Source organism: Rutilus rutilus (genome assembly GCF_951802725.1).
Source record: "Rutilus rutilus genome assembly, chromosome: 1".
NCBI classification, from domain to species: Eukaryota; Metazoa; Chordata; class Actinopteri; order Cypriniformes; family Leuciscidae; genus Rutilus; species Rutilus rutilus.
Window position 1 is genome coordinate 406,532 of NC_140209.1, and position 144,179 is coordinate 550,710.

Sequence of the window (144,179 nt, forward strand, 5' to 3'; positions counted from 1 at the left end):
GTTTTCAGTCGCATTTATGGAGTTTACTCAAGAAATAGACTAATAACATTTCGCTCTGTTCGTGCCTTCTGCTGCAAACTCGTTTCGGAGGATTAGCATACATGCAGTTAAACAAGAATACACTTTAAAACCTTAAAAGTACCTTATTTAATCGTTTAACCATTTTAATATTTAGTTTATTTACAGTGAGACACAAAATGCGTTTTCTCCAATAGAACAATAATACACCAAAACCCAACATAAATTCACAAAAGACATCAATTTTATTATAGCCTACTTGATATAATCCAAATCTTTAGAATCCATACGTTTGCAAGAAAGAGATCCAAATTCAGCCCTTTATCCAGTGAGTGATCTTCATCTCCATTCCACAGGCTATCACAGCAGCGCAGTCTGTAACTGTCAAATCCCGCGGACCCGCGCTCGTGATGATGAATTCAAATTCAAAAATTGCGCCCTCAAGAAGCGTTACGACATGTTTTACGGCAGTGACACAAACGCTCATTGGCTCTCGCCTGTTCGTCTATGTTCGTCACAGATTGCGAAGTCGGTAAACTATTTCAGTCGGTAAACTATATTTGAAATGGAGAAGCGCGCGCGCCTTCACACAGAGCGAAGCCGGATTAACATTTTCATGGATTAATAACTTAAATTCTGCTCTGTACCTCATTCAAAACTATTATATACTGAAAGAGAGGACTGTAACAAATTATTGTGATTACACGTATGTTGTTTTTCTTCATAACTGTAGCCTATGTAGTTTTCTATCTTTGAAAAAAATTACGTGTTAATACTACGTATTAACAATGAGACCAGGCTGGAATGTTTTAGTTAAGTTGCAGAACACACGGTAAAAGTTTGTGATTTCAAAAATGTTTAAGCAGTAGTAAAGAATGTGGTAAGAGTCTGCCCAGCCAGCAATGACATGTGGGGCCCAGATGAGGGCTTCATGGGCGGCAAATGTGGGCCCCATTATGGGCTTGCACCCGGGATCCACATTGGGGCAAGCCGTGGAAGCCCAGACATACTAAAAGTGGGACCTGTAAGGGTACTGCATGGGTCTTAATTGGGCAATTCATGTCAGACCCATTTGGGCCCCACCTGCCCAAATGGGTCTAAAGTGGGCTTGCACCCAGGATCCAGCCGTGGATGCCCAGATGGGCTTTAAAAGGGATCTATAATGCTGCGTTCACACCAAACGCGAATCTGCGTCAAAATTCGCGCCTGCCGCGTCTAGTTATACGCGTGACCACTTTGTGTGCATTCGCGCGTCAAGAGTGAAATTTACGCGCGTCAAAGGCGAAGTCAGGGGGCGAAAGTTTCTAAGCTGTTGGCGGCCATCTTTTTTAGATGTTTATCGAGCATTAGCAATAGCATTAATCGAGAGAGTCACCGCTCTTATATGATCTGAAGAGCAGAAACAGCTGCGTAGGGGACATCGTCGCTGTACTCGGGTCCACCAAAACCTCCGGAGGGTTTCAGGAGTTTCACAATTTGCTCCAGGAGGTAGGTTTGGTGGACCTAACGGTGAGGACGCTGACGAGGACAGCGTAGGCCGTATAAGCCTCAGCCTCGAGTGGTCGCTGCCTGACGAGCCCGCGCTGTAAAGCCCGGCGCGAGGTTCACCCTCTCCCGCACCTAATCTGTCATTTATTTTTGTTTTGATAATAAATGGAGGCAGCCTCCAAAAGTGAAACCTGTCCTGTTATTTTTTTGAAAAGTTTTTATACACTTAATTGTGTTTGGTGTCTTTACATTAGATTAATAAAGTTTCATATAGGCTAATCTAGAATAGATATGGAATAAATAGCATTCAATACAAATGAGTAGGCTATCTCTCATATTGAAATCAAGTTTTTATGTGAAAGATTTGCTTTGTTGTGCATTTTAGTCATATTACAAAATAATTTATTGAGGCCAAACATAAACTAACATTAAACTGTCAGTTCACCACGTGACAGCAGCAAGCAGGCTCCTGATTGGTTAACGCGGCGCGAATTGACGCAGAAGTTCAGATTTTTCAACTCGGGCGGCAGACGCGAATTCGCGTCAAACGCGTGATGCACAAAAAGCACAATTCGCGCTTAACGCGCGAAACGCGCCAGACGCTCAATTCGCGCGAATGAGGCGAATTCGCGTCTACCGCGCCGCGCTAAACGCCTCATTCGCGCCGCAAGACCTCCAGACGCGCGTAAACGCGTCTTACCATTGACTTAACATTGAAATCACTCGCGCCAGACGCATATTCGCGTTTGGTGTGAACGCACCATAATGCTGCGTTCACACCAAACGCGAATAGCGCGTCAAATTCGCGCCTGCCGCGTCTAGTTATACGCTTGACCACTTTGTGTTAATTCGCGCGTCAAGAGCGAAATTGACGCGCGTAAAATCAAAAGTTTGAAATGAAATTTACGCGCGTCACGCGCGTCGGAGGCGAAAGTTTCGAAACCTGTTGGCGGCCATCTTTTTTAGATGTTTATCGAGCATTAGCAGTAGCATTAATCGAGAGAGTCACCGCTCGTATATGCTCTGGAGAGCAGAAACAGCTGCGTAGGGGACATCGTCGCTGTACTCGGGTCCACCAGACCCTCCGGAGGGTTTCAGGAGTTTCACAATTTGCTCCAGGAGCTAGGTTTGGTGGACCTAACGGTGAGGACGCTGACGAGGACAGCGTAGGCCGTATAAGCCTCGGCCTCGAGTGGTCGCTGCATGACGAGCCCGCGCTGTACAGCCCGTAACGGTGCGTGTCCACTACAGCGGCATAAAGCCTTGTTTATACTTTCGCCTGGCTCCGCAGCGTGAGTCTCCGCAGACTGCGCGCGCACCTCCCGAAACGGACGAGGCGTTTATACTTGACGCGCTCGCCGTTGTACTATTCTTTGAAACGACAGGGGGCGACTCGAGTAATTGTCCTCTAAACCACCAGGAATCAGCAGTGAGAAGAAGAAAGCTATACACACGTGACAATGTTTATTTTAGTACACCACCACCAATACCACACTACAAAAAGAATCGTGTAAAACCCAGTAAACCCTGAGATTATTACTCGTGACAATAAAACAAAATATATGGATATTAGAATGTGTAAAAAACATAACTAAATCAACGATCTCCTTCATATTAAATGTTTCGTGAACATTTTTATTAAACATGGACCTTTATGTTCATTAAAAATACTTTTTATGCTATTGTATGCTCATTTTTTAAATGTAAGCAACTCATTTATACTGCAAACTGGGTGCTGGTGTGGTGAGAAGTTCGAGCTCGGCCAGATTCGGCTCGAAGTCGTCCATCTTCGGATGCGGCGCCGCGCGCGTTGTTACAAAAAATGTCGCGCACACCGCCAGCCGAAATTGGGTCTTGCGAACCCAACGCGCACGACCGCCCACACCGCAATGACGTCATTTTTGCCGCGCGCACCTTCGCGCTCGTGCGGACGCGTCGAGTATAAACCAGGCTTAAGTCCGCTCAGTGCCGCTGAGAACGCTGTAACGTCTCCGCTTTGGGGGGTGTCTGCTGTGAGTGTTTAATCTAAGTTTTTTTCAACACACGGACAGTATAATCATAAGCGATGCACGCGATTAAATTTAGAAATAGATAAGCTTTGTTTCCAAATGCAACAAGCAAAGATATCCTTTCAGTTTTATAAACTTTTATAAACCCAGCCAATATAAATCACAATGAACACATCCAAATTAAAATATTTAACATATATAGTTCTACAAAGCGTCTAATTTGTAAACAAAATGATTTACGCACTAAATCCAGCATAAACTCCAACACAATTTGCATATTTTTAAACTCTCAAAACAGACGTCACATCCCGAACCTCACAGCAATTGGCTGCCGACCGCGTTTTTCGCTTGATATTTGCATAAAGTCAAGAACTGCCCAACCTTTTTGACGCTCTCGGTCGCTCTCAACGCTTTCTCCGGTCCGCTGGCAATCCCAAAATGCACTGCGCGAGCGTGAAGCTCGACTTCCATAGGAATGAATTGAAAACGCTCGCTCCGCTCCGCTCGCAACGCGCCAGTGGAAATGCACCGTAAGGGTGTTATGTGGGATCTTAACTGGGCAATTCATGACAGACCCATTTGGGCCCCACCTGCTTAAAGGGCGTTTAAAATGGGCTTGCACCCGGGATCCACACGGGGGCCAGCCGTGGATGCCCAGATGGGTTTTAAGTGGGACCTGTAATGGTCTTATGTGGGTCTTAACTGGGTAATTCATGTCAGACCCATTTGGGCCCCACCTGCCTAAAGGGGTTTAAAGTGGGCTTGCACCAGGATTCAACCGTGAATGCCCCTATGGGCTTAAAGTGGGCTCTGTAAGGATCTTATGTGGGTCCTAACTGGGCAATTCATGCAAGGCCTATCTAAGCCCAACCATGCCAAGTGGTTTAAGGAAACAATCTAAGAAAAACTAAAAATGAGGAATGAATATAAGTCCAAGATAAATACAAGACACTTGACGCTTTGAACTGGAAGAAATATATTGTTAAATTGAACAACTTTTTGATAATTTAATAACTTATTTAATAACTTTTTATAATTTCAACTAATTGATCTTTAAAAAACAATTTAAATGTCACAATGTAACAGGTACCGTAGCAACGGCACGTGGATAACAGATTAATTCCTGTAAAACAGGAGAGAAACGAGGAGACAGTGTTATCAGGTTCGAGCTCTCTGCAGTCATTTATTTTCAGAATTTTCTTCAGCAATCACATCTCTATTGTTAAGTATCATTGTATGTTTCACATATTATATGTTCAGTGTCTTTACAACAGTGTCTTAACATTACAATGAATTTTCAGTGTCCATGTCAATGCAGAATCCATATTAAAATAAACCTCTTTCCACCAGCATGTTCACTTACTCTTCATGCTTGTATTTTATACTATTTATCAAAATGAAATGTAAAGACAATGGTAATATTCACCAGCTTTTTTTTAGATACTTAGAATCTTCCATTCACAGTATTTTATCAGTATCATGTTAATACAGTACTGCAAAATCATGCTCAGAACTCATAAAGTGATTAAAGTGTAACTTTTAACCTCGTTTTAAACTGTAAACATTTTTGTATAAACTCATTGAACAAAAAAACATTTCCAACAGATGGTGGGAAACTGACATACAGTGAGCTAAACATATCTGTTAACATTACAAGCTCAAAAAAATATCTTCATGTACATATATATACACGGGGAAAGTGTGTGTTGAGCTGACTTGATCTCTAGTAATGTCTCTCGACCGTTACTCTGTAGGACTTTGCCCTCTCGTTTCAACTCATTTCAAACTAAATCAAAAACAGACCCTAACGAAACTCATTTCACTAAAAACAGTTCACTCATATCTCACATACATTTCAGCATAGATAAATGCTACTTCTGGGGTGTTTTTATACAATTACCCAGCTGTAAAACAGGAGAGAAACGAGGAGACAGTGTTATCAGTTTCGAGCTCTCTGCAGTAATGAAAAACCATAGACAGTAAAAGAAATGGACACAGCGACCCCATTGGAACTCAATTGAGACAAGTGAAGCCCATTTTTAGCGATTTCTTAGCACTTCCTTTCCTGACGCGCAGACTCAAACCGAGCAAAGCGTTACACAGACCACGTGAGCAACCCGTCTGTCTTCTATAGCTGTGCCAAGAGAAATCTGAATCATTCCCTTCCGAATCTTGCAGAGACGGAGAGTGTGAGTAGGAGCTGTCCATGAGCAGGAGCAGGAGCAACTTTTGCTAGGTATTCTGATTAATTATATTGTCATTTTGCCTCCACGTCCCCCCGATTGCGCGCGAGCTTCTCCTCCCGTCCATACGGTAATCTCTCTACTGTGCGACAGAGAGTCGCGTGGTTATGACACAATCGTTAGCCTACTTTTACAAAAACTGCTTCTACGGGGCCGTAACATAAGCTACAAGGTAATGGAGCATTTTATACATTGTCGTGTTTCTTTAGAAATAAATAATGGACAAATGGAGTCTTTAAACGCCTCAGATGTAAAGTTATTCGCTGTCAAAGTGACGCCAAAATGAATGGGAGTCAATGGGATGCTAACTGCAGGTGAAGTTCTGCTACAAGATGGCGACACGCGGCCGACTTCAACTTCCGGTCGACTTACTTCCCCCCTGTGAAAAACCCGCGCAACTCACGCAGCTACAGTAACTCGTCACTCTACACTGCCCCTACTGGCCTGGAGCAAACACTACACAATTCACTTTAAGTCAGGAAAATTCACATTAAAAATAAAACAATTGGGATACAATCACTTGTTTCAAATAAAAGACAATAATTGTGAATATTCTTAAAACACAAATACAACACTTTTGTGGTCGTCACAACAACATACCGGTAAACAAATAAAAAATCTCTGAAAAAAAAACATCTCTCCAAAAAATACATTAATACAAAATTATTACATCGAACAACAAACATAATCTTTAAAAAACTATTTAAATGTCACAACATACTGGTAAATAAATCAAAAATATATTTTTATATATATTATCCCAGTTCAAACCCATGCCCACTTTGCCCATAAATGTACCATGCAGGACCCATATATGTGTTCCCAGTTCAAACCCATGGCCACTTGGCCCATAAATAAACCATGCAGGACCCATAAATGTGTTCCCAGTTCAAACCCATGGCCACTTGGCCCATAAATAAACCATGCAGGACCCATATATGTGTTCCCAGTTCAAACCCATGGCCACTTGGCCCATAAATAAACCATGCAGGACCCATATATGTGTTCCCAGTTCAAACCCATGGCCACTTGGCCCATAAATAAACCATGCAGGACCCATATATGTGTTCCCAGTTCAAACCCATGGCCACTTGGCCCATAAATAAACCATGCAGGACCCATAAATGTGTTCCCAGTTCAAACCCATGGCCACTTGGCCCATAAATAAACCATGCAGGACCCATATATGTGTTCCCAGTTCAAACCCATGGCCACTTGGCCCATAAATAAACCATGCAGGACCCATATATGTGTTCCCAGTTCAAACCCATGGCCACTTGGCCCATAAATAAACCATGCAGGACCCATATATGTGTTCCCAGTTCAAACCCATGGCCACTTGGCCCATAAATAAACCATGCAGGACCCATATATGTGTTCCCAGATCAAACCCATGCCCACTTGGCCCATAAATGTACCATGCAGGACCCATATATGTGTTCCCAGTTCAAACCCATGGCCACTTGGCCCATAAATGTACCATGCAGGACCCATATATGTGTTCCCAGTTCAAACCCATGCCCACTTGGCTCATAAAAATTATATGCAGGACCCATATATGCATTCCCAGTTCAAACCCATGCCCACTCGGCCCATAAATATGCCATTCAAGACCCATATATGTGTTCCCAGTTCAAACCCATGGCCACTTGGCCCATAAATGTACCATGCAGGACCCATATATGTGTTCCCAGTTCAAACCCATGGCCACTTGGCCCATAAATAAACCATGCAGGACCCATATATGTGTTCCCAGATCAAACCCATGCCCACTTGGCCCATAAATAAACCATGCAGGACCCATAAATGTGTTCCCAGTTCAAACCCATGCCCACTTGGCTCATAAAAAATATATGCAGGACCCATATATGCATTCCCAGTTCAAACCCATGCCCACTCGGCCCATAAATAAACCATGCAGGACCCATATATGTGTTCCCAGTTCAAACCCATGGCCACTTGGCCCATAAATAAACCATGCAGGACCCATATATGTGTTCCCAGATCAAACCCATGGCCACTTGGCCCATAAATAAACCATGCAGGACCCATATATGTGTTCCCAGATCAAACCCATGCCCACTTGGCCCATAAATAAATCATGCAGGACCCATATATGTGTTCCCAGTTCAAACCCATGCCCACTTGGCTCATAAAAATTATATGCAGGACCCATATATGCATTCCCAGTTCAAACCCATGCCCACTCGGCCCATAAATATGCCATTCAAGACCCATATATGTGTTCCCAGATCAAACCCATGCCCACTTGGCCCATAAATATGTCATGCAAGACCCATATATGTGTTCTCAGTTCAAACCCATGCCCACTTGGCCCATAAAAATTCTATGCAGGACACATATGTGCATTCCCAGTTCAAACCCATGCCCACTTGGCCCATAAATATGTCATGCAAGACCCATATATGTGTTCCCAGTTCAAACCCATGCCCACTTGGCCCATAAAAATTCTATGCAGGACACATATGTGCATTCCCAGTTCAAACCCATGCCCACTTGGCCCATAAATATGTCATGCAAGACCCATATATGTGTTCCCAGTTCAAACCCATGCCCACTTGGCCCATAAAAATTCTATGCAGGACACATATGTGCATTCCCAGTTCAAACCCATGCCCACTTGGCCCATAAATATGTCATGCAAGACCCATATATGTGTTCCCAGTTCAAACCCATGCCCACTTGGCCCATAAAAATTCTATGCAGGACACATATGTGCATTCCCAGTTCAAACCCATGCCCACTTGGCCCATAAATATGTCATGCAGGACCCATATATGTGTTCCCAGTTCAAACCCATGCCCACTTGGCCCATGCCTGTCCCTTATGGGGCCCATGTAATCAGCTCATATGGGCTTCCTATGTGGGACTCGTACTACAAAACCTACATGGGACCCGCTGATTTCACCCAGCCAAAGCCCATGCCCACACAGTACCCATGGAACCCGTAGTTAACCCATCTGGGCCCCACGTGTCATTGCTGGCTGGGTGGTAATACCATGGAAATAAACAAGGCTTCCTTTTACAGTACAGTTACATTTTACTTACTGAGTAAATTGTCATGTTTTCCTTGGTAACGTTGCAGGACATACGAGGTAAAAAAAGTGTGACTATATGGAAAAGGGAATGATCAGGTTATATGGTACAATTCCGGTAATACCATGGAAATAAACAAGGCTTAATTTTACAGTACAGTTGCACTTTACTTACTGAGTAAATTGTAAAAACATCTTCAAGAACATACCCAGTATTTAAGATGTGCCATGACATTAGGGAAAACTGTTCCTGCGGGGTAGTTACCAGGTAAGTGTAAGGTAAATTATTTGATAAACCCTCTATAAATGGGTGTAGCAATGAACAACAACTATGTAAGACAAGGTAATTTATTGGAAACTACCGTCTTAATTTCAAGATAGTAAGGTTCGTACGGGTGCTTGAAATCCTTGAAAGTGCTTGAATTTTGATGTTGTGTTTTCAAGGTTTGAAAAGTGCTTGAATTTTGGATAAAATGCTTGAAAATGCTTGAATTTGTAACTGTATTTCTTTCACAAGAAATATCTTTCTGACGAAATAGTTCTTTATTAAATGGAGAAAAAAAATGTTGCCCTTCAGAATCAGATACAGATTGATTTGCGTTACGCTGGCCAGAGCAAAAGTAGGGGGAGTTTTAATTTTGATTTCTGCGTTTGTTTGGATGCACCGTTTTTATTGGCCACGCAGCGGCAACAGTTGAACTATTTTAAACTTTGACGGCGGCGTGCGCGCGACCTCGCTGAGACTGTAAAAAATAGGTTGAGCTCCGCTTTGGTCCGAGTCGCGCGGCGCAAGCCATTGAAATATAGGCCTATTGGTTTCATAGCGCAGCGCAGTCCGCGTCCTATCTGAAAGGGCCATTAGTGACTGAAAGTACTTGGTGTGATAATGTAATGTAAGTATTGCATGCCATGTCCGTTATGTCACGTTCATTTGTGGAATATGCAGTGAACATCGCTAAAATTACAGAACTGTCACGTGCAAATTAACCTGCAAACGTTAGCCCAGTGCATAACAACAGTCGTTGATTGCTGAACTGAAATCAGTCAGTGTCATAAGTAGTATACTGTTACTGTAGGATAGCCCTATGCGATATTTACACTGCTCTATTCCAGTAAATGTAACGTTATTATCTAACGTTATGTCTTGGCCCAAGACATCTTGGCAATGAAACACATTTATCAGGCACCGGTGCCTGTGCACTCAGATATTGTTCAAACCATGTCTATATCAAGAATGTGTCCCAAAACGGGAAGGCCTGTCAAATATTTCTGTTCAAATCCTAAGTCTTCATATTTTTTATTAATTCAGTTTTACAGCCTATCACATTATCTGGTAAGCAATATTTGGACATTAATATAATAAACTGGTTTAGATCGTACTTATCAGACCGTTACCATTTTGTCTGCGTAAATGGGGAAAAATCGAAGATAACGTCAGTAAACTACGGTGTACCGCAAGGATCTGTGTTAGGCCCTCTGCTATTCTCAATATATATGCTGCCACTTGGTAATATTATAAGAAAACATGGAATTAATTTCCACTGTTATGCTGATGACACTCAATTATATATTTCATCACGACCAGATGAAAACGCTAAATTATCTAAATTAACAGAGTGTGTTAAAGATATAAAATACTGGATGACATGTAATTTTCTGCTATTAAATTCAGATAAAACGGAGGTATTACTTATTAGTCCAAAAAACTGCCCACAAAACCTCTTACAATACAACTTTAATTTAGAAGGGTGTCCTGTTACTTTATCCTCTACAGTAAAAGACCTGGGTGTTATATTAGACCGCAACTTGTCTTTTGAAAATCATATTTCATATGTTACAAGAACAGCCTTTTTCCACCTTAGAAACATTGCTAAGCTACGTAACATGCTATCTGTTTCTGATGCAGAAAAGTTAGTTCATGCATTCATGACCTCGAGACTAGATTACTGTAATGCTTTATTAGCTGGTTGTCCTGCATCCTCAATAAACAAGCTACAGTTAGTCCAAAATGCCGCCGCTAGAGTTCTTACTAGATCAAGAAAATACGATCATATAACACCAATTCTGTCGTCTCTACATTGGTTACCTATAAAGTTCCGTATCAATTACAAAGTATTGCTACTGACCTATAAAGCCCTAAATGGTTTAGCTCCCGTGTATTTAACGGAACTTCTATCGCCCTACAATCCATCGCGCTCTTTAAGATCACTAAATTCGAGGCTTCTGGTCATTCCTAGGATATCTAAGTCCACTACAGGAGGGAGAGCTTTTTCACATTTAGCTCCTAAACTGTGGAATGGCCTTCCTGATATTGTTCGAGGCTCAGACTCGCTGTCCCAGTTTAAAACTAGATTAAAGACGCATCTCTTCAGCCAGGCATTCACATAATACTTACATTTTATACTACAGTTGAGACGACTCGACGCGGGCGATGTTTATGCCCTAAATCAATACATGATTAACTAACTGTATTTCTCTATGTACATTTCTGAAATGCACTTTCTGTAAAGCTGCTTTGAAACAATATGTATTGTGAAAAGCGCTATACAAATAAATTTGAATTGAATTGAATTGAATTGAATTAATATAATGAAAAGTATATTATTCATATGTTTTAGGCTATATACTTAGTGATACATTTTGAAGAATAAAACTTGTGATTGGCTTAAATATTAGGGCTGCACAATATATCGAAATATTGCAAATGTATATATTACAATATGCATAACTGCATATCGCAACGGCTTGCAATAACTGGGGTCATGAACAAAAGACAAAGAAAATGCTCACTGCTTTTGGCTGAATAGGCTAACTTTTGTAGCTTTAATAAGAATCAGTATATTTAATTCATGCAGTGAAAACTAAGCAGTGTTTATTTTGACATTTGATTAATCAGTTTCTGTTGTTAAATAAACCTAATGTAGGATAACCTGAACCCCTAAACCCCACTGATGTTAAAATAACACTTCTTATGCTACAGAACACTGATGTTCACTGTCTTGAAGTTGTAGGGATATTTTCTTATCACAAAAAGAATGTGAAACACGTATGTGTAGGTTATATAATTTTAAAGATAATTTAAGTTAATTTGACACACTTTAAGCATTATCGTATTGCATATTGAATATCGCATTATTTAATGAGTTATCGCATATCTAATTTTTCTTCAATATCGTGCAGCCCTCTGCTATTATGAAACATTTGGCTGTTTATCTCTTTTGATGTGATAAAAACACTAAATAATAATTTTAACTATGTATTGGTATGTAATTTACGGTAGTGTAAGGTGCTGGAAAAAGCTTTAAAATGGACCTGGAAAGTGCTTGAAAAGTGCTTGAATTTGATCTTGGAAAAAGTGTACGAACCCTGTAAAATAAATAAACATGGACTGTTACCAACATAACCCTAGGATAACTACAAACCTAACGTACTTGGTTACTTACGTAACCTCGGTTCCCTTAGAGATAAGGGAACGAGTACTGCGTTGCAAACGCTGTGGGGAAAACTCCTTTTCTCGAGAATATTGAAGCCTTTATTTTAAAACGCATTGCTGCAGCATAAGCGAGAGCATCAAGCTCGCGCGAGCTAGCTGATAGGCTGTGCTGCAGGCAACTGCACGAACCAATGGCGAGAGAGCAGAGGCGCGTGAACCAATCAGAGAGCTTGGCGCCCTGCCATACTCGAGCGCGCCAAATAGGGCGTGGCAGGAGAGTATAAATACAGAGAAATCTCGCCATAAAACAGGTCTAATCGACTGAACGAAAATACCTGATGTTCGAGAATAGCACGGCAGGGCAACGCAGTACTCGTTCCCTTATCTCTAAGGGAACCGAGGTTACGTAAGTAACCAAGTACGTTCCCTTACGAGAACGTTCTCTCGTACTGCGTTGCAAACGCTGTGGGAACACTTTTTAAAACGCCGTGCTAAGTCTCGTGACTACTCTAATCCAGGGATCCCGGGATAGAAAGAGTAGCCAGAATACCACAGACCAGAACATCGGGCCTAAAGATATATAGCGTGTACATAGACTAGGGCAAAAAGGCCAGCCTACGTAAAGTTCCCTTACAACTTAGAGAACTAACCTGGATCCAGAGAGCCAGGGTTATATGGAGAGAACTCGTGCTTGTAAAGCCGGGATCTCTAAGTTATAAAATCTTGCAAATGTGGACGGAGTTGACCAGCCTGCCGCCGCACAAATGTCTTCAATAGGGACACCACTAGTCCAAGCCCACGAGGAGGCGATGCCTCTCGTAGAGTGAGCCCTGACACCTATGGGGCAGGAGAGGCCCAGTGAGGTGTATGCAAGAGCAATAGCATCAACTATCCATCTGGATAGCGTGAGTTTCGTGACCGGCAACCCCTTGGTTCGGCCCCCGAAACAGACAAAGAGCTGTTCAGACTGTCTAAATGAGGCTGAACGCTCCAAGTAAATTCTCAACGCTCTAACAGGGCAGAGCGTGTGAGCATCACTGTCTTCCCCCGAAGCTGGGAGAGCTGACAGCGAAATTACCTGTGCTCTGAACGGAGTAGAGAGCACTTTAGGCACATAACCGTGTCTTGGCTTTAAAAGGACTTTAGAGTCGTTAGGGCCAAACTCAAGACAGGAAGCGCTTATGGAAAGCGCGTGTAAGTCCCCTACTCTTTTGACTGACGCCAGTGCCAGTAAAAGAGCGGTTTTCAGGGAAAGGGATTTTAGGTCCGTTGACCTTAAAGGTTCAAAGGGAGGTCCCTTCAGGGCCCGTAGAACCAGTGAAAGATCCCAGGCCGGCACTGAGGGCGGCCGAGGCGGGTTGAGCCTCCTAGCTCCTTTAAGGAAGCGAACAATAAGGTCGCATTTTCCCAAAGAAGAGCCAGCCACCAGAACGTGAAAAGCCGCGATGGCTGCCACGTATACTTTGAGTGTTGACGGGGAACGTCCCGCGTCCAGCATCTCTTGGAGAAAGGAAAGAACCATTGGCACTTCACAAGTGTACGGGTCGAGGTTTCGAGCCTGACACCAGCTGGAAAACACTGACCATTTAAGGTGGTAGAGACGTCTAGTAGACGGAGCTCTAGCCTCCAGAATAGTATTCAGGACGCCCTCTGGGAGGTCCTGGGGTAGCCGTTGAGTGGCCAAGCATGAAGGGCCCACAAGTCGGGACGGGGGTGCCAGATCCTTCTGTTCGCTTGAGCCAATAAGTCGCTCCTCAGAGGAATTGGCCAAGGGTCTGAAACAGACAGCTGCATCAACTCTGGGAACCAAGATCGGGACCGCCAGAGAGGAGCTATCAGGAGGGTCGCACACCCCGTGTTCCTGATCCGTTCGATGACCTGAGGTAACATCGAGACCGGAGGAAACGCATAAAGGGGACGATTGGGCCAGTCGTGGGCCAGCGCGTCCCTTTTCTTCGAAAAGAAGATTGGGCAGTGACAGTTGTCTTCTGAGGCGAAGAGGTCTACCTCTGCCTGCCCGAAGACTTCCCATAATAGGAGAACTGTCTGGGGGTGGAGTGACCATTCCTCTGGGGGAACGTTGCCCCGAGAGAGCATGTCTGCTCCTATATTCAACGTGCCCGGCACGTGAGCTGCTCTGAGCGAGCGCAGATTGGTCTGAGCCCATAGTAGCAGCTGAGTCGCTATGGCGAACAGATTGCGGGATCTGAGGCCGCCCTGGCGATTTATGTAGGACACCACCGACATGTTGTCCGTCCGGACCAAGACATGGTGTCCTGCCAGGTGTGGAAGGAAGGTTTTTAGGGCTAGAAAAACTGCTCTCATCTCGAGGCAGTTTATGTGTAGGCGTTTCTCCGAGCTCGACCAGAGGCCGGAGGCAGGCCTGCCCTCGTACAGGGCTCCCCAACCTGAGTTGGAGGCGTCTGTCGAAATGACCCTCTTTTCTGAGACCACTCCCATGCTTACGCCCTGCTGATACCAGCTGGCGTTCATCCAGGGGGCCAGTGCTAGGATGCAATGCTGGTCCACCCTGATATTCAAGATACCCGAACGCCAAGCGTGAGGGGGCACCCGAGGTGCTAGCCACAGCTGAAGAGGACGCATGCGCAGTAGGCCTAGTTGGAGTACTGAAGCTGCCGAAGCCATAAGGCCCAAAATCCTCTGATACGTTCGAAGGGGTACATAAGCGCCCTTCGTGAACGACGCGGCGAGCCGCTGGATCGAGAGAGCACGGGTTGATGTGGGCCATGCTCTCATAAGTACGGAGTCTAGAACTGTTCCCAGGAACGTGATACGTTGACTGGGCGACAGAATACTCTTGGAGAAGTTCACTCTGAGCCCCAGGCATTCCAGATGACTGAGAAGCCAGGCTTTGTGAGTATTGGACTCCGCCTCTGACTGAGTCAAAATGAGCCAGTCGTCGAGGTAGTTCAGGATGCGCATTCCCCGCTGTCTTAGGGGGGAGAGAGCCGCATCCATGCATTTCGTGAACGTACGAGGTGCCAGTGCCAGTCCAAAAGGTAGAACTGTGTACTGGTATGTCTGCCCCTCGAAGGCGAATCTCAAGAATGGCCTGTGGTGGGGGTTCACTTGTATGTGAAAGTACGCGTCTTTTAGATCCACTGAGAAGAACCAATCGCCTGGGCGAATTTGCGCCAGGATGTGTTTGGTTGTAAGCATTCTGAACGGCCGTGTCATGAGGGCTTTGTTCAGATGTCTGAGATCTAAAATGGGTCTTAAGCCGCCGTCCTTCTTCGGAACGAGGAAGTAACGGCTGTAAAACCCTGACTCGCTTAGTGCAGCGGGAACTCTCTCGATAGCCCCCTTTGCCAGCAGACCCTGTACTTCGGTGCGGAGGACGTGGGACAATGTGCTCCTTACCGAAGTTTGAATAACAGCTCGAAAGCGTGGTGGTCTGCGGGAGAACTGAAGCGAGTAACCGCGCTTTATAATGTTCATTACCCACTCTGAGACTCCGGGTATGGCCTGCCACGCCATAGCCCGATGAACCAGAGGTATAATCATGTCTGAAGACTGAGCGCCTGGAGACGGGGGCTCGACTAGACATGGAAGTGAAATTTTGCTCGATTTGTGCTTTTTGTGGGTCGCTGTTAAAACAGCGTTTGTGTGCAGAGGTGCATGAAGAATAACAGGCCCTATTTCTGCATTTAAAACCACTCCAGCCGCCTGAGCTGAAGAGGGGGCTGTGAGAAGCGTTCGAGCGATCTTCGGGGCTGGTCCGGCCGCGGCGGGACATGAACCCCTCTTCCTGTCGGTTAGGACGGCTTCTTAGGCTCGTGGTCGAGCGTGAGCTTCGGCCTGGGTCCCTGGCGCTTGGGGAACGGGTACCGTTTCGCCGGCTTTAGGTGCTGACCGGTTTCAGCCGCTGGGCGGGGCTGGTGAACCTGAGGCACTGGCTTTTCTGGCCGCGGCGCGCTCTTGGGGCGCCGTGAAGCCGAGCTGGAGCGTTTGGGGAGAAAGTGCTTCATAGCACTTGAAGCCTTCTGTGCTTCAGTGAAACGCTCCGCGAAGCCGTTAACAGATGGGCCGAAGGGACCAGATGTGGAGATCGGAGAATCCAAGAAGGCGGTTCTATCTGCGTCCTTGATCTCCGTCAAGTTGAGCCACAGGTGGCGCTCAAGCACAATCAAACTGGCCATACTGCGGCCGAGGGCTTGTGCGGTGGTCTTCGTGGCCCGAAGCGCCAAATCTGAAGCACTACGGAGGTCTTTCAGGGTGTCCGGGAAAGAGCCTGACTCATCCAAGGAGCGGAGGAGCTTTGCTTGGAACGCCTGAAGTGTAGCCATGGCGTGAATCCCCGAAGCAGCTTGGCCAGCGGCGGTGTAGGCGCGGGCGGCCAAAGCTGAGGTAGCCCTGCAAGGCTTAGAAGGCAGCGCCATTTTGGACCTCCAACTGCCTGCAGTGGGAGGGCACAAATGAACGGCGACCGCTTCCTCGATGGGGGGAAGAGACACGTAGCCCTTCTCTTCAGCGCCGTCGACAGAGGAGAGAGTATGAGAAGCTGAAGAGCGCGTTCGCGCTGAAAAGGGCGCGCGCCAGCTTTTAGTGAGCTCCTCGTGAACCTCCGGCAGAAAGGGGGCGGCGCGCTGACGTGGGGCCTGTTGGCGGCCCGGCAGGTACCATTCGTCGAGGCGGCCTCTCGTAGGTTCAGCTGGGGAAAGCCAGTTGAGTCCTAGTTCGTCGACAGCGCGAGACATGACACGGAAAAGTTCGGCGTCAATGCTCGCACGTGCGTCAGGACGATCACACAGAGAGGAGGGGGCGGGGTCCACAGAGCCCGACCATTCCTCGCTCTCAGATGCCGCCACAGAAACTGCGTCATCATCCTCCGCGGATCCGCCAAAGGAAACGAGTCCCACCGCTTCGAGAGAGGGGCGTTGATCGCTCCTCGCGAACAGAACCGGAGATGGGGGGGAGGGCGAAGCACGCGGGGAGAGACCCGGCGTGAGCTCTTCAACCTCACCGCTTTCAGGGATCCTCTGATCTCGTCGCTTCTTCCTACGGGGCTCGTGGGGCGCCGAAGACGGAAGTGAAGCGGGTTCACCCTCTGAAGTAGCGAGGGTGAAACGTGACCGGAGAACCGCCATGGTCATGCTGTCACAGTGTGGACAGCCGCCTTTAGTGAGCGCTGACTCGGTGTGCTCAGGACCGAGGCAGACAGCACACAGTGTGTGTCTATCAGACACGTGCAGGGAAACCCCGCAGGAATCACAAACGGGCATTTGAATCAACGCCGTTTACGCGCTGTGAAAACAGCGATTTGCTCTTTTGTGAGATAGCAAACAAGGATACTCGTCGGATGCCACAGGGAAACGCTCAGCCGGCGATGCAATGAAGATCTGCCAAGACGCGAAGCTGTTCCGCTGAAGGGCTTTTCCACGACGAGCGGCTTCTCTCTGGAGATTTCAGCGAAGAGGTGAGTCTCGAAGCTGAAGGAGATTAGATCTGTTTTATGGCGAGATTTCTCTGTATTTATACTCTCCTGCCACGCCCTATTTGGCGCGCTCGAGTATGGCAGGGCGCCAAGCTCTCTGATTGGTTCACGCGCCTCTGCTCTCTCGCCATTGGTTCGTGCAGTTGCCTGCAGCACAGCCTATCAGCTAGCTCGCGCGAGCTTGATGCTCTCGCTTATGCTGCAGCAATGCGTTTTAAAATAAAGGCTTCAATATTCTCGAGAAAAGGAGTTTTCCCCACAGCGTTTGCAACGCAGTACGAGAGAACGTTCTCGTAAGGGAACTTGAATTGATGGGTAGCCTAATACTGGAGGTGTTTCTAAAAATTGGCTGCCTACATTCTGAGGAAGTACACAATTAAATCTGAGTTATTACCAACCTAAACAGGTAACAAGTACACAGTACTTTGTTGAGTTGATATTTAACAGTGGTGTTTCTCTATAATTGCATACTAATCACCTTAAGTAATTACACACTAAAATACTATAATTTACCATATGCTTACCAGGTAAATACCTAGTAATTAGTTTGTAGTTTCTCTGCATTTACATACTTGTTACCTGTGGTAATTACCAATAACCAACTATAACTTACCATATATTTACCAGGTAAATACCTAGTAATTAGGGGACTGTAAAAGAAAGGGTTACCATTTTATCATCTCTACACTGGTTACCTGTTAAGTTCCGTATCAATTATAAAATATTGCTACTGACCTATAAGGCCCTAAATGGTTCAAGGGGTTTTCCCGTGATGCTAGTCATTTATCAGTGTCTTGCCTGTTCACAAGTTTCAGTCCTTTCAATTTAAAAGTCTTCTCTACTGACAGACTCACTCATAAAGACAGTCTTTGCCGCCATCTAATGGTGAAATAATGTGTAACTTCTGCTGCTGTTCACGGTCACGGACTAATTTTTCCAGCGGAAGGAAGGCTTTTAGTGATTTTACTTCATGCTAGCTGCATAGATACATATCTTTTGGCTTTAACCTTCTGGGGTCGGCGGTCGCGCTGAGGATACCGGCTCGCTTCTTTTCTTATCAGTGCAAAAGAGACTCAAAATACTCTGTTGATTTTGATCTTACATATAAGTGTTATACATCATTTGATCCTGTTAAGTGTTTTTTTTTTTTTTTTTGTATACTCACAATAAAAACAAAGTGTTGTGCTTTTTGCCAAACAAAGCAAAGTAAACATGATGTGAGTTCTACGTAGTTTCTCTCCGTCAGTGTAGTCCACTCTGAAACACGTCCGAAAATGAACAATAACTCAGCGAATACTCAGTCAAACAGGCATACAGACACACAGGCATGAAGCTTGAATTCTCTTCTTTTAAATGAAGTCATTTATATAAAAACAAATATTCTCAGTTTATGTAATATGTATTAAAAGAAAGAGAGATGTCAGTCATTCTCATCTCAGCTCATTAATTTTTAATGTGACCCCGCCCACGGAGAGAGCGCGCTATTCAAACGCAAATGAACTGAGCCTGAGGCATCCATGCAAACCTGTGAACGCCCACATCAGCTGGATAAAACACATCAAGTTTAATCAGACTCATGTACTTTACGACACTGTGAGGAATAATACTATCTTAATAATAATAACCTCAGAAGTGCTGGAAGTTTCATTCCGAGGAGCAACGGATCCGGCTGAGGAATAGGTCAGTTCTATATTTGCTTTGTTCTAATCGCAATAGTGTCTGTACACGCAAAAAGACTGTTTAAATATGAATCGCGTTTCTGTGTGTGAATGAATGAACAGCTTTTAGCAAACTCTATTGCTATACTGAGATGAGTAAAAATCGACTGAAATATGTTGAAATAATATGTCTATGCATAAGCAACGTATTAAACTACAAATTAACATTTATATGCCCTAATATACTGTATCATAAAAACGACAGGCCTATGTCGTAATATGAAGGACAACAATTCGTTGACTAGATTTGGATAGATTATAAAGTTTTTACTGTAAAATACTGCCACATCAAATAAGCTTTTGTTCGCCAATTTCTGCTCATATGTTAAATATATAGTATGTTTTGTCAAAAATAAAGTCATCAACTAAGATGTTATTATAGTGTTTGTTCCAATATTCAAACTAATGAATCCTTAACTTTGAAATACGAATGATAAAATGTATACTTTATTTTTTACAAAGAAAGATTACACTTGAAACATTGTTAAAATTTTAATTGTTGTTGTAATTGTATAACCTTTTTAATAAAATAGCAAAAAAACTATTTACAAGGTAGATGTAAACAAAATATTAAAAGGTCAATATAAGCCTTCTCTTTAAATTATTTTTAATGTCTTTTATTAGTGACACATTTGGGGAGAGGATACATATTCCAAAACTTTCTGAAAATATAATGAGAATTAACTGCATGTTTACCTTGGATATTAAACAATTTGTGAAAAAATTAAATAAAAATCGAGATGAAAAAACTAAACAATTACACTTGCAGCAAAAACATTTGCAGAATACACATACTTTTTGCTTAAAATAAGCCTAAAATGCTAAATAACAAGCCCATTTAAGGATAGCGAGAGTCATTTTCAAGCACAAATGTAACAAAACATTCGAAGTTAAAAAAGTTGTAATTCCTGTACAGTAGCCCTATGAACAGCTTATGAAAATGAAAATATTAAATACAATTCAAAATGGTAAATAGTCTGTTTTCATATTGACTATGTTGTTTTATTTCAGTAATACTGTTTTCAGTTTAACCGTGAATTGTATTTTTATATTTTGTTTTGCACAAGACTCTCGGAGGTTTGTAGATGAATGCATGATGAAGATCTACCAGTCAAATGTGCCAAAAATCAACAAACAATGACTACCTTCAACACTCATCGGTGTAGTTACATGAGAAGTCCCTTCAAGGAAAGTCTGTTCACAGCTGTGTCAGGCTTCATATATAATATCATTATAATTATCTCTGAATCCTGAAACTGCTTGCCAAATTCACATTTAAATAACATATTTCAAATCAGCAACAAAATCTGATTGATCAAATACGGTTTTTTTTTTGTTTTTTTTAATGATCAAATAGCGTTAAAAAGGGAACTGGAGCTTCTCATGGCAGTGACTTTACCATTGACTTCCACAGTATGGAGAAAAATAAAAAAATGAACAAGTCTGATTGTCTTCATTTGTGTTCATCAGAAGAAAGAAACTCATAGAGGAACAACCCGAGGGTGAGTAAATAATGCCCGAAGTGTCATTTTTGGATGAACGGTCCCTTTAACTCACTTTTTAGATTCTGTTTAAAGCACACAACATGTAAATCTCTAAGTTGCGGATTGCGTGCTCATGAGAGCCGAAGTAAAAGCGCAAACAAAGACTCGTTCGTTGGTCTCTGATGTAAAGGAGAGATATGCAAATGACGAGATTATTAATAGTGTATTGTTAAGCTATAAGCATGAATGCAAATACTATGTAAACCACCTGAACTCTTTTCTGCTGAATCCTGTGGTCTGATTCCTCCTCTTCACTAGACATGTACTCTGGATATTTCTAATCTCCAGAGATTAGTCAAGCTGGCATCTTGCATGGAAACCAATGGGGCTCAATTTGATCCCAACACCATCGTATTCACCCAAATCTGGACAGCCTTCGCAAAACACAAAGCTCTGCATGCACATTCATGATAAATAAAGGCTGACTTTGTGTGACACAGTGTGTATCATTTTATTATAGATGTGCATATCACAAACATCTCACACAGCTGTCTCAGCACACAGACTAACATTAACACACTAAATATCACCGATAAACAGCGGAAAAACTGAGCGAAAGAAAACAAGAGTTACTGTCACACTGAAGTACATGAACTTAATAAAGAATTGAACATGATTATCCACAAACACAGACTGATGAGACTATATTGTAATATTAACCCTATAAAGCCTACCGAATTGTAATTGAGAGTTTCTAAGGTCTTCTATCGTCTTGATTAAGTAAAAGTCTTTTAGTATAATTACACAACGTCCTTTTGCTGCACTGATTTGCATCAAGTAAACGTAAGAATAACTTTGATATTGGTGGTGATTTTGTAGATTTCGTCTAAAGGTTCGATAAACCGTTTCCAACGAGGTTTAGGCGCTCAGTCCTCATAGTTGGAGCAGATGAAGTTGAGCGCGCGTGTTGGAGGAAGGCTGATCCAGCGCTGATCTCCTGCCGTCTGCATGGCTCCGACTCTCCGCTCGCGACTGCAGTCTAGCGGTCCGCTGCCGTCGCCCGCCGCCCAGTTCTGATAGCACACCGCCTCGCCGCGCAGCCACAGCCACATGTCCATGGCGCAGTAGTGGTGCAGACCCATCCACACGGCCGGCGTCGAGCCGCTTCTGGCCACGTTCTTCACGCGCCGCTCGATCTGCTCGCTGGTGACCGACACCAGATCCAAGTGATTCTGTCTGCAGTATCTCATGGCTTCAGCCCAGCTCAGGTTCTGCTTGATGAGGGTGAACTGATCTGGAAGAGCCATTGACACAGATCTGATTCACCTGCATGTTCTGTATCTTTCAACATTGCCTCTGGTGTTCCTTCATGCTTATCTGGTGCTGTAACTAGTAGTAAAGAGGCACTGCTGCAATCTGTCACCATACGTTACAGAATTTGAAAGCTGAGACTTTGTTTCATATCTAAAGTATCAAAACTTACTGTGATCATTATGGCAGGAGCTACAAATAATGTTTAGTGGAGTTTTGTTCAAGAATAAACTGAAAACAGCTTCTAAAAGAGTGATTGATTGATTTAAAAATCCATATCAATTCATCAAAATCTATATTTTTAACCAAGCACTAATAGTTTTATACATCTAATTCTGAAGCATGCACTAACCTTCATAACAGACGAATGGAAACAGTGAGTCACAAGGCCAGTCCTCCCACTGTCCCCTTCTCGATCCACTGAACACCATCACTGTGGCGTTTTCAAGGGCTCCTCCGTTGGGTTCACCAGATGCCCAGTTTCTGAACGTCGAGGGACTCTTATCAGACCATTCCCATGCGTCTCTGAACAGGCCGATCCAGGCTGAACTGGCCCCGCTGGTGTTCATGGCCTGCTGAATCAGCTGATTCTCGTTCTGGTTCCTCACGCTGGTCAGATCCACATGATTCGCTTGACAGAAGGTCTGAGCGGCTCTCCAGCTCACCGTCTGCGGCACAGAGACGAACCCTTTACTAGTGCCTGCATGCCAAGAGAAAGTCAACATTGTGCTGAAAATACCCTGATTTAGTGTTCCGGGTCAAAAATGACCCGCCTTTTAAATTGCTTATGAAACTCTCCTTATGCTTTATTGTCACCAAATATTGGGTTCAATCTTTTTGTCAGCGTTGTTTCTTTCAATTAGCACAGACTTTGTGTTTCATCTTGGATCTGACTGATCCTAGGCCTCATCGATCTGAACTGATGTTTTTCAGATTCTTTGAGGAGGATAAGCTTGATTGAACTCTTTTCATTTAAAAATGGATGAGCATGAGCTCGGATCAATGAGACCTAAGATTAATCAGATCAGCAAAGAAACACAAAACATGTGCTAATTGAAAGAAAACAAGAAAGCAAAAAGATGCTGATTCTCTGCCCTTGTAATGACTGAGTGCCTGAAAGTTTAATACTGTCAGAATGGTTTCTGTTGAGTGTGAACCTCTCACCGTTGTAGCAGATGAACAACCTTTGTGCCGTGCAGTCATCGATACACCACAGCCCGTCCTGGTTCATGTAAGCGCAGTCCATGCTTCCGTTCGTCTGATTCGGCGCCCAGTTGCGATACAGTGAATTTTGATTGGTGTAGAAGGTGGGATCGCCCAGAGACCACCTCCATTCACTGCTGAGAGTCTTCAACAGCCCGATCCAGAACCTTCTGTCCGTGATCCTCAGCAGATCGCTCAGGTCTCCGCTGTTGCTGACAGTGGCCAGATCACGGTAGTTCTGACGGCAGTATCGCTGAGCTTCGGTGCAGTTCACGGACATCGGCACAAACTCATACTGACGCGGAGACGACGAGCTGAAGATGACTGCGGAGGCAAGGTTTCATGTCAGACAGCAACATTACTCCATCAAAAGTGAGTTATAATGTTACAAAAGATTCCATTTCAGATCAATGCTGTTCTTTTTAACTTTCTAGTCATCAAACAATCCTGAAGAATAACATGTGCCAGCTTCCACAAAAACCTGAAGCACCACAACTGTTTTCAACATTGATGATAATCAGAGATGTGTCTTGAGCAGCACATCAGCATGCTAGAATTATTTCTGTAATGGTTTTTTTTTTACTGTATTTTTGATCAAATAAACGCAGCCTCGGTGAGCAGAAGAGACTCTTTCAGAAACACCAACTAATCTCACTGACCTCCAACATGCTAAGCGTATTTATAAAGACACACATCTGTACCTGAGAGCAGAAGCATGACCGATGCAGCGTCCAGGTCCATTTCTGAGGAGTTTGTGTCTGTCTGATCTCTCTGTCATCTGTCATCTCTCTCTCTCTCTCTCTCTCTCTCTCTCTCTCTCTCGCTCCACCCATCAAACACCATCCAATCACACATGAGACAGGCTTCATTCACTGCCACCTCTATCTCTGTTATGACAAACTTCATGACTAGATTAAAGCATCTGGACCTGATGGGATATTAAATGAAACTAGAAAAAAAAGTTTGTTGAGACAAACTTTAAGTTGGCTTGAGAAAGCCGGACCAGAGAGTTTGAAGAAGTTAAAAGTAGTTAGAAGTTTAAAGTAGTTTGAAGTTTGAAGTAGTTTGAAGTTTGAAGTAGTTTGAAGTTTAAAGTAGTTTACATTTTTATTGATAAATTAGTTAGAAAGAAAGAATAGTTAGAAAGAAAGAAAAGTTAGAAAGAAAGAAAGAAAGAAAGAAAGAAAGAAAGAAAGAAAGAGAAAGAAAAAAGAAAGATTAGTTAGAAAGAAAGAAAAAAGAAAGAAAGATTAGTTAGAAAGAAAGAAAGAAAGATTAGGTATAAAGAAAGAAAGAACGAAAGAAAGATTAGGTAGAAAGAAAGAAAAAAGAAAAGATTAGTTAGAAAGAAAGAAAGTAAGATTAGGTATAAAGAAAGAAAGAACGAAAGAAAGATTAGGTAGAAAGAAAGAAAAGTAAGAAAGAAAGAAAGAAAGAAAGAAGAAAGATTAGTTAGAAAGAAAGAAAGAAAGAAAGAAAGAAAGAAAGAAAGAAAGAAAGATTAGGTATAAAGAAAGAAAGAAAGATTAGGTATAAAGAAAGAAAGAAAGAACGAAAGAAAGATTAGGTAGAAAGAAAGAAAAAAGAAAAGATTAGTTAGAAAGAAAGAAAGAAAGATTAGGTATAAAGAAAGAAAGAACGAAAGAAAGATTTGGTAGAAAGAAAGAAAAGAAAGAAAGAAAGAAAGAAAGAAAGAAAGAAAGAAGAAAGATTAGTTAGAAAGAAAGAAAGAAAGAAAGAAAGAAAGAAAGAAAGAAAGAAAGAAAGATTAGGTATAAAGAAAGAAAGAAAGAAAGAAAGATTAGGTATAAAGAAAGAAAGAAAGAATGATTAGGTATAAAGAAAGAAAGAAAGAAAGAAAGAAAGAAAGAAAGAAAGAAAGAAAGAAAGAATGAAAGAAAGAAGAAAGAAAGATTAGCTAGAAAGAAAGAATGAAAGAAAAAAGAAAGAAAGATTAGCTAGAAAGAAAAAAAGAAAGAAAGATTGTAAGAAAGAAAGAAAGATTAGGTAGAAAGAAAGAATGAAAGAAAAAAGAAAGAAAGATTAGCTAGAAAGAAAGAAAGAAAGATTGTAAGAAAGAAAGAAAGATTAGGTAGAAAGAAAGAATGAAAGAAAAAAGAAAGAAAGATTAGCTAGAAAGAAAGAAAGAAAGAAAGAAAGAAAGAAAGAAAGAAAGAAAGAAAGAAAAAAATATAAGGTATAAAGAAAGAAAGAAAAAGATTAGGTATAAAGAAAGAAAGAAAGAAAGAAAGAAAGAAAGAAAGAAAGAAAGAAAGAAAGAAAGAAAGAAAGAAAGAAAGATTAGGTAGAAAGAAAGAATGAAAGAAAAAAGAAAGAAAGATTAGCTAGAAAGAAAGAATGAAAGAAAAAAGAAAGAAAGATTAGCTAGAAAGAAAAAGATTAGGTATAAAGAAAGAAAGAAAGAAAGAAAGAAAGAAAGAAAGAAAGATTAGTTAGAAAGAAAGAAAAAAGAAAGAAAGATTAGTTAGAAAGAAAGAAAGATTAGGTATAAAGAAAGAAAGAAAGATTAGGTATAAAGAAAGAAAGAAAGAAAGATTAGGTATAAAGAAAGAAAGAAAGAAAGAAAGAAAGAAAGAAAGAAAGAAAGAAAGAAAGAAAGAAAGAAAAAAATATAAGGTATAAAGAAAGAAAGAAAAAGATTAGGTATAAAGAAAGAAAGAAAGAAAGAAAGAAAGAAAGAAAGAAAGAAAGAAAGATTAGGTAGAAAGAAAGAATGAAAGAAAAAAGAAAGAAAGATTAGCTAGAAAGAAAGAATGAAAGATTAGCTAGAAAGAAAAAAATAAAGAAAGATTGTAAGAAAGAAAGAAAGATTAGGATGAAAGAAAAAAGAAAGAAAGATTAGCTAGAAAGAAAGATTGTAAGAAAGAAAGAAAGATTAGGTAGAAAGAAAGAATGAAAGAAAAAAGAAAGAAAGAAAGATTAGCTAGAAAGAAAGAAAGAAAGATTAGGTATAAAGAAAGAAAGAACGAAAGAAAGATTAGGTAGAAAGAGAGAAAAGTTAGAAAGAAAGAAAGAAAGAAAGAAAGAAAGAAAGAAAGAAAGAAAGAAAGAAAGAAAGAAAGAAAGAAAGAAAAAAAGAAAGATTAGGTATAAAGAAAGAAAGAACGAAAGAAAGATTAGGTAGAAAGAAAGAAAAGTTAGATAAGTCAGTCAGATAGATAGATAGATAGATAGATAGATAGATAGATAGATAGATAGATAGATAGATAGATAGATAGATAGATAGATAGATAAGTTAGTTAGAAAGATAGATAGATTAGTAAGGAAGATAGATAAGTTAGTTAGAAAGATAGATAGATTAGAAAGAAAGATAGATAAGTTAGTTAAAAAGATAGATAGATTAGTAAGAAAGAAAGAAAGATAGATTAGTTAGTTAGAAAGAAAGATAGATTAGTTAGAAAGAAAGATAGATAGATAAGTTAGTTAGAAAGATAGATAGATTAGTAAGAAAGAAAGATAGATAAGTTAGTTAGAAAGATAGATAGAAAGATAAGTTAGTTAGAAAGATAGATAGATAGATAGATAGATAGATAGATAGATAGATAGATAGATAGATAGATAAGTTAGTTAGAAAGATAGATAGATTAGTAAGAAAGAAAGATAGATAAGTTAGTTAGAAAGATAGATAGAAAGATAAGTTAGTTAGAAAGATAGATAGATAGATAGATAGATAGATAGATAGATAGATAGATAGATAGATAGATAGACAGATAAGTTAGTTAGAAAGATAGATAGATTAGTAAGGAAGATAGATAAGTTAGTTAGAAAGATAGATAGATTAGAAAGAAAGATAGATAAGTTAGTTAAAAAGATAGATAGATTAGTAAGAAAGAAAGAAAGATAGATTAGTTAGTTAGAAAGAAAGATAGATTAGTTAGAAAGAAAGAAAGATAGATAGATAAGTTAGTTAGAAAGATAGATAGATTAGTAAGAAAGAAAGATAGATAAGTTAGTTAGAAAGATAGATAGAAAGATAAGTTAGTTAGAAAGATAAGTTAGATAGATAGATAGATAGATAGATAGATAGATAGATAGATAGATAGATAGATAGATAGATAGATAGATAGAAGTTTATTAGGTCATTGAATGGTAGTTTAATTGAGTCTAGGGCTTCAGGGAGTTTAGATTTGAGTTTTTGGCTTGTACACTAATGGGCCACCGTAGTCTTGGCTCAATTTGAGCAGTCTGCCATGTAAGTCTATGGGATTTTTATGGTTTTTAATATTAATTTTTAAGAAAACTGAAAGTCAAATCAGTCTGAAAAGATATAGCACACCAAGTCAGAACAGTCTGAAAGTCTGACCCGAGTTTGGAGTTTGTAGAGTTAAAGCTCTAGGAGGAGTTAGAGTTGATAAATTTTGGGTCAGAAGAATAAGAAGAAGAATAATAACTAGAAAAAAAAGTTTGTTGAGACAAACTTTAAGTTGGCTTGAGAAAGCCGGACCAGAGAGTTTGAAGAAGTTAAAAGTAGTTAGAAGTTTAAAGTAGTTAGAAGTAGTTTGAAGTTTGAAGTAGTTTGAAGTTTGAAGTAGTTTGAAGTTTAAAGTAGTTTAAATTTTGATTGATAAATTAGTTAGAAAGAAAGAATAGTTAGAAAGAAAGAATAGTTAGAAAGAAAGAAAAGTTAGAAAGAAAGAAAGAAAGAAAGAAAGAAAGAGAAAGAAAAAAGAAAGATTAGTTAGAAAGAAAGAAAAAAGAAAGAAAGATTAGTTAGAAAGAAAGAAAGAAAGATTAGGTATAAAGAAAGAAAGAACGAAAGAAAGATTAGGTAGAAAGAAAGAAAAAAGAAAAGATTAGTTAGAAAGAAAGAAAGAAAGTAAGATTAGGTATAAAGAAAGAAAGAACGAAAGAAAGATTAGGTAGAAAGAAAGAAAAGTTAGAAAGAAAGAAAGAAAGAAAGAAAGAAAGAAAGAAAGAAAGAAAGAAAGAAAGAAGAAAGATTAGTTAGAAAGAAAGAAAGAAAGAAAGAAAGAAAGAAAGATTAGGTATAAAGAAAGAAAGAAAGAAAGAAAGAAAGATTAGGTATAAAGAAAGAAAGAAAGATTAGGTATAAAGAAAGAAAGAAAGATTAGGTATAAAGAAAGAAAGAAAGAAAGAAAGAAAGAAAGAAAGAAAGAAAGAAAGAAAGAAAGATTAGTTAGAAAGAAAGGAAAAAGAAAGAAATATTAGTTAGAAAGAAAGAAAGAAAGATTAGGTATAAAGAAAGATTAGGTATAAAGAAAGAAAGAAAGAAAGAAAGAAAGAAAGAAAGAAAGAAAGAAAGAAAGAAAGATTAGTTAGAAAGAAAGAAAAAAGAAAGAAAGATTAGTTAGAAAGAAAGAAAGAAAGAAAGATTAGGTATAAAGAAAGAAAGAACGAAAGAAAGATTAGGTAGAAAGAAAGAAAAAAGAAAAGATCAGTTAGAAAGAAAGAAAGATTAGGTATAAAGTAAGAAAGAAAGAAAGAAAGAAAGATTAGGTATAAAGAAAGAAAGAAAGAAAGAAAGAAAGAAAGAAAGAAAGAAAGAAAGAAAGAAAGAAAGAAAAAAAGAAAAAAATATAAGGTATAAAGAAAGAAAGAAAAAGATTAGGTATAAAGAAAGAAAGAAAGAAAGAAAGAAAGAAAGAAAGAAAGAAAGAAAGATTGTAAGAAAGAAAGAAAGATTAGGTAGAAAGAAAGAATGAAAGAAAAAAGAAAGAAAGATTAGCTAGAAAGAAAGAAAGAAAGAAAGAAAGAAAGAAAGAAAGAAAGAAAGAAAGAAAGAAAGAAAGAAAGAAAGAAAGATTAGGTAGAAAGAAAGAAAGAACGAAAGAAAGATTAGGTAGAAAGAAAGAAAAGTTAGAAAGAAAGAAAGAAAGAAAGAAAGAAAGAAAGAAAGAAAGAAAGAAAGAAAGAAAGAAGAAAGATTAGTTAGAAAGAAAGAAAGAAAGAAAGAAAGATTAGGTATAAAGAAAGAAAGAAAGAAAGAAAGAAAGAAAGAAAGAAAGAAAGAAAGAAAGAAAGATTAGGTATAAAGAAAGAAAGAAAGAAAGATTAGGTATAAAGAAAGAAAGAAAGATTAGGTATAAAGAAAGAAAGAAAGAAAGAAAGAAAGAAAGAAAGAAAGAAAGAAAGAAAGAAAGAAAGAAAGAAAGAAAGAAAGAAAGAAAGAAAGAAAGAAAGAAAGATTAGTTAGAAAGAAAGAAAAAAGAAAGAAATATTAGTTAGAAAGAAAGAAAGAAAGATTAGGTATAAAGAAAGAAAGAAAGAAAGAAAGAAAGAAAGAAAGAAAGAAAGATTAGTTAGAAAGAAAGAAAAAAGAAAGAAAGATTAGTTAGAAAGAAAGAAAGAAAGAAAGATTAGGTATAAAGAAAGAAAGAACGAAAGAAAGATTAGGTAGAAAGAAAGAAAAAAGAAAAGATCAGTTAGAAAGAAAGAAAGATTAGGTATAAAGAAAGAAAGAAAGAAAGAAAGAAAGATTAGGTATAAAGAAAGAAAGAAAGAAAGAAAGAAAGAAAGAAAGAAAGAAAGAAAGAAAGAAAGAAAGAAAAAAAGAAAAAAATATAAGGTATAAAGAAAGAAAGAAAAAGATTAGGTATAAAGAAAGAAAGAAAGAAAGAAAGAAAGAAAGAAAGAAAGAAAGAAAGAAAGATTGTAAGAAAGAAAGAAAGATTAGGTAGAAAGAAAGAATGAAAGAAAAAAGAAAGAAAGATTAGCTAGAAAGAAAGAAAGAAAGAAAGAAAGAAAGAAAGAAAGAAAGAAAGAAAGAAAGAAAGATTAGGTAGAAAGAAAGAAAGAACGAAAGAAAGATTAGGTAGAAAGAAAGAAAAGTTAGAAAGAAAGAAAGAAAGAAAGAAAGAAAGAAAGAAAGAAAGAAAGAAAGAAAGAAAGAAAGAAAGAAAGAAAGATTAGGTATAAAGAATGAAAGAACGAAAGAAAGATTAGGTAGAAAGAAAGAAAAGTTAGATAAGTCAGATAGATAGATAGATAGATAGATAGATAGATAGATAGATAAGTTCAAAAGATAGATAGATAGATAGATAGATAGATAGATAGATAGATAGATAGATAGATAGATAAGTTCAAAAGATAGATAGATAGATAGATAGATAGATAGATAGATAGATAGATAGATAGATAGATAGATAGATAGATAGATAGATAGATAGATAGATAAAGTTTATAAGTACATAGAATAGTAGTTTAATTGAGTCTAGGGCTTCAGAGAATTTAGATTTGAGTTTTTGGCTTGTACACTAATGGGCCACCGTAGTCTTGGCTCAATTTGAACAGTCTGCAATGAAAGTCTATGGGATTTTTATGATGTTTAATATTAATTTTTAAGAAAACTGAAAGTCAAATCAGTTTGAAAAGATATAGCATACCGAGTCAGAACAGTCTGAAGGTCTGACCCGAGTTTGGAGTTTGTAGAGTTAAAGCTCTAGGAGGAGTTAGAATTGTAAATTTAGTCTCAGAAGAATAATAATAATAAGTTTAAATAGGATTTCAGTAAGTTGGCTTTCTCAAGCCAACTTAATAAGTTTAAATAGGATTTCAGTAAGTTGGCTTTCTCAAGCCAACTTAATGATTCAATGCGTTTGTGATTGCCGGTCACGTCTCTGATTCCTCTGGATTCAAGGACTGATTACAGCCATCATAATAAATAAGAAGTAAATATAGCAGACAATAGATAATCACGACACGGAGGCGCCGGCGCGTGAACTGGAGCTCGTCTCATAAATTAACCGAAACTCAGCGTATAAGGGAGCCTACTCGCCTCTCACAGACCTGAGACATATCTCTATAGAAAGCTTGAAATGTCTACTTTTAAACAGAACAATTCAAAACTAAAGAAAACAGACTGTTCTCTGCTTATGTAATCCGTATGAAATGTGCATTTCTCTCTGGCGCGTTCACTACTGCGAAGATCGCGAGTCAGCATCGTCAACTTCATCTTTGCAGCCGACACTGACACAGAAAACACTTGTTTATTAATAAACAATTAAAATGTCTCCTTGCTATATCTGACATATTCATAATCATTACTTTTGCCGGTTCTTTGTGACAGCTTTTAGGTGTGTTATTGGCAGCGCCACCCTTACATGTTACATGAACGCGTCACCACCGCATCAAAAACATGATTGCGTGATGAAAACATGATGAAAAACACCACCTAAACATCGCCTAACTGCTTAGAAAGAAAGCACAGAACAATCGAGTAATGCGCATACGTCCATCTCGCGAATGTCCAGTCTTCTTCTGCCATCTTCTCCCATTAGCCGCTCTTCCACTGGCCAGCGCGAGCACAGAGGCCGAAATCATGCCTCGCGGCTCTCCTGTAAAACTGTCACACAATACAAAGGTACACCAGCAAGAGGGAGATGAATGAAATAAATCATTATACTAATATATCAGAAGCTGTTATTTAGTCTTTATTTACAAACGTGGACACCCAGGTTTTTTTCGGGGGGTTTAGGGCTAAAAGTGTGTTGAACATGAACATGTACAGAGTAAAATATTACTGAAAATTGATTAGTAATGCCTTACACTACTGCGTTACAGCAAAAAGTAATACGTTACTCAAGGATGGGCAGTATTTCAGATACATGCATTTAAAATACGTATTTGAAATACAAAATACTATTTTGTATTTTAAAGCCTTTGGAAAAAATCAAATGTAATTTGTATTTAAATACATTTAAGAGGAGTATTTTTGTATTTTCAAAATACATAAAATACTTTTTGCCAGTCAACCTCTTTATCAGGGTATTGATTTAGTGCATCATATTTGTGGGGTAAGCAAATAGTCCGTGCAGCTTTTAGTGGGCAGGAATTACTGGATCTTCAATTAAAAAATCTTCAGCTTTTAGTTTTATTGTACATAAAAAAATAATAATCAAAAAGGGGTAAATAGTGTCAAATTAATCTAAATTAATTCTAATTTTAAATTTTAGATACACTTATAGAAACAAATAAACTTTACATAAAATAAACATAAAATTACTTAAAAAGCATTGGACTTCCTGCAAAAAAACAACAACAACAAAAAACCTCAAAAGAGTTTGATATTCAGTGTATGCTGTGTAATCAAAACTGATATTGATAATTGTGAAACCATGATATTGTTACCGTGAAGTAAAATTGGGATTTTGGTCATATCGCACATACATATTCTTTGCTAGATAGCAGAAAAGGTTCCCACAGTTTTACATACAGTATGGATTTGTTAATAGTGTTAACCACCAGTAAGAGACTACACTGTAACCAGAAATAAGTATATACAGTGGCTGCTATTATGCTTAAGTTTATTTGTAATTGCCAGAAAGACAGACAGAGAGGGCAGAGATGAGGTTAGGAATGATAAGTCAGTCGGCCTGTGCAGTTTCCTCATTCTCTGTGACCTACACCTGCACTGGACGGACAAAATTGTATTTTTCAAAATACAAAATACTGTATTTGTATTTAAATACATTTTTCCACACAGTATTTTGTATTTGTATTTTAAAATAAATATCCATGTATTTATGCCCATCTCTGTACGTTACTGTAATGCATTACTTTTGTAAAGCATCACTCCCCCAACACGGTTAGCACATACTGATCATAACTAGCACATATCCACCTTACTCCTGATTTTCATGGGTAAATGCAATTTATAACTTTGAAATAGTGTCACGCAATGCTGAAGTTATGAACATTTTTGATTAAGGCAACATAAGTTACATAATACAGATATATTTAACCCGTCGCGCAAAGCGTCATTATACAACATCGAACAGATTTTGATGTTATGTTCTGGCAAACATTTATTATTTAATGTTTAATTTTAAGCCTCAGAAAATACCAGACTCTCTCTGTGCAGTCGATTCCTAAAAGATTCGCTTCAGAGTCTTGTGTGGTTCAGCTCCAAATGCAAGGCTTGAAATGTCCGTGCGTGATATATTACAGCGCTCCTTTCCTCCATTACAAACCCTGAGATAGCCAGGGCAGAGAGCAGTGTTGATCTGGATTAATCCCAGATTCCCAGTCCCTATTCATCAACTCTCAAATCTCTGAACACGTCTAGTGTGTGTGTGATCAGAAATATCTTGTATCAAATCTCGGAGCATCTGAAGTGTATGGGCGTGTGCGGGATTCCCCACGCTTGACTGGGACAACTGAAGTTTAATTTAAGTTTAGAAATGACTTTGACTCGAGAGAGTCGACAGAAGTACAGGCTATATCACAGACTATACTGTGGGCCGGCATCCAGCGGGAAAACTCCTGGAGATGAGCAGTCCGTCCCTGTTTATCTGCTGCACTTCATCTCTCCAGCGTATTAAACATGATCTCTGTCAACGCCTGATGAGGGAAGAAGCCCAAACAACTCTACAAATATAAGCCCCTTAGAAATACAAGGCTCAGTGCTGTACTGCCTCTGCCGTTAAGATTATTGTCAACTCTCATGTTGTAATGAAGCCATTGAGGTTTGAGTCAGTTGCTCAATTTGGCCTCTAGATGTCAGTAAAGCTACACTGAAGTCTCGCTGCTCACAGGGACTGAGGACTGATCTTACATCATCAAGTGAATAAACCCCGTCCCGTCCTCTGGACTGATGCTGTAGTTACTCCAAGAGTCCACCATGAACACTCTTTAACCTCCACATCCCAGCAGTGTGTTCCTGAGTTAAACCCCTCTGACCCCAGAACACACTCATAACAGTTCAATCTCTCTGGATTATCAGGAAGAGGTTGATATGAGCTGTCTCTCACACTGGTCAGATCATCAGACAGGACGAGGTGTGGATTCGCAGTGTTTGGGTCCAGAATCACAGGAGCTGATGAGACACAATCAACAGAATCTTCATATGATGATCAAGAGTGAACCCAACACAGATTATCATGAGTTATGACTCTCGTCCTGTTGATCAAACACACTTTCCTCTGATCACTGCCAGTGCTGTTATTAGTTTCACACTCGTTTTATGATCAGCGTTTAACACCATCAACTACATTAAATGTGTGATTCAGACATGTGTCCTATAAAGAGTTAAAATAACAATAAATCAATGAGATCTGTTGAGATTTACACTGTAGATGAGAAACTGTAAGTGTGTGTGCAATCTTCAGCAGCATCTGATCATCTTCATTTTATTGCCTCCTATAGCCTGTGTATCGGTTGTCGATTGACGCTATTGGGGAACGCCTCCGCGTGACCGGTGTCTGAAAGCTTATCCAATCACAGCAATCGTATTGGCCCGCGACAGCCTATGACGTCACTCCTAGAGCGACCCGGAAGTATATAAGGGGCGTCTAGAGAACATGTCATTCTCTTTTTGTCTTCAGGGACTGTCTTGTTTGAATCGCGATAACCTGAAAAACATTCAAGGTAAAGATTATGGCTGACAAAGGTTTCAAGAAGTGTGTGGATCCGTCTGAACTGTTGATAAGCGCTTCAGACACACGTCACGCAGAGGCGTTCCCCAGTAGTGTCTATACCTGTTACTACACTTACTAACAGTTCAATCTATTGTTTTATTAATATTTATGCCCCTAATATTGGGACTGAAAGAATGGATTTTTTCAATAATATAAAGAAAGCTCTTGAGTTTAGATGATTTTGACTATCTTATTCTAGGTGGGGACTGGAATTGTACTACTGATTTTAACAATGATAGGCTTAGTGAGGAGCCCCATTTACAATCTAGTAGGAATTTAAAAAGTTTATTGGTTCAGTTTGATCTAATAGATGCATGGAGAATTAAATTTCCAAATGCAAGGCAATATACATGGGTCAAAATCTTAGATGGAAGAGTGAGTGCAGCAAGGTTAGATCACAAGGACTTCGATCAAAGTTAACTGATTAGACCAGTTGGATTTTCTGATCACCACCTTATTACTGTAACTATTTTTTTGAAGCAAGAAGTTAATAGATCTCAATGGCATTTTAATAATAAATTGCTCCAAGATGAAACATTCTGTGGGAATTTTAAAATTCTATGGCAGAAGTGGAAAGAAAAACAATTATCTTTTGAGTCTTTAAATAAGTGGTGGGAAGTTGGAAAGGCCCAAATCAGAAATTTCTGTCAACAATATACTTCTTTTTCTGGAGACCTGTTGCGCTTTTATGTACTGAATATAAAGTGCTTTCCAGAGCTCTGTCTAATAGGCTGAAGCCTTATACTGGCTTACTTGTGCACATGGACCAGACCTACTGCATCCCAGATCGGACTATAATGGACAATTTATTTTTAATGAGAGATGTATTAGATGTGTGCAAAGTGTATGATCAGAATGTCGGACTTTTATCCCTGGAGTTGATCACAGGTTTTTGTTTTCTGTTTTAAAAGCTTTTGGTTTTGGAGAGAGATTTATAGCCTGGATAAGTCTCCTTTATAACGGAGCTTCGTGTATGGTTAAAGTGGGCAAGTCGACCAATACCAGTGGAAAGAGGAATAAGGCAAGGTTGTCCTATTTCAGGACAGCTTTATTCATTGGCTACTGAACCACTTTTATGCTTTCTTAGGAATAACTTGAATGGTTTTAGGCTACCAAACTGTAATTTTGACGCCCCTTTATGCTGATGACATTAATATATTCATGTCAAGTCAAGTCAAGTCAAGTTTATTTATATAGCGCTTTTCACAACACAGGTTGTATCAAAGCAGCTTCACAGTAATAAATTAAAACAATACATCAATGTTTGTTTCCAGTGGAACGTCCACGTTTGGTAATGCTGATCAATGGTATCGTTGATTGATTAATCAAATTAAATATCCCCAAATATCCCCAACTGAGCAAGCCAAAGGCAACAGGCAAGGAAAGGCAAGGAAAAGAACTGGGACAACTGTAAAGGCTTTGAAGTGTTATGAGAAGGCTTCTTCCTCAAAAGTTATTTGGGATAAAAGTGAAGCTTTGCAAGTGGGAAAGTGGGAAGAGGAAAATCTGCCTTGTTTACCTGGAGGTTTAAAATGGGGGAAAAAATGGATTAAAAGTGTTGGGTGTTTTCCTTGGCACACAACAATATCATGGAATAATGGAGAAGGTGGAAATGGTTGCTGCCTCAGATGTCATACAGAGGTCGTGTTCTAGTAATTAATAATTTGGTGGCTTCTATGCTTTGGCATAAATTTATGGTTTTAAATCCACCAAAAGCACTGATTCAGAGTTTACAGAGAAAATTTTTTGATTTTTTTTTGGTCAGGCTGTCATTGGATTAGAGCTGCAGCCCTTTATCTTCCTCTTTGTGAGGGGGGTCAGGGACTTGTTGATTTATCTTCACGGATTGCAACCTTTAGATTAAAATCTGCACAGAGATTTTGATATGGGAATGGGTTGAGATTGCCACTTTTTCTACTAAAAACTGAAGAATCAGATTTTGGAGATTTAACATCTTTTTATGACTCAGTTTTACATGCATGGCAGATTTTTAAGTTTTCAAGAGATTTAACTGCGTTGCCTGGAATGTGGCTATTTGAAGAGCCTCTGTTTTATAATGATTTTATTTGTGTAAGGTCGTTAAAGTCTGCCAGTCTACGCTCAGCACTGAGAGAGGCAGGATGTACGAAGCTAGGCCACCTCTTCAGAGCCATGCACTCATCCCTAGTTGAACTGGGTCAACTGGCCAATGTAAGATCTGAGAGATTGATTAGAAAAATAGTGGATGAGGTTTGTGAGTCTGAAAGCTTTTGCCAGTGACAGTGATGCGCTCGGTCAGTGGGAGGATGGGTGTGAATATGGTTTCCCAAACATTGATGTTTCTCTAACAGTGGAAGAGGGCCTTGGCATAGAGAATAGTTTTCTTTCATTTTCAAGTGTACAGTTGGGTTCATTTGAAGAGTTGGATAAGAAAAAAAATGTATATTCTGTGTGTGAAACTAATCCATTTGAGATCTTTGAAGGAAATGAAATCATCAAGGTGGTTTGATTCTTTTGGCCCAGATCAGTCAAGTCAAGTCAAGTATATTTGTATAGCGCTTTTCACAATACAGATTGTATCAAAGCAGCTTCACAGTATTAAATTAAAATAATACAACAAGGTTTGTTTCTAGTGGAATTTATTGATAAAATCAAATTAGATATCCCCAGAATATCCCCAACTGAGCAAGCCAAAGGCAACAGTGGCAAGGAACCGAAAAACTCCATCAAGTGACCTAATAGTGTCCTAAAACTCCATCAGGTGACCCAATGGAGAAAAGAAAAAAAACCTTGGGAGAACCCAGGCTCAGTCGGGGGCCAGTTCTCCTCTGGCGTTTATTAACTAGAGGCCGGATTGTAATCTGAACTGTAAGATTAAAAATATTATATGAATGCCTGGCTGAAGAGATGCGTCTTTAATCTAGTTTTAAACTGGGAGAGCGAGTCTGAGCAACGAACACTATCAGAAGACTATTCCAGAGTTTTGGAGCTAAATGTGAAAATGCTCTCCCTCCTTTGGTGGTTCTGGATATCCTAGGTATGACCAAAAGCCTTGAATTAAGTGATCTTAAAGAGCGCGATGGATTATAGGGTGATAGAAGATCCGTTAAATAGACTGGAGCTAAGCCGTTTAGGGCTTTATAAGTCAGTAGCAATACCTTGTAATTAATACGGAACTTTATAGGTAACCAATGTAGTGATGATAAAATCGGTGTTATATGATCATATTTTCTTGATCTAGTAAGAACTCTAGCGGCGGCATTCTGGACTAACTGTAGCTTGTTTATTGAGGATGCAGGACAACCGGCTAATAAAGCATTACAGTAATCTAGTCTCGAGGTCATGAATGCATGAACTAACTTTTCTGCATCAGAAACTGATAGCATATTACGTAGCTTAGCAATGTTTCTAAGGTGGAAAAAGGCGGTTTTTGTAACATATGAAATATGATTTTTGAAAGACAGGTTGCAATCGAGTATAACACCCAGGTCTTTTACTGTAGAGGATAAAGTAACAGGACATCCTACTATATTAAAGTTGTATTGCGAGAGGTTTTGTCCGTTAAAGGCTGTTGGAGATCTTTGTATAAGTTACCAATTGATAAACGAACAGGAGATCTCCAATGGAGAATAATACATGGGGCGATAGCCACCAACAAACATGTAGCACATTTAGACCCCAGTCAAGGGGTGGAATGTCCATTCTTTGGCTCATTTGTTGTGTGGATGTTGCAGGTTAGGAGAGTTGGTTCATTTATTAGAACAGTGGTGCTTGATTTGGGGTGAATGTTTTTCTTTTACTTTGTTTATTTTTGGACCAAAATATTCTGTAAAGAAAAAACAAAAACATGTTTTGATGAATTGTGTGTTTGGAGTGGCTAAACTTTCTACTTTCTTTTTACTATTTTATATTTTATATTTGTGTTAGCATTCGAACATGTGCCGATCCGCCGTGCAGGAAATCGTGTTGCATCTGTTCAGGGTATTAGGTGGCTGTCTGATGATCTAGCTTGGCTGCAGTAGCCTATACTTTTTACGACGAAATATCCTTATTTTATTATTATTATTATCATCAATATTATTATTATGCTGGTATAATGCTAGCTAATACATATAGGCTAATTTATTTTGATGAGATTGATATTTCACGAAATAAAACAAACTAATTATGGGCTATAATCTTTGGCTGACCCTGAATCATCAATTAGTTAAATTTTCACATTTATTAGAATTTCAATTTCGTACATATCCTAACATAACATATCCATTTATGAATGGACTTTGATTCCGGTGGTGGCTGCATTGTTTCAGATTTGTGTGATTCAAACATTTCCAATAACTCTAGCGTTAAGTCCAAAAGTCAAACTGTATTGAAAAAATATTAATGTAATATTTTACAAAATTCACAACATGTTTTTATCTACCGACATATTCTGCTTCAATCCATATTTGTTGGCATTTAGACTTTCAAAAAAATTGTAACCCGCCGGCGCCTCCATGTCGTGATTATCTATTTTCTACTATAGGCTATTTATTTCTTATTTATTACATCCAGGCAATTGTTTGATGAAACATTGATTAATATTAAGATACAATTAATACAAAACGAAATTAAATTTAAAGACAGACTTTGTGCTTTCTGCTTGAGGTCTCTGTAAAAGTTTTAAAGCAGTCTTTTAGTGATGCTTTCAGAGCGCTCATGTCCATAATGGAGAACTGTCCCATTCGTAACATTGATTTTTTTTTTTTTTTTTTTTGTGAAATAAATTTCTAAATAAATGCGACTCATAGTCCAGTGCGACTTATATATGTTTTTTTCCTCTTCATGACGCATTTTTTTTTGACTGATGTGACTTATACTTGCTCAATATTAGGCTACAGAAGCAAACATAAATTGTCATTAAATTCAAGATTTTCAAACAATATTGAACACACCGGGTGATCTGAAACTAGGTAGAGAATACCTTATAATCTAATCTAATTACAATCATTTTCGAGCTCAAAGTCTGATATGAAAACGGTTTGGTTTCACTTTGTGACGCAGTTTAAAATGCGTTCATTTTACGAACAAATCTCAACATTCAGAACAATAATATCAATAACAAAGGCGAAATATATACGAAAACTCACCCCTAATCATTTATGCACTGAGAAAAAACATACATGGTTGGATAACAGACCAGTCAGTCTGATTTGTAACTCAGCTGCCGATTTTGCATGTCCACACCTGGCTGATCGCTGTATAATACCAAACACTCAGGGGCGAGGGCTTTCTCACAACATGCATTTTCATTAATACAAGAAATGCAAAAAGTGCTGCACGGGGTGTAACCTCTCTGTGCTCTTTGGGTGTAGGGATGGTTCCACTCAGAAAAACAATACAAGGCACTATTAATTATTAAAAATATAAAAACATGTATTTGTGTGTCTATAGCTGAATATGTTATAACATCAAAGAGAATAGTTCTGATGATACTACGTTTAATACATTAATAGACTGCAGTGCTTCATTGTGCAGTGAATACTGAACTGTTTCATCAACAGAAGGGTGTTTTTTTGTATGTTGTGTTAATTGATTTGAGAGCAACTATTCATTTAAAGAAGTTTGATTGAGGGAAAACTAAATATCAGTAAGTGGCCCAAGACAAATCAAATTGATTCTCAAAATGTTCAAAAAAATATAAAATAATTATGTATGCTATTTATTTATTTATGCTCATTGTCCATTTTTAAAGACATTATTAAAAATTTAATTTAGATTTAATCCTGCAATTTACAGGATTTGTTATTTGTGCTTGTGTAAGATACCAGCCAGTAAAGTTCCATGGTTTCCAATGTGCCAGCACGCAATTTACGTGTTTACACGACAGTTTCACACGTTTTGGCCCCAATGGCCTTCCATAATTAAGTGACTGCGTCGTCGTGGCAACTGCGTCGTGTGCTGGTAACTAGTTGGTCGTTTTAGTTTTTAATTACTATAATATGGGCGGACATGAAAGGGGAGAGAAATTAGAAACATGTCTGAATATGAGCAAGAATTAAAATGCTTTCAATTTCATCAATCAGGATGACTGCTAGATGTATCACTTAGCCTACGATAATCAGACGGCACTTGATACTGAAAAACAGAGAAGGGAATAATTATTTTCATGGTACAAATCCCAAAAGTTCATAAAGGCTCTTGATTTATTAATATCATCTAGAAATGCATGAGAAGAATGCAGATATGACTTAGTAAAATACATTTTCATTCCTGAAAATACTACTAATAATTATTATTAATACTGTTAACAGTAACAGTAATACAATATAATAATAATTAACTTTTAAAGCTTGTTGTGTAATTGTATTGTCATTTTGTTTAGTCTTTCCCAAAAGACTATGACCCAGAAAAAATGTGTTTGTATGGTAAAAAAAAAAAACACGAAAAATCTTTCATATTTAAAGTACATTCACATTAAACTGCACAACAAGTGAATATTAAAGCTCAGTTTAGGTCGAGAAAGAAGTTTGATCAACAGTGGAAAAAATATAAATATACAACCAATTGCATTCAACAAAACATTTAATTAGCTGGCTACATAAATTACAACTACTGCCTAGATTGACGAGAGGACGCTAGAGTGTTTAAAAGTCAGAAACAGTCATTCAACTTACCGCGAGCGAGCTTCTTGATGCTCGTGCTCGTCCACACGCGTCACTTCCGTGTCCCTCAGTTGCCATGGCAGTCCGTGGGAGAGTCGTTACTCTCTGACCAGTGTTATTGTTTGGCACACAATGGCGGCTGTAGAGCGCAGAAGCTGAGTCCCGGGACTGGTGGGCGATCTAGACATCCCGGCCGGACGCGAAAGAGGAGGACAGGTCCGGGAGAAGGGGACGTGTGGTCCCGCTAGGCTAGTAGCCGTGTCTCTGCTTCCCTCATCGGGTCTCAGCAGCGTCGAGTCTTCTGAGGTGAGGGGAGCCGTTCACGCGCTTTCTCATATTCACACAACCATCACACACACTTTATACAGCTCGAGTTCTGTGAAGGGATTTAATGCGAATCGATCTCAAGTGTCATACTGGAACAGATTCTGCTAAATGCTCTACATTAAGCCTATGACGCGCCAAAGCAATACTAATAAATATGAATTATTAGATTTACTAATAATACTGTATTAATGTGCTTTAACAAAAAATTTAAGAAAATTGCCTTGTTTATCCACCAGATATGAGGTGAGCAACAATGCTTAAATTACATTTTCAACCAGCCATATTCATGCTTTCAAAAAAAGGTATCAAAGACCCCCCTTTTTAAACTTTATTTTAACAGTCAGCATTTTGCAGAAAGATGGAGGCATGCCTGAGAAATAAATATACTAATTTGGTCTGCCTGTTGAATTTATAAGGGCTATAATAAAGAGGTCTTGACGCTTCAGTGCACTCTCACGTCCATAACGTTTTAAAGGTTTAGTTTATTTAATATGACAATTATAAATGCAAATAACTTGAAACTTTATTTACAAAGCTAAATTATGTTTATGCTTATTAGGATCGACAATTCATCTCACTACTTTGCTCTGAACAACCATAATAATGCGTTACGGACGTGACCGTTACGGACGCTTCATAAATCATGCATATGACTGTTGTGATCTGTTTCAAGACAGAAATGATTTTGGCCACTTCATTAAAGTTTTGTTTTGTAGAAAGACTTTCTTTAAAGTGAATTTCGTTTTGTATAAATTGTATCTTAATTTTAAATCAAAGTTTCATCAACCAATTGCCTGGATTTAATAAATTTAATAAATGAACTTGAGCGCGTCTCATGCCTGAACAGAAACTCAACGTATGCCTCTCAGAAATATAGCCTATCTATAGAAAGATTGAAAGATCAAAACGAAAAGAAATAGTTAACTCTCTGATTGTGTAATCCGTATGAAATGTGCTTTTTCCACCACCACGTCTTCAGAATCATTTCAGACAGTCTTCTTAATGTCAAAACAGCCATTATGCGTCAACAAAAGTGCCATGATGGTTTGATTGTTGATTTTCCAAACAGATTCTATGTATTTCAGACGCGTCACATCCATAACAGGGTTTTTGTCACATCCATAACGTTGGTTTTTCCTCATAATACACTTCATAAAAATATATATATTATAAACATTGATATTTTTATGTTCAGCTAAGACCCCTTCATCATGTGGATAGCAATATTTATACATTGGACTTAAAAGTTCACAGACTTTAACCCTCTGAGGTCGGCAAACGCGCGGGCGCGTTTTGCTGGATTTTCTCCACATTGTAGCACTATAAGCTTAAAGTACTCCGTCATTTATGGTCATACAGAAAAAAGAAATATAAAAAAAGAATCTGTGATATTTCTACTTTTGTATGTGTCCACTTACAATCAAATCAAAACATTGTGCTTTTGTAAAATAAAGAAAATAAACAGGGTGTGCTTTCTGCCTCTCCGTCGCGGTGAACTTTTTTTTCTTGAGCACGTCTATAAACTGAAACAAAACTCAGCGAATACTTGTCACACATTTATGAGCCATATACCTTTATAAACATTTAAGTGTGTACTTTTAAATGATCGGATTCAAACTGAAAACAAATATTCTCTGTTTAAGTAATTTGTATAAAACCAACAAGATGTCCAGCTTCTCAAACGCTTGCTCATTACAGTTAATTTGGCCACGCCCACTCGCGCAAAAGATATTCACATGCAAATCTCCACATGGAACGCGAACGCGCTCGTTACCTCAAAAACAAAACACTTCACTTCACTTTTCGTCGAGTTTGAAAGACGTGCCTGAGCTTACATTGGATTTAGGCTACCTCAGAAGAAGAAGAATGCGATTTGAAGACAAGAAAGATGTACAAGGTAAGAAATTCTTACATATTAGTTTGTTATTGTTGCATAAATGTCACCTTGCAGTTGAACTGTTGCTAGATATATGGTGAATATTATAATAGTTAGACCCGTGTTTACTGTTACTGTGTTTGTGGATATCTGCTCAAACGTAGATATGTATATGGTAACCATATGTTTTATATTTGAGCGCGATCGCGTTTGAATGCATCATATTTTTGATAGCGATCGCGTTTGAATGTATCATATTTTTGATAGCGATCGCGTTTGAATGTACTGTATCATATTTTGGATGAAAGCAAAACGCACCAAACGGCTTCATGTTTTTACTATTATCTCATTTCATATCATCATAACGAATAGAAACATTTGAAGTAACATGATAATCAATATATTTTTCTCTAGCTTAGTTGTTACTGAAATCTTTTGGAAGATTTATACTGCTATAGGTTATTTATTGTTATTATTATTTTATGCAGCACTGCGCATAGCCTATGCCTACAAGGCACAACAAACCTGGTGTTCATTATATTATGTTGGAAACATTTGTGTGTGTGTGTGTGTGTATTCTGTGAATTTTAAAAAGGAATTTTAAAAAGCAATTTTAACCAGAAAAATCTAGCCTAATATTTATTTCCAAAATCGTGCAGGCCTTTCTCTTGATATCAGTATGTTCACTTTTTTTTTTTTTTCAGGGCCCAGATGCCACTGAGGACATCAACATTCACATGAGTCTCTGTACGTGAACACGGTAAAGTGAAAATCTTGGAAATGAAAGGTATGTACAATGTTTTTAGGAATGGCACAAAGGTCTCTGTCTTTGAAGTGCTTTTTTGGCATTTGTTGTGTATCTTTGGATTATGTTGTGTTGTAAATAAATCCAAACAATTTAAAAGCCATTCTTTTCATTTAAATCTCCTCATTTACAGTATTGTGCAAGGTTGCTCAGAATGATAGGGCCTGATAGCTCCTAATAGGGCCGTTAGGGGAGTGTCTTTGTCTTTCTCAGGTGTGAAAAGCCATACATATTAATGAGCTCCTGCATAAAGCTTTCTCACACAAAACACGTCTTCGAAATTTTAAATCAATATATTGTCTTCTCTGAATGAGCAGTCAGGGTGATTTTCACATAGTTTTAGAGCAAATATTCTAGGCTACGTGATACAATTTTCAAAAGTCTTGTGAAGAAATAATCAGTATGGGTTTCATGGCCTTATTTCAGTGAGAATTTTTTTTTTGTATTTTCACAAACCACGCATAAATGTCATTATCTCAAAACTACAAACTTTTACATACATGCTGCTGATATATTATTGTAGCAGAGTTTGTGCTGAATACAGTGTAATTAGACTTTAGCCATGAAAATGTCACAAGTAACAGAAATAACCAGAAATGTCAGAGCATGTCAGAACACCTCCAGGGCCCAGAAAACAGCTCAGACCCCAGAGGGTTAATGTTTCCAAACTCTTTGGGGAAAACTTGTGACTTTGAGTGTATGTGTCTATGGGTAAAAATAACATAGTTTTGGGAAGTGAAAATAGACAATCTGTTAGAACAAATTAAGTCATCATTAAAACCTTGTGATAAGTAATCACAAGATCAGCGTTTGCTTTAGGGGTTTGCATATGAAGAACCAATCAAATAGTGGGGAAATTATGTAATGCAGCCTGACATTTATGCCATACCTCTATACTATAAAAACTGTGGTATATGTGTTTTTTTCGGTGGGATTCTCAATGGAATTTGTCTGAGATCCTCCGGCCTTTGCTTCTTGGGAGAGATTCCCTGAGAACTGCTCGGGAAGATCTCCCGGCCGTGATTAAAGCATTTAAAGGACATCTGCAGGTCTGTTTGTCATTTTATTCCTGCGCAGGAAGCTAGTTTAGGGAAGCAAGTTAGTTAGAAACTCGGCCAGTTGTCGACTGAAGACGCAAGAGCTAGAGTATAAAGGTACTGGGTGTCGATTTGGAGACGCCCCAGTTTAAGGTATTGGTGTCGACTGCAGACGCCAGAGATAGTTAGGTTTAGGGAAAAATCCACTACAGTTTGGCGAGCCAGAAATCCATGAGGGACCACTCCAGTAGGGCTAAAAGGACTTAAAGTATTAAGGTAGGACGACAGACTTGACATTTTTCCTTTAAAATGCTTCTAAATTAATTAAAAGGTTTAACTAAAAATTGGCTTTTCTGTTAAGTAAAGTTTTGAAGAAAACCGGTAATCAGATTTAAGTGATTTAAAAATTTTTTTTTTACCTTTGCTAATAAGGGCAATGAATTATTATGGTTAAATTCAACCAAATTAGTATATGTTGAGTATATTATTTGTTGTTGTTGTTTTTGAGAGTGCACCCAGAAAGCTGTCAATGAAACTTTGTTCTGCAAAGCATCTTGTCATGCTGGAAACCAGATCCGGGAGGGGAAATACCCTGAGATGCTGTAGTACTGAAACTTGCTTTTTGTTTGCAGTTTTGTTTGGAAAAGACCTTGATTTTGATTGAATTAAAGAAAGGTTAATAAAGAAAGATTCCATGTGGAAACAAGATAAATAGATCAATATTGTTATCCTGAGATTTATGAATTTTTACATTTTGAAATCCATTAAAAAAATGAAGAAATTGTTAAAATTATAAATCATAATAATAGGAATATGCATTCTGTGATAATTAGGACATTTTGAATCATGAAGAAACTTTAATTATGTATTTATGTAGATGAGATGTATAAAACCGAGGAATAGGTGCTCTTAAAGTGATGAATACATAATAAGATTTTAACTGCACGTGTTTAAATATTATACTTTCTATAGGAAGGCGTCTAGAATTTGTATCCCTATTCTCATTTCAGGCAGGATCACGGTCCCCTTGAAGTCAGCGTTCAAGATTTCAGACTTTAAAAGTGTGATGACTGCAGAAAAATAAAAGAGGAAGTGGGGCCTGCAGCCGCCCTCCTGAAAGAGGAAGTTGACACTCAGTTAAAACTGAGGCTGGATATGGCAGTGAGAGTTATGTAAAAGATTGACTATGCAGAATTCTATGGAAAAGAAAAAATACAATATAGGTCACAAGGCGTCTAAAGAGAAATTATGGCTAGAAAAGCAAAAATATTGGTCACTCCATTTCATTTAAAGGTAATTTTCTAGATTCAATAGAAACAATGTTTTCTAATTCTAAACTTTTGGAATCACATGCTGTCATCATCAAGGGGTACGAGATGGAAATGTTATATTAACCCTTGTGCATTGTTCAAATTCACTACCCTTTCGTTATGTCCGTGGCTGAAAACAGACACTACTTTAAACTGCTGTAAAAATGTATCAGATAAATATTTTTTGGCAAAAATCTTTTAACCAACCTCAGTCCTGATCAAAACTACTAATTAAAAAAAAAAAAAAAAAAAATCATCAGGATTTTAACTCTTTAATTGCCAAATTCATAAATGATGAAACACACAAAATGACTTATTTTCAATATAAAATGTGAATGTGGACTGGATTTTTTAAAATCTTTTATCACAGTCTTGGACATGTCAAAGATTAGAGGCAACATTGGTTTTGATGCATTGTTAGTTTTTGTGCAGCATCAGATTTTAACTTTTTCTCAACTCATTTACTGTTCGTGGCTGTTTTTGCCCCATTGACTTCCATTATAACCACATTTTTTGATTGCAAAGCCATGACACCATATAATCATGCATTTTTGATTGTTGGTGGTTTTCCCTGTTGGGAAGAGGTACAAATTGTCATTTTTACTGTTGATAACCAGGTGGCACCATTAACCCTTTAGATATGCCTGTGCAAAAAAGAAAAAGAAAAAAAAGCTTAGTTTCTGGCTTTTACATGGAGTTATATGGAGTATAATAGCATATTTGTGTGTGTGTGTGTGTGTGTGTGTGTTTTCCCAAATCAGTGACATCATTTATGAATTTGGCAATTAAAGAGTTAAAATCCTGATTTTTTTTTTTAATTAGTAGTTTTGAGCAGGACTGAGGTTGATTAAAAGAGTTATGCAAAAAAATGTGAAAAAAATATTTATCTGATACATTTTTACAGCAGTTTAAAGTAGTGGCTGTTTTCAGCCACGAACATAACGAAAGGGTAGTGAATTTGCCCACAGTGTACTGTTGAGTTTTTGAAAAATTTCAAAGCATTTTCCCAAAATATGTGTCAAAATGAGATTAGTCACCAGAAATCATTCCATTTGCTGAAACACGGAGAAAGTTATGGCCAAATTAAGACTCGAAAACATCCCCAACAGCACATAAAGGGTTAGGGTCCATGCATCAAAGATTGTGTGAAGATTTCTAAATCTTCTTTTAAATAGCTTATGAGCAACAACAAAAAGCTGGAAAATTTAAATTGTGCAAAGAATGATAAATAGCAAAAGAGAAACTTTTTCAAAAGGAGATTGATTTTTGGGAAACATATTTAATTTCTGGATTATTATTAGTTAAAGAAGTTACCAGTGTGATTATTGAAATGCTCCTTTCATGTATTGTCTAATGTTAGGCCTACATGTTCATATCACTTCTCTGCTGGGTGTTTTATTATTTTATTAGGCTATATTATAATTGCACAGATTTACAGCAGTGGTTTTTATGCTATATGTGAGTGTTAATATTTGAAACCATTTTTACATGCATTACATACGCAGATTAAAACATGAACACACAATGCGGGGGTGGATAAATAAATTATTGGATTTTTAATATGATGTCACAGTCCTATGTTAACCGGTTGACACTTATTAGAGAACATGAATCTTTAAAAACAGGGCTTTACAGAACCAAAACCAATATATAGGCCCTCACATTTTATTAACAGGTAAACAACAAGGAAACATGAGTTCGCCATTAAGCATTGTATGTACCAAATAATTGGACAACAAATCTCGTTAAAAAATGACAACAAAAAACAGTCATGCTTTAGAATTTATAATCAGCAGCTTACATTCTTACAGTGAATTATCATCAATTTGCGTAAAATCATCCCGATCCACGGATCCTGATAGAAATATGAATAAGCCATGACGCGCTAATGTAAAACATCTCCCAGGTGCCGTCACCAAGCCTTTGTTTTTAAACAATATAACTTCATCTATTCTGTGTCTTAAGTACAATAAAACAATAGTCAATAGATCTTAACTAAAATTACCATGGTAAACAGATAATAAGATACGATTAAAGTTAGCATTTAATATTTCTTTAATACGGCAAAATCGAAAAACTCTGCAGGACAGCAGCCCTCCAGAACCGAGTTTGGTGACCCCTGCACCAATTAGATTGCGGTATTTTAAACCAATTAAATTGGGGGTGGGGGCGGAGCGACACGTGTTGACCCGCCCAAATGTGTCGCCCTGCCCCATCATCCAGACTGCACTCGTCTGGGGTACTTGGTTTATTATGACCATACAGCCCTTTGACTGGATTATTTCTTAAATAATTATATAAATGTATTATTTGACCTACACATTTAGTTACGTTTGCATATGTTTGAAAGTGTATATTCGCTTATTCATCCGATTTAAAGAACTTAAAAAAATGATTTAATGTAATTTTACATGGACAATATAAAAGGTTACTAAAGTAACGAGCAGACATTCTGCACCAGGAACGATATACACACACCATATGCAATGTGTAGCCCATAGGCTACTGATATTTTTGTCGTATTCTCAAAGCTTCTAAGAATACTCTCAGAAAGCTCCTAATTTATCTTTATTTTCCCACCTCAGGCACAAAATCCTTAATAATATTATCCTTTTTATTCAGGCAGGGAGTCTTTCTTGTGCCACCCCGTCACGGACAACATGTGTGTGTGCCAGTAGAGCAGTAAAACAAGAAATGAATCAATAAATAAAGAAATCAATAAATCTAACGTTTTCGTAAAAGTAAAATGTCCCTTTTTTGGAAACCACCAATAGAAAGTCTGTAATTTATTTTTATTTATTTATTTATTTTATCTTGAAATATGAATTCGACATTTCAATGGCCATATTGTTTGTACTGAAAAAACGAATACACTTAAAAAATACAAATAAAGTTACATTTATTTGGGGGTGGTGTGGCGCAATGGATAAGATACATGCCTTTGGTGTGAGAGACCCGGGTTCGAATCCACTGTGAGACACCAATGTGTCCCTGAGCAAGACACTTAACCCCTAGTTGCTCCAGAGGCGTGCGACCTCTGACATATATAGCAATTGTAAGTCGCTTTGGATAAAAGCGTCAGCTAAATGAATAAATGTAAATGTAAATGTAAATTTGATTAGTTCACACAACAAGAACATCATTCAACATTAATTTATGTAAAATTTAATTTATTTTACATACATTTTTAACAAAAGGACCCCGTGACGGGGTGGTGACTGATGGTTGACTGTGACGGGGTGGTGTGGACAAAGTGTTTCTCTATATGACAATTGTAAAGGAATTTCCTTTAACCTGACTATCTAAAATAAAACTGTTGCGTCTACTGTCGACACAGAGCGTCTACTAATCGACACTTAATACCCTTTATACTCTAGCTCTTGCGTCTTCAGTCGACAACTGGCCGAGTCTACTAACCTAACTTACTTGATTCCCTAAACTGACCTGCTGCGCAGCAGAAATGAACAGACAGACTTTCAGCAAATGTCCTCTAAATGCTTTAATAACGGCCAGGAGATCTTCCCGAGCAGTTCTCAGGGAATCTCTCCCAAGAAGCAGGGCCGGAGGATCTCAGACAAATTCCATTGAGAATCCCACCGTAAAACACATATACAACAGTTTTTATAGCATAGAGGTATGACATAAATGTCAGGCTGCATTACATAATATCCCCACTATTTGATTGGTTCTTCATATGCAAACCCCTCTGTTACTAGGTAAAGCAAACTCTGATCTTGCGGTGACTTCATCTGTAATCACAAGATTCTAACAGACTGTCTAGTTTCATTTCCCAAAACTAAGTTATTTTTACATACATACGCACACAGTCAAAGACACAAGTTTTCCATTGGTTTCGTACAGTACATCCTGTTCCAATGTTAGATGTTAAATAAGGTTAGATGTTAAAAACATGGTTAGTTTAATATACAGTTTAAAATTTCCACGACACATGCTTGTTTTAAACTTTATAAACTGGGGGAGGGGAACATTAAAACTGGAGATAATGGCAAACATTGGCCATGCTCTGGAAAACTAGAGAAGAGCATCATCTCAGTGACAGGGAGCGCCGCATCCACACACCCCTCTGGATCTCCATGGGCTTGGATGACTTCAAGGGTATTTGTTGGCTACTATATCTGTGTTTATTACTGCGTTTATGATTTGAACTGTTTTTCTTTCCATTATTTAAACTTGGAAGAATTTAAATGATTTATATTCTTTTCTATATTTCTAGATATCTGTATGTTAATGAAGAAGCAGAATAATGTTAGGATTAGCCATACAAATAATTAAAAATAATTAATGAATTGGCATCAGTTACTGTACGATGAATAGATAGACAGATATAAATGCTTAGAAGTGTCATTTATTATAAAAACAAACTCACTCATGATATATTTTGGATTTTGGCAGATCAGCTCCTCCCACTGTAATCACATCATCAGTGAAGCTCCTCCCACAGCAGTCACATCATCAGTGAAGCTCCTCCCACACTGGAATACATCATCAGTGAAGCTCCTCCCACTGTAATCACATCATCAGTAAAGCTCCTCCCACCACACTCACATCATCAGTGAAGCTCCACCTATAGCAGTCACATCATCAGTGAAGCTCCTCCCACACAGTAAATCATCATCAGTGAAGCTCCTCCCACTGCAGTCACATCATCAGTGAAGCTCCTCCCACAGTAATTCTCCAATAAATGCTGTAAATTCCCATCAGCTACGAGTGAAGACGAGCATCAGAGCATCAGGAAGAGCTGAAATCTGCCAAGACTGAGTTCATTAAAGAGGACAGAGAGAACATGAGTGATCCAGAACCCTGCAGAATGAAACACACTGAAGATCCTGAAGAACACAGAGGTTGGTGTTTATTCCTCATTCATTCATTCTTGTCTTCCCATCATGCAGCAGAATGATGATGTCACAATTTTAAGAAATGCTGTGTTTTAAAAGGAGGAAAATCATGTCAGGAGTAACAGGGTTGAGTGAAACATGTAGGACACAGTTAATGCTAATAACAGTAGTTAACCCTCTGGGGTCTGAGCTGTTTTCTGGGCCCTGGAGGTGTTCTGACATGCTCTGACATTTGTGCTCATTTCTGTTACTTGTGACATTTTCATGGCTAAAGTCTTATTACACTGTATTCAGCACAAACTCTGCTACAATAATATATCAGCAACATGTGTGTAAAAGTGTGTAGTTCTGAGATAATGACATTTATGCGTGGTTTGTGAAAATACCCCTAAAAAATTCTCACTGAAATAAGGTCATGAAACCCATACTGATTATTTCTTCACAAGACTTTTGAAAATTGTATCACGTAGCCTAGAATATTTGCTCTAAAACTATGTGAAAATCACCCTGACTGCTCATTCAGAGAAGACAATATACTGATTTAAAATTTCGAAGACGTGTTTTGTGTGAGAAAGCTTTATGCGAAGGGGCGTGATCACATCATTAATATGTAAGGCATTCACACCTGAGAAAGACAAAGACACTCCCCTAACGGCCCTATTAGGAGCTATCAGGCCCTGTCATTCTGAGCAACCTTGCACAAAGAATGAGGAGATCTAAAAAAGAATGGCTTTTTGATTGTTTGGATTTATTAACAACACAACATAATCTAAAGATACACAACAAATAACAAAAAAGCACATTATTGAAAACAATGATCCAAAGACAGAGATCTTTGTGCCATTCCTAAAAACATAGTACATACCTTTCATTTCCAAGGTGTTTGATTTTCACTTTACCATGTTCATGTACAGAGACTCATGTAAATGTTGAAGTCAGTAGGACTCAGTGGCATCTGGGCCCTGAAAGAAAACAAACGCTGTGAACATGCTGATATCAAGAGAAACATCATAGGGCTGAACGATTTGGGGAATACATTTTAGATTTTTCAGGTTAAAACTGCTTTTTAAAATGTACAGAATACACACACACACACACACACACACACACACACACACACACACACACACACATATATACATATACATAAAGTGGAAACACATTGCTCTATATGTGTGCAACTATAGCTAAGCAAGTTTGTGGGTCCAAATGGAAAACACAAATGCCAAATGCCTCATCTATAAAACTGCTTGTCATTGTATTTAGGGAGCTGCAAATAGCGAAGTTTGAGGCTATCCATATGCATACGGCAGCTGTTACGAACACTGGTCATAGGATTAAATAATGCCGACGTTGTTCGGTGATTCCGTGATATTTGTGGGAGTTTTATTCAGCGACCACCTGGCTGAGGTTTGGACGTGTGCTCATAAAAGAAGCGACGCGGTTGCGACACGCATGCGATCCAGGCGCTCATGCCGTGGTGAGATAAACGTCTAAACTTTTCAGAATGCCGCAAGCGCACGCAGGTCATGTGACAAAAAACAACTGACCTTTCCATGCAGGGCTCCAGACTAACTTTTTTTATTAGGAGCGCTGGAGCCCCTGACTTAAAATTTTAGGAGCGCAAGCAGAAAATTTAGGGGCACACCTTAAATCACCTTGCAATGCAATTATTCACATTTTACCCCAAAATAACTGTATTACTGACAAATGCTTTGATAATAAATAGCCTTAACGTACAGAAATGACAATGTGCAGTTTTATTTTAAGTTCACAGGGCTCCAGACTAACATCTGAGGGCAGCGGCTCTAAGTTCTACAGAAAGTATTTGGTAGCACTGTGGGATAACAAAGCACTGAGATTAATTTGAGGTGTATAGACAAAGTTAACTTTAATTATTATCATTCATAATGTCTTAATATTAATTCAAAAGCAAAATGAGTGACAAAATAGATAGTAGGGAGTGAAAATAGCCAATAAGTGTCCTCTGCAGGTATGTTTACAATAGCAATTTAATCTTTTTTAAATAAGTGTGAGTTTTCCTACTTCTTGAAACTTTTAGTTTTATAAATAGGGACAATCTTTAAAGGATGAACAAAAATGTTTTGGTCAACACATTAAAAATAACATTTAAATAAGATATTATAGTTTTGAAGTGCTGGAAAAAGATGTGTAGGCTACTGTTATAACCACAGTATACCATAGTTACAGTAAGTGTTACTACATTAAATCCATGGTGAATGTTGCTGATCTGTGGACCTGTTCGTTCATGGCACATGTTTCTCCTGGTTTCCACGTCAGCGCTGTTTGATCTAATATGGTTTATAACAGAGAATTTTGCGTCAAATCTGAATGTTTCTCACTGGATCTCGCAGCAATGTTATTCTGTCGCGAACTCAATGGATTTCTTCACTGGATCTCTACGATGTAACCGTTTCGTGTGATCGAGATCGGCCCACGACTGGCGAGAGAAGCTCTGCGCTTAACGGTCTTAAACGGTCTATGAAGCAGAAATTAGTAGCGCAGCGCAGGTTTTTTTTTGGCTTTCATTTTGTTTTGATTTATTAACATGTCACGGAATACTCTATGCTTGAGGCTGAGAATGTGTCTAACTAGCGTATTGTGTTTAAACTGCGAAGTGCCTGCATTTTCGTTTTCCCCGCAGTTCTGGGGTAGCGACTGCAACATTAGCAGTTCATGGAGTTCGTCTCCTTACAGTACCTCAACCAGCTGAATTCTCGTAGCCAGTCTTCCCGAAAATAGTGGGTTCAGGGCAGGCCTTTATCACCTTACAAACCTCTGACTCTGAATCATCATCCGACTGTGTCTGTCCGTGACATTGATATTTGTCTCCGTCTCCTTTCCACGGACGTTTACGCGCGCTCGATTATCTCTAGGACCCTCCCCCTCCACACATTAGCCAGTTACAGTGGCCATTCCCTATTCTTCTCACACTCATTGGCCTGCCACACATTCCGGATTCATTGACGCGCCCCTTCCAAGTTTAACATGAAAAAAATAATAAAATTACTGGTCGCACATGTGCGACTGGATGTAAAATTCAGTCGCACACTCTCAAATTTTGGTCGCAGTCTGGAGCCCTGCCATGACAACATGGAAAGCTCGGCCGAACAGCTGATCATAGCTGGACAGGGCGGGTTTTTATTTCTCATCTCCATAAATATATGTAGTTGTAAAGGGCTAGAAATAAATTAATCCTTACTTCCTCGTCATCATGGAGAGCGCAGTTCATGTTGCATAGCAACGACAGACGCCACGGGAGCGGGAGCGCTTGTAGAAAGGAGAACGAGGCGCGGCCGAGCTTTCCACACGTTTTTAGACGCGATATGTGAACAGTTCCTAATTCATAATAAACTGAGAATCTATTTGGTTTAAAATCGTTTTTGTTTTGTTTAAAATGGAGATCACGATTACATAGGCTATATCAGACAACTACACAGAATAACATGTTCCAGTCTATTTATAAAAAAACCTAATTTGAATCATTAATTCAAACACGTTTAAAACGAATGAATTCAGTCTCATTCATAAATACCTGTATAATTAATGGATGAATCACCGTTTTTTAACGAATCTCTTTAGTCTTCTTGAATAAATGATTAAATGGAAAAAAATAAGTAGATTTTTGCCACCTAGGCTACTTTGTCAAATTTTTTTTTTTTTTAGTTCAATAAATGTTCCTTTTTTAAATTGAGACTTGTAACATTTGTTATTATCATTGTGTCATTTTTATGATGTAAACTGAGTGAGCAAAAGCAGTATCGGCTCCAAATATCGGCCCAAGAAAATCGGCAGCCCGTAAGTTCATCGCCTAAGGCTGATGAAAAAAAATCGGTATCGGCATCGGCACAAAAAAATCCATATCGGTCGATCCCTAATATATATATATATATTGCAGCACAGCACATAGCTTATGCCTACAAGGCACAACAAACCTGGTGTTCATTTTATATATAGCATAATTACAATAGCCTATAAATCGTTAAACAGGAACACTTCAGCAACACTGCACTAGAGAAAAATATATTGATTATCACATGCAGGGTCCCCGCGGATCCTTAAAAGGTCTTAAATTAGATTTTTTTTTAATTTTAGGCCATGAAAGGTCTTAAAATATATACAGTATATATGTTTTTTTTAAATGTCTTATTTTTACTTATGAAAGGTCTTACATTTTAGATGACACTTTGACTTAGACTTATCTAAATGCTTTCGATATTAAAACTATCTAATTAACGTAGGCCTACGTATTTTTTTAATTCTATCTTGGTGGATTTGCTTGTTCACGTGACAATTCGCGTCACTTACGGCACATATTAGCCTGCGTCTGTCTCCTGCACGCGAGAGGAGAGAAGAAAACGAGTAAATGTCAGTTCAGTTGTAAGTTCAGTCTTTGTGTGCTTAGGAGTGTGCAATGTTGTCTATGAACTATGATGATATTGTAATCATTGTTTTATCTATGTACGAGGCACTGCGAGTGCGAGCTGACATCGCGTTTGTCTCTCATGCTTTCACTGCGTGATGTGTCAGTGCAGTTATAGATGTCCCCAAATGAGTTTTTGTCTTATATAATATCATATTATGTTGTTATATTAGAATATTACATGAGCAAGAGTGCCGTTTTCCTGTGCACAACTGCAAATGTGCCATATATGATGTGCCGATATAATTTCTCTTCATATCGCCGACGAGAATTTCATAATGAAGCCGTAGTCCAACAGACAGCGATCAATCACTTGTTTTTCTGAATGAATCAGCCGTTTGAACGAATCGGTTGAATAGATGACTCCAACAACTCGCTTATTAAGACAGTGACTTGCCGCCACCTACTGGTGGTTTTAGTTTCATATTTAAAGTATCCTTTAATTAAAACGTTAAAATTATAAATCATTTAATATTTAAATATTGAATAGCTTTATTTCTGCAATTGTAAATGAAGTGTAAATAAAGTAAGGCTAATGCCAGTTCTGATGCCGCTTCTCTGCACTGCAAGGATGGATATTAATTTAATGATTTATTTTGACATTGGGACTGTGTTGTTCTAATATAATTTAATTTGAATGTTAGAATTTGACATAAAAGGTGATGCATACCACTAAATGCGTTTAGAAACAATGTCCATATATATTTGTTAATGTTAATGTTAATTTCGGTCACTACTGTGAACTGACCAATGCATAGAATATAAAAATATGAATATCTCCGTGGGTCTGCTGTCAACAACAGGCCTAAACCAGCCAGGGTACCAGTGCAAAACACAATCAGTAAAATATCATCTAATTATCATCAACAAAACTTTGAAAATATCTAGACATATTTATGTCAATATTGCGCACCCCCTAATGCACAGTATTAATTTTGATTTCTTCAGGTCTTAAAATGGTCTTAAAAAGCCTTACATTTGACTTTAAAAATTTAAAATAAACATTTGAAGCCTATTGTTTGGCGCATTTTGCTTTTCAAACGCGTGCGGAGAACATTTACTGAAGGGATCAAGCTGCTCAAAACTATTAAACTAATTATTGTTACCTTATTATACGTTTGAGCAGATATCCACAAACACAGTATTTAACAGTAAACATGGTTCTAAACATTATAATATTCACCATAGTATACACTAGTGCTGTAGCGGTGCGTCGATGAATTTTTTGCACCATTCCCGGAGGTACAGCTCACCACACACACACACACACACACACACACACACACACACACACACACACACACACCGCCGCCGCCGTGTTTTTCTGTCATGTTTTCTCCCTTTCTGTCCAAACCGCGACAAACGCCAGTCTCCTTTCTCTGCAGAATGCGATAAATCATCCTAACCAATCACAGCGCACCATTCCACGCACTGTAAACAGTCAAGTCAAGTCAAGTCATCTTCATTTATATAGCGCTTTTAACAACGTAGATTGTTTCAAAGCAGCTTCACAGAGATAAGCGTATAATTTAAGGTAACAGAGATTGTTTTGGAATCTCTCCCAATTTAGCGGCCCCTAATTTAATAACAAATGAACGTTGCGACGGAAGCAAATCAATCAAAACTAACTTTAGATGGAAAATAACTTAACTCTGCTATAAAGCCAAAACAATCTCTGTTACCTTAAATTATACGCTTATCTCTGTAAAGCTGCTTTGAAACAATCTACATTGTTAAAAGCGCTATATAAATGAAGATGATAAATGACTTGTTGCTTGTTCTCACACGACAGCATCAAACTTCTGTCACGCTGACACGTTAACCCCAGGGGATCTTTTAAAAACTTTCAATTCTTGTACTCAAAGTCAACGAAAACCGAGCAGGACCAAGCCATTTTACAGCTGATCGCCGTCAAGAAAGTTCAGGAGGTATTTCTTAGCGATGGCTATTGAATGTAGCCTATGTTTAGTCCAGTGCCTGTAAGTTATATAAGATTAGTATTGACCGAGTTCAGAGGCTGTCATATGTGGATCAACTTACTTTGTTGTGTATTTTCAACAGTTTCAATATGACATATGAATATTTATATTGATTCAATGGATTAATTGCATTTTGAAAAAAAAAAAAAAGTCATGAATTTATTGCATTTTTGGGAAACAATAATCCGTTTTTATCATAAATCTTTGAAAATCTAAATCTGGATTTGAATTATTTATGTTATTATAACCTAAAGATGCTATGTGAAAGTTTGAAACAGAAAATAGTGGGTTTCATCTTGCCACTTTCTTGGTAAAGAAAACACATTTTTTACTCAAATTAATCAAAATGGATTTATCAAGTTTATATTATTCAGAAGTAAACATTGTAGCTGACAGAGTGTTTATGTCAGAGTGTTTATTTTTAAACCACAACCTTCTGAGTGCTTCTTTTACTGATATATTTAACGATATCTTTTGCATTTCTCATCAAACAACGTCAGACTTGGCACTGCTCTTACTCGTGCCCAGACAGCTGTCGAGTTTAAAATCCATCGGAGTAACGGTTCGACAGCGATATGCGAATAACAGACAGGATAATTAATTCCAATTAGTCGTTAGATTAGTCAACTAATCGATAAAATAATCGCCAGACTAATCGTTTAATTAATAATCGTTTACCCCAGCCCTAGTATACACTCATACTAGCCTACTTTTACCATGCTGTGTTTTATTATAGAATATAAAAACATCCTCGTGTCGGACATGTATTGCCTACCAGTCTAGTTCACATTTCAACATGTTTCTGTCTACATATATGTTATTAGGCTTAGTTCATGTTCATCTCATTTCATAACATACATTTTAATCTGGCACCACCAGTTTAACATGTCTTACCTTAAAAATCTTCTCATCTTCAAATCGCGTTCTTCTAATTCTTCTGAGGTAAATAGAAGGTAAACAGCACAGCACAGCACAGCACAAACACAGTCTTCCAAACTCGATGAAAAGCAGAGAGGAGTAAGTTCACGAAGTCTCTTATTCTTTGTTTAGACTGTGAACCACCCCGATGTCTTTGTATATCCCTGTGCCTACAAGAGAAAATATCAATGTACTGTAAACATAATCAAAGTAACACTGAAAAATGCCCCATCTTATATGTAGCCAGCAACTTTCAGAAAAGGGTATTGGTGTATAACACATGAACTTACTGAACAGGGCCTTTATCCCTAATGGCCATCTGTGCACACTTCCTGAACATCCAGGTCTTTACGAAGAGCATCTATGGTGTGCATGATACCCTCCTTCTCCATGGCAACAGAATTTCTCTGTGTCTCCCCTTTGTCCAGGCTGACCATTGAAATTATTTTTTTGGAGTCATTGTCCATTGCCGTGTACGTACAGTACTGTGCGCAAAATCCCGGACTGTCCATGCGGCCATCACCTTTGAAAACAAATATCAATAGCAAAAATTGTAAATACACCTAACCCCAGCTGCTGCCGACGAGCTGGATGGCGCCTTGCATGTAACTCACGAAGGACAACAACTGGCCCTTTTGAATGTAGCTGGGCAATTATGGCTGATCTTTTCTCATTCCAGAACTCTGTTATACTATCAACAACAGTAGTTGTTTTGTATGGCAAAGAAAGTTGACCGATCGACCATACCCATGTTCATGAACTTGAACAAAAGTGCCATTTTGGCATAGTTGTTGCCTGATAAGAGTATGTTGTTGGCCAACATAAAGTCTCCACTTGACATTCCATACTTCACAGATGACTGGGAGCTCCACCGCCATACAGTGTGGCCATGTGGACACATCTATGATAGCATGAAAAGAAATGAAGATTATATTATTCCTCCCCAAGCAGGTTAGTTAGCTAGCTAGTTCTACGTAGGGCTGGGCTATAAATCGGCTACAATTCTCATGCGCATCTCGTCAGTAAAGCCGGTTCCGTGATTAGTAGCAAATCGAGCGGCATTTCGGATGGAGCGGCATTTACTACTAATTGATTTATTGCCCAGCCCCAGTTCTACGTTCTTTATACACCTCCAAAAAAAGGGTTGTAGTTACTAGTTCCACAAATGCCTGAAGGCACGTTTTTAAATACAGTACATAAAATACAGACTTATGAGCTAAGAGACGTTGACTATAAAAGATTACAAGCCAATCGCCAGGACCACAACATTGCAGTTGTTTGTGTTAGCCACATGTAGCTGCTAATATGCTAACGGCAAGAGCTCATAAAGACACGTTAGCTTTGTGGTTTTACTGTCGTGTAAATGACAAAAATACACCATAACATGTCCGCGCGGGTTAATAGTTCATCGGCTTCTCACCTGTCCAGCAGAAAACAATGGCACAGCCGCATCTGTTGGTAGTCCTTCCTGGTCCTTCAGTTGCCGCCAGCGTCGGAAAGCAGCGCCTAGAATGAGCCTTGTTTTTGCCTTTTCTCTTTCAGCCGTTTTGTTCGCAATTGCTCTCTCAAATATAGGTTTCCTTTTGTGTGCTGGTGTCTTGTCTGCCATTCTACAAACGGAAGCAACTTGCACTTACTCTCCCTCTCTGTCTCTCTTTCTGGTTTTTTTGGTGGATCGCAACCAACTTACAACTTACCACCTACTGTACCGGGGTGACTTGCACTTACTGTGACTGGGTCACGAGCTTTGAGTATGCGTACGAAGGGGTCGCGCGCACGAAGGGGGTATGGCACGACCGTTTGATTGACAAACTTACCGTCCAATGATTCTAGGTGGTCTTGGAAATTATTGGCTGGAGTTTTTAGAGTCCTGCCCGTTCCACAGATGATTAAATTGCTTCATTTTCATTTCAGTGCTTCTAACTCAGTGGCTGTAAGTGGATTAGGAATAGGATTTCAAGTGATTTCAAGTGATTTTGAAAAAATGGACAAAAAAGAGAATCCCATACCCCACCTTAAAGGCTTGAGATTCCAGGCATGGAGAGGTCCCAGAGGGACTCTACATTCCCCACTGTCCTGAGCCCCTGTGACCGTCCGGCTCCGAGATACTGCCACTTGCTGTCCAGCTTTGACTGGGCAAAACTCGGGACCCAAGCCAAGTTGGGGCTCTGGACTCCGGGCATGGAGGGGTCACCCAGTGGGCCCCCTATGCTGGGTTATTGAGCCGACTTAACCCTCTAAGCGCCAAAGTCGTAAAATTGCGACAAGACGTCATACTTAATAAAACAGTCTGTAGATCCTAATATGGTGTAATATCTCATTTGTATTCCCTACCACTAGATGGCAGACATGTAATACTTCGATTCAAGACCAAAATGACATCATGTTCCTATTTAAAGTGTTGGAGGAAACAGCAGTGCAAGTGAGCGATCGTGTCATTGATGCGGAAGGAGTTCAATTCACAGCGTCTGAGTAAATTGTGAGATTTGTGAGAGAAAATCTTCAAATGACTAATAAAAACTTGTACCGTGAGGATGTGTTGCAAATGTTATTCGCCGATTCTGACTCTGAAGGGGAATATTATTGCTGCCTCTGGAGCAACTAGGGGGTTAAGTGTCTTGCTCAGGGACACATTGTGTCAGGGACACATTGGTGTCTCACAGTGGATTCAAACCCGGGTCTCTCACACCAAAGGCATGTGTCTTATCCATTGCGCCACACCACCCCCCAGATCATTTTGACTGTTGCTAGAGGTAAAGGCATCAGGGGTAGAAGAAATAGGGCTGGAATATTACTGATGAACTGATCAAAAGTAGGCTACTGTTCACATGCGTTTTACTACTACTATATAGTATAATAATAATTTAGTACTTTCTCCTGTTATTGTTGGTTTCCTCTTTTCTCATCATTTGGAATGAGGATAAAAAAAAATAAAAATAAAATATGCAAATATGTTCAAATGTCTGTTCAAGATCTACTATTTCCTAATTATGAGTCTGAGTCTATTTACACCCCACATACACTTTCAGTCATCCCCAACATTTTTCTAATTTACAGTATATCTCTATCTTTAAGTCCTTTCAAGCCACAAGATTTTGAAATTTTAATGTCAAAATCCAGCATTTTTAAAAAAAAAAATCTTGGCGCCTAAATGGTTAATGAGCCATATCACCCTGTAGCCCAAGACTGGTCTCCCACTGAAGCTAAGCAGGGCTGAGCCTGGTCAGTACCTGGATGGGAGACCTCCTGAGAAAACCAGGTTGCTGCTGGAAGAGGTGTTAGTGAGGCCATCTTCTTCTGCTTATCCGGGGCCGGGTCGTGGGGGTAGCAGTCTATGATGCCCAGACTTCCCTCTCCCTAGACACTTTCTCCAGCTCTTCCGGGGGGACACCGAGGCGTTAGGTAGATAGTCTCTCCAGCGTGTCCTAGGTCTTCCCCGGGGTCTCCTCCCAGTGTCTCTTCCTTCGAAATAGAGTAGGGGTGTAACCCCGGCATCCTGGCCAAATTTGCCCCTTGGCCTCTGTCCATCATGGCCTCCTAATCATCCCCATATACTGATTGGCTTCATCACTGTCTCCTCTCCACCAGTAAGCTGGTGTGTGGTGGGCGTTCTGGCGCAATATGGCTGCCGTCGCATCATCCAGGCGGATGCTGCACATTGGTGGTGGTTGAGGAGATCCCCGCTTTCATGAAAAAGGCTTTGAGTACCCAGAAAAGCGCTATATAAATGATGTGAGTTATTAATTATTAAGGCTCCAGACTCCCGGTGTGGGCAGAGTCTGGAGCCCCAACTCGGCTTCCTTCCCAAGATACACCCGCTTAAACTTCCAGCTTGACTCCAGCTACAACTCCAATCAAGCCAAGTTGGGCCCCAGTCCACTGGCCACTAACACCTACCCATCCCACCCAGGGCTCTGGAATTTTATTAATGCTTCACTGTTACTGAATAAATATATTGATGTTATACTTCTTTAAAATCAATACATTTTTATAATTTGTGAATCAAAGATGATGTGGGCTTATTTGGAACCAATGCGTGCTTAAAAGTTCCAATTAAGCCCATGCCAGACTTATGACTTTATTCCTAAATTATCTTTTTTTTATATTCTAAAATGTACATCAACTAATAAATACATTTTCAAATGAGAGATAAATCTTGCATTTTAACAAATTATTTTTCAAAAATCCTAGACTTAGATTTTGGTGGGCTTATTGGGTACACTTACCCCAATAGTTCTTGCTAAAGAAACATGGGATTCGTGCCTATAATGTTTTAAAAATAATTATTAGAAGATAAGTTTCAAGAACATATAATAAATTTATAAAAAAGGCATCAAATTATCATAATATTTAAAAAAAAATTATTTTATATTTTTTTCTTTCATGTCAGGCCTGATGGAAGAGAGCGAGGAGAGTGAAGAACTGAGTGAAGTGAAGGAGGAGAGTGATGAACTGAGTGAAGTGAAGGAGGAGAGTGAAGAACTGAGTGAAGTGAAGGAGGAGAGTGAAGAACTGAGTGAAGTGGAGGAGGAGAGTGAAGAACTGAGTGAAGTGGAGGAGGAACATCATGTCCATCCTGAAGAAAAACCTTTGAGGCGCTCAAAGACTAAAAATAATTTTTTAAAGAAAAGAGCCAAGAAATCTTTCACCTGCACTCAGTGTGGAAAGAGTCTCACAAGAAAACGAAGTCTTGAGTGTCACATGAGGATCCACACCGGAGAGAAGCCGTTTTCATGTGACCAGTGTGGAAACAGTTTCACAAGCAAACGAAATCTTGAGATTCACATGAGGATCCACACTGGAGAGAAGCCGTTCACATGTGATCAGTGTGGAAAGAGTTTCACATGCAAACTGAATCTTGTGCGTCACATGAGGATCCACACCGGAGTGAAGTCGTTCTCATGCGATCACTGCGGCAAAACATTTCTTAGGGCATCAGACCTGAAGACACACCTGACAGTTCATACGAAGGAGAAGCCACATTTATGTTCTGTGTGTGGAAAGAGTTTTTCACTTCTGCTGTATTTACACGCACATCAGAAAATTCACACTGGTGTGAGAGAGTACATGTGCTTTGAGTGTGAGGAGACTTTTACTACAGCGAGACGTTTAAAACTGCACCAGAGAATTCACACTGGAGAAAAACCTTACAAGTGTTCACACTGTGACAAGAGATTCAGTCAGTCATCATCTCTGAAAACACATGAGATGATCCACACTGGAGAGAAACCTTACAAGTGTTCACACTGCGACAAGAGATTCAGTCGATCAGCACATCTGAAAATACATGAGATGATCCACACTGGAGAGAAACCTTACAAGTGTTCCCACTGCGACAAGAGATTCAGATGTGCTGATCGACTGAAAACACATGAGATGTTCCACACCGGAGAGAAGCCGTTCTCATGTGATCAGTGTGGAAACAGTTTCACAAGCAACCGAAATCTTGAGATTCACATGAGGATCCACACCGGAGAGAAGCCATTCTCATGTGATCAGTGTGGGAAGAGTTTCACATGCAAACTGAATCTTGTGCGTCACATGAGGATCCACACCGGAGTGAAGCCGTTCTCATGCGATCACTGCGGCAAAACATTTCTTAGGGCATCAGACCTGAAGACACACCTGACAGTTCATATGAAGGAGAAGCCACATTCATGTTCTGTGTGTGGAAAGAGTTTTTCACTGCTGCCATATTTACACGCACATCAGAAAATTCACACTGGTGTAAGAGAGTACATGTGCTTTGAGTGTGAGAAGACTTTTACTACAGCGAGAAGTTTAAAACTGCACCAGAGAATTCACACTGGAGAAAAACCTTACAAGTGTTCACACTGCGACAAGAGATTCAGTCACTCATCATCTCTGAAAACACATGAGATGATCCACACTGGAGAAAAACCTTACAAGTGTTCACACTGCGACAAGAGATTCAATCAGCCATCAAATCTGAAAACACATGAGAAGATCCACACTGGAGAACAACCGTACAAGTGTTCACACTGTGACAAGAGATTCAGTCGATCAGCAAATCTGAAAACACATGAGATGTTCCACACTGGAGAGAAGCCACACACGTGTGATCAGTGTGGGAAGAGTTTTCCTTTTAAAAGTGACCTGAAGAAACACATGAGAGTTCACACTGGAGAGAAGCCGTTTAAGTGTGATCAATGTGGGAAAGATTTCAGTCATTCTTCACACCTTAAAGAACACATGAGGATCCACACCGGAGTGAAGCCGTTCTCATGTGATCAATGCGGCAAAACATTTCTTAGGGCATCAGCCCTGAAGAAACACCTGACAGTTCATACGAAAGAGAAGCCGCATTCATGTTCCGAGTGTGGAAAGAGTTTTTCACTTCTGCTGTATTTACACACACATCAGAAAATTCACACTGGTGTGAGAGAGTATATGTGCTTTGAGTGTGAGGAGACTTTTACTACAGCAGGCAGTTTAAAACTGCACCAGAGAATACACACTGGAGAAAAACCTTACAAGTGTTCACACTGCGACAAGAGATTCAGTCGATCAGGACATCTGAAAAGACATGAGAGGATCCACACTGGAGAGAAGCCGCACACGTGTGATCAGTGTGGGAAAAGTTTCTCTATTAAAAGTCGCCTGAATCTACACATGAAGATCCACACTGGAGAAACCACTTAAACACAGTCTGAGATCACGGTAAGTAGTTTATTTTCATGGTTTCCTACGTTCAATGTAGTGAGTGTAGCCGGCAACTTTAACTTTGAGTAGACTTTTTAAACTTCCCACGAACTCCGTTTGCACCAGAAGCACGAGAAGAACGCCTAGCTCCAAAAAGGACACGCGCACGCTGTTTTCGCAGTCACACCAAGACTTTAAGTATTACCTTCATTTGAAATCTAAGGCTGTGTTTACTTCCCTTTTTGGTATTGTAATATTGGTGTCTCTCAAAGTTTACTGTTTGAAAATTGGAAGGAACACAGTTGTGAGGATACTGCTTTTTCTTATATCTTTGACAGAAAAGGTTGATTCGAGATCAGCCTGTAATTGACTAATTCTGTAGGATCCAGTTGCGTTTTTTTAACAAGCGGTTTAATCATAGCCAGCTTAAAGTTTTTTGGTACATATCCTAGAGACAAAGATGAATTAATGATATTAAGAAGAGGATCTATGACCTCTGGAAGCATCTCTTTCAGTAGCTTAGTCGGTATAGGGTCTAACATACATGTTGTAGATTTAGATGATTTAATGATTTGAGTAAATTCTTCTTCTCCTATAGCAACGAATGAATCAATTTTTTCCTCAGGGAGACTACAATGCACTGCCTGATGCGATACTGTAGTAGACGGTTGCATAGTTATAATTTTGTCCCTGATATTATCAATCTTATAAGTGAAGAAGTTCATAAAGTCATTACTGCTGTGTTATGTATACAAGACAAGAGAAATGATTAGAGCAGGGGTGTCAAACTCAGTTCCTGGAGGGCCACAACCCTGCAGAGTTTAGATCCAACCCTAATTAAACACACCTGATCCAGCTAATCAAGGTCTTCAGGATTACTAGAAACTTCCAGGCAGGTGTTTTTGGAGCTGGTTGTAGCTAAACTCTGCAGGAGAGTGGCCCTCCAGGAACTGAGTTTGACACCCCTGAATTAGAGCGTACAAATCCCTTACAACAGCTACGTGCTATGTGGTCATGTGCAGCTCGTCAAATTATGAATAGAAAAAATATAACATACAACTTCCTCCTTCTGTCCCACTCTTCCATTTGCCTAGATTTGGAATTAATTGCAACATGTATAATTTAAATGAGCAGATAAAACACAACAGATAGGCCTGCATGTAAATAAATTACGCAACAACTCCTTGCTCCAACAATCTCTACCGCTGCTAGATCCATTTTTAGGGTCTGTCGTTCTGTCACAATGCAGGTTGAAGCAGGAAAGGATAAAGGATCTACAGTGGGGAGAACAAGTATTTGATACACTGCTGATTTTGCAGGTTTTCCCACTTACAAAACATGTAGAAGTCTGTAATTTTTATCATAGGTACTCTTTAACTGTGAGTGACGGAATCTAAAAAAAAAATCCAGAAAAACACATTGTATGGTTTTTAAGTAATTCATTTGCATTTTATTGCATGACATAAGTATTTGATATATCAGAAAAGCAGAACTTACTATTTGGTACAGAAACCTTTGTTTGCAATTACAGAGATCATGCGTTTCCTGTAGTTCTTGACCAGGTTTGCACACACTGCAACAGGGATTCTGGCCCACTCCTCCATACAGACCTTCTCCAGATCCTTCAGGTTTCGGGGCTGTCGCTGGGCAATACAGACTTTCAGCTCCTCCAAAGATTTTCTTTTGGGTTCAGGTCTGGAGACTGGCTAGGCCACTCCAGGACCTTGAGATGCTTCTTACGGAGCCACTCCATAGTTGCCCTGGCTGTGTGTTTCGGGTCGTTGTCATGCTGGAAGACCCAGCCACGACCCATCTTCAATGCTCTTACTGAGGGAAGGAGGTTGTTGGCCAAGATCTCGCGATACATGGCCCCATCCATCCTCACCTCAATATGGTGCAGTCGTCCTGTCCCCTTTGCAGAAAAGCATCCCCAAAGAATGATGTTTTCCCCTCCCTGCTTCACGGTTGGGATGGTGTTCTTGGGGTTGTACTCATCCTTCTTCTTCCTCCAAACACGGCGAGTGGAGTTTAGACCAAAAAGCTCTATTTCTGTCTCATCAGACCACATGACCTTCTCCCATTCCTCCTCTGGATCATCCAGATGGTCATTGGCAAACTGCAGACGGGCCTGGACATGCGCTGGCTTGAGCAGGGGGACCTTGCGTGCGCTGCAGGATTTTAATCCATGACGGCGTAGTGTGTTACTAATGGTTTTCTTTGAGACTGTGGTCCCAGCTCTCTTCAGGTCATTGACCAAGTCCTGCTGTGTAGTTCTCGGCTGATCTCTCATCTTCCTCATGATCATTGATGCCCCACGAGGTGAGATCTTGCATGGTGCCCCAGACCTAGGGAGATCGACCGTCATCTTGAACTTCTTCCATATTCTAATAATTGCACCAGCAGTTGTGCCTTCTCACCAAGCTGCTTGCCTATTGTCCTGTAGCCCATCCCAGCCTTGTGCAGGTCTACAGTTTTATCCCAGATGTCCTTACACAGCTCTCTGGTCTTGGCCATTGTGGAGAGGTTGGAGTCTGTTTGATTGAGTGTGTGGACAGGTGTCTTTTATACAGGTATCGAGTTCAAACAGGTGCAGTTAATACAGGTAATGAGTGGAGAACAGGAGGGCTTCTTAAAGAAAAATGAACAGGTCTGTGAAAGCCGGAATTCTGACTGGTTGGTAGGTGATCAAATACTTATGTCATGCAATAAAATGCAAATTAATTATTTAAAAATCATACAATGTGATTTTCAGAATTTTTGTTTTAGATTTCGTCACTCACTGTTGAAGTGTACTCATGATAAAAATTACAGACCTCTACATGCTTTGTAAGTAGGAAAACCTGCAAAATCGGCAGTGTATCAAATACTTGTTCTCCCTACTGTACTTGCAGCAGCTTAACTTTATTTTCAAAGAACATAAAAGAAACCAAACACTCTAGACAAGAAACAGAACAACCTAGCATATATCGACAGACAAGAAGATCAGATCAGATTCAACTTTATTGTCATTGCACAAGTACAACCTGTACAGCGATAGAAGTTACGGAGTATCTGAGGGGGCAGTTCAGCTTTTTTCAGTTTCCTGAGGAAGAAGAGGCGTTGTTTAGCTTTCTTGATCATAATGGAGGTATTGAGTGACCAGGAGATGTCTTGTGAAATGTGGACACCCAGGAGCTTGAAGCTAGTGACCCGCTCTACTTCAGCCCCATTGATGTAAATGGGTGGGTGCCTGCCTTTGCTTTCTGGAAATCAACAATGAGCTCTTTGGTTTTGGAGGTGTTGAGCGCAAGGTTATTATTTGCACACCATGCAGCCAGACACTGCACTTCCTCCCTGTAGGCTGATTCATCATTGTCCCTGATCAAGCCAAGCAAATTTGATGATAGAGTTAGTGATGTGAATGGGGGAGCAGTCATGGGTGAAGAGGGATAGGCAACTCCGGTCCTGGAGGGCCACTGTCCTGCAGAGTTTAACTCCAACCCTAATTAAACACACCTGAACAAGGCAATCAGTTTTTTCAGGATTACTAGACAAATACAGGCAGGTGAGTTTTTATCAGGGCTGAAGCTAAACTCTGCAGGACAGTGGCCCCCCAGGACCGGAGTTGCCTATCCCTGGTGTACAGTAATGGGCTGAGCACACACCCTTGTGACACACCAGTGTTTAGAGGAAGTGTAGTGTGGAGAAGAGGTTATTTAACCTTACCATCTGGGGTCTGTTGATCAGAAAGTCCAATATCCAGTTGCAAATGGATATGCTGATGCCAAGCCTGTGTAATTTCATGATCAGATCAGATGGTATGACTGTATTAAAAGCTGAACAGAAATCGATGAATAGCATCCTTGCATATGAATTGCAATTATCTAGTTGGGTAAAGGCAGAGTGGAGGACTGTGGATATGGCATCCTCAGTCGATCTGTTGGCACGATATGCATACTGGTGAGGGTCTAGTGCAGGAGGAAGACTGGGTTTGAGGTGAGCTAGGATTAGCTTCTCAAGACATTTGGTGATGATGGGGGTCAGTGCTACCGGTCGATAGTCATTCAGGCACTCTGGGTTTGATCACTTGGCCACAGGGACGATGATGGTGGTCCTGAGGCACACAGGAACAACAGCCTGGGCCAGTGACAGGTTAAATCTATCAGTAAAGACTCCAGACAGTTGCTTTGCACATGTTCTCCACACGCACCCAGGGATGCCATCCGGGCCGTCTGCTTTCCGTATATTCACCCTGCTCAGTACTGACTGCACAGCAGAGTCAGTGAGTCTGAGGGTTGGCCATCAGGTGGGAGGTGGGTAGTTTTGACAGGCTTAGTGTTGTTGTCCCAGTCAAATTGGGCTTAAAAGTTATTAAGCTCATTAGCATAGAAGGTAGTGGTGGTAAGGGGGGTTGAAGTTACTCTTCTGTAACCTGTAACGGCCTGTATCCCTTGCCACATATGTCGGGGGTCAGAGTTATTGAAGTGCTCCTCAATCAGACGTTTGTGGCTATGTTGGACATTCCGTATTCCCCTTTTCAGGTTAGCCCTGGATGTGCTATAGGCTTCTGCATTGCCAGATCGGAAAGCAATGTCACAAGCCTTTAGCAGTAGACGGACATCCTTATTCATCCAAGGCATCCAATCTCAGATCGGGAAACGGATCTAAAGCAAACTCAAAAATAGCAAACACACTCAACGTGACACCTTTAAATGACGTTCTATTAACATTAAGAAAACTGGACATTGTAACATTCCCATAACCAAAACACCCCCCACCCTCTTAAACATACTGAACATTTGGAAAACATTTTAGAACAAATATTTGTTAGCTTGGTATCCATCCATTGAGTTTATTATTATTATTATGATTGACTTAAGATGTGTTTTTTTCAGTCCATAATCAATTAGCATTCAGCTGCAACTTCTACAATACAACATAACAATATTAAAGTTCTGAGCTTCATTTCACTAAGTTATCTTTCTACCGCTGTGATTTTCAGGTGCTGAAGATGAACAAGATGATCAGGAGTGTCTGAGGATTGCTCTGATCGGGAAGACAGGAAATGGGAAGAGTGCAACAGGAAACAGTATTCTGGGAAGAGATGAGTTTGTCAGTGAATTAAGACTAGATTCAGTCACCACAGTTTGTGAAAAGAGAGTTGGTGAAGTTGATGGTCGACCAGTAACTGTTGTTGATACTCCAGGTCTCTTTGACATGACACTGACAATGGCATTAAAATAAATATTGAAATGTGTTTCCATATCACCTGGACCTCATGTGTTCATCATTGTGTTGAGTTTGAATGACATGAGACATCATGACAATGACATCAGTGTAACAACTACAAAACCTCAATGATAAATAACAGAGAGAACATGGTATAAATAGGCTGAGACAAACAATAATGACAAACAGGTGAAAGCAATAATTCATGATGAGTCCAGGCAAAGGATTATGGGGACTGAAGTTCATGGCTGAGTGGCAAAGGTCAGAGGAGGAGTGCCGTCTAGTGGCCGACCTGGGCACACCAGCTGGTGACTGAGACACAACACAACACAACACAACATGATTAAACACAATCAAACAAGCATTCCTTGCAAACCTCCTGCTGCTCTGAGCTGCAAATGACACACACAAGGAGACCAATGTCTTTTGAAACTACAGGCAACTCTATTTTCACGTGATGTCATCAGATATAACATACGAGTCAAAACATCATCAATCCTGCTTATAAAACAGGTTTAGCATAAGTCTAGACAAAAGGGAACTGGAGCGCTGCTGGTATCCCTTGTATCCTCTGGTGCTCATGGAAGGGTTAAATGCTCATGAAAAAGAATTTGGAAAAAAATCCAGGTCCACGCACTCAGTAGGATGCAGAAGTTAAAAAGAAAACACCAACGCGTATCGGCCCACTGGCCTTCATCAGGGTGTTGGTAACAAACAGAATCAGGCCATACTTATAGTTGCATTGATTTCAGGTGTGCCACTCTGGCACTTGCAACACAATTTCTTTGCCACTAGAGGCAATAGTTCAGGTCATGTCTAATACCAGAGGTTAAACCAAACAAGACCAAATGAGACATTTCAAGTGACACTACTGCGAACATCCAGTGTACTCCACACAATATGCACCAAAAGTCAATTAACCAGTTACACATCATAATTCTTCATTCATAGTCGAGATGATTCTAAAACAACATGAATAGTGTACAAAAATGGCAACTGGGTCTACTACATTCAAAAGCTACTAATCATTTACGAACAGCAATATAGTGTCCCTATAAAGACACAATTATTATAAAAAGGGTGAAAGGTCAAAATCTTCATTGAGACCTGGATGACTAGTAGCCCTCAAGGAATAGATCCAGTATTTTGAAAGCATCAACACGCCAAAACGCTCACGCGGCCATCTCTCCAACACTATTAGACTTAATAGTGTAAGTCTAATAGTGTAAGTCTTATTACTTATTATTTAAACATCCATAAATGTAGCAGTTTTAGCCATATTCTCACAGTAATTACAATTACCACAAAGAAAGTTTCCCTTAGGTTGATGAAGCCAAGTGTCACGTTTAGGAGCAGGGAGGTAACTTCTTACTAAGTCATGATTTGCTCTTATCATCCGATCGTGGTTGTATCTCGCTATTAGTGTTACTCGATCTTAGTGCTGCATTTGACACCATTGACCACAACATTCTTTTAACCCTCATTTGTGCTTTGGGGTCAATATGACCCCAAGCAACTTTTCTTTCATTAAAAAAAATGGTTCCCTTCATCTGAGTGGAATACAATTTGGTGACTTTTTCTACATTACCTATCTATACACACACAAAAAAACTGGGCTTGATTCGGTTGTTCTAAAGGTGTGTAAAAAAAAAAAAGTCACACTCATGACCTTTGGGGTCAATATGACCCCACATTGAAATGAATGGGAAAATCGAAAAAAAATGTTTTTTTATTTTTCATTTGTCAAAAAAAATCTATAAATACAGAATAAATCTGAAAATTTCAATACCACATTGAAGTCCTGGTACTCGAGCACAAATGCAATGTGGAACGAACATGATCACTTGCACACACACATGCTCGCGCACACAAACACACACACAGGTGTGACTCCAATAGAAAGCATTTTTATAGAAATTGACAAATAAAATCAATAATTCCAGCATAAATCTGAAAATTCTCACACATAAATGAAGGCCTGGTACTAGAGCACTAATGCAATGTGGAATGAACATTATCACACACACATATGCACCCACACACACACAGACACAAATACACACACAGACAGAGAGAGGTGTGACTGTAATAGAGAGCATTTTTATAGAAATTGGGAAATAAAATCAATAATTTCTGCATAAATCTAAAAAAATTCACACATAAATGAAGGTATGGTATGAGAGCACAAATGCAACGTGGAAAGAACATGACTACACACAGATCACATACACAGAGAGACAAACACAAACAAACAAGTGTGACTGCAAAAGAGAGCATTTTTAGTGAAATTGGTAAATAAAATCAATAATTCCAGCATGAATCTAAAAATGTTCACACATAAATGAAGGCCTGGTACTAGAGAAAAAAAAAAAAAAGTGGAATGAGCATGATTACACACACACACACGCACGTGCATGCACACAAACACACACAGACACACAGTGTGTTTACTCTTCACTCCTATTCCTATCTGCCTATAGCTGTTTTTTTTTTTTTTTTTTTACTTTTTAAAAATTAATTTCTTATTCTAAAGTTAATTATTTTATACATTTCGATTATTGAAATAATATGCAATTGCAATCAAGTAGTTTCTTTTAGTGGCAACTTATGTGACAGTATTGCAAATTTATATAGCATTATTGCAATAACAAGACACTTCAAAAAACCTAAAATAACACAACAAAAATCTAAACTTTGACAAAATACTGATTTAATGTATTTTAAAATGTTTAAATATATAATTCATAAAAAAAATCTGTTATAAGAGCAATAAGTCACATCCAGAAAAATGAATGGATCTCTATGGGGCCTCTGCTGGAAGTATATGGTAATTACACTTTGTGGCGAAAACTATACTATCTACAAAAACACATCTAACCACCAGATGGCAGAATTCTGCATCTACGCCTAGATCAATATCCAGAAACCACTCATATTTAAATTTGATCATCATAAATGTGTTTTTTTTCATAAAAATGTTATATTTCATACGTATGCTAATGGTGTAGTTCAGGAATTTTGCAGTAAATAGGTATAAAAGTACTTCATATCCCCCAAAACACAGCATAAAAATATAGATGAGAAGTAAACGAAAAAAATGATATATAATTTGTATTATTAAAATGTATATTTCTTGTACAAAAGCTCTGTGCATCTTTGGGGTCATATTGACCCCAAATGCACTGAGTGTAAACAGGAAACTAAGGACATATGAGGGTTAAATAGACCCGAAAATTATGTTGGCATTAGTGGAATTGCACTAGCATGGTTTAAATCATACTTATCTGACCGTTATCAGTTTGTAGCAGTAAATGAAGAGATGTCTCATCGATCACAAGTTCAGTATGGCGTACCACAGGGCTCAGTACTAGGACCGCTGCTGTTCACTCTGTACATGCTACCATTAGGAGATATCATTAGGACGATACTCAGCTGTATATTTCTTCAAAACCTAACGAAACTTACCAATTCACTAAATTAACAGAATGCATAGCGGATATAAAAAATTGGATGACTAGTAATTCCTACTTCTAAATTCTGAAAAAACAGTTTCTAATTATTGGACAAAAAAAACTTCCTCATGTAATAACCTAGAATACTGTCTAACACTTGATGGCTGCTCTGTTAAGTCTTCGTCGTCGGTTAGGAACCTGGGTGTGTGTGTGTGTGTGTGTGTGTGTGTGTGTGTGTGTGTGTGTGTGTGTGTGTGTGTGTGTGTGTGTGTGTGTGTGTGTGTGTGTGTGTGTGTGCTCTTTGATACCAATCTTTCATTTGAAAGTCACGTGTCTAGTATCTGTAAAACTGCATTTTTCCATCTTAAAAATATATCTAAATTACATCATATGCTCTCATTGACAAATGCGGAACAATTAGTCCATGCGTTCATGACCTCAAGGCTAGATTATTGTAATGCTCTACTGGGTGGTTGCCCTGCACGCTTAATAAACAAACTACAGCTGGTTCAAAACGCAGCAGCTCGAGTTCTTACCAGAACCAGGAAGTATGACCATATTAGCCCAGTTCTGTCAACACTGCATTGGCTCCCTATTAAACATCGCATAAACTTTAAAATATTGCTGATTACTTACAAAGCACTAAATGGTTTAGCTCCGCAGTACTTGAGCGAGCTCTTAACACATTATAGTCCGTTACGTCTATTGCGATCTCAAAATTCCAGCCAGTTGATTATACCTAGAATATCAAAATCGACTGCTGGCGGTAGATCCTTTTCCTATTTAGCACTAAAACTTTGGAACAGCCTTCCTACCATTGTCCGGGAAGCAGACACACTCTGTCAGTTCAAAGCCAGATTAAAGACACATCTCTTTGACCTAGCTTTCACATAATACATTATAGACTTCTATAATTCAATGTTAGGCTGCATAGATCAGGTCAGCTGGAACCGGGAACACTTCCCGTAACTCCTGATGTACTCGTTACATCATGAGAAGAATGGCATCTACGCTAATTTTAGTGTCTGTGTTTATCCTGAGGTTTTCCTGCAGCCTGCCGGATCCAGGCCGTATCCAGATCTGATGAAGGACCTTCGCCTGGACCGATGACAACGCAGTGCTGAAGTGCCAACTAGTCTCTCCCTATGGAGGATCCCTTTCCCACTCTACAGATAAAGCGTTGTCGGGAAAATTCGTTTTGCGTACCTAACCCGAAGTAACAAAATAAAATAAAATTCTGTATCAAATTTATAAGGAAAGACAAGTACTTTGTTTAGGCTTGGCTTGTAGGGAAATCCAAACCTGCGCACATATTTTCAAAAGCACATAACTATAGAACCCGTTCTTAATGCGCATGTGAACGCCATCAGCGTTTCTCACAGGTTCGCGTTTAAAGTCTGTGTAGAGGGAATGGTGTCGTCTTAGCGGCTTTAGTGTTTGCGTGCAGTGTGTTGAAACTCTGTGTTAAACACCACGTTAAACCGTGCAAATGAAGACAAAGTCGTAGTAAGTTTGATGCTTTACTGTCACGCTTCCTCATTTACATGTAGTGGTTAAAACTGTAATAAAACAATACAGCAATATTCAGTGTCCATTTCTTGAGTACAATTACATTGTGAATGATAATAACATGAATATACAATGCTATTCTCAATGTAGCAGCAGTTATACAGGCTATTAGCTAGTGACGTGACGTTCGGCACCGGAACTTCGAAGCTTTTTGGCATAACCACGTGATCTGTGACGTCCGAAGCTTTGTTTCGACACACAGCCACATGACTGCTTCATATTCGATTCAAAAATAGCGCGAACCCCTTGCGCAGGTTTCGAGTGTCATGCGCTTCGGTAGTGAACTGAGACCGACTGAGACTGAAACAGAGAGTGAGCTCTTTTGAATGTTGAATGTTTTGAATGAAGCCAAGAAAAGAGGCCGTTCGGAAGTCTGGCAGCATTTTCAGGTCGTATCAACAAATAAAGTAAGCTAATTATTATTATTATTATTATTATTTTGTAATAAGAATATGATTTTAAAATGAATTATGATTTACAAATTTATATAAAATAAATACAAGAATTAATTATAATGTAAATTGATATTTACATGTAATTTTATGCATATTCAGTGTATAATAAAAATATATATTATGTTAAATAATAGGCCTACACTATGTATATGAAAAAAAGTTAATACATGTGACCTCCTTCTGTAGGCTGAGTGCCTAAGATGTTCTCAACAGCTTTCTTATAACAACAACACATCGTCAATGAAGAAGGCAATAGAACAAACCCCAGGATTGGAGGACATTAGACTAAAGGCACGAAAGATTGTGGCACATTTCAAGTCTAGCACAACAGCAAGAGAAAGATTATTGGTTTTACAAAATCAGATGGGCAAACCAAATCACAAGTTGACTCAAGAGCTGGAACAGCACATATGCCATGTTAGAGCGGCTCTTTGCACAGAGGGAGCCAGTAGGCGCTGCTTTGGTTACTCTGAAGACAAGCCTCATACCATTGACTTCAGAAGAGTGCCAGACAGTAAATGAATGTCTGGGTGTAATGTGTCATTTCAGTGAGGGCTTCCACAGAATTGTCAGAGGAGAAGAGAGTGTCAGGGTCAAAGGTGAGTCCTCTTATAGGAATGCTGAGGCATGCAATCACCTCAGAAAGCTCACAGGTTCATGACAGAGGTGGGACAAAGTCATTGTTATGCAAGTCACAAGTAAGTCTCAAGTCTTTGCTCTCGAGTCCCGAGTCAAGTCGAGTCAAAGATGAGGCAAGTCCCGAGTCGAGTCAAAAGTCAAAGCCAACAAGTCTCAAGTCGAGTCCAAAGTCCTACCATTTTAGTTTCGAGTCATTTCAAGTCCTCTTACCACAGAAATAAAATGTATACAAATCATGTATGTCTGTAAGATTTGTATTTATTTAAACCTCTTTTTATACAATGACATTAATCAAATACAGTAAAAAACAGAAAATTTAATTTTCACAAAAAATTATTGTATTTCAACAGCATATTGCACTAGAACAATGCACAGCAGCTTCAGGCCTGTATTGTATTGACCTCATATTGCAAAACAGTTTAACTTTCAAATAGACATGGATCCTTTTAGCCTAAACTAAAACAAAACTTAAGCCTTAACTTAAACATATCAATAAAATCCTCACTCCTCAAAATGATAACTTCTGAAAAACTGGACCAACGTGATAATACAGAGAGAGAGAGAGAGAGAGAGAGAGAGAGAAATGCTTGTATTTCAACAGCATATTGCACTAGAACAATGCACAGCAGCTTCAGTCCTGTATTGTATTGACCTCATATTGAAAAACAGTTTAACTTTCAAATAGACATGGGTCCTTTTAGCCTAAACTTAAGGCTAACTTAAACAAAACTTAAGCCTTAACTTAAACATGTCATCAATAATATCCTCACTCCTCAAAATTATGACTTCTGAAAAACTGGACCAACCTGATAATATGAGAGAGAGAGAGAGATAAAGAGAGAGAGAGAGAGAGAGAGAGAGAGAGAGAGAGAGGTGGACAGGTGATGAGCAGAGAGTGAGTGTGTGTGCTGTGGACAGGTGGAGGGAGGCCCCTATACTGCATTGCATTTGCAAAAGATCAAATTGGTCAAAAGTCTGTCAGTCATTTGTGCGCGATGGGGACGCAGAATGATGCCACCATGGCTGAAAACTCGCTCCACTGGAGCACTAGAAGCAGGCACTGCCAAGACTCGGATGGCTACTTGAAAGAGTGAAGGAAGAGTCTTACTGTTCAGTGCCCAGAACAAAAGGGCATTCTGTCCTTCTGCCATGTCAATGTAGTGACTTAGCTGTACTGCTGGTGGGGTCCCAACATCCCTTTTCTGCCTCTTATGGTATGCAGCAAACAGCCCTTCTCCTTCCATGTCCTCTAGTTCTTCTTCAGCAGGCATTGTCACAGGCACAGGTTGCTCCGTCTCTGCAGCATCTTGCAGGATCAATTCTAAAAAAAACGTGTCACAACAGTAGAAACAAAAGAGCCCTTATTACCATTACTGATGTTGATGACTGTGCAAGACTGAAAATTGTAAATATTGTTAAATTCAGATTAATATCACATTAGATCCTAGATCAGATTAAGATTAAATTATTTTATGTTGCATTTAAGTTGCATTGCAAGTCAATAATATTTACCTTTAACTTGTTGTGTCACCTCTGACTTGATGTCACGGTTGACCAGCACATGGGGCTCAATCCACAGCAGACAAAAGGCTGGATCCAAGGCAGCTGCTTTCAGATAGACTGTGTCTGAAAAGGGGGCAGTGATCCCTTCTTGAGACTGGGCCATCTTCACATTAATGAAGATCCCAAGAAATCTTTTTTTCAGGGATGCCTGCAGACCTCTGACCAGGCCGCTCAGGAAACGAACTTGAGGCTTCAGCTTCTCAAGATGGTGATTGAGGGACAAGACGGATGGAACAACTGCACTGATTGTAATGACTTTCTCCCCCTGTGTCAAATCAGTTGCTTCTCCGAACGGTTTCAAAATGTCCACCAACTCCTTCAGCAGATTCCACTCTCGTGGTGTGAATGACAGTTCTCTATGCCCGGCCTTCTCAAGAACTGCGCAGAGCTTTTGCTGATCACAATGAAGGACTGCTTTCACCTGCCGCAGTGTGGAATTCCACCTCGTGCTCACTGCAGCAGGGATGCCTCTGTGCTCCCCAAATTCACCATCGAAGATGTCTTTAAACGTTGTGCTTGTGTGGAGCAGGGAGCTAAGTTTTGATAACTTGGAGAGAGAAGGACATGCCACTTTTGTTTCTTTCAAACCGTCTCCCACAACCAGCTGCAATGTGTGTGCAAAACACTGCAGGCGCTGTTTCTTTGCCATAGCAGCATCGACGGTTTGCTGGTCTTCTAGGGTTAAGTCATGCCATAGCTCAGGATCATCAAGATTATCTCCAGCATCATCATCTTCCTCCTGTTCGCTGGGGAAGCAGACCTTGATTATGTTAGCAGCATTGTCACTAATGATATAGTCCAATTTACCTTTTATGTTGTATTCATCACATATTGCCTCAAATTGGTCACAGATGCGCTCCGCTGTGTGAGAGCCTTTGAAACGGTTGCAGGCCAAGAGATTAGTCTTTAGCTGTACCCGCTCTGCATCTCTCTCCATCCAGTGCACGGTGACACCAAGGAATCCCCTCATCTTTCGATCAGACCAAATGTCCACAGTGACTGAAACATGGTCAGTGTTGCTCAATTGAGTTTTTAACTTTGAACGTCTCTCCTCAGCAAGGCTCTCTGTTTTTGTGGTCAGCGTTCGGCGACAGACTGGAGTATACTTGCTGTCCAGCACACCCAGAAAGTGACGAAAGCTCTTATTTTCCACAATTGACAGAGGAAAATTGCAGTCAATAATCAAGTCAGACAGTATCGCATTGGAGATGGCCTTCTGCTGTGGGTGGCTCATGCTGTAACGCCCTACACGAGTGTCCAGAAATTGTGAGATTGAAGGCTGTTGTGGTTCATCTACGATGCTTTTGTTCATCTGGTATTCTTCATACCTGTAACAGAGAAGAATATGAAACAGATGTCAGAAAATCCCTCATAGCCACATGTTGTATTTGAAACTATTCTTTACTCATATCAATGTTGTTGTGTTAATATTCATTGTCTATTGTACACTACGGTCAGTATACGATAATACATTTCAGTTTCAGTGTATACAATATTAAGAATATTTTCACTGCTTCAAAAAAAGTCATAAGAAAGCCTTATCCCTCAAGAAACTGAAGTCATATGCTTTATAGCAGTGGTTTTCAAAGTGGGGACAGGGACCCCTGGGTGCTGCGAGGGGGTGCTAGGGGGGCCATGGTAAGTTGCCATGAAAAGTAGGCCTATAGCAAAACTAAATAATTGAATAAATTAAATAACTGAAGTAAACCAAATTTAACCAAAAATAAGCTAAACAATATTCCCATTAGCTAATATTCTTATTCCAATTAGTTAACACAAACGAAGTAAAAACGATTGAGCCTATTTTGCCAACGTTTTGCACTGGGTGGGGGCGGGGCAAACTTCACGCAGTAATTGACAGTAATACATTTCTGTTCAATTTCTGTAATACATTTTATTTTTGCAACTTAAAATTAAAATTATTAAAATTATTATTCAATTTACATATTAAAACTAGTGTATGAAATGGCAAATGTATATAATATAATTGAATTTTTATTTTCATTTTGCACCACACATTGCACAAATGATGGGAAAATTAAAATTTAAATACAGAAATGCATTGCCATTTTGCATATTACATTTCAAATAGAATATTGCTACACATAAGCTTCCATACAGTTCAGCTTAGTTGTGATTAACCAAAATTAACTTACATAAACGACCTCAATGAGGCAGCACACCAGCAACTCTGAAACTGAATAATTGAAAGAGTAAAACTGGAAGGTCTGTTTTTGTCTCATGTGTGTTGGAGAGACTGAGATATACATTTGTGTTTATCCGTCTAGCAGCAAGGTAGAAATTGTACTTTAAAACGGACGTTGCCATGATGTTGGTGAGGTTTTCCATCTGAGTGTGTAAACGTTACACTGTACCTCATATAATCCGGGTTTAAAAATCCCTATTTTTGTTAGCATGACCAGCAAGGGAGACGTGCGTTTACTGTCTCGTTGATACAGTAAATAAGCAGCAGCTATAGTAAGTTACGGTAAGTTACATCCGATAAGGTGCTTAGCATTCGTTCAAAACTTACCTTTCTTTGTGCAGCTTCAGATGTCGAACAAAGTTGGACGTTGTGGCAGCTCCGTCTGTAATCTTCGACCCACATATTTTGCAAATTGCAACTCGTTTTTTATTTACTACCTCATAATTTTTATAACCAAAAGAAACTATCTTTGGGATCATTTTGGCGCGTTGTTGCTTGTTCCGCTTCAGTGGTTGTCTTTGCTGTCGAATCAAAACAACGTGGGACTACGGTGATTGGATGTCGTGCAGGCAGCGCGCGCACTCTCTGCGTGCATATATTGGTGCACTTTTTTTTCACTGAATAGATGCAGATACACTGAGAGCGGCGCGGCCGTGTGAACATTTTTTCCCCGGTTTTCATGGGAAGTAGCAAGTCTTCTCGAGTCAAAAGGCGCAAGTCCAAGTGAAGTCACGAGTCATTGATGTTAAAGTCCAAGTCGAGTTGCAAGTCTTTGTACATTTTGTCGAGTCGAGTCTGAAGTCATCAAATTCATGACTCGAGTCTGACTCGAGTCCAAGTCACATGACTCGAGTCCACACCTCTGGTTCATGATGAGACGGCTTTGCAGTTGTGCAACAGCCTCCTGAGACTTCTTTCTGAGAGGATGTCTACATATGAAACTATGAGCATCATGACTCTAGCAACTCTGCTTGATCCACGCATCAAAACTATCGGCTTCGGCAGCCAGTCAAATGCACAGACTAATGTGCTGCAATCATACGAGCAGCCCCAAACACCCCATCCTCTCAAATCTCCTCATCACAACCAGAGCCAACAGGAGCCACAGGCAGTGATGCAACCCACTGTTTGGTGTGTGTGTGTGTGTGTGTGTGTGTGTGTGTGTGTGTGTGTGTGTGTGTGTGTGTGTGTGTGTGTGTGTGTGTGTGTGTGTGTAAAGAGCGCAAAGAGTTTATCAGCTCAGAGCAATACTAGACAGCAGTTTACTTGTGGGCCGATCTCGATCACACAACACCATTACTACACAGAGCTGGCAGATTCAATGAGAAAGCACTTCAAAGGGATAGTTCACCAAAAAGGAAAATTAGCCCATGATTTACTCACCCTCAACTATCCCTTTTATTCAGTATTAACGTCACAGCGAGATCTAGTGAGAAAGCTTTTGAATTCAGCACAGAATTCTGTTATTAACCACATACTGTATATCAGATCAAACAGCACTGACTTGGAAGCCAGAAGAAACATTGTGCCATGAATGAACAAGTTTATGAAGTTATAAGGCTTTTAAGTCCACAAATACCAACATTCCCTATGGATTTAATGTTGTAGTAATGCTAACTGTAACCATGGTATTGTGGCAGAAAGTGTCAAATGTTTTTACATTATTCATTTCAGGATTCGTACATCCTTTTGAGTGTATAATTCAAGCACTAATCACAGACTTTCAAGCCATTCACACTTTTTCCAGCTCTTCAAATCTCTAAATATTATCCAGTTTTAATGTTACTTTTAATGTGATGAATGAACACATGTGTCACAATGCAGGTTGAAGCAGGGAAGGATGCAGGATCTACTTGCAGCAGCTTAACCATATTTACAAAGAACATAAAAGAAACCAAACACTCAGGCAAAACACTCTAGACAAGAAACAGAACAACCTAGCATATATGGGTGGGGGGGGATGTCTACCAATTTGGCATGCCAATTTTGACGATGTCTACAGTGAAACATCACGATGAACGATGACATTGGGAAGGGGATGGGGGGGGGCGGGGTAACGTGACATAACTGCCAGATTCAAACTGCTTTCGTGCTATGGCTGGCGCTGAGCTAAAGACAGACGCGCTCAGCGCTTGTCATATATCACAACGAGACACAGCTGGGACAAATGAACTAACGAGTAATTAACAAGACAACAGGTGAAGGATCAAATGAACCTTGAAACAGACATATTCCATCAACGGAGTGGTAGCCTTGGTGGATGACTAGGGCGTTGCTTACCCAGAGCAGGAAGCCTCTAGTGCTGAGCCGGAAGTGCAGCGGGCCCAGGGTGGAGCATCTCGGGGTGAAGAAGCTCAGGCTCAGCAGGACTGACGTGAAGAAGCTCAGGCTCAGCAGGACTGACGTGAAGAGACTCCGACTTGGCGGGCATGACGTGAAGAGACTCCGACTTGGCGGGCATGACGTGAAGAGACTCCGACTTGGCGGGCATGACGTGAAGAGACTCCGACTTGGCGGGCATGACGTGAAGAGACTCCCACTTGGCGGGCATGACGTGAAGAAGCTCAGGCTCAGCAGGACTGACGTGAAGAGACTCAGGATCGGCAGGCATGACGTGAAGAGACTCAGGATCGGCAGGCATGATGTGAAGAGACTCAGGATCGGCAGGACTGACGTGAAGAGACTCAGGATCGGCAGGCATGACGTGAAGAGACTCAGGATCGGCAGGCATGACGTTAAGAGACTCAGGATCGGCAGGCATGACGTGAAGAGACTCCGACTTGGCGGGCATGACGTGAAGAAGCTCAGGCTCAGCAGGACTGACGTGAAGAGACTCAGGATCGGCAGGCATGACGTGAAGAGACTCAGGATCGGCAGGCATGACGTGAAGAGACTCAGGATCGGCAGGCATGACGTGAAGAGACTCAGGATCGGCAGGCATGACGTGAAGAGACTCAGGATCGGCAGGCATGACGTGAAGAGACTCCGACTTGGCAGGCATGATGTGAAGAGACTCAGGATCGGCAGGACTGACGTGAAGAGACTCAGGATCGGCAGGCATGACGTGAAGAGACTCAGGATCGGCAGGCATGACATGAAGAGACTCAGACTTGGCAGGCATGACGTGAAGAGACTCAGGATCGGCAGGCATGATGTGAAGAGACTCAGACTTGGCAGGCATGACGTGAAGAGACTCAGGATCGGCAGGCATGACGGGAAGAGATTCTTGAGTGGCGGCCATCTTGGTAGATCGCGTTGACATCAGTGGTGGTTCTGCCATGCTGGATATCAGTCTTCGATGCCCAGAGACTGATCTGGTGGCAGGCAAGCTGGTTTTCTCCTCACTCTCCCTGATGGTAAAGGAGGATCTATTGTGGTCAAGCACCCACTCTACATAGTCCTTGAAGTTCCCCCGAGGACCCTCTTTGGGCAGGCGTGCTCTGGTCTCTGAGTTGAGAAAAACACACTGAGGCTGGTGTCATCATAATGGACGAAAGGTACCAAATCCACATACCTCTGTGTGTGAGTGCAACAGGAAACAGTATTCTGAGATGAGTTTGTCAGTGAATTAAGACTAGATTCAGTCACGACAGTTTGTGGAAAGAGAGTTGGTGAAGTTGATGGTCGACCAGTAACTGTTGTTGATACTCCAGGTCTCTTTGACACGACACTGACAAATGATCAAGCATTAAAATAAATATTGAAATGTACGTCCATGTTGTCACCTGGACCTCATGTGTTCATCATTGTGTTGAGTTTGAATGACATGAGACATCATGACAATGACATCAGTGTAACAACTACAAAACCTCAATGATAAATAACAGAGAGAACATGGTATAAATAGGCTGAGACAAACAATAATGACAAACAGGTGAAAGCAATAATTCATGATGAGTCCAGGCAAAGGATTATGGGGACTGAAGTTCATGGCTGAGTGGCAAAGGTCAGAGGAGGAGTGCCCTCTAGTGGTCGACCTGGGCACACCAGCTGGTGACTGAGACAGAACATAACACGATTAAACACAATCACACATGTTTCAAGCGTTCCCTGCAAACCTCCCGCTGCTCTGAGCTGCAGATGACACACACAAGGAGACCAATGTCTTTTGACACTACGTGCAGCTCTATTTTCATGTGATGTCATCAGATATAAATAAATAATGAGTCAAAACATCATCAATCCTTCTTCTAAAACATGTTTATTATAAGTGTTTGTATTTTAGGTTTTCGTGGGAAATTGAGTACACACGTCTCATCATATCCATAAATAGAGAGTTTAGAGGTGATATTAAATAGTCATTATAATTCAAATAAATGCACATATGTGATCCTCTCTAGTGGCAGAGCAGACAGCATCTGCCGTGACCATAAAGTGCCTCTTGGTCTACATGTTTTTTCCCTAAATAAAGCTATACATCTGTTGGCGTTAAGCAGACTAAGGTCTATAAATGTACGTTCATTTTTAGTATAGTTATGCTTCTCTTGATATAAGCCCAATAAAAACAGTTTTGGTTCTAATATGATTTGTTTGGAAATAATATTTTGAATAATGTCTCTTACTTCTTCCCAAAAGAGTGTAATTTTTGTACAATGTCACACACAGTGAACCAGTGTTCCTCTACATTGTTCACACTTTGAGCACACATCAGGAATGTTTCCATTATATCGACAGAGTTCCACTGGTGTCACATATGTTCGCATTAACCATTTAAATTGAATAACTTTAAGACGAGTATTTATTGATGTTGTGTGGGCTAAAGTGCATGCATCCTGCCAGTCTTCCTCTGAAAGTTGCAATGACAAATCATCCTTCCAAGCTCTAAATCTATCATGAGAACTTTCAGGAACGTAAGACATAATCAGATTATAAAACTGAGAAATAATGCCTAATCTTTTAACAACAATTCTTCCAAGTCTGAAGTGGTGGGTTTCGTTAATATATTGTTTTGACTTGCTCTTATAAAACTCCTGAGTTGGAGATATTTAAAGAAATGTTTTTTATCTAAGTGAAATTTATCTTGTAATTCTTGGAAGGTCATAAGGTCATACACATCTCAAACCATTCCCAGTCCCTTAGTTTCCCATAACTATAATGTTGCGTCTGCCCTGCCTGGTGGAAGAAATTGGTTGCCCCATAATGGGCTAAATTGAGACAGACAGTGTGAATCTTTCAAAAGTGTCTTCACATCACTCCATACTTTTATCATGTTTTTAAGAATTGGGTTTTTAGTTTCTCTTAATAGTTATTGTATTTGAGTATATATATATGAGGGAAGAGGGAAGTTCAGTCCTTGTGATCCCATTTCTATCCAATGTGGAGAATGATTAGTGTAATAAAACATAATAGACCTTAGCTGCGCAGCCCAATAGTACAGCTTAAAATCAGGACATTTCAAACCTCCACGTTCATAAGGCAAGTACAGTAAAGACAAACGAAGCCTTGCCCTTTTATTATTCCAGAGAAAACATATAAACATATTTTCCATTTGTGAGAAAAAACCAAACGGGGGTGAAAGGGGAATATTCTGAAACAGATATAGTAGCTTTGGAAGAATGTTCATTTTTAAAATATTAATTCTCCCAATTATAGATACTGGCAGCGGCATCCATCTATCAACTGAATTTTGCATTCCTGTTACTAAAAGATTGTAATTTACCTCAACTATTTTTTTCTAAGCTTGGTAAAATCTGTATCCACAAGTACTCAAATTGTGTCACAACATTAAACTGTATAACATCTGGGATTGGGTTTGCTCTTTCATGTTCATTTAACAGTAGAATAGAGGACTTGGTTTGCAGCAAAAAAACACGTCTTCCTACATGGCCGCCATAACCGGAAGTCCAATGCTGTTCTTTTTAACTTTCCATTCATCAAACAATCCTGAAGAATAACATGTGCCAGCTTCCACAAAAACCTGAAGCACCACAACCGTTTTCAACATTGATAATAATCAGAGATGTGTCTTGAGCAGCACATCAGCATGCTAGAATTATTTCTGTAATGGTTTAGTAATAATCTCTCACTGTTTTTACTGTATTTTTGATCAAATAAACGCAGCCTCGGTGAGCAGAAGAGACTCTTTCAGAAACACCAACTAATCTCACTGACCTCCAACATGCTAAGTGTATTTATAAAGACACACATCTGTACCTGAGAGCAGAAGCATGACCGATGCAGCGTCCAGGTCCATTTCTGAGGAGTTTGTGTCTGTCTGATCTCTCTGTCATCTGTCATCTCTCTCTCACTCTCTCTCTCTCTCTCTCGCTCCACCCATCAAACACCATCCAATCACACATGAGACAGGCTTCATTCACTGCCACCTCTATCTCTGTTATGACAAACTTCATGACTAGATTAAAGCATCTGGACCTGATGGGATATTAAATGAAATGATTCAATGCGTTTGTGATTGCCGGTCACGTCTCTGATTCATCTGGATTCAAGGACTGATTACAGCCATCATAATAAATAAGAAGTAAATATAGCAGACAATAGATAATCACGACACGGAGGCGCCGGCGCGTGAACTGGAGCTCGTCTCATAAATGAACCGAAACTCAGCGTATAAGGGAGCCTACTCGCCTCTCACAGACCTGAGACATATCTCTATAGAGAGCTTGAAATGTCTACTTTTAAACAGAGCAATTCAAAACGAGAGAAAACAGACTGCTCTCTGCTTATGTAATCCGTATGAAATGTGCATTTATTAATATCATCTAGAAACGCAGGAGAAGAACGCAGCAATGCGTCTGATGAGACTTTACTAACAGATACGACACCATATTAACCCAGTAAAATACATTTTCATTCTTGAATATACTACAAATAATTATTATTATTAATACTGTTAACAGTAATACAAAATAATTATTATTATTGTCATTATTATTGCGAATAGTATTAATAATACTAATAATAACATTTATTACTATCTGAGTTTAATTATTAATAGTAGAAGTAGTAGTAATACTACTACTAATAATTATTATTAACACAACAATAATGATTGAAATAAAATAAAATAATATTAATTATTATTAAAAAACAATATTAATATGATTAAATATTAAATGTAGTGGTATTAATAATTTGACAGAGGGATGGCCGATTTCATGAACTGATCTGATCTTTACACGACACGTCTCTCGCTCTCTTCAGGTGTACGCACACGTGCTTGTAAAGCCTGTTGTGTCATTTTGTTTAGTCTTTCCCAAAAGACTATGACCCAGAAAATATGTGTTTGTATGGTAAAAACCACGAAATATACATTATTATACAATATACATATTATATACAATATACATATTATATACATTGAAGGACAGATTAAATACAATACAATACAATACAATACATATATTTATTTATTTATTTATTTATTTATTTACACAAAGATTTTACATAAACCACAATTAACTATTCTCTTCCAGTATTGAATTGAATTGAATGAAGGTTTATTATGGTTTATTACAGTATTATGGTTTATCATCAGAGGACGGCTGAAGTGTTTAAAAGTCAGAAACATAGTAGTTTCGTCAACTTACCGCGAGCGCGCTTCGGGAACACTGGAGCTGTCGGCAGCGCGTGCTCGTGCTCGTCCACACGCGTCACTTCCGCGTCCCTCAGTTGCCATGGCAGCGTTTCGCACACGATGGCGGCTGTAGAACCATAGACAGTAGCAGCTATATGTATAGATCGTTTATATACTGTCTATGGTGTAGATCGCAGAAGCTGAGTCCCGGGACGTGTGGGCGATCGAGACATCCCGGCCGGACCTTTTACTGTCTATGGGCCGGACGCGAAAGAGCTAGTAGGCTAACGTTAGTAGCCGTGTCTCTTCTTCCCTCATCGAGCGTCGAGTCTTCTGAGGTGGGTAATAGCGAAGTACATTTACTTCGTTACATTTACTTGAGTATTTTTTTTTTTTGGAAAAAATGTACTTTTAAGAGTAGATTGGAATGTGGGTACTTTTACTTTTACTCGAGTACATTCCTAATGAAAAACCTGTACTTTTACTCCGTTAGGGTGGGCGACGTTCCTCTCGTCACTGTATTGTGTTGTTAAATGCGTAGTTTATGCCAAGCGCGCTGTATCTGGTGTCTGGGCTTGAGCGATGCTCAGTTCACACATCAATCATGCCTTTGCCTGCCGTAGACACAGTTAACCAGTTTAAACATGCTTGCAGAAATATACATTTGATTACATTTTGGAGAACAGACAGAAGAAGATCCGTCGATGTACTTTTGTGTGTGTGTGTGTGTGTGTGTGTTCAGATGTAGCGGTCATGAGCGCGAGCACGTGTGAAGAGTTTTAACTCTTTCTTCTCTGTGTCAATTACATGCCTTTGAATGCAGATTCACTTTATTTCGACATGTCTAACAATCCAAATGTAGTAAGTTACTATTATACAAACCAAAGGACAGGCAATGATTTTCGGGCTATACAGATGGCAGAAATAATGCTCGTCTCTTCGGTTTTTGTTGCAAAGAGAGCCTATCTACTTATGATAATAATAGTCATTTAAATAAATTTTTTTTAAAAAAATCTAAATAATATCATTTTATATATATGACGACTTCAAGTAGCCTACCATCTGAAATGTTCTTCTAAATGCATTTTTATCAAGCTTGTATGTTTATGTTCAGTTATTTCACTTAAATGGCAATGAAAAGTACCTATTAATTGTCATTAAAGTGAAATTACCGAACTTAAATATACAAGCTTGATAAAAATCCTCCAAAATAATAATAATATTAATAATAATAAATAATAATAATAATTTTCCCACCTCACCTAAATCCTTAATAATAATATTATCCTTTTACTCAGGCCGGGAGTCTCTCTTGTGCCGCCCCGTCACGGACAGCATGTGTGTGTGCCAGTAGAGCAGTAAAACAAGAAATGTGTTTTTAAATCTAATGTTTTACGAATAGTAAAATGTCAGTTTTTGGAAACCACCAATAGAAAGGCTGTAATTTAATCAAATGTTTTTCCTATTTTTTTTTAAATCTTGAAATATGAATTCAACATTTCAGTGGCCATACTGTTTGTACTGAAAAAACGAATACACTTAAAAAAAAACAAAAAAATGAAATGTATTTGATTAGTTCACACAACAAGAACATCATTCAACATTAATTTATGTACAATTTCATTTCTTTTACATACATTTTTAACAAAATGGCCCCGTGACGGGGTGGTGACCGATGGTTGACTGTGACGGGGTGGTGTGGACAAAGAGTTTCTCTATATCATGATTGTTTTAAACTTTATAAACTGGGGGAGGGGAACATTAAAACTGGAGATAATGGCAAACATTGGCCATGCTCTGATAAACTAGAGAAGAGCATCATCTCAGTGACAGGGAGCGCCGCATCCACACACCCCTCTGGATCTCCATGGGCTTGGATGACTTCAAGGGTATTTGTTGGCTACTATATCTGTGTTTATTACTGCGTTTATGATTTGAACTGTTTTTCTTACCATTATTTAAATTTGGAAGAATTTAAATGATTTATATTCTTTTCTATATTTCTAGATATCTGTATGTTAATGAAGAAGCAGAATAATGTTAGGATTAGCCATACAAATAATTAAAAATAATTAATGAATTGGCATCAGTTACTGTACGATGAATAGATAGACAGATATAAATGCTTAGAAGTGTCATTTATTATAAAAACAAACTCACTCATGATATATTTTTGATTTTGGCAGATCAGCTCCTCCCACTGTAATCACATCATCAGTGAAGCTCCTCCCACAGCAGTCACATCATCAGTGAAGCTCCTCCCACACTGGAATACATCATCAGTGAAGCTCCTCCCACAGTAATTCTCCAATAAATGCTGTAAATTCCCATCAGCTACGAGTGAAGACGAGCATCAGAGCATCAGGAAGAGCTGAAATCTGCCAAGACTGAGTTTATTAAAGAGGACAGTGAGAACATGAGTGATCCAGAACCCTGCAGAATGAAACACACTGAAGATCCTGAAGAACAAAGAGGTTGGTGTTTATTCCTCATTCATTCATGATGCTGAAGAACAGTCATGTTAGAAACATTCAAGCACTTCATCACTTTTAGATAAACAGTTAGACTATGAAACGGTACAGAATGTTCTGGGTTTTCTTCAACAAATGGTCAGTAGAGGGAGGTTTGAGACACTTTTATATTGATTGTCAACATCAGATCAGGCTAAATACTATTTTAACTGTTTTATTTACATTTATTTTATATCTGGTTCCCAATTTGCAACAAAAGCCACGTTTCCACCGCAGGAACTTTCCCCAGGAACTAGGAACTTTGGGCTGGTACTCGATGTGTTTACACCGCAGGAACCAGGGTCTAAATGAAGTTCCGGGTAAATATTTCCCCCTCCGATAGTCCCTGCTCATGAGGTAGTACTTTTTCAAAGTTCAGGAACTTTCAGGGGTGGGACTTGTGCGCTGCACAAGCTGATTGGTTGTATTCACACCGCATTTTGGTTGGATGACTCCACGCAGCATTTTCTTTATTTTTAACCTCCCTTTTAAAAAGTGGCTTCATGCAGTAAAGTTGTCTGTCTGCAAATATGGAATTTAATAAAAAAAACTGGGGGACTGGCGACGAGTTTCAGGCTTTATTATTTGGGTATTTGTGGAAGAGGAAACTTTCTGCGCGTTCGTCACAGCCATCTCACGGCCAATGTCCGCAATAGCTGATAACATACAATTTTATATCCAACGTTATCTGAACACGCTTTATCAGTGCTCGTCTCTTTTCTGCCACAGCTTTTAATATTAAGTCATTATGTTTACACATTGTCATCTATTGCAAGGCAAACCATGTTACAAATTTACTATAACAGGATTGAAATAGCGCTTTGAGGTTGGGTAACAAACAACTATTTACAAGACTGTCACTATTTATGATTGATAGACGGGGTTCAGGCTTTTTTTAAGCGTATTTGCGCAAAAGGAAATTTTTGCGCGTTATTCCCAGTCATCTCACAACATACCTTGTCTAATTTTATACGCATACGAGCTTTCTGAACACGCTTTAGTATCAGTGCTCGTCTATTTTGTTATGTTAATTACCTCGTTAGTAAACCAATAACTGCAGCACAGTTTGAATCTCCTCCATACTTATAAATGTGGCGCTCAAAACTGATTACTGTCCGTCGCAGACTGGGAGTAGCAGTTGCGCACAGTTTACCTTCCCGGTACTCTAGACCGCGGTGTAAACGCAGAAAGCAACTGGTCTGGGGCAAAAAAGGTTCCTGGGAAAAAAGTTCCTGGGACAAATTGTTCCGGGTAATTTCGGTGGAAAAGCAGCTAAAGTTACCAGAATTGTAGTCATATTCAACATAGTTTACAATTTTTTTTTTTAAGAATAGTCAGTAAACCTTCCAAGTTACTGATAAAGTAGTATTTGTCAAATATCATACAAGTTATTCACAGTTATAGATCTTAGAGTAACTTTGGTAACAGGGTTGATCAATGCTACAGTTTGTGTAAAAACTGAGACAGTGGGTTGAGATTGTTTTCTTGTCTTCCCATCATGCAGCAGAAAGAGGCCAGATGATGTCACAATTTTACGAAATGCTGTGTTTTAAAAGGAGGAAAATCATGTCAGGAGTAACAGGGTTGAGTGAAACATGTAGGACACAGATAAAGATAATAAAATGGTTAACCCTCTGGTAGGCTTATCCAAATTTTGATACCGTCAAACCTCCTCCCTATTTTACCGGGGTATACGGTATTATCGTGACTAATTAAAAATGATGACTAAGGCTCAGACAGCGTCACCAAACTGTTGGCTTGTGCCTACACCGTTCAGAAACTGAATACCAGATTGGACAAAAAAACAAAAAAAACAAGCCCAACCTGTACACGTTGTGTCCAAGCCCGGCTGACGGCATTAAATGTAATTATGAGTGCGAGCCTGATTTTTACAATTCTTAAAGGAGAACTCCGGTCAATTTTAACATTGAGCTAATTTCTTTGTACATTTGGAGTGCTGTCAGCACAGAGAACAACGACAAAAATCGGTGTTGCCTACACCGTGTTATCCTCTTTTAAAATTTGCACCCTGTTGACTTCAATAGGGCAAGTTTTAAACCTGCTTTTAGCCTCTTAACATCCTTGATGTGTCATTACAAGTGCCCAGCCGATGTAAGTGATTCCTCTAGAGTCAACACGGGTGAATCTGACTGCAGTAGATGTGAAAGATATTAATAAAAGTGATGTTAATTCAGCCAGCGCTCATACCTGTATTTACATCCTGTTTTCGGTCGAAGTCCATAGTAATCGATTGTCGGGTTCACGCGCATAGGTTTAGTTACCGGCAAGTCGGTCGGACTAAAAGGGAAAAAAATAAATAATAATTGGGTCGGTACTAAATTGACAGGGTCGGTCGGGTTACGGCAAACAAGAATATTTTTAAGGATGGCCTTATTTATGTTATTATAACCTAAAGATGCTATGTGAAAGTTTGAAACAGAAAATAGTGGGTTTCATCTTGCCACTTTCTTGGTAAAGAAAACACATTTTTTACTCAAATTAATCAAAATGGATTTATCACGTTTATATTATTCAGAAGTAAACATTGTAGCTGACAGAGTGTTTATGTCAGAGTGTTTATTTTTAAACCACAACCTTCTGAGTGCTTCTTTTACTGATATGTTTAACGATATCTTTTGCATTTCTCATCAAACAACGTCAGACTTGGCACTGCTCTTACTCGTGCCCAGACAGCTGTCGAGTAGAGCTGGGCGATATGGCCAAAATTTCATATCCCGATATAGCTCATTTCATATCCCGATAACGATATACATAGCGATATAGCAATTTTTCTATTAATTCAGTTCATGAATAGTCTACCGTAAATCCTCTAATATTGGCCTGTATTCCATTACCGGCCGGGTCTCTAACATTGGCCGGTCTCGCTGTTGGCGGAGGTAAATAATTATTAGAACCAACGTTTTTCTGGGCAGGCCACAACATTATGCTTGTGATAGTAACATGCAAATAGAGAGCCTAAATCTCTCTATATGGCTCTGGGCTCTCTATACCACAGGGGGGCAATGTTTGCTAACGAATCCAAGCCATAGCTACGGTAGCTTGGTCATGTCAATCACTTCGCTCTTGACTCGCACGTGACGTGAGACTTCAGTCACCGGTAGGCTAACGTTGTTTACCATGGCAGCCGCGGAGCCAAAGAGGATTTTTGGCGAAAATCTATTTTTTAACCCCCTGGGTTCGATAATCGCGCCGGCGCGATAGGTTTTTTTTCTTATAAGTGCAAAAGAGATTCAAAATATTCTGTTGACTTTGATCTTAATTACGGAGAGCGCGCGCTATTCAAACGCAAATAATCTGAGGCGATCCACGCAAACCTGTGAACACCCACAATCAGTTGGATATGTTCATTTTCAGGTTCACCTCGTTTTCATTTTGAGGAGCAACGGATCCGGTTGAGGAATAGGTCAGTTCTATATTTGCTTTGTTCTAATCGCAATAGTGTCTGTACACGCAAAAAGACTGTTTAAATATGAATCGTGTTTCTCTCTCTCTCTGTGTGTGTGTGTGTGTGTGTGTGTGTGTGTGTGTGTGTGAATGAATGAATGCACAGATGCGCGCTGTTGTGGAGCTACTAACGGGTTGGGTTGGCTGGTCATCTAGTTGAGAATTAACTTACCCTGGTCTGAACCGCGTCTACTACCGTCTTCCTCCATGTTTGTTTATGTATTGCAGCGTGCATGGGCATGCCGTGAGGTTAATTCTGCCGTAAAACGCCTTATCGTGGTGTAAACGATAGCGCCTTATATAAAACGATAGACATTTTCTATCGTCCAGACGATATATTTCGTCATATCGCCCAGCCCTACTGTCGAGTTTAAAATCCATCGGAGTAACGGTTTGACAGAGATATGCGAATAACAGACAGGATAATTAATTCCAATTAGTCGTTAGACTAGTCAACTAATCGATAAAATAATCGCCAGACTAATCGTTTAATTAATAATCGTTTACCCCAGCCCTAGTATACACTCATACTAGCCTACTTTTACCATGCTGTGTTTTATTATAGAATATAAAAACATCCTCGTGTCGGACATGTATTGCCTACCAGTCTAGTTCACATTTCAACATGTTTCTGTCTACATATACGTTATTAGGCTTAGTTCATGTTCATCTCATTTCATAACATACATTTTAATCTGGCACCACCAGTTTAACATGTCTTACCTTAAAAATCTTCTCATCTTCAAATCGCGTTCTTCTAATTCTTCTGAGGTAAATCCAAGGTAAACAGCACAGCACAGCACAGCACAAACACAGTCTTCCAAACTCGATGAAAAGCAGAGAGGAGTAAGTTCCCGAAGTCTCTTATTCTTTGTTTAGACTGTGAACCACCCCGATGTCTTTGTATATCCCTGTGCCTACAAGAGAAAATATCAATGTACTGTAAACATAATCAAAGTAACACTGAAAAATGCCTCATCTTATATGTAGCCAGCAACTTTCAGAAAAGGGTATTGGTTTATAACACATGAACTTACTGAACAGGGCCTTTATCCCTAATGGCCATCTGTGCACACTTCCTGAACATCGAGGTCTTTACGAAGAGCATCTATGGTGCGCATGAAACCCTCCTTCTCCATGGCAACAGAATTTCTCTGTGTCTCCCCTTTGTCCAGGCTGACCATTGAAATTATTTTTTTGCCGTGCCGTGGCCATTGCCGTGTACGTGTGTGTGTACAATTGTACAATTCTCATGCGCATCTCGTCAGTAAAGCCGGTTTTTTGATTAGTAGCAAATCGAGCGGCATTTCGGATGGAGCGGCATTTACTACTAATTGATTTATTGCCCAGCCCCAGTTCTACGTTCTTTATTCACCTCCAAAAAAAGGGTTGTAGTTACTAGTTCCACAAATGCCTGAAGGCACGTTTTTAAATACAGTACATAAAATACAGACTTATGAACTAAGAGACGTTGACTATAAAAGATTACAAGCCAATCGCCAGGATTGCAGTTGTTTGTGTTAGCCACATGTAGCTGCTAATATGCTAACGGCAAGAGCTCATAAAGACACGTTAGCTTTGTGGTTTTACTGTCGTGTAAATGACAAAAATACACCATAACATGTCCGCACGGGTTAATAGTTCGGCTTCTCACCTATCCAGCAGAAAACAATGGCACAGCCGCATCTGTTGGTAGTCCTTCCTGGTCCTTCAGTTGCCGCCAGCGTCGGAAAGCAGCGCCTAGAATGAGCCTTGTTTTTGCCTTTTCTCTTTCAGCCGTTTTGTTCGCAATTGCTCTCTCAAATATAGGTTTCCTTTTGTGTGCTGGTGTCTTGTCTGCCATTCTACAAACGGAAGCAACTTGCACTTACTCTCTCTCTCTGTCTCTCTTTCTGGTTTTATTGGTGGATCGCAACCAACTTACAACTTACCACCTACTGTACCGGGGTGACTTGCACTTACTGTGACTGGGTCACGAGCTTTGAGTATGCGTACGAAGGGGTCGCGCGCACGAAGGGGGTATGGCACGACCGTTTGATTGACAAACTTACCGTCCAATGATTCTAGGTGGTCTTGGAAATGATTGGCTGGAGTTTTTCGAGTCCTGCCCGTTCCACAGATGATTAAATTGCTTAATTTTCATTTCAGTGCTTCTAACTCAGTGGCTGTAAGTGGGTTAGGAATAGGATTTCAAGTGATTTTGAAAAAATGGCCAAAAAATAGAATCACATACCCCACCTTTAAGGCTTGAGATTCCGGGCATGGAGAGGTCCCAGAGGGACTCTACATTCCCCACAGTCCTGAGCCCCTGTGACCGTCCGGCTCCGAGATACTGCCACTTCCTGTCCAGCTTTGACTGGGCAAAACTCTGGACCCAAGCCAAGTTGGGGCTTTGGACTCCGGGCATGGAGGGGTCACCCAGTGGGCCCCCTATGCTGGGTTATTGAGCCCTAACTCTGCTTTCTTCCCGAGATATGGTCACTTGATCTAGCATAACTCCAGAGTCAAGCCGACCTAAGGCTGCATACCCCCTGCATTTAAAGTGTTGGAGGAAACAGCAGAGCAAGTGAGCGATCGTGTCATTGATGCGGAAGCAGTTCAGTTCAGAGCGTCTGAGTAAATTGTGAGAAAATCGGAAAATCCAAGGAAATCCACGGAAAATCCAAGATGGCAGCATGTCTCCACGCGTCTACATTTCTGTCCTTGTGGTTTAATGTTTCTGTTAGTGTTACTGTCTTTTAATGGTGCTGTCTCGGAGATACTGGACCTGCTTTGATTACTCATAACTAAATGAGTCTATGAAGGATTTAGTTCGTCACACGTCCATCTGGGATTTAACTGAAGTGAAACTTACTTTCTCACCGCATTGGATGATCTGGGACGTACTGTCAGTGCGGAGCCTGCTCAACGGATCCAAATCGCCAAAAAGCTGTTTGAGTCTTATGAGTCTGAACTTCTTATGAGAAAGGGAAGTGCTTTTTCTTGCCTTCGTGACGTGTGCTTGAAATCTTATCCATACCCTGTATGATCCGGCTGGTCCTGATTTTAATCCACTTCTTTCACAGCATTGCTTCATTGGGACTGATTTCCAAATCGCCGAAAAACTGTTTGAGTCTTATGAGTCTGAACTTCTTATGAGAAAGGGAAGTGCTTTTTCTTGCCTTCGTGACGTGTGCTTGAAATTTTATCCATACTCTGTATGATCCGGCTGGTCCTGATTTTAATCCACTTCTTTCACAGCATTGCTTCATTGGGACTGATTTCCTGTTTACATGTGACGTGACGCAACGTCATCTGTCACAGGAGGAGGTCGAAAAGCTGGACTGGATTACTAGAAATCGGCTAGGAATGGAATGTCTAATGGCGCTGCACTTTTTTGTGCTGTGCTTACTTTCCTTGAGCGGAACGTGTGGAAGCCTGCACAGGATTAACTACTCCAGTGCAGGTCTTTTAAATACTGTCACATTACGCTGGGATACGAGCGCATCTGTTTGTGCGTCGGACTCGGACATTAAATGCCACTGTATAGTCTTATCTTCTGAGACTGTTAACTTGGCCCGTTTAATCAGTATTATGACCTTACAAGATAATTTCACTGTTTCTGAAAGCTGCCTTCGTAGCTTTGTACTAAATATAAGATCTAAGAATGAATCCACAAATCAATCACGCAAACTGAGGTGTTTAATTGTTCTGTTGCTATTGATATCAGGAAATGTGCAACCCAACCCAGGCCCTGACTCTGTTATAAGTTTTAATACCCCTGCTGATTTTAAATCTAGAGCTGGTCTTGGTTTTATTCATTTGAATGTTCGTAGTCTGATTGCAAAGATGGATATGATTCGCATTTGGGCATGTTCAACTGATGCTGATGTAATTGTTTTATCAGAAACCTGGCTAAGCAAGTCTGTCCTGAATGAAGATATCTGTATTGATGGATATAATGTATATAGGACCGACCGTCCCAGAAGGGGTGGGGGTGTTGCAGTATATATCAAACGTAAGTTTCGTGTAAATGTGCTTCTCTCTAAATCAGTGAGTAAGCAATTTGAATTTTTAGCTCTTGATCTTGAGGTCTCTAGGACTCTCCATATTACGGTAGTTAGTTGCTATAGGACTCCCTCAGCTGTAAAGGATGCTCTGCCTTCTTTAATGCAGCTTTTATCAGGACTGAATCCGAAAGAAATAGTAGTTATTGGAGATCTAAACTGGAATTGGTTACATCCAGTATCTGATGATTTTAAAGCTTACTGTAACTCACTAAATCTCTTTCAGCTCGTTGATAGTACAACTAGACCTAATCTGAAATGTCCGGATAAATCATCTTTAATTGATCTTATCCTAACCAATGTTCCTTACAAATATTCAGTAGCTTCTGTTTTCGCAAATGACGTTAGTGACCACTGCGTTGTTGCCACAGTCAGAAATACAAAAATTCCCAAAACCAAGCCAAGCATCATTGTTAAGCGTGACATGAAACATTTTACAGAGCAAGGGTTCTTTCATGACTTGTTTTATTTTGATTGGGATAAAATGTATCTTATTTCTGATGTCGAAAATGCCTGGAAATTTTTGTTACGATGGTTTCAAGGAAATTGTTGATAAGCATGCTCCCCTCAGAAAGTATAGAGTAAAAGGCCGTAACAATGCATGGTTTACTGTAGATTTAGCCAACTCACTTCACGAACGTAATAAGGCCTGGGCAAAAGCCAGGAAAACAAACCTGGATTCTGATTGGCTACTCTTTAGGAGACTACGCAATTTGTGCACAGTGGCTATAAGAAAGGCCAAAGCAGACTATTTTTTAATGGAAACTTCAAATAATTTAAATAACCCGTTAAAATTTTGGAAAACAATTAAATTCTTGGCTGGAAACAAAATTTCCATTGAGTTGCCACCATGTGTTCTTAAGGACGCCCGTAAATTATCTGATAAGGCTGAAATGCTTGGTTGTTTTAATGAGCACTTTATTGCCTCGGGTTCCTTATTTGATTCAGTCAACTCTACATATCAGAATCGTCCTACAAGCCATACATATGGTCAAAGTAGACTCATTAATTATTTTCATTTTAATCCTTTTTTAGTTTCAGAAGTGCATAAAGCCCTCACACTTTTAGACATTAGAAAATCAGCTGGTCCTGATAAACTGGAGCCTTTTTTTCTACGGTTAGCATCCGATTTTATTGCTACACCTTTGACCTATCTTTTTAATCTATCTTTAGACACAAATGAAATTCCACTTATATGGAAATCTGCATTTGTTCTTCCTTTGCTAAAAGGGGGTGACCCGTCAGATTTAAATAATTATAGACCCATCTCGAAACTGTCCGTCCTGGCCAAGGTTATGGAAACTATGGTAAATGAACAACTGAAAGAGTTTTTATCTACTAACAATATTTTGTCAAAATATCAATCAGGTTTTCGTAAAAAACACAGCACAACTACAGCAGCTTTAAAAGTAGTAAATGATTTTATTGATGCTTTAGACACAAAACAACACTGTGCAGCTCTTTTTATTGATCTATCAAAGGCTTTTGACACTGTGGATCACAAAATTTTAAAACACAGACTTCTCAGTGTAGGGCTGTCAGATCACTCAGTTGGCTGGTTTGAAAACTATCTATCAGGTAGAACTCAGTGCGTACAGGCAGATGGTCTCACTTCCAGCCCTCTTAGTGTATCTAAGGGTGTGCCCCAGGGGTCAGTGCTGGGACCACTCTTATTTATACTATACATCAATATTCTCGATCAAAATGTTTCCAATGCAAATCTCCATTTTTATGCCGATGATACTGTGATTTACTGCTCTGCATCAACTCCAAACCAAGCTCTTTGCCAATTACAACTCACTTTTGATATTGTTCAACGTACCCTATCCGATTTAAAACTTGTTTTGAATGATAAGAAAACAAAACTAATGTTGTTTTCCAATGCAAAATCAAAGTCAAAGAACCTTGTATCTATTACTACTTCACGGGGTTCCAAGATTGAGTTTGTATCGCAGTACAAATATCTCGGTATATTAATTGATGACTCACTTTCTTTTAAACCTCACATTCAGCAGTTGGTGAAAAAACTGAAGCTGAGACTGGGATTTTATTTCAGAAATAGGTCATGTTTTTCCTTTGAGGCAAGAAAGAGGCTTGTTGCTGCTACTTTCATGTCAGTGCTTGACTATGGTGATGTTATATACATGCATGCATCTCTTACAAGCTTAAAATTGCTGGACACGGTTTATCATGGAGTGCTTAGGTTTGTCACAAATTTTAGAACACTAACACATCACTGTTCTTTGTATGACCGGGTTGGTTGGTCTTCTCTGTCCACTCGTAGACTTAACCATTGGTACGTTTTTATCTATAAAGCAATTCTTGGTTTGCTTCCACCATACCTTCAATCTTACATTATAAAGAAAAACATAGGAAGATATTCTCTTCGTTCCGAGGACTTAATGCTTTTATCTGTCCCTCGTGTACGGACCGAACTAGGAAAAGGGGCGTTTAAGTATGCAGCCCCCTGTGCTTGGAATGAGCTACAAAATGTAGTAAAACTTCAGGAGCTGGTCTCACTTTTTAAGTTTAAAGCAATTTTAAATGAGTTGGAGGCTACCCAAACTACCTGTAAATGTTATGATTGATCATCCGGACGATCCCAGCGAGCATTGCTGTTGTTTTATTGCTTCAGTTAAATATTTGCAACTTTTCTACTTTCATGACCTTGTAATTCACTATTTTTTTTACCAGGATTATTTGTAATATGTTATTTGTTAAATGTTGATGTACTTGTTTTATGTCTGCAACTTTGTTAATTGTGCTGCTGCCTGTCTTGGCCAGGACACTCTTGGAAAAGAGATTTTTAATCTCAATGAGTTTTCTTTCTGGTTAAATAAAGGTAATATATATATGAGAGAAAACAATCGCGCCTCTCCCGGTACAACTTTGCCACGCAATGGTGCGAGTGTTCACGAAGCACAAACAGATCATTTTGACTGTTGCTAGAGGTAAAGGCAGCAGGGGTAGAAGAAATAGGGCTGGAATATTACTGATGAACTGATCAAAAAGTAGGCTACTGTTCACATGCGTTTTACTACTATATAGTATAATAATAATTTAGTACTTTCTCCTGTTATTGTTGGTTTCCTCTTTTCTCATCATTTGGAATGAGGATTAAAAAAATAAAAATAAAACATGCAAATAAGTTCAAACATCAGTTCAATATCTACTATTTCCTGAATATGAGTCTGAGTCTTTTTACACCCCACATACACTTTCAGTCATCCCCAACATTTTTCTAATTTACAGTATATCTCTATCTTTAAGTCCTTTCAAGCCACAAGCTTTTGAAATTTTGATGTCAAAATCCAGCATTTTTGACCCTGTAGCCCACCCTTTAGCCCCACTGAAGCTAAGCAGGGCTGAGCCTGGTCAGTACCTGGATGGGAGACCTCCTGAGAAAACCAGGTTGCTGCTGGAAGAGGTGTTAGTGAGGCCAGTAGGGGGTGCTCACCCTGTGGTCTGTGTGGGTCCTAACACCCCAGTGTAGTGATCGGGACACTATACTGTCAAAGAGCACCGTCCTTCGGATGAGACGTTAAACCGAGGTCCTGACTCTCTGTGGTCATTAAAAATCCCAGGATACCATACCATCTTCTTCTGCTTTATCCAGGGCCGGGTCGTGGGGGTAGCAGTCTAAGCAGAGTCTAGTCTAGTCTAGGTCTTCCCCGGAGTCTCCTCCCAGTGTCTCTTCCTTCGAAAAAGAGTAGGGGTGTAACCCCGACATCCTGGCCAAATTTGCCCCTTGGCCTCTGTCCATCATGTCCCCTAATCATCGTCATATACTGATTGGCTTCATCACTGTCTCCTCTCCACCAGCAAGCTGGTGTGTGGTGGACATTCTGGCGCAATATGGCTGCCGTCGCATCATCCAGGCGGATTCTGCACATTGGTGGTGGTTGAGGAGATCCCCGCTTCCATGTAAAGCGCATTGAGTACCCAGAAAAGCACTAACGAATTATTAAGGCTCCAGTTGTGGGGGGCCCACTAGGAGGCACCCCTAAGCCCAGAGTCTGGAGCCCCAACTCTGCTTCCTTCCCTTACTTACACCTTTGACCAGGCAAGCCGACCTAAGGCTGCATACTCCCGGTGTGGGCAGAGTCTGGAGCCCCAACTTGGCTTCCTTCCCGAGATACACCCGGTTAAACTTCCACCTTTGACCAGCCAATACTCGGGTGCCAAGCCGACTTAAGGCTCCAGATTCCCGGTGTGGGGGGCCCACTAGGAGGCCCCCCTAAGCCCAGAGTCTGGAGCCCCAACTCGGCTTCCTTCCCAGGATACACCCGCTTAAACTTCCAGCTTGACTCCAGCTACAACTCCAATCAAGCCAAGTTGGGCCCCAGACCACCGGCCACTAACACCTACCCATCCCACCCAGGGCTCTGGCATTTTATTAATACTTCACTGTTACTGAATAAATATATTGATGTTATACTTCTTTAAAATCAATCAATTTTTATAATTTGTGAATCAAAGATGATGTGGGCTTATTTGGAACCAATGCATGCTTAAAAGTTCCAATTAAGCCCATGCCAGACTTTATTCCTAAATTATCTTATTTTTATATTCTAAAATGTACATCAACTAATAAATACATTTTCAAATGAGAGATAAATCTTGCATTTTAACAAATTATTTTTCTTATAAACTGTCAATATCTATGAAAAAATCCTAGACTTTTGGTGGGCTTAATGGGTACACTTACCCAAATAGTTCTTGCTAAAGAAACATGGGATTCGTGCCTATAATGTTTTAAAAATAATAATTGGAAGATAAGTTTCAAGAACATATGATCAATTTATAAAAAAGGCATCAAATTATCATAATATTTAAAAAAAAAATTTTTTATATTTTTTTCTTTCATGTCAGGCCTGATGGAAGAGAGCGAGGAGAGTGAAGAACTGAGTGAAGTGAAGGAGGAGAGTGAAGAACTGAGTGAAGTGGAGGAGAGTGAAGAACTGAGTGAAGTGAAAGAGGAGAGTGAAGAACTGAGTGAAGTGGAGGAGGAGAGTGAAGAACTGAGTGAAGCGGAGGAGGAACATCATGTCCATCCTGGAGAAAAACCTTTGAGTCGCTCAAAGACTAAAAATAATTTTTTAAAGAAAAGAGCCAAGAAATCTTTCACCTGCACTCAGTGTGGAAAGAGTCTCACAAGAAAACGAAGTCTTGAGTGTCACATGAGGATCCACACCGGAGAGAAGCCGTTCTCATGTGACCAGTGTGGAAAGAGTCTCACAAGAAAACGAAGTCTTGAGTGTCACATGAGGATCCACACCGGAGAGAAGCCGTTCTCATGTGACCAGTGTGGAAACAGTTTCACAAGCAAACTAAATCTTGAGATTCACATGAGGATCCACACCGGAGAGAAGCCGTTCTCATGTGACCAGTGTGGAAACAGTTTCACAAGCAAACGAAATCTTGAGTGTCACATGAGGATCCACACCGGAGAGAAGCCGTTCTCATGTGACCAGTGTGGAAACAGTTTCACAAGCAAACGAAATCTTGAGATTCACATGAGGATCCACACCGGAGAGAAGCCATTCTCATGTGACCAGTGTGGAAACAGTTTCACAAGCAAACTGAATCTTGTGCGTCACATGAGGATCCACACCGGAGAGAAGCCATTCTCATGTGACCAGTGTGGAAACAGTTTCACAAGCAAACGAAATCTTGAGATTCACATGAGGATCCACACCGGAGAGAAGCCGTTCTCATGTGATCAGTGTGGAAAGAGTTTCACATGCAAACTGAATCTTGTGCGTCACATGAGGATCCACACCGGAGTGAAGTCGTTCTCATGCGATCACTGCGGCAAAACATTTCTTAGGGCATCAGACCTGAAGACACACCTGACAGTTCATATGAAGGAGAAGCCACATTCATGTTCTGTGTGTGGAAAGAGTTTTTCACTGCTGCCATATTTACACGCACATCAGAAAATTCACACTGGTGTGAGAGAGTACATGTGCTTTGAGTGTGAGAAGACTTTTACTACAGCGAGAAGTTTAAAACTGCACCAGAGAATTCACACTGGAGAAAAACCTTACAAGTGTTCACACTGTGACAAGAGATTCAGTCAGCCATCATCTCTGAAAACACATGAGATGATCCACACTGGAGAAAAACCTTACAAGTGTTCACACTGTGACAAGAGATTCAATCAGCCATCAAATCTGAAAACACATGAGAAGATCCACACTGGAGAACAACCGTACAAGTGTTCACACTGTGACAAGAGATTCAGTCGATCAGCAAATCTGAAAACACATGAGATGTTCCACACTGGAGAGAAGCCACACACGTGTGATCAGTGTGGGAAGAGTTTTCCTTTTAAAAGTGACCTGAAGAAACACATGAGAGTTCACACTGGAGAGAAGCCGTTTAAGTGTGATCAATGTGGGAAAGATTTCAGTCATTCTTCACACCTTAAAGAACACATGAGGATCCACACCGGAGTGAAGTCGTTCTCATGCGATCACTGCGGCAAAACATTTCTTAGGGCATCAGCCCTGAAGAAACACCTGACAGTTCATACGAAAGAGAAGCCACATTCATGTTCCGAGTGTGGAAAGAGTTTTTCACTTCTGCCATATTTACACGCACATCAGAAAATTCACACTGGTGTGAGAGAGTACATGTGCTTTGAGTGTGAGGAGACTTTTACTACAGCAGGCAGTTTAAAACTGCACCAGAGAATACACACTGGAGAGAAACCTTACAAGTGTTCACACTGCGACAAGAGATTCAGTCGATCAGGACATCTGAAAAGACATGAGATGATCCACACTGGAGAGAAGCCGCACACGTGTGATCAGTGTGGGAAAAGTTTCTCTATTAAAAGTCGCCTGAATCTACACATGAAGATCCACACTGGAGAAACCACTTAAACACAGTCTGAGATCACGGTAAGTAGTTTATTTTCATGGTTTCCTACGTTCAATGTAGTGAGCGTAGCCGGCAACTTTAACTTTGAGTAGACTTTTTAAACTTCCCACGAACTCCGTTTGCTCCAGAAGCACGAGAAGAACGCCTAGCTCCAAAAAAGGACACGCGCACGCTGTTTTCGCAGTCACACCAAGACTTTAAGTATTACCTTCATTTGAAATCTAAGGCTGTGTTTACTTCCCTTTTTGGTATTGTAATATTGGTGTCTCTCAAAGTTTACTGTTTGAAAATTGGAAGGAACACAGTTGTGAGGATACTGTTTTTTCTTATATCTTTGACAGAAAAGGTAGATTCGAGATCGGCCTGTAATTGACTAATTCTGAAGGATCAAGTTGCGTTTTTTTAACAAGCGGTTTAATCATAGCCAGCTTAAAGTTTTTTGGTACATATCCTAGAGACAAAGACGAATTAATGATATTAAGAAGAGGATCTATGACCTCTGGAAGCATCTCTTTCAGTAGCTTAGTCGGTATAGGGTCTAACATACATGTTGTAGATTTAGATGATTTAACGAGTTTAGTTAATTCTTCCTCTCCTATAGCAACGAATGAATCAATTTTTTCCTCAGGGAGACTACAATGCACTGCCTGATGCGATACTGTAGTAGACGGTTGCATAGTTATAATTTTGTCCCTGATATTATCAATCTTATAAGTGAAGAAGTTCATAAAGTCATTACTGCTGTGTTATGTATACAAGACAAGAGAAATGATTAGAGCAGGGGTGTCAAACTCAGTTCCTGGAGGGCCACAACCCTGCAGAGTTTAGATCCAACCCTAATTAAACACACCTGATCCAGCTAATCAAGGTCTTCAGGATTACTAGAAACTTCCAGGCAGGTGTTTTTGGAGCTGGTTGTAGCTAAACTCTGCAGGAGAGTGGCCCTCCAGGAACTGAGTTTGACACCCCTGAATTAGAGCGTACAAATCCCTTACAACAGCTACGTGCTATGTGGTCATGTGCAGCTCGTCAAATTATGAATAGAAAAAATATAACATACAACTTCCTCCTTCTGTCCCACTCTTCCATTTGCCTAGATTTGGAATTAATTGCAACATGTATAATTTAAATGAGCAGATAAAACACAACAGATAGGCCTGCATGTAAATAAATTACGCAACAACTCCTTGGCATTTTGACACCACCAGTATGCTACTAGCCTAAACCCTTTTCTCCGGTACGAAGACCGCGGGTCTTTTTGCCTCCTGGTTGCGTGCGCAAGCAGTGATGACGTCGCAGAAAAATCCATATATTTCAGTAACCTAAATTTTATAAGAACAGGAAGGTGATTTTTGTGGCCAGGAAATAGCCTTCCTCGAATTATAAGAAAGAGATCATTTTTGTTGAGAAATTGATGGGTTAATCTTACGCCCGTTTGCTGGACAAACAACTGTTTGATAATTACATTAATTTCCATTAAAGGTTATTCTGATAATTGATCTGAAGAATGGACCATTGAGTATGTGGGTAACGTGACATAACTGCCAGATTCAAACTGCTTTCGTGCTATGGCTGGCGCTGAGCTAAAGACAGACGCGCTCAGTGCTTGTCATATCACAACGAGACACAGCTGGGACAAATGAACTAACGAGTAATTAACAAGACAACAGGTGAATGATCAAATAAACCTGGAAACAGACATATTCCATTAACGGCGTGGTGGATGAGGGCGTGGCTTACCCAGAGCAGGAAGCCTCTAGTGCTGAGCCGGAAGTGCAGCGGGCCCAGGGTGGAGCCGGCAGATCAGGGCTGAGCATCTTGGGGTGAAGAAGCTCGGGCTCTGCAGAACTGACGTGAAGAAGCTCAGACTTGGCAGGCATGACATGAAGAGACTCCAGCTCGGCAGGCATGATGTGAAGAGGCTCAGGATCAGCAGGCATGACGTGAAGATGCTCAGACTTGGCAGGCATGACGTGAAGAGACTCAGGATCGGCAGGCATAACTTGAAGAGACTCCGGCTTGGCAGGCATGACATGAAGAGATTCTTGAGTGGCGGCCATCTTGGTAGAACGTGTTGACATCAGTGGTGGTTCTGCCATGCTGGATATCAGTCTTCGATGCCCAGAGATTGATCTGGTGTCAGGCCTGATGGCTGGCAAGCTGGTTTTCTCCTCACTCTCCCTGATGGTAAAGGAGGATCTATTGTGGTCAAGCACCCACTCTACATAGTCCTTGAAGCTCCCCCGAGGACCATCTTTGGGCAGGCGTGCTCTGGTCTCTGAGTTCAAAAAAACACACTGAGGCTGGTGTCATCATAATGGACGAGAGGTACCAAATCCACATACCTCTTTGTGTGGGCCTCGAGGGACAGATCCCCCTGGGAGAGGAGGAGAATCTCTACCGCTGCTAGATCCATTTTTAGGGTCTGTCGTTCTGTCACAAATGCAGGTTGAAGCAGGAAAGGATAAAGGATCTACAGTGGGGAGAACAAGTATTTGATACACTGCTGATTTTGCAGGTTTTCCCACTTACAAAACATGTAGAAGTCTGTCATTTTTATCATAGGTACTCTTTAACTGTGAGTGACAGAATCTAAAAAAAAATCCAGAAAAACACATTGTATGGTTTTTAAGTAATTCATTTGCATTTTATTGCATGACATAAGTATTTGATATATCAGAAAAGCAGAACTTACTATTTGGTACAGAAACCTTTGTTTGCAATTACAGAGATCATACGTTTCCTGTAGTTATTGACCAGGTTTGCACACACTGCAGCAGGGATTCTGGCCCACTCCTCCATACAGACCTTCTCGAGATCCTTCAGGTTTCGGGGCTGTCGCTGGGCAATACAGACTTTCAGCTCCTCCAAAGATTTTCTTTTGGGTTCAGGTCTGGAGACTGGCTAGGCCACTCCAGGACCTTGAGATGCTTCTTACGGAGCCACTCCTTAGTTGCCCTGGCTGTGTGTTTCGGGTCGTTGTCATGTTGGAAGACCCAGCCACGACCCATCTTCAATGTTCTTACTGAGGGAAGGAGGTTGTTGGCCAAGATCTCGCGATACATGGCCCCATCCATCCTCACCTCAATACGGTGCAGTCGTCCTGTCCCCTTTGCAGAAAAGCATCCCCAAAGAATGATGTTTTCCCCTCCATGCTTCACGGTTGGGATGGTGTTCTTGGGGTTGTACTCATCCTTCTTCCTCCAAACACGGCGAGTGGAGTTTAGACCAAAAAGCTCTATTTCTGTCTCATCAGACCACATAATAATAATAATAATAATAATAATACATTTATTTTGTATAGCGCCTTTAAAAGTAGCTTTCTCAAAGCGCTTTACAGACAAGCATAAGAGCAAATGAATAAACACAATGGAAATACAAAACAAATAAACACATAAAAATCAAGTTCATGTAAAAGCAATCCTAAAATAAAATGTTTTAAGAAGAGATTTAAAAGTCACTAATGTACTTGCTTCCCTGATGTCGGCCGGGAGAGAATTCCAGAGCTTAGGAGCATAGGCAGAAAATGCTCGGTCACCCCACGTATGAAGCCGTGTCTTCGGAACAACCAAAAGACCACTCTGAGAGGAGCGCAAATTGCGACGTGGTGTGTAGGGGATTAATAAGTCAGTCAAATACTGAGGTGCCAGATTGTGCAGAGATTTATAGGCCAGCATAAGGATTTTAAAATCAATACGGTACCTAACAGGTAGCCAGTGCAGGGACTCCAAGACCGGGGTTATATGGTCCCTGGCCCTGACCCCAGAAAGTACTCTAGCAGCTGAATTTTGAAGATATTGCAATTTATCCAATGATGATTTAGATACCCCAACTAGAAGACCATTGCAGTAGTCAATGCGCGAAAAGACAAAAGAGTTTATCAACTTCTCAGCTACCGAAAAGGACAACATAGGACGTAGCCGGGCTATATTTCTAAGGTGATAAAATGATGTCTTAACTGTATTCTGGACAAAGGGCTCAAATGACAGTGTGGCGTCAAAAATGACACCCAGATTTTTTAATTTGGTCTTAAACTCCAGTGCAACGCCATCAACAGACAGAGTAGGAGACCCAACCTTTCGCAGTTGATGTGGAGATCCAAGGAGCATAACTTCTGTTTTTGAGCCGTTTAGAGACAGAAAATTATTGGACATCCAAGTCTTTATCTCAGCAATACAGTTAGAAAGATGCCCAACGTTCACTTGCTGACCCGGTCTAGTATGTATATAAATCTGTGTATCATCAGCATAAAGGTGATAGTTAAGGTTGAGAGATTGTAGTAATTGACCAAGTGGATAGATGTACATACTAAAGAGTAAAGGACCCAAGACTGACCCTTGTGGAACACCCGTATGAACAGAACCAACTTTGGACCTATAACCACCCATGAAAACAAATTGACTGCGGTCAGTGAAATAGGACTTGAACCAGTCAAGAACAGTCTCTGACAAGCCGAATACATGTTCGAGGCGATCGAGTAGTAGGGCATGGTCAATAGTGTCGAAGGCTGAACTGAGATCCAAGAGAATGAGAACGGACGTGGAGCCGGAGTCGGAGGCAATTAGTAAGTCATTAGCGACTTTCACCAACGCAGTCTCAGTGCTGTGTAATTTTCGAAATCCTGATTGATGTGGCTCACATAGTTTATTTTCAATTAAGTGTTTGTTTAATTGAGCTGCAACCACACCCTCCAAGATTTTAGACAGAAATGATAGATTTGAGATTGGGCGATAATTTGACAGATTTCTCACATCAGAATTTTGCTTTTTTAAAACAGGAGTGACTGCAGCAGTTTTAAGTGCTGCTGGCACCTCCCCAATTGATAAAGAGTCATTTATTATAGCAAGAACTGAGGGACATAAAGGACCAAAGCAAGATTTAAACAGGCCACCAGGCATGGGATCAAGTATGCAGGTGGTAGCTTTCATACTAGAAACCTGGTTGCAAAGCATCTCAGGTTGCAATAAAGTAAATTTGGATAAAGGAATGCCAGAGAACCTAGGAGTATTAACTGTAAGATCGGCAGACTGCAAGGAATGAATATTTGTGCGAATATTGTAAATTTTTTCACTGAAAGATTTGAGAAACTCATTACACAGCCAGCCAGATGAAGTCAGAGAACTGACACTATCTACATTAAGTAGACTGTTAATTGTATGAAAGAGCTTCCTGGAATTGCTTTGATTAATATCAATAATATTTGAGAAATAGGCAGATCTTGCAGTTTCAATGGCTACTCTGTAGTTTGACAAGCAATCTTTCCAGGCCTGGTGGAACACATTTAAACCAGAGTGACGCCATTTTCGCTCTAATTTCCGACACACAGCCTTCTGTGTACGCAAATCACCATTATACCAGGGGGCTGACTGTGCAAATGAAACATTACGTGTTTTTATGGGTGCAAAGATGTCCAAGTTGGCTGTAAGGACATTATTAAATACTGAAATTTTATCCTCAAGAGGAGCAGAAGACATGCCAACTAATGAAGATACAGTCGAGTTTGCAAAGGTAGCATGATCAATTGATTGCCATTTACGGAAAGAAATAGTTCGTGAAGTCTCTCTACTAGAATGAAATGTCTCAATATTAAAAAAGATAGCTAGATGATCAGAAAGTCCAGTATCCACAACAGAGAGATTAGAAAGAGATGAGTCATTTGCAATAATTAAATCTAACGTGTGTCCTTTACAGTGAGTAGGGACATTTACAAACTGAGAAAAATTAAAACAGTCCAAGAGTGATAGAAAATCCTTGGCCAAGGGACAGGCTTTCTGATCTACATGCAGGTTGAAATCACCCAGAATCAAAATTCTCTTAAATCTGACGGACAATATAGAGAGAAGATCAGCAAACTCAGACAGAAAGTCCTTATTTAGTTTAGGAGGTCGATAGATAGTGACCATGGCAGAATGGAGAGCAGAGTGAGTATCAGACACATTTAAAACAAGACATTCAAAAGTTTTAAAAGGAGGAACGGATACAGGGTGAATCTTGTATTGCAGTTTGTAAAGAACTATAATACCACCACCTCTACCTGTAGTTCGTGAAACGTCAATGAGTCCGAAGCCCGCGGGAGTCAGCTGATTAAAAAGAAAACCATCGTCCTGTTTGTGCCATGTTTCCGTGATGAAAAACAAGTCTAGCTTCTTGTCCATAATAAGATCCGCCAGCAATAGAGCTTTGTTGTTCACAGAGCGCGCGTTTAGTAGCGCGGCTTTTAAAGGGCTTGCAGACACCGCATCACAGAAATGCCGCTCGTACGGCAGAGCAGAAAAGTTAGTAAGATCAACCCCGGAGGAAGACAGTCTTGTAATCCTTCGCCGGCAGTTCAATACTGGGATGGAGGACGACGAGGAAGAGATGTAGCTTCGTCCTGTGCTCCGATGAATATACCGCTTGGGCCGCAGTAATCCAGTCCTGTCACAGTGGTCATAGGTGTCCCCCGACAGATAGTAATTCCGCTTCAGGGATAAGAGCTGGCGAGAGGTGTACTGTAAGGCCATGTTCATTAAAGCCTCGTCTGCGTCAGCTCCCAATAAGCCTAACTGTGAATCCACAGAGCCGATAGAAAGCAACCAGGCCAACACCAAGAAAAACAATTTCCCGGCAAACATGAAGAGAGCACACGGCATCACAACGGATAGAGAGGAGCGGCAGCCAGAGCGCGCCAGCGTACCCTGCTCACCCGTCAGCCGGAAGTGTGAAGAATCTTATCAAATGAAAATTATCCTACCATGACCCTAACATGACCTTCTCCCATTCCTCCTCTGGATCATCCAGATGGTCATTGGCAAACTTCAGACGGGCCTGGACATGCGCTGGCTTGAGCAGGGGGACCTTGCGTGCGCTGCAGGATTTTAATCCATGACGGCGTAGTGTGTTACTAATGGTTTTCTTTGAGACTGTGGTCCCAGCTCTCTTCAGGTCATTGACCATGTCCTGCTGTGTAGTTCTCGGCTGATCTCTCATCTTCCTCATGATCATTGATGCCCCACGAGGTGAGATCTTGCATGGTGCCCCAGACTGAGGGAGATCGACCGTCATCTTGAACTTCTTCCATATTCTAATAATTGCACCAGCAGTTGTGCCTTCTCACCAAGCTGCTTGCCTATTGTCCTGTAGCCCATCCCAGCCTTGTGCAGGTCTACAGTTTTATCCCTAATGTCCTTACACAGCTCTCTGGTCTTGGCCATTGTGGAGAGGTTGGAGTCTGTTTGATTGAGTGTGTGGACAGGTGTCTTTTATACAGGTATCGAGTTCAAACAGGTGCAGTTAATACAGGTAATGAGTGGAGAACAGGAGGGCTTCTTAAAGAAAAACGAACAGGTCTGTGAAAGCCGGAATTCTGACTGGTTGGTAGGTGATCAAATACTTATGTCATGCAATAAAATGCAAATTAATTATTTAAAAATCATACAATGTGATTTTCAGAATTTTTGTTTTAGATTTCGTCACTCACTGTTGAAGTGTACTCATGATAAAAATTACAGACCTCTACATGCTTTGTAAGTAGGAAAACCTGCAAAATCGGCAGTGTATCAAATACTTGTTCTCCCTACTGTACTTGCAGCAGCTTAACTTTATTTTCAAAGAACATAAAAGAAACCAAACACTCTAGACAAGAAACAGAACAACCTAGCATATATCGACAGACAAGAAGATCAGATCAGATTCAACTTTATTGTCATTGCACAAGTACAACCTGTACAGCGATAGAAGTTACGGAGTATCTGAGGGGGCAGTTCAGCTTTTTTCAGTTTCCTGAGGAAGAAGAGGCGTTGTTTAGCTTTCTTGATCATAATGGAGGTATTGAGTGACCAGGAGATGTCTTGTGAAATGTGGACACCCAGGAGCTTGAAGCTAGTGACCCGCTCTACTTCAGCCCCATTGATGTAAATGGGTGGGTGCCTGCCTTTGCTTTCTGGAAATCAACAATGAGCTCTTTGGTTTTGGAGGTGTTGAGCGCAAGGTTATTATTTGCACACCATGCAGCCAGACACTGCACTTCCTCCCTGTAGGCTGATTCATCATTGTCCCTGATCAAGCCAAGCAAATTTGATGATAGAGTTAGTGATGTGAATGGGGGAGCAGTCATGGGTGAAGAGGGATAGGCAACTCCGGTCCTGGAGGGCCACTGTCCTGCAGAGTTTAACTCCAACCCTAATTAAACACACCTGAACAAGGCAATCAGTTTTTTCAGGATTACTAGACAAATACAGGCAGGTGAGTTTTTATCAGGGCTGAAGCTAAACTCTGCAGGACAGTGGCCCCCCAGGACCGGAGTTGCCTATCCCTGGTGTACAGTAATGGGCTGAGCACACACCCTTGTGACACACCAGTGTTTAGAGGAAGTGTAGTGTGGAGAAGAGGTTATTTAACCTTACCATCTGGGGTCTGTTGATCAGAAAGTCCAATATCCAGTTGCAAATGGATATGCTGATGCCAAGCCTGTGTAATTTCATGATCAGATCAGATGGTATGACTGTATTAAAAGCTGAACAGAAATCGATGAATAGCATCCTTGCATATGAATTGCAATTATCTAGTTGGGTAAAGGCAGAGTGGAGGACTGTGGATATGGCATCCTCAGTCGATCTGTTGGCACGATATGCATAATGGTGAGGGTCTAGTGCAGGAGGAAGACTGGGTTTGAGGTGAGCTAGGATTAGCTTCTCAAGATATTTGGTGATGATGGGGGTCAGTGCTACCGGTCGATAGTCATTCAGGCACTCTAGGTTTGATCACTTGGCCACAGGGACGATGATGGTGGTCCTGAGGCACACAGGAACAACAGCCTGGGCCAGTGACAGGTTAAATCTGTCAGTAAAGACTCCAGACAGTTGCTTTGCACATGTTCTCCACACGCGCCCAGGGATGCCATCCGGGCCGTCTGCTTTCCGTATATTCACCCTGCTTAGTACTGACTGCACAGCAGAGTCAGTGAGTCTGAGGGTTGGTCATCAGGTGGGAGGTGGGTAGTTTTGACAGGCTTAGTGTTGTTGTCCCAGTCAAATTGGGCTTAAAAGTTATGTAAAAGAAGGTAGTGGTGGTAAGGGGGGTTGAAGTTACTCTTCTGTAACCTGTAACGGCCTGTATCCCTTGCCACATGTGTCGGGGGTCAGAGTTATTGAAGTGCTCCTCAATTAGATGTTTGTGGCTATGTTGGACATTCTGTATTCCCCTTTTCAGGTTAGCCCTGGATGTGCTATAGGCTTCTGCATTGCCAGATCGGAAAGCAATGTCACGAGCCTTTAGCAGTAGACGGACATCCTTATTCATCCAAGGCATCCAATCTCAGATCGGGAAACGGATCTAAAGCAAACTCAAAAATAGCAAACACACTCAACGTGACACCTTTAAATGACGTTCTATTAACATTAAGAAAACTGGACATTGTAACATTCCCATAACCAAAACACCCCCCACCCTCTTAAACATACTGAACATTTGGAAAACATTTTAGAACAAATATTTGTTAGCTTGGTATCCATCCATTGAGTTTGTTATTATTATTATTATTATGATTGACTTAAGATGTGTTTTTTTTCCAGTTCATAATCAATTAGCATTCAGCTGCAACTTCTACAATAAAACATAACAATATTAAAGTTCTGAGCTTCATTTCACTAAGTTATCTTTCTACCGCTGTGATTTTCAGGTGCTGAAGATGAACAAGATGATCAGGAGTGTCTGAGGATTGCTCTGATCGGGAAGACAGGAAATGGGAAGAGTGCAACAGGAAACAGTATTCTGGGAAGAGATGAGTTTGTCAGTGAATTAAGACTAGATTCAGTCACGACAGTTTATGAAAAGAGAGTTGGTGAAGTTGATGGTCGACCAGTAACTGTTGTTGATACTCCAGGTCTCTTTGACATGACACTGACAATGGCATTAAAATAAATATTGAAATGTGTTTCCATATCACCTGGACCTCATGTGTTCATCATTGTGTTGAGTTTGAATGACATGAGACATCATGACAATGACATCAGTGTAACAACTACAAAACCTCAATGATAAATAACAGAGAGAACATGGTATAAATAGGCTGAGACAAACAATAATGACAAACAGGTGAAAGCAATAATTCATGATGAGTCCGGGCAAAGGATTATGGGGACTGAAGTTCATGGCTGAGTGGCAAAGGTCAGAGGAGGAGTGCCGTCTAGTGGCCGACCTGGGCACACCAGCTGGTGACTGAGACACAACACAACACAACATGATTAAACACAATCAAACAAGCATTCCTTGCTAACCCCCTGCTGCTCTGAGCTGCAAATGACACACAAGGAGACCAATGTCTTTTGAAACTACAGGCAACTCTATTTTCATGTGATGTCATCAGATATAACATATGAGTCAAAACATCATCAATCCTGCTTATAAAACAGGTTTAGCATAAGTCTAGACAAAAGGGAACTGGAGCGCTGCTGGTATCCCTTGTATCCTCTGGTGCTCATGGAAGGGTTAAATGCTCATGAAAAAGAATTTGGAAAAAAAATCCAGGTCCACACACTCAATAGGATGCAGAAGTTAAAAAGAAAACACCAACGCGTATCGGCCCACTGGCCTTCATCAGGGTGTTGGTAACAAACAGAATCAAGCCATACTTATAGTTGCATTGATTTCAGGTGTGCCACTCTGGCACTTGCAACACAATTTCTTTGCCACTAGAGGCAATAGTTCAGGTCATGTCTAATACCAGAGGTTAAACCAAACAAGACCAAATGAGACATTTCAAGTGACACTACTGCGAACATCCAGTGTACTCCACACAATATGCACCAAAAGTCAATTAACCAGTTACACATCATAATTCTTCATTCATAGTCGAGATGATTCTAAAACAACATGAATAGTGTACAAAAATGGCAACTGGGTCTACTACATTCAAAAGCTACTAATCATTTACGAACAGCAATATAGTGTCCCTATAAAGACACAATTATTATAAAAAGGGTGAAAGGTCAAAATCTTTATTGAGACCTGGATGACTAGTAGCCCTCAAGGAATAGATCCAGTATTTTGAAAGCATCAACACGCCAAAACGCTCACGCGGCCATCTCTCCAACACTATTAGACTTAATAGTGTAAGTCTAATAGTGTAAGTCTTATTACTTATTATTTAAACATCCATAAATGTAGCAGTTTTAGCCATATTCTCACAGTAATTACAATTACCACAAAGAAAGTTTCCCTTAGGTTGATGAAGCCAAGTGTCACGTTTAGGAGCAGGGAAGTAACTTCTTACTAACTTGTCTTAAATTATAGGGGCCCTCTTAATATCATTAATTCATCTTTGTCTCTAGGATACGTACCAAAAAACTTTAAGCTGATGATTAAACCGCTTGTTAAAAAAACGCAACTTGATCTTGCAGAATTAGTCAATTACAAGCTGATCTCAAATCTACCTTTTCTGTCAAAGATACTAGAAAAGGCAGTATCCTCACAACTGTGTTCCTTTCTTGAAAGAAATTATATCTGCGAGGATTTCCAGTCTGGATTCAGACCGTACCATAGTACCGAAACAGCTCTCGTTAGAGTCACAAATGATTTGCTCTTATCATCCGATCGTGGTTGTATCTCTCTATTAATGTTACTCGATCTTAGTGCTGCGTTTGACACCATTGACCACAACGTTCTTTTAAATAGACTTGAAAATTATGTTGGCATTAGTGGAATTGCACTAGCATGGTTTAAATCATACTTATCTGACCGTTATCAGTTTGTAGCAGTAAATGAAGAGATGTCTTATTCACAAGTTCAGTATGGCGTACCACAAGGCTCAGTACTAGGACCGCTGCTGTTCACTCTGTACATGCTACCCTCACACACACACACACACACACACACACACACACACACACTCTGTACATGCTACCCTCACACACACACACACACACACACACACTCTGTACATGCTACCCTCACACACACACACAAACACACACTCTGTACATGCTACCATTAGGAGATATCATTAGGAAACATGGCATTAGCTTTCACTGTTATGCCGACGATACTCAGCTGTATATTTCTTCAAAACCTAACGAAACTTACCAATTCACTAAATTAACGGAATGCATAGGAGATATAAAAAATTGGATGACTTGTAATTTCCTACTTCTAAATTCTGAAAAAACAGAGTTTCTAATTATTGGACAAAAAACTTCCTCACGTAATAACCTAGAATACTGTCTAACACTTGATGGCTGCTCTGTTAAGTCTTCGTCGTCGGTTAGGAACCTGTGTGTGCTCTTTGATACCAATCTTTCATTTGAAAGTCACGTGTCTAGTATCTGTAAAACTGCATTTTTCCATCTTAAAAATATATCTAAATTACGCCATATGCTCTCATTGACAAATGCGGAACAATTAGTTCATGCGTTCATGACCTCAAGGCTAGATTATTGTAATGCTCTACTGGGTGGTTGCCCTGCACGCTTAATAAACAAACTACAGCTGGTTCAAAACGCAGCAGCTCGAGTTCTTACCAGAACCAGGAAGTATGACCATATTAGCCCAGTTCTGTCAACACTGCTCTGGCTCCCTATTAAACATCGCATACATTTTAAAATATTGCTGATCACGTACAAAGCACTAAATGGTTTAGCGCCGCAGTGCTTGAGCGAGCTCTTAACGCATTATAGTCCGTCACGTCTATTGCGATCTCAAAATTCCGGCCAGTTACTAATACCTAGAATATCAAAATCGACTGCTGGCGGTAGATCCTTTTCCTATTTAGCACCAAAACTCTGGAACAGTCTTCCTACCATTGTCCAGGAAGCAGACACACTCTGTCAGTTCAAAGCTAGATTAAAGACACATCTCTCTGACCTAGCATTCACATAATACATTATAGACTTCAATAATTCAATGTTAGGCTGCATAGATGATGTCAGCCGGAACCGGGAACACTTCCCATAACTCCTGATGTACTCGTTACATCATGAGAAGAATGGCATCTACGCTAATTTTAGTGTCTGTGTTTATCCCGAGGTTTTCCTGCAGCCTGCCGGATCCAGGCCGTATCCAGATCTGATGAAGGACCTTCGCCTGGACCGATGACAACGCAGTGCTGAAGTGCCAACTAGTCTCTCCCTATGGAGGATCCCTCTACCACTCTACAGATAAGGCGTTGTCGGGAAAATTCGTTTTGCGTACCTAACCCGAAGTAACAAAATAAAATAAAATTCTGTATCAAATTTATAAGGAAAGACAAGTACTTTGTTTAGGCTTGGCTTGTAGGGAATTCCAAACCTGCGTATTTTCAAACACACATAACTATAGAACCCGTTCTAAATGCGCATGTGAACGCCATCAGCGTTTCTCACAGGTTCGCGTTTAAAGTCTGTGTAGAGGGAATGGTGTCGTCTTAGCGGCTTTAGTGTTTTCGTGCAGTGTGTTGAAACTCTGTGTTAAACATCACGTTAAACCGTGCAAATGAAGACAAAGTCGTAGTAAGTTTGATGCTTTACTGTCACGCTTCCTCATTTACATGTAGTGGTTAAAACTGTAATAAAACAATACAGCAATATTCAGTGTTCATTTCTTGAGTACAATTACATTGTGAATGATAATAACATGAATATACAATGCTATTCTCAATGTAGCAGCAGCTATACAGGCTATTAGCTAGTGACGTGACGTTCGGCACCGAGGCTTTGAAGCTTTTTGGCATAACCACGTGATCTGTGACGTCCGAAGCTTAGTTTCGACACACAGCCACGTGACTGCTTCATATTCGATTCAAAAATAGCGCGAACCCCTTGCGCAGGTTTCGAGTGTCATGCGCTTCGGTAGTGAACTGAGACCGACTGAGACTGAAACAGAGAGTGAGCTCTTTTGAATGTTGAATGTTTTGAATGAAGCCAAGAAAAGAGGCCGTTCGGAAGTCTGGCAGCATTTTCAGGTCGTATCAACAAATAAAGTAAGCTAATTTTTATTATTATTATTATTATTATTTTGTAATAAGAATATGATTTTAAAATGAATGTAAATTGATATTTACATGTAATTTTATGCATATTCAGTGTATAATAAAAATATATATTATGTTAAATAATAGGCCTACACTATGTATATGAAAAAAAGTTAATACATGTGACCTCCTTCTGTAGGCTGAGTGCCTAAGATGTTCTCAACAGCTTTCTTATAACAACAACACATCGTCAATGAAGAAGGCAATAGAACAAACCCCAGGATTGGAGGATATTAGACTAAAGACACGAAAGATTGTGGCACATTTCAAGTCTAGCACAACAGCAAGAGAAAGATTTTGAAAGTTTTACAAAATCAGATGGGCAAACCAAATCACAAGTTGACTCAAGAGCTGGAACAGCACATATGCCATGTTAGAGCGGCTCTTTGCACAGAGGGAGCCAGTAGGCGCTGCTTTGGTTACTCTGAAGACAAGCCTCATACCATTGACTTCAGAAGAGTGCCAGACAGTAAATGAATGTCTTGGTGTAATGTGTCATTTCAGTGAGGGCTTCCACAGAATTGTCAGAGGAGAAGAGAGTGTCAGGGTCAAAGGTGAGTCCTCTTATAGGAATGCTGAGGCATGCAATCACCTCAGAAAGCTCACAGGTTCATGATGAGACGGCTTTGCAGTTGTGCAACAGCCTCCTGAGACTTCTTTCTGAGAGGATGTCTACATATGAAACTATGAGCATCATGACTCTAGCAACTCTGCTCGATCCACGCATCAAAACTATCGGCTTCGGCAGCCAGTCAAATGCACAGACTAATGTGCTGCAATCATACGAGCAGCCCCAAACACCCCATCCTCTCAAATCTCCTCATCACAACCAGAGCCAACAGGAGCCACAGGCAGTGATGCAACCCACTGTTTGTTTTGTGTGTGTGTGTGTATGTTTGTGTTTTATTACATTTGGCATGGATTATGCATGTTGCTATTGCAGAGAAATACACTGAATTCCATTAAACTTGTATTTGTATTATTATATTCTCTCACATGGGAATATTCTCAAAGGCAGGGGAAGTCGTAAATAAAAAAGAAATAGACTTAGCCCTCACACTGTTGAACAAGTCCTGTTCCTTTAATTTCTTCAACTCCCCAGTTCACAAGCACTTACACTACCCAGGACTTCACCATTCCACATTAGTTTTCTTTGGTTTTGATTATATGAGCCTTGCCTATGAACTCATAGGTTTAGGACTACGGCTAAAGTTTTAAGGCTGCATTTGTTGAACAAAGCAGAGTTAATTTCTCCTATGTATTAATTGTTTCATAAATTAATTCATAGACTCATTTGTTCATACATTGTGTAAACATCAACACTAACACTGATGATTTTTATTGCAGCACAAAGTAATTTATTACATAAAATAAAATATTTTTTATTTTTTTGCTTTTCTACCTTTTGACCACAAGATGTCGTTAGTGTGCACCGTGTTGAAAAGCTTCGAGTAATGAACCAATTTACGATACACTTGAGGGGAAGGCCTCAGTGCTTCACAAAGCTTCATTTCACCATCACTACTATTAGCATTGCTGTGAACTTGTACACAATAGTAAACATCGTTTTTAACAATCTTATCAAACATCATCTTTTCAACAAAATCTCTACTAATATATGATCTTTAACATGTCTAATATCACATAAATAAACTTACGGCATTGCCTCTATGATGCTTTAAGGTGGATGCAAATGGATTGAACCCATGTCTGTCTCATTGTTTCCATGCAGTACCAGGAAGGACAAACAGGAAGTGACTTTGTAGGAAGTGACATCACCACATGACACAAAAACTCTAAAGTTAAATTCCTTAAAAAACAACACAGCGGCCCCTAATTTAATAACAAATGATCGTTGCGATGGAAGCGAATCAATCAAAACTAACTTTAGCTGGAAAATAACTTTATTAAAGGGCACCTATTATGCAAAATTCACTTTTACATGGTGTTTGAACATAAATGTGTGTTGGCAGTGTGTGAGCAAAACCACCCTAGAATGATAAAAATCCACCCAGTGTTTTTTTTACAATCTCAAATCATGAGCACTGTCTCAGAATGAGCTGTTCAAAGCTGTTCTCAGATTCGGCGCAATGTGAAGTAGAATTGAGCAGGCCCCGCCCACGACTGTTGAGTGACACTTCAGTTTGAGCCTAGACCCGCCCTGAGTGAGCTGGACACAGAGTCCGCCATAGTTCAACGCTTGAGCAGCTGTAGACAAGAATGTCTCCTAAGCGATCGAGGTGTGTTGTTGTTGGATGTAAGAATGAACATATCGGTCTTCATTTACTCCTGTTGTTACTCAAGGATGGATCTGTACTGTTTGTGATCAAGCTTACACTCTCCGGAGCAACAGGAATGACAATTTAAACATGCTGTAAAAAATGATCTGTTGGGTATTTAGAGCTAAAACTTCACATGCATACTCTGGGGACATCAGAGACTTATTTTACATCTTGTGAAAAGAGTCATAATAGGTGCCCTTTAAAGAACCGCTATAAAGCCAAAACAATCTCTGTTACCATAAACTATACGTTTATCTCTGTAAAGCTGCTTTGAAACAATCTACATTGTTAAAAGCACTATATAAATGAAGATGACTTGACTTGACTTGACTATGGGTGGCGAGGAGAGATTTGGCTATAGGGTGATGTGTAGGGGTGGGTATTGGCAAGGACTTCACGATACGATACATGGATCACGATACATCACGATACGATAAATATTGCGATATTCCACACAGTTAACTAAAAATGTAAAAACAAAATAAAATACTTTTTTAAAATAAAAGTTACTTACGGTGTGCCATCTGAGTAGTGTTACATCAGATCACATTGATAAATCAGCAGAAAAATTTAGTCAGAACAATATAATACAAAATTTCCTTTCCAATTTATCTTTTAGCTGCCAGACTTGAACTTTTATGAACTCTGGTCATAGACTTGAACTTTTAACAATGGACACACTGATATTGAAAACATTAAATTTAAGTGCACAGTTAACTCACTGCACTGCAAAATTTTTCGTTGTGAATTTACAATAAATAATTGGATAAATTTTGCATGACTTTCACAGTAAGGATTACAGCAATATACTGTGAAATATACTCACAGCAATTTACTGTAATTTTATATCTGTGATATTACAATGCATTGTTGTAAAAGCACAACTGTATACTGTAACTTCACAGCTTCAATGACAAAGCAATTACTGTGATATTACAGTACATTACTGGGGAATTACAATCTTTTGCTGTACATTGTTACAAGGCCCTGTACTTTTACAGTGTGTACTTTGAAAGTAATGTACAAGTTGACAATAATATACTGTGAATTTACAATCATTGTACAATTAACCCCCTCCCCCCAACAAACAACTCTGAGGTAAAGTCAATGTTAGCCCAATGGCATATTTATTAACAAATACATATTTTTCAATGTACAGCAGATGCCAAGAACTTCAAGAGTTCAAGAAATTCAACTTTCTAGTCATAAAAGTCAGAAAATGCAGAGAAATTGTGCAAACTTGCAATTCAACTAGCTGTGTCACAATAACAGTAATGGACAGGATGGGAATGAGGCCTTCATGGCAAGATAAGAGAGCGATGAAGGAATGTCGTAAAGGGGTCAGGTGCTCCTCTCAGTCTCAAACATTATAATGAGTCCACACGCAACAGCATTGTGTAAAAATCTTGTAGTGCAAAGTTGTCTTGAAAAATTACAAAAAGAACAAGGCTACTCAAAACTGAGCCTGACAACTACCGCTGCAAAAAAAAACTATGATGCCCACTCAAAGTCAATAAGTTTCCTCAAAAGGGTGCTCACATGAGGGTTCATTGTTGTCCGCTTCTTGGTCTTTGAGCCTCTTTCAGGATTGATGCCCAGGAAGCACCTGTTAATAAAGCAAAGATAGTTTCAGTTTTAAATAGACTTACAGTATGTATTGCAGACAGCATTTATCAAGGTGTGCTTTTTGCTGTGCTTTTCCCCCACATCAAACCCTAATAGATTTATAATCCAAACTTGTTAGATCTTACTCTCACCATAATTTTTTTTTAGCCATTTTTAGCCAAGGTGCCTCAGGTTAGGTTTGCCTGAGGCAAATAGGGTTGATTTTCTACTATGAGAGGACATATCAACGTGTGCCGCCACTGAAATGCATCTTCACACAATTGGCCAGTTGGTAAATTAAAACCAAACCCTGTTGAAAGTATGACAAACATATCCTTTTCAATAAAGGGCCTGAGAGCATTTTGTTCTGCTTTGAAAGAAAATTTCATCTACTTCATTCAATACATTCGCATTTCGCAATAGACGTTTCAAAATCATCATCACATAGCCTGCCCCAAAACAAAATAAATAGCTGTGATTGGACCAGCAGGTATTTGTCAGCATAACATGTGTAGAAACCCAGACTGATCTGCAGAGCGAAATTGAATGAGTTCGCGAGATCAGGGTGGTCTCACCAGGCTAGCCTCAGGCCCCGTCCACACTACTGCGTTTTAGTTTAGAAACGGAGAATTAAAACGAATACGATTTCCGTCCACACCAGCGTTTTAGCTGCATATTAGAATTGATCTCCGTCCACATTAAAACGACTGAAAACGCGTATCACGTGACCATTCACCAACACTGGGCATGCGCGTGCCGGTGTAAACCTAGAGACTTTCAAACATAGACTGTAAAAAAATGCTTTCAAACATCAAAATATCATTTATTAATATGTATTTGTGTCAAAATGACATATAAACATGTTTTCCTATTCTATTTTTCTTGGAAACGCTTCCAACACGCTTGCGTGTCGCATGAAAAATAGGCGTCGGTTCTATATAGCATGTAGTGCTATGCGTTTACTGCGCGAGCCGCACCTGAGACGCTTCCAAGAGGCAGTTTCTTCTTCTTCTAACTGTAAGAAACTGTTCCAGCGGGTGGAGTTTACTGGTACTGAATATTACCTGTGTATACTCCATGACTGATGACACCCAATCATAGAGCCGAGCGCGAGCCTCTGCGTCATCGTTTCTAAAGTCCTCTGTTTTGACCTGTCCACCCTAAAACGCCCTCCGGAGATTCAAAACGAAAAACGGGTCGGCAGCGTTTCTAAAATTCTCCGTTTTGGGTCTCCGTTTTTGCCGTTTTAGTGTAGACGGGAGGTGCAAACGTAGCAAAAGGTCTCCGTTTTTAAACAAAAACACGGTAGTGTGGACGGGGCCTCAGGTACCTCGTTTGTCAGCATTTTAGACCTCAAGACAATCATTGAGTTGGAAGCCTGTACTATAATGTGAATTACAAGATTAAATGTGATCTTTATAAAATACCTTTGAATGAACTCCAGCGTTGACGATCCAGCGGCAGGATACTCAAGGTTGAAGACGTAATAGCTGCTGAAGAAAGCAGCTACTCCGTGTAAAAAGAAAGGGTGTGGGCCCATCACGACATGTCCCTCGATGGATATAAGCCATCCAGAGGGCTTCATCATGTCACCTGAAATGAACAGATACAGCATTATGTGTTATGAGCACTTTGCGATCTGCTTAAGATACAAATGGCTATACAAATGTAATTATTATTATAATTATAATTATTATTACTTATTGTGGTCTTGTAGATTTCTAGAATGAAAACAAAATAATGAGTTAGAAATGTCGATACTAGATCAAAGTAACATTACCTTGAATGATCAAGCAGGGGCTGCTGGGGAGTTCTGCAGTATTGACCAGTGGCACATGGCTGTAACATAGTTAACACACAATAGCATGGATTTAGGATAAAGGATAAATATTGTTCATTGGTCAGAGGTAGTAAATCATGCAAGGTAAATGTTGATAATGTAATCACTCATTTTGCATTTTAAATATTTGAATAAAAAATCTTACATCAACTTCAAGCATCAAACTCTCTCTGATGACCTGGAAAGAAAAGAAAAAGGAGAAATTACACAAATGCAAACAAAAATAAGAATTTCAGTTTGAATGCAGATCATGATCATTGATCATTGTAATTTAATTTTAGCCGTATGTCAAAAATGATAGTGGTATATATATAGTGTTTTTTTTTCTGTAGCACTTTGAGATTGCTCACTCAATGTAACGTGCATTTACAACTTTTACAATTATTATTCATTCATATCAGGACAAGTGGGAAACCCTAATGTTAAAACCCTCCCGTTGTCGAACACGACATGAGACTAAAAGGGGGTCGCACACCGGATGCGCAGCTCGGCGCCACGTCTTTTAAATTCGAACACATTATTCTCTATGAGAGTACACACCGGCGGCGCCTTTCGGCGTCTGTCCGCGACGCCCAGCAACGGCTCAGCACCGTGTTCAAAATCCTGCCGCGCCACAGAGCGCCATTTACATGGTTTTATATTAAATTTACATTTATAGAGATGTAGCCTATATCTTCCTCTTACATTCTCATAGAGAATAATGTGTTCGAATTTAAAAGACGTGGCGCTGCGCATCCGGTGTGCGACCCACTTAACAGTTAGCTCAATAATGTTGTAACTAGGATATCCGCTGAAAAAATATTTTTTCATGGACCGTTTGAATCACTAAGTTATTAAAGTTAAACAGCTAACGGTTAGCCCTGCTAATCTATGATAACCTTGACTAATTACAGAAATGTGCACACATAAATAGTAATGTTTGTCCCATCATTGGTTTTTATAAACTTTACAAACACCAGATTTGTCTAAACGGTGATAGTGACATGAAAAATTATAGCGAAACTCTCTTCATTAGCTACTAACATTACTACTATTAGCAAATGCTGTGAGAGAACTTTCAACAATTCCGGGCACTTGCTAACAAAATGTGAACTGTGTCATGCGATAAACGTTTATTTGAAAGTAAATATTATCATCATATTAAAATAACATGGGTGTAAGTGCTGCAAACATGTATGCTACTCACCTTCTCCATTCAGCCCGGAAATTCAGAAGAGGGACACGACCGCGCCTTTTCAGTTCAAATTCAAAACAGTTCGGTTATGTCATGTGACTTCCCAGGGCATAATTTCAATACAATATTTCACTGTAATAATACTGTTTAATGCTGTGAAATCCTTTTTTTTTTTCACTGTGTTGCTGTGATATTACAGACCTTGTTGTGATATAACAGCAGGTTTTAGATTGCAATATTTTACTGTAAAATAAGAGTTAAATGCTGTAAAATCCAAGGATACTGTAGTTTTTACAGGTATTCATTGGGATATTACAGGGAAACTTAATTACAACAAGTTACTGTAAAATAATACTGTTAATTATTGTGAATTGCTGGTAATTTTTAACAGTGTGAGGTTGTGTGGGGCTGAGCTTAAATGTAAAAAAAAAACAAAAAAAACATGAAAATAAAGTGCAGAAGCTCAGGTACTGTCCATGTAAACAATGAAGTGAAATATTATAAACACCGTTAATAAGACTAAAATAGTCAGTGTGATGTAAACATAAACACAGCTCAAATGATTTTTGCATGTGTCCATTAAACGTTTCTATGAACCCCTTGTTAAAAGCATTGGTTCCATGGCAGGCCTATTTTGACTTCAGGAACAGAATCTGATCAACATGTTCTGGGGTAAGAGCACTCCTCTGAGGGTCCAACTTCTGAGTGCCTTACACTCGTTCTCCACTCAAGAATGTCAAGTGTTATCAGTCTCCCTTCTCTCAACCTCTTCCAGACAGTCCTATTACAATAATAAAATCTTACTACCTCTTTTGTTGATTAGCCAGGGATGTCACCAAACAATAATTGCCCGCACATACTCCACCGCTACTGTATCTTTGACAGTTTTCTTCAGTAATAAAGTAATCATTAAACAAATCTTATTAGTCTTATTAATTCTTGTGTTATTACATTTATCCAGATTTGTTAGCTGTTGTTTATAACCACCATTCATTTACTTCATACTTAACGTTGAACATTATTCATATTATTATTATTCATATTATTATTATAGATTCTGGCCTTGGCCGCCCTGGGTGTGATTGACAGCTTTAAGTAATGGGGGAATGTAGTGTTAGTGTATTAGTCAGGAGATGGCGCTGTAGTCCACATGTTGTCACCTATAAAAGGTGTAGAGTAAGAGTTGAAGTGTGTTGTACATGCTGACCATTATGTAACATCTGGCACTGTTGGATTGCTTTAGGATTTTAATAAATCTATAAGAACTGAGAACTTTCTTGGCCTCATGCTTACCAGGATTTAAACATTACAACATCAGCAATTGCTGGTATACTGGAAATCTCTGAACACATCTAGTGTGTGTAATCAGAAATGTCCTGTATCTGATCATCTCTGTGCATCTCAAGTGTGTGGACGTGTACAGGGTTTTCACACACATTAAGTTTCACTGAGATGTCCAATGTCAAATTAAATCCGTATTGGTGACAAATGTGGGCAAAATTGGGCACCCATAGGAATGAATGGGAAAAACTGTAATTCACACCATTTTTTATTTTTGTCATAAAAAAAAAATCAAAAGATCCAACACAATAATACATACACTCAAATGAAGGGGTGATCCTGTACAACATTCTCAATGTGGCAAACACACACACACACACACACACACACACACACACACACACACACACACACACACACACACACACACACACACACATTCAATGAGCCTATAACAGAGCTGTTTTTTTAATTTATTTTTTTATAAAAAGTCAAATAAAAAGTCACTCACACATACAAGCACAAAGAATTGAATGAGCCAATGACTGACCTTTTTTTTTATGTTCCAATCAATCAGCTGTGCACACACACACACACACACACACACACACACACATGCGCACAAGTGCATGTACACATTATAACTATGATTATTGTTTATTCTTACCTGTTTATTCTTACTTTAACACTTACTTTTTTGAGTTATTGTTGTTTATTCTTGCCTGTTTGGTACCAATAATTAAAATTTGATGTTTTTTGTTTGAAATAAATGATAAATGATCAACTACTTTGTCTTTTCCAAATAGCATGGTCATATTTGTCAACGCATATTTTGGCATCTTTGCATAGTCTCACCTAACACAGATATATATATATTTTTTTTTTTATTACAATTTTAACTTGTGATAAAGTCAAAAACTTAAATTCATTATAACAGTTTTATAGAGTTCAGCCTACATGCAGCCATTGAATAGCCATCTAGTTACTATTGATATTATTGATATTATTGCTTTTTTCTGTTAATTTTATACCAACATAAGACACCAGATGTCACCAAAGTCACCACATTTTTAAGTTTTAGCTATCTGAATTTAATGAAATGATTTTATTTTACTGAAGTTAAAGTAATATTTAATATAACATAAAAATAAGCATAATTTACAGTTTTTTTCAATTGCTAACATCCTTTTGTCCAATCTGTTGTCACATTTTCAAAACTCTAAACACAATTAGCTCAACATGTCTCTTGTGACCATACCATTAACACTATTCATGTTGTTTTCACACAAAATTCAGTCAATTAACACATTTCTAGAATGCCTACATCTTCTTTACATATAAGCATACCCAATGCCAAAATCATGGATCTTTATAGTCTTTTTTACAAATGCTTAAACGTAGCATGCCAGAAAGGAAGACATAATGTTCCACACCAGATACAGTATAAAGTCTCTACTTCTGCAACAATATCAGCTCAAACATATTGAAACAAATACAAATAAAATAAAGAAATTCAAACAGATGATAAACATTTTTAAATGACTGATCATTACAGTAAGAAACAGCTGATTCCAATCTCAGTCAGAGGTGTTGAAGACTTTCCATTACATGGACATACACAATACTGTAAAAAGGCACTATTTGGATTAGTTTTGTTCAAAGCAACACAGAACAACAGAGGAGCAGAAGAAGAAAGAAAATGTCTGGTCGAGGGAGAGTACTAGATGGTCGAGGGAGAGGACCAGATGGTCGAGGGAGAGAACTAGATGAACCAGGGAGAGGACTAGATGGTCGAGGGAGAGAACTAGATGGACCAGGGAGAGGACTAGATGGTCGAGGGAGTGAACTAGATGGACCAGGGAGAGGACTAGATGGTCGAGGGAGAGAACTAGATGGACCAGGGAGAGGACTAGATGGTCGAGGGAGAGAACTAGATGGACCAGGGAGAGGACTAGATGGTCGAGGGAGAGAACTAGATGGACCAGGGAGAGGACTAGATGGACCAGGGAGAGGACCAGATGGTCGAGGGAGAGAACTAGATGAACCAGGGAGAGGACTAGATGGTCGAGGGAGAGGACTAGATGGTCAAGGGAGAGGACTAGATGGACCAGGGAGAGGACCAGATGGTCGAGGGAGAGAACTAGATGAACCAGGGAGAGGACTAGATGGTCGAGGGAGAGGACTAGATGGACCAGGGAGAGGACTAGATGGTCGAGGGAGAGGACTAGATGGTCGAGGGAGAGGACTAGATGGACCAGAGAGAGGACTAGATGGTCGAGGGAGAGGACTAGATGGTCGAGGGAGAGGACTAGATGGACCAGGGAGAGGACTAGTTGGACCAGGGAGAGGACTAGATGGTCGAGGGAGAGGACTAGATGGTCGAGGGAGAAGACTAGATGGTCAAGGGAGAGGACTAGATGGTCGAGGGAGAGGACTAGATGGACCAGGGAGAGGACTAGATGGACCAGGGAGAGGACTAGATGGTCGAGGGAGAGGACTAGATGGTCGAGGGAGAGGACTAGATGGACCAGGGAGAGGACTAGATGGACCAGGGAGAGGACTAGATTGTCGAGGGAGAGCACTAGATGGTCGAGGGAGAGGACTAGATGGACCAGGGAGAGGACTAGATGGTCGAGGGAGAGGACTAGATGGTCGAGGGAGAGGACTAGTTGGACCAGGGAGAGGACTAGTTGGACCAGGGAGAGGACTAGATTGTCGAGGGAGAGGACTAGATGGTCGAGGGAGAGGACTAGATGGTCGAGGGAGAGGAATAGTTGGACCAGGGAGAGGACTAGATGGTCGAGGGAGAGGACTAGATGGACCAGGGAGAGGACTAGTTGGACCAGGGAGAGGACTAGTTGAACCAGGACCAGGGAGAAGGAGAGGTAGGGGGAGAGGAGTAAGAATGTGTGCTGCTGTTCAAAGGAGAGTAAGAGCTGTTGTCACAGATGAAATTAGAGCCACCATCATAGACCATGTGATAAACCATGGTCTATCATTGAGAGAGGCTGGTGAAAGAGTCCAGCCTAATCTCAGATGGTCAACCATTGCTTCCATTATCCAGATTTTTCAACAAACCAACAGGTAAGTCATGCCTTTCATGAGGGCTATCAGCGCAGTTGCTATTTAGTGTATTACAGTAACTGCTGGCCACCAGCAGTTACAAATACAAATATGTTGCATTTTTGTTCTTCTAAAGGCACCAACGACTTCCTCGCTCTGGGGGAAGAAGAAAGCTTCTCAGAGATGTAGGATGGGTCATTGCTGACAATGCAATAAAACTGAGAGAAATTCAGACCAGAACTATAGAGGACAACCTGGTATTCCAGAACGTGGAAAGCATCAGCCTGGCTACCATTGCTCGGACTCTGACCAAACACAGACTTCGAATGAAACAGTTGTACACGGTTCCCTTTGAGAGAAACAGTGATCGGGTCAAGGAACTGTGTCTGTACACCATGATTATTCCACACTTCTTTTTTTACCACTATTCTCTATTGCTACTCTACAAGTAAACATACCCACATAGTGAAAAGCATTTATGTAAAAATAGATTTTTCTTTAAGAGAATTATGGAGATGGAGGCTAATCAGACATTGCACAAATTAATTTACTGAATGTAGACGAGGCAGGGTTTAACCTGGCAAAAACACGTAGATGAGGAAGACATGTAATCGGGGAAAGGGCCACCATTGATGTGCCGGGTCAGAGAGGAGCAAACATCACAATGTGTGCTGCGATCTCAAGTGCTGGTTTGGGCCTGCAGAAAAGCCAGATTGGTCCCTACAACACAGAGCGCCTTCTTTAGTTTTTAGATGAGCTCCACCAACAACTGGTGCCAGAAGCAGAACAGGTGGGAGGAAACATGAGGACATTTGTGATTACATGGGACAATATAGCATTCTAGCATTCACATGCAATCACTAACGGGCTTTAGGGACTATGGGATACAACCTTAAGGTTACATACCTTTAGGTACTATGGTGATACAAAATCCAGGAAATAATTAAGTTGATTATAATGATGAATTCTGCCAAAAAGAATATAGTAGGCGACTAAACTATGTATAAGAAAAATATGTCTTACTTTCTTTATTGTTTAATAGAGGCCATTTGCCAAGACTTGAGAGAATAATTTTATAATGTCAAAAATGTTCACCATTAATGTTTTGTGTGCAAATAAAATTTAAATAATGTGAGACTCAATTTCCACTGTAAAATAGAAACAACATAAAGACAGTATATTTTAAATAATTGTTTAATGGCATATTTTTCTGAATGAAGGCCAGTATCACTGTAGCTACTGATGTCTCCATGAAAATGATTTTTTACTTTTGAAAATTATAACAACTTTTAATATAAGTGAACTTAAAACTATCCTCACATAAACCCAAAAATAAATGTAATATTTACATGTGCCCTTCCTGTCTAACAGGTATGAAATATACAGAAATTGAATTAGGTTATCAAACAGTCCGCACTGCATAAATTATGAATTAAATTAGATTAATCCTTATTAAAGCTGCAAGTGTTCTTTAGTCAAGAGCAGTGAGTGATTTTCTCTGTTCCCTTTGTTCTTTGGTTAACTTTACTGACAGACAGAATTAGTGGCTGCTGTCACTTTAAGATCTGCCGCTGCTGACAGGCTCTCACACATCTCATTTTCTAATTTACTCTTGTTCATTTAAGACTTTATGTAACTAATTTAAGACTGCTTTTGTGTTATGAGGATACTCGACAAAACGGACATTTTGGCATTTTGGTGTGTGTTATTGACTTGTTCGTTCAAGCGTGAAAGAGAACTGCCCAGCAAAACTGATTCTGACGCACTGTCTGTGCGCATTGACGCAGGCAGGCGCTCCGTGTCCTGCTCGGTCCTGCTCCTCTTTGGTGATGACGGCGTGCGGTTAAAAAATCATAACAAACTAATTTGAAATTGGGGGAACGAACGGGATTTCGAAAAGAGGGTGGGACATGTCCCCCCTTTCCCCATAGGAAATTACGCCCGTGAGTGAAAGGCGAACCATTTTATTATCTGCTTACCTTGATTGTCATCCAAACTTTCAAACGCGCATCAGTGTCTCCGACTCCGAACCTGTGCTCTGAACTCTCTCTGAACTTTCACACGCAACTGACGTATCAGGTGCAAGGTTTTCAGCGAATCAACGATCAGAGAACGTTGTAGGCAGATGTTACAGCTGTGGGCCTTAAACTCCTCTCCTGTCGTTAATATGCTGTGGTCTAGTCATCAACAGAAAATTAACGGATTTTGGCGTGACATTTCTTGCGTGTGCGAGAGAGCGTGAGATTGATGCTGAAAGCGTGAGTGTCACGCCAGATGCGTGAGAGTTGGCAACCCATGAATTCACGCACACACACACACACACACACAGCTGAATGAAAAAAATGGATTTCATACTGTATGTTCTATACTGATAGAACTGAAACATATGCAGTTTTTGTAATGCCACCAACTGTTAGTATTTTGACAGTCATTAGCCGCTAGTGCGTGCCAGGGCCAGTCGCGTTTCCACTGTCACTTCCGGGGCTTGATCGGGGCTTACTCGGGGCCAACGGCCAGGATTTCTGGCCCGTCGAATACCTTGGGCCAAAGCGGGCCAGCTCGGGCTAGAGGAGTGGTTACCAACAGAGGAGGAGTTTACCATTGGGAGACGGCAGCGCCGGATGATTCTGTCAGCATTTAAGACTTAAAAACAAAATAATTTAAATCGCGTTCATGTTTGTTGGTCACTGGAATTCGCTAGATTTGACCAACAGAAAGCTGCTTGAAAGTGACTCCTGTGTGAGCTGTACTTCATACATTACGTCGCTACACTGCTGACAATGGCCAATGGACTTTTTTGCCTGTGTAATTTCATGAAATTCACAAATGTGACCGCACCTTTACTCGCTGCAACATAAAATGCAATCAATAATAAAATCTTCACAAGGGACATGTGAGGTACTTAAAGAGTTAGAAAAGTGAAAATGTGCAGCAGATTTGTATCTTCTCTGAGGTGAGGTCTGTAGCATGTGGGATTCCACAAGGGTCTTCATTAGGACCACTGCTTTTTTCTATCTTTACGAATGATCTCCCACTGGTCTGTAAAAGAGCTTCTGTGTCTATGTATGCGGATGATGTAACGCTTTATATGCCTGCACCAGCTTTAGAAAATATTACTGCAACTCTCAACAATGAGTTGCAGATGGTATTTAATTGGGTTACTGATAATAAACTTGTTTTAAATTTAGCTAAGACTAAAAATATCTTATTTGGAACTAAATGTTAATTAAAAACAAGGCCCATGTTGGATTTAGTACTAAATAATGTTGCTGTTGAGCAGGTACATGAAATAAAGCTTCTTGGGGTAACCTTAGACTGTACTTTGTCGTGGTCAAGACATATAGAAGAAGTGGTGAAAAAGATGGGGAGAAATATATCTGTAGTTAAAAGGTGTTATTCGTTTTTAAATCCATATTTAACTAAACATGTTTTGCAGACCCTAGTGTTATCACACTTAGATTCTTGCTCTGTGGTTTGGTCAGGAACTACAAAGAAGAATTTAGGGAAACTACAGAGGGTTCAGAATAGAGCTGCTCGTTTAGCCCTTTGTTGTACAATAAGGGCTAATGTTAACAAAATGCACGGCAAACTCTTCTGGTTAACGGTTGATGGGAGGTTAAAAGCATCACTTCTTGGCTTTATAAATAAAATTAATGTATGGAAAACTCCTGACTGTCTGTATAGGCAACTTACTCTGAGTTCTAATGTACATACATATCCCACGAGGCATGCCGTCATTGGTAAATATATTATTCCAAAATCCAGAACAAACTCAAAACAACGTACAGTGTTGTATAGAGCTATGGTTGAATGGAACTCTCTTCCAGGTCATATTGTTAAAACTCAAAATAATATTGGTTTTAAAAAACAAATAAAGGAATTTTTTATGTTAGCTTATATTAGTAGATAGAGTATATTGTATGTGTTTGTGTGTATGTATATGTATATGTATATGTATATGTGTATGTGTAAGTGTATATGTATATATGTGTGCGTATGTATGTATATATGTATTTCATGAGAATTTGTTGTTTCAGTGGATGATTGAGCATTGGTTGTGTATGTTGGTAATATGTTCATTTGTGTATTGATTATGTAGTGCATTTTTTATTCGTGTTATGTGTTGTGTGTGGACCCCAGGAAGAGTAGCGGATGCATTTTGTTGCATCAGCTAATGGGGATCCTAATAAAACAAACAAAACACAGTGATTTTCAGGTCACCAGGAGGATTTTTATTCTTGTTCAAACTTGTATTTCAGCTTACCGAGATCCCTGCAAAGTACAAAATTTACTGTTAGTAAGGTTATTAAAGTGATAGTTGTGAAATTTAAATAAATTCCTCAGCCTTGTGACGTTCCAAACCTGTTTGACTTTCTGTCTGTGGAACCCAAAAGCAGATCTCAGGCATAATGCAACCCCAGTCACCATTCACTTTAACTGCATGAAACACAAGCAGAAAAAAATTGTGTAAATCATTCATGAAACCATTCTTATGTACACTTGTCTACTTCAATTCAATGCAACAATTTATGTAAAAATGGTTAAGCTTTTTAGAAATGTACTGGTTGTTCTAGGGAAACAAAACAACAAAGCTGATTATTCACAACATAATATTTATTGACCGGTAAATGGCTTTAAAATTGTATTTTAGAAAATGAGGGCACCTGTAGTACGTTAAGTAAAGTTAGGCTAAACAAAAACAGACCAAACTATATTAACCTGCTTTTGTTATTCATAATCAGCTAAATTACTTAGGCTATATCAGCAATTTGAAGACACAGTTGTACAGAATATGTTGAAATGAATGACTAAATCCATCTAAGACAATAAGTCATTCATTTATATTTGTTCATTAGATCAACATAGTTACCTCAAACAGTCACACTCCAAACTCCACGATGGCCAAGACCAAAGAGCTCTCAAAGGACACCAGAAACAAAATTGTAGACCTGCACCAGGTTGGGAAAACTGAATCTGCAATAGGTAAGCAGCTTGGTGTGAAGAAATCAACTGTGGGAGCAATTATTAGAAAATAGAAGACATACAAGACCACTGATAATCTCCCTCGATCTGGGGCTCCACGTAAGATATCACCCCGTGGGGTCAAAATGATCACAAGAACGGTGAGCAAAAATCCCAGAACCACACGGGGGGACCTAGTGAATGACATGCAGAGAGCTGGGACCAAAGTAACAAAGGCTACCATCAGTAACACACTACGCCGCCAGGGACTCTAATCCTGCAGTGCCAGACGTGTCCCCCTGCTTAAGCTAGTACATGTCCAGGCCCATCTGAAGTTTGCTAGAGAGCATTTGGATGATCCAGAAGAGGATTGGGAGAATGTCATATGGTCAGATGAAACCAAAATAGAACTTTTTGGTAAAAACTCAACTTGTTGTGTTTGGAGGAGAAAGAACACCATACCTACTGTGAAACATCATGCTTTGGGGCTGTTTTTCTGCAAAGGGACCAGGACGACTGATCCGTGTAAAGGAAAGAATGAATGGGGCCATGTATTGTGAGATTTTGAGTGAAAACCTCCTTCCATCAGCAAGGGCATTGAAGATGAAACGTGGCTGGGTCTTTCAGCATGACAATGATCCCAAACACACCGCCCGGGCAACGAAGGAGTGGCTTCGTAGAAGCATTTCAAGGTCCTGGAGTGGCCGAGCCAGTCTCCAGATCTCAACCCCATAGAAAATCTTTGGAGGGAGTTGAAAGTCCGTGTCGCCCTGCTTTAGAGGAGATCTGCATGGAGGAATGGGCCAAAATACCAGCAACAGTGTGTGAAAACCTTTATGCACCATAACTTAATGCACTGTGGTGCATGATTAACTTCATGGTGCATGATAAGTTAAATAAATTTGATTTATTTGCAAATAAATTCTTTAAAAATCAGACAATGTGAATTTTCTTTCCTCATTTTGTCTCTCATAGTTGAAGTATACCTATGATTAAAATTACAGGCCTCTCTCATCTTTTTAAGTGGGAGAACTTGCACAATTGGTGGCTGACTAAATACTTTTTTGCCCCACTGTACAGTACTGTACCGGTGTAGTACCGGATCCAAATTGCACACCACAAATTTGCTGTAGTTCAGGTAGCATCCACCCACCTTCAGGAAACATTTCAGGATACACTCGAGCACCAAAATTCATGCACAACCTCGCTGCCTGGTATCAACTTAAAATAGATTCAGGCGATACAATAGGCGACATGTACACTCTATACGAAAACAACAACAATGGCATAGACCCAAAATTGTGCTAGAATGTTAAAAATTTGGAACCTGCAACATATAGGTGCACACATACAGAAACACATAATGACACACACATGAGGTTCACAGAGTTAATGTACGATCTCACATCGTACACACCTAACGGGCAAAAACCAAAAACATTTGTGTGGACCAACTGGAAGGAAGGAACGTATTGTGTCGGAGAATGTTCAAATAGCATAGACAATTTCACCAATCCACACAACTGTTCATGGACTGTTATGTATTGTTTTAATTTGACATCCTGTGGATACACTAAACCCAAAATGTGTCCAGAATTGCACTCAATTCCTCCTGGTGGACTGATTAGAGGAAACATCAACAAAACTTTATTACATGATGTAAATTTGGTAACTGACACATGTGTCGTTGTAATGTTAAAGGGTAAGTAAACCCCTGGTCAGAGCCTGACTCCACCCACTGCCAATATTTGAAAAATGCTGGAAAAGTAGGCAGATCCCAGCGGAGGGGGGGCGTGCATCTGAGACGCTCTGTAGGCAAGGGCGTGGTTAGCTGGTACCCTCTGACGTCAGAGGGTACCACAACTTTCAATAAGAAAATTCAACTGCAGTAGCCACCGTTCAACCTGAAGAGGGCAGCACTCTTCTACTTTGTAGAATTAAAACCCTTTAAACACAAATGTAAAAAAAAATTCTTGAATCGATGAACAGCATTAATAAAGCCCCAGTCTTCCAGATCATTAACTAAAAAAAGTTGTTTTAGGGTTTAGTTACCCTTTAATGATGAGTCATATGCATGGCTACAGTCACGAATCGATGATTTCATTTCTGATTACAAAGACAGACTTGCCGTCCAAATTCCACCTGCTCGCTCAAAACGAGACCTGCTCAGCGGGATAGCCGGCTTGTTCGGATCAATTAATTCAGCAGCCAACACCTATAAAATAACCAAACAATCCCAATTCTCCACATGGTTGACAGATCAGATGGCCACTGGTTTTCAACACATCACCAATAGCAATGATAACATTATCAAAGCGGTTTGTTCCGAGGCGCAGGCGCTTCTAACGGTCAGCCACACATTGTTCAATCAGACCCGTACCATCGAACGTGACTTAGCCTGCAGATCATATGCACAAGATATGTTCACTGCAACAAGACAGGACATTTTAGACCTTCGTTTTCACAAGACCCCGAGACATGTTCTGAATGATTTAATTGAGGTTCTAGATTTGCATAGATAGTTCTCTTCAGAAAAAATGAAAAATGTCAAATATTCAGAACTGTTATCCACAATTATGATGTACTGTATACTGGAAAACCGAATGTATTGGTTGCATTGGGTTTTTGCCACTTTTCCTTTAATCCACCCAGATCAAGTTTATCCAAATTCCACTACTACTCGCTCCATTGAAGTGGTAGTTAAAGATCAGGTAATTAAATATGATCACCTCACTGGATATATGACTTTGAAGGGTACTGAGACCTTGTTTACCAGTCGCACTTGTTGTCATGAAACTCACAATTATGTTGTCTGTACATGTAACACATTGCAGCCTTTCTCTTCCAATGATAGCAAACTCCTAAATGTTGAATCATTGCATGGCCATTCAAATGCTGTTCAAGTGTCTCATACACAGTGGTGCGTCATCAGTGAGATGAATTCGTTCACATATGGAGGACTGACCTGTCCTGCTAATCACTCCTTTTGCTTGGAAGTGACAGAGGACTTCTCTATGGGACAGATCGACATCCTCGGAAGGATGCTGTAACGAGGTTCAGATGTTATGGGAAGAAGGAGACGGGAACCGGCGGACATTTAAACTTTTAATAATAAAAATAACACAAATACAAAACGAAAGTAAAAGACAGCAGCCCCTCATGGACAACTGCTGTCACAATAAAATAAAACAAAACACAGCATAAGTACAGGCCTGTTCCTCTCTCAATCACCACTGTCGTCGCTCCTCCTTTTATGCTTCCGCTCCTCCGTGAGAGATGCGAGACCGGTGCGTCGCGCACGTGCCGCTCATTAATCACGCCACCGGCCTCGTGCCGCCCTTGTCGTGCTCGCCACAGATGCCAAAGGTCTCCCCATGGTGGGACGACACGTTTTATGAACACAGAACACAAGCTTTGGTCGACACAATGGACCTGGTACAGTACGTCATCCTCCAAACAGAGTACCACCTCTCTCAAGCGCAAGTGGAGACAAACTTGGCACGAAAGACTGCACAGATCCTGTCTAGCTCATCTACCCGATCGGCACAGACTGCATACACCTGGTGGGACTGAGTACTTCGAGGTTATGCGGTTGGAAGAGCACTCATCTTCTCCTTCACGCTATTCCAATGTTGCTACTTCCGACACCTCATCAGATCGGTAAAAGCATCCACCAACACTATCTTGACTCTCAGCCCCTTAAAGCTGCCCACCTTACAACGACTGAAGTGACACCGCAGGAAACCCTGTGAGTGGCCCACGGTGCCAAATGGGGGAGCTGTAAGGCTGGAGCCAGTATGTCTGATCGACCCCTTGATGAAACAAAAGGCCCTCCTGAGAATTAACACTTGAACTATCTCCTGCATATGCAACATGAACTTCCGAGATGCAGCACACAGTGCAGCTCACACTTCACACACACTATCTCTCCTTCATCCCCCCCCCTCCTCCTCCTCACCTAAAATACACTGAAAACCTATGCAATGTTAAGTATGTACAAGAAGTAACTATGCATGTTTGATATCATTTAAAGTGTCTCAGTGCGCCTGGTAAAATGGTCTCATTCATAATGAAAAGCTAAAAGAAGTTATAAAATATGAGAGAAGTGATGTGTCCCTAAAAGGTGTTCCCTCCCCCAGATCCTCCATTCAGACTATACCTCCTGTATGTAAAACAAGAACCCATTCAAGTACAAATTCTGATCTCACAGTTCTGAACCCCTCAATAGGGAACCAAAATCTAATTATAATGACAGTGCCACCATTTGGTAAGAATATTGAATTATCTGGGTTTATAAAGCAAAGGAGCAGAAAAGTTCGGGGAGTCTGTAATTTTTTTGCCAGATAATCATTTCTACAAATTCCTCTATTTCTGAATTGTTGTTATGATATGCTTAACTGATGACTTTATTCTTATGAATTGGATTTTGAATTATTGCTTCATTACCTGGTCAATAAATTGTAAACGTTTGATTTTATACTGATTGACTCTGAGATTGTTTTTCCCAAGTAGATTATCGGATTCGTATATTTCCACAAGTTTGCGTCAGATTAGTGACGGCTATCTGGTATCAATTTCAAGTGTACTTGAATGCAGAGACGAGTTATTTTCCGTCTAGAATCAGCAAATGCTGTTTGATCAACCTAGATTTGGGTACGTCTAATTACCTCTGTTTTAATGTAATGTTACTTTAGATAAGTGTACGTGGAATGCCACGAGCTTGGCCAAGCCAAAGCCATTGTGAAGTTGATCGACTAACGTCTTTTAATGGTGGTCAAGACCTCTATTAAAGTAAAATGATTGAGTTAAGTTCAAGAGGAGGCACTCCAAGGGGGATATTTACATATCTTTGATTGTGTACGTGTGAATACGGCAAATCCCAGATATTTAGCCAATTACCTCTGTTTTGATGACCGGAACTGGCGAAATTGTGCCGGAGACCTTGCGAAAAAGAAGGACCTCAGATCCATATAGTTTCCTGATCTAAGCGGGTAAAATATAATCAGAGTTTAAAAGAATAATCCAATATTCGTTCACGTTTAATGATGCACAGATATCATTAAAATCTTTTTCATTTATGGAGCCAGATTAAATAACGAGTCAAAACATGTGAGAAAATATATTGTAGAGATGTGACGGTGATAATATTCTCCCACCGGTTAATCGAATTGTGACAACACCGGTATTACCGGTTTCATCGTGGGGGTGGGGGGGGTGTTAGAGTGATGTAATTTTTTTTTTACATGCCGTCAATTCATCATTTGTATTGAGTTTGATTGACATGCGATCTGACCAATCAAATTCCACCATTTTTGTGCGACAAAGCAGTCAGAAGAGTTATTGATTAACTTTGGTGGATTTGAACTTGGCTTTAACTGAGGCAATCTGTCACGACACATTAAAGAGCCAAAAAACGGTAGGCCTATTTTATTTTTGTTTGACTGACCAAATTTGAAAGTTGAGACTTTGTTTCATATTAAATATTAGCTGCTCGGTCCTGTATTTCAGCGCGTTGTCAGTGTCCTCTATTTTTCACTGCTTGAGATCATGTTGAGAACAATAACGCCCGATTTGAGGGTGTAGGGCGCGATTTCGGATTCAACCACAGTGTTTTGAATGGTGGGTTCGTTATTATTCGTTATTATTCATGAAAAACGCAACAACAAAACGGACATTTTGGCATAATTTGTGTGTGTTATGTTTTGTTCAAGGCCGAAAAGAGAACTCGATACTGACGCGCGTCTTTTCCGTGTGTGTAGGACTTCCACAGCGCGGTCTCTTGTTTTGTCACGCTTGAATGGTTGAGCGTGATCATACAACGCTAGTCAACTGGTGACAGAAAATACGGATACTGCGTAATTGCTTTAAAAAATTTTTTTTTGCGGTGCTGCAGTGGGCAAGTGATGAAACAGGTGTTGCGACTGAACACCGTGTAACACCGGTAACACAGACTATCGTGCCAAGCCTAATATATTGCATTTAATCTTATTGTTTTGCGAAAAAGAAAGACAAGTAATACGCAGAGAAACCTTCCCCGTATTATTGGAAACCCTCATTGGACCAATAGACGGGCTTACAGGGGTACGAGACCATTTGTCTAGAGACCACCTTCCTTTGTGTGCCAGTTATCTCTAAACTCTTACAAACCTTATTACCTTTTGTTTTACTTATTTGGAAATTAGACATTTGTGCCAGTCGTACTGAGACATTTCAAATGATACCAAACATGTATAATACTCGATGATAATCATTCACATTAAACCATATATATTCTTGTGTGAGTTTTGGTGATAGAAAGAGTGGGGGATGAGGGGAAGAAATGTAGATTAGGTGAGACTTTTGTCTCAAATGGTGAGTTCAAATGGTAATTTCTAGCAAGGTCCTTTGTCTTCTCGAGGAGTGGTCGTTCCTCAACCAGTTCTTCCAGTTTCTCCAGCTTACATGTTTTAGAAAAAAACGAGTGGAATCTCAAGTTAACAACTCTTCATGGCAGACATTGATGTGTGTGTGTTATTCTAATATAGCATTTGTAAAGTCCCCTTTGTAAAGACTTTAACATCATCAGCTCCTCCTGTGGTTATTAACTTCCTCTGTTCTGATCAACTGAGTGATTAAATTCTGCTAGAGTTGCTGTTGGTGACAATACCACAGTGAAGTGTTGCTTTACACGTGTGAAACGTGTGAGACGTGCATATACTGTTAACCACACTATCTCACCACACATCTGCTCTGAACACAGTTTATAAGATATTATTTTAAACATGAGAGCATTACTGTTAGTCTCCCTTCCTTATTTTAGCAGTTTCCTGAATTATAAAACAGATTTTAAAAGTATTGTAAAGTAATTATTAGCATCAGCTTGGTAAAATAAAGCGCACACTGTGTCCCACAGTGAAGTGTTGCTTTACATGCGTGAAACGAGTGAGAAATGCATATACTGTTAATCACACTGATTGTCTGGTTGGCCAGAGGAGAACTGAGCGACTGAGACTGGGTTCTCCCAAGGTTTTTTCCCCCATTCTGTCTCTGATGGAGTTTTGGTTCCTTGCCACTGTTGCCTTGGCTTTCGGCTTGCTTAGTTGGGGACATTTAATATTCAACAATATTAATGATCTGCCTTACTTAATGTGGGCGATGACGCTATTTTCTTCTAGAAACAAACTTTGTTGTATTATTTTCATGTTATCACTGTGAAGCTGCTTTGACACAATCTGTGTTGTAAAAAGCGCTATATAAATAAAGGTGACTTGACTTGACTATACACATTTTAATTCATTCTATACAGATATTAAAAGTATTGTAAAGTAATTATTAGCATCAGCTTGGTAAAATAAACCTGCATTTGCACATGAGCGTCTGTAAAGCAGATATTAACTGTCTTCAGGGAGTTTCTACAAATGGATTATAACGTTCTGCTTTACTCTCTCCAGCCTTGAGAAATATATCAGATCCAGACTCCTTTATCAACACTACAAATGCTCTGGAAGATCTGGGATGTATTTCTCAAGCACCACTGATTTAACTTCCGCCTCCCTGAACTTCTGGACCACTTTGCTAAAACACTTGAACGAGTCGTTTTCCACCAACTATCTACATTTCTCACACAGAACATCCTCCTGGACAACAACCAGTCTGGCTTCAGAAGCGCCACTAAACTGAGACGGCCCTGCTCTCGGTTATTGAAGCTCTGAGACTGGCAAGAGGAGCCTCCGAATCCTCAGTTCTCCTCTTGCTGGATCTGTCTGCTGCTTACAGTTAACCACCAAGAAGAGCATCTCAGGAACAGTGCAAGGCAAGGCAAGGCAAGTTTATTTATATAGCACATTTCATACACAATGGTAATTCAAAGTGCTTTACATAGAAGAAATTAAAATAATAAAAAGAAATAAGAATAATTAAAACAGTTTAGAAAAATAAAATAAAATACAGTACAGTACAAACAGTCGGACGAACAGCGGCACAGTGCTCATTCAGTAAATGCACAGCTAAACAGAAGTGTTTTAAGTCTGGATTTGAATGTGACTACTGTAGGAGCACATCTGATCTCCTCTGGAAGCTGTTCCAGCATAATAGCTAAAAGCGGACTCGCCATGCTTAGAGTGAACCCTTGGTATTTCTAGCTGATATCAGAATCAGAATCAGAAAGAGCTTTATTGCCAAGTGTGCTTGCACCCACAAGGAATTTTTCTTGGTACTGAAGCTTCCAGTGCACATATACAAATACAAATACAACAAGAACATAGTAATACAAATTCTAAGAATGAAAATATATAAAAAATAAATAAAAATAGTATAAAAGTAAAAAAGTAGGGTCACAGTTGGGTTTAGTCTGAATAAACATTTACAGATTATGAACATATTTACAGTATTTTGAGTAGTATGAATAATATAAATATCACCTGAATTAGAGAATATTACACTAGACAGTGGGAGTCTAGCGCATGTTACAGATTATAAACATATTTACAGTATTTTGAGTAGTATGAATAATATAGATATAAATATCACCTGAGTTTATTGCACTAGACAGTGGGAGTATTGCACTTACAGGCATATGCTTGGGGGGGCATGTTAAGTGTTCAGAAGGGAAATGGCCTGTGGAAAGAAACTGTTCCTGTGCCTGGAAGTTCTTGTGGCCAGTGATCTGTGTCGCCGTCCTGACGGTAACAGTTCAAACAGGGGGTGTCCAGGGTGAGTGGAGTCTGTGATGATTTTACCTGCTCTCTTCCTCACTCTGGAAGAGTACAGGTCCTGGAGGGTTGGCAGGGGGGCACCAATAATCCTCTCTGCAGTCCGGACTGTCC

At 39.8% G+C, this 144,179-nt stretch overlaps 3 protein-coding genes and 1 long non-coding RNA gene across 10 annotated transcripts; 2 read left to right on the forward strand and 2 right to left on the reverse strand.

Annotated features, from left to right (window-relative positions):
* Positions 1-21,393: 21,393 nt before the first annotated feature.
* LOC311301332 (macrophage mannose receptor 1-like) lies at positions 21,394-24,172 on the reverse strand. Its single transcript, XM_084426342.1, has 4 exons — positions 24,120-24,172; positions 23,380-23,742; positions 22,568-22,915; positions 21,394-22,198 (listed from the first exon to the last, which is right to left on the reverse strand). The coding sequence occupies exons 1-4, from the start codon at positions 24,157-24,159 to the stop codon at positions 21,831-21,833; spliced, it is 1,119 nt and encodes a 372-aa protein (XP_084282468.1). The 5' UTR covers positions 24,160-24,172; the 3' UTR covers positions 21,394-21,830.
* Positions 24,173-41,508: 17,336 nt separating this feature from the next.
* LOC311301431 (uncharacterized protein) lies at positions 41,509-70,896 on the forward strand. 6 transcript variants are annotated; one of them, XM_084426542.1, is made up of 4 exons: positions 41,509-41,743; positions 51,206-51,654; positions 63,380-65,670; positions 70,634-70,896. In XM_084426542.1, the coding sequence occupies exons 2-3, from the start codon at positions 51,597-51,599 to the stop codon at positions 65,650-65,652; spliced, it is 2,331 nt and encodes a 776-aa protein (XP_084282668.1). In that variant the 5' UTR covers positions 41,509-41,743; positions 51,206-51,596; the 3' UTR covers positions 65,653-65,670; positions 70,634-70,896. The 6 variants fall into 6 exon arrangements, with proteins under 6 accessions (XP_084282668.1, XP_084282671.1, XP_084282672.1 ...); XM_084426545.1 differs by having other exon boundaries at positions 51,211-51,654; XM_084426543.1 differs by lacking the exon at positions 41,509-41,743 and adding an exon at positions 45,376-45,758 and having other exon boundaries at positions 51,128-51,654.
* Positions 70,897-88,372: 17,476 nt separating this feature from the next.
* LOC311301471 (uncharacterized protein) lies at positions 88,373-115,599 on the forward strand. 2 transcript variants are annotated; one of them, XM_084426610.1, is made up of 4 exons: positions 88,373-88,616; positions 90,465-90,752; positions 103,172-105,207; positions 114,846-115,599. In XM_084426610.1, exons 2-3 carry the CDS (start codon positions 90,695-90,697, stop codon positions 105,187-105,189), a joined length of 2,076 nt encoding a protein of 691 aa, XP_084282736.1. In that variant the 5' UTR covers positions 88,373-88,616; positions 90,465-90,694; the 3' UTR covers positions 105,190-105,207; positions 114,846-115,599. The 2 variants fall into 2 exon arrangements, with proteins under 2 accessions (XP_084282736.1, XP_084282737.1); XM_084426611.1 differs by having other exon boundaries at positions 88,410-88,616; positions 90,470-90,752.
* A 6,955-nt stretch (positions 115,600-122,554) lies between these two features.
* LOC311301538 lies at positions 122,555-125,273 on the reverse strand. The gene is made up of 4 exons (XR_014629471.1): positions 125,041-125,273; positions 124,836-124,894; positions 124,483-124,648; positions 122,555-123,056 (listed from the first exon to the last, which is right to left on the reverse strand). It is a non-coding gene; the product is annotated as an uncharacterized lncRNA (long non-coding RNA).
* Positions 125,274-144,179: the final 18,906 nt, after the last annotated feature.

Coding starts and splice junctions, on each gene's coding strand:
- LOC311301431 (XM_084426542.1), top strand. CDS start 51,597: ATGAGTGATCCAGAACCCTGCAGAATGAAACACACTGAAGATCCTGAA. Junction 51,655..63,379: donor AGATCCTGAAGAACACAGAG/GTTGGTGTTTAT, acceptor CTTTCATGTCAG/GCCTGATGGAAGAGAGCGAG.
- LOC311301471 (XM_084426610.1), top strand. CDS start 90,695: ATGAGTGATCCAGAACCCTGCAGAATGAAACACACTGAAGATCCTGAA. Junction 90,753..103,171: donor AGATCCTGAAGAACAAAGAG/GTTGGTGTTTAT, acceptor CTTTCATGTCAG/GCCTGATGGAAGAGAGCGAG.
- LOC311301332 (XM_084426342.1), bottom strand. CDS start 24,159: ATGGACCTGGACGCTGCATCGGTCATGCTTCTGCTCTCAG. Junction 23,743..24,119: donor GGTCATGCTTCTGCTCTCAG/GTACAGATGTGT, acceptor TTGCCTCCGCAG/TCATCTTCAGCTCGTCGTCT. Junction 22,199..22,567: donor TCCATTCGTCTGTTATGAAG/GTTAGTGCATGC, acceptor TGGCTCTTCCAG/ATCAGTTCACCCTCATCAAG.